Source organism: Sphaerodactylus townsendi, linkage group LG01 (genome assembly GCF_021028975.2).
Source record: "Sphaerodactylus townsendi isolate TG3544 linkage group LG01, MPM_Stown_v2.3, whole genome shotgun sequence".
Taxonomy (NCBI): Eukaryota; Metazoa; Chordata; class Lepidosauria; order Squamata; family Sphaerodactylidae; genus Sphaerodactylus; species Sphaerodactylus townsendi.
Genome location: NC_059425.1, coordinates 166,816,074 through 166,960,252, shown reverse-complemented (window position 1 = coordinate 166,960,252; position 144,179 = coordinate 166,816,074). Strand labels below are relative to the sequence as shown.

General features: G+C 42.8%; 2 protein-coding genes across 2 annotated transcripts; one reads left to right on the top strand and one right to left on the bottom strand.

Moving 5' to 3' along the window:
• Window positions 1-6,657: 6,657 nt before the first annotated feature.
• LOC125437942 (b(0,+)-type amino acid transporter 1-like) lies at window positions 6,658-29,949 on the bottom strand. The gene is made up of 6 exons (XM_048506040.1): window positions 29,203-29,949; window positions 20,848-20,981; window positions 12,606-12,735; window positions 10,778-10,902; window positions 9,157-9,244; window positions 6,658-6,942 (listed from the first exon to the last, which is right to left on the bottom strand). Exons 1-6 carry the CDS (start codon window positions 29,947-29,949, stop codon window positions 6,709-6,711), a joined length of 1,458 nt encoding a protein of 485 aa, XP_048361997.1. The 3' UTR covers window positions 6,658-6,708.
• Window positions 29,950-40,329: 10,380 nt separating this feature from the next.
• PUM2 (pumilio RNA binding family member 2) lies at window positions 40,330-115,346 on the top strand. Its single transcript, XM_048506029.1, has 22 exons — window positions 40,330-40,579; window positions 61,461-61,529; window positions 68,707-68,812; window positions 69,520-69,707; window positions 71,057-71,229; window positions 73,818-74,088; window positions 74,541-74,649; window positions 75,647-75,707; window positions 76,097-76,110; window positions 77,433-77,554; window positions 83,423-83,561; window positions 89,582-89,725; window positions 91,499-91,780; window positions 94,792-95,028; window positions 102,266-102,533; window positions 103,223-103,352; window positions 105,074-105,202; window positions 105,380-105,517; window positions 107,473-107,598; window positions 108,831-108,952; window positions 111,438-111,630; window positions 112,634-115,346. The coding sequence occupies exons 1-22, from the start codon at window positions 40,553-40,555 to the stop codon at window positions 112,763-112,765; spliced, it is 3,180 nt and encodes a 1,059-aa protein (XP_048361986.1). The 5' UTR covers window positions 40,330-40,552; the 3' UTR covers window positions 112,766-115,346.
• Window positions 115,347-144,179: the final 28,833 nt, after the last annotated feature.

Genomic DNA, 144,179 nt, shown 5'->3' with positions numbered 1-144,179 from the left:
AAATGGTGCTATGATACAGCAGGCAGAGGAAGTTGGCCACCATCTGTATCCAGAGGGAAGTGAAGGTTTCTCCTTTCAAGGCTTAATACTGGCCAGGGCAGGAAAAGTGTGAAAGGAAAGTGACTGAGAGCTTATTCCTTCCCAGAAATAAGTAAGAACGAGAAATCCCTTGTGGGATAGATCAACATTGGGTCAAGACAGGTGGTGTATGAAATAAGTCATAAGATAGGGAACCAGTTCAGTCAGGTTGTATTAGCTCATTGCATTAGTTTAGCTGCATTTAGTGCTCCCCTGTCTGTCTGAAATCTTTCTCTGTTTTGTTCGTCCTGTACCTTCTCACTCTGTTTTCCAAAATAAAAATCTTGTTATTTAAGACAGTGCATCATTTTCCTAAATTGCTTGTATATGGAAGGACTAGATTCCAGGAAAGTTGGATCTAAGTGGAGCCATGCTGGGAATTAAACCTGGAAAGAGGTATGTGTGTGTATGGTAGACAGCGGTAGAATTTAGCCTTTCAGCTTCTGCCTGGAATTTTCAAAGGGTAGGCTGGGGGCAGTTACATTTTGAGAGTGTAAACTACTATTCTGTGGTAAACAATAATAAACTGGTCAAGAAGACTGGGAAACAGGGCCCTCCCACTATTTTTTCCTCCCCCTGCCCTTTCCATAGGAATTGTGATAGGTCAGATTGCCAAAATTGTATCAGGCCCCTTCCACACATGCAAAATAATGCGTTTTCAAACCACTTTCACAACTGTTTACAAGTGGATTTTGCTATTCCGCACAGCTTCAAAGAGCACTGAAAGCAGTTTGAAAGTGTATTATTCTGCATGTGCGGAATGAGCCTTAACTGACCATAACCTTACCACTATCTCTGGTTACCTTCTCCTTGTCCCGGGGCATTTATTCCTGAGCAAATTAATCCGAGATTTGATTGCCTCAGTAATAGATGGTTCCTTCTCCTGTCCCAACTTGCTTTTTCCTGTCTTTTTCCTGTTCACTTGCTTATATTATTTGTGATGTTTTGAAGCGCCTAGAACATTTCCAGAGCTCTCCTTAACTTAATCCTCCTACACATCTTCCTACTTTATCTTCTGTGCCTCACAGTTCTCTTGACTGTTCTGTTGGAACCATATGTTGAGCAAGAAAATAAATCCTGCTATCATTGCTTAGGCATAATCCCAAGCTACCCACATGCTCTCATGTCATGTTACCAAAGAAGAAACAGATCTGTCCTGTTAAGGAGATCATTAGCACAACAGATGCATGAGTGTAGGTAGTAGCAGAAGTTATGTATGAGCCAAAATACCTTTTCATACATTTTACATAAAGCTGTGGGACAGGAATGGGAGGAACAGATGAGAAAGGTTTGACCTCAGCTGTTCTTGGACGGCTGAATTAAGGAGAGAAAAGATGCAGATGAGATGTTGATATGTGTATACACAATCACCGCTGGCCATTATTTAGCTTGATGGACATGTCAGCCTTAGAATTTCCCCATGTCAGCTCAGTCTGGTGCTAATTCTACACAACTAGATCAAAAGCAGAACAACCCCATTGGCAATTAATGGTGAATGGCCACCATTTTGGTTGACACTTTGCAGATGAAATTTCTCAAATCCATACCGACTTGGACTCTTCATTAGTGTAATAGTGTCAGATGGTTCTAGGATGGCAAGTTGTCCAGTTGTTTGGAATACTTTCCAGCTTATTCAGCCTGACTATGTGAACAGGGTCACCAGCAGTTTGAGGCCTAGTAACTGCTTCATGGTTACTTAGATCTGTCAAGAGGGGACAGGCTGACTGAGTCCATGTCTCTTTGACAGAGAGGGTAGTCACCTCAGTCTTGAAACAGAGTGCAGTGTGAGAGCTACTAAAGAAGCCTACTAAAGAAGCCTACCTAATTTCAATAATGATCAACCAGTCTCAAAGTTTCATTCTTGAGCAAGGTGATTGGATGGGTCAAGGCTTAACCTCTTCAGCCATTCCAGGGTTGGATTCTTTTTATAGTCTGGTTTAAAGTCTGGCTATGGGACAGAAACAGCCTTGGTCACCCTGGTGGATGACCTGTGCTGGAAGGTGATGGACTCTGTTGATTCTTCTGAACCTCTCAGTGGCTTTCAATAAGATCAATTATGTATCCTTCTGGACGACTTTTCCTGGCTGGGACATGAAGGCACCATTTTGCAGTGTTTCCAGTTCTACTGGAGTGTAGGTTTCTGAAGGTAGTGCTGGAGGACTACTGCTCAGCCACTTGGACTTTGCCCTGAGGGGTCTCTCACATCTCTACCTTGTCCCGTATTTTTTAACATCTGCATACTGGTCAAGGTCATCTAGATATTTAGGCTGAGATGATGATTCTCACCTCTGTCTCACACATCTGGCCAATTTCAAGGAGGCTGCAGAAACCCTGTCTAGAGACAGTTTTGGAGTGGACGCAGGGTAATAAAGTGAAGCTCAATCACATCAAAATGGAAGTTGTCCTGGTAAGTGTAAAGTCTGACCTGGGATTCTGAATGGGGTTTCACTCCCCCTGAACAGGTCTGGAGTTTGGGGTTGTTCTTTGACTCAGGCCTGCTGCTGGATAAGCAGCTGGAAGCTGCGACTGGAAGTATTTTTTAAAGCTTTGATTGGCTAATCAGCTGCAGCCTTTCCTGGGCAGAAAAGTCCTAGCCATTGTACTTTGCCCTTGTCACATCTACATTATATTACTCCACAGCACTACATGAAGCTGCCTTTGAAAAGTATTCAGAATCTTTGGGTGATACAGAATGCTGGCACCAGTATATCGACTAAGCCGTGGTGGTGAACCTTTGGCACTCCAGATGTTATGGACTACAATTCCCATCAGCCCCTTCCAGAATGGCCAATTGGTGCCAGCATTTGTGCCGCCAATTGGCCATTCTGGCAGGGGCTGATGGGAATTGTAGTCCATAACATCTGGAGTGCCAAAGGTTCGCCACCACTGGACTAGAGTGACTCATAGTGACCATATTCTCCAGTTTTGCCCCATCTACACTGGCTCCCAATCTTCTTCTGGGCACAATTGAAAGTACTGGTGTTGATTTTCAAAGCCCTATATGGCTTGGTACCATCATACATGAAGGTTGCCTACTCCATACGAACCTACTGCTGCAGTCATCTTGTGACGCCTCCCACCTTCTTAAATTGGGATGGTGGCGATCTGGGAGTGGACCATCTCGACCAGAGCTCTCCAACTCTGTCCCAGGAGAGATATTTGCCTTCCCCTTGTGTTGCTGTCTTCTGACAGCAGGTGAAGACTTTATTGTTTTGTCTACTGTTGCCTCAGCAATTCCTCTTTCCTGCCCTGTGATTTAATTGTTGTATGTGTATTGTATCTTAGTTTTGTTCTAATTTTTTTTGCTTATTTCAATGGTTTATAAGATGTGTTTTATTAGATTTGTGTTCAATCACTCAGCTGCCTTGAAGGCCCTGATGAGGGCAGAAAGATGAGGTATACATTTTGTAAATAAAAGAAACATAATCACACAAGTCATTCCACACTTCCTGACGCACATTACCTACAAGAGAAATTTTGTTTATTTATTCCCTACCTTTCTCCCCAATAGGAATCCAAAGAGGCTTACATCATGCTTTTCTCCCACTTCATCCTCACAACAACCTTGTGAAATATGTTAGGCTGAGTATGTGTGAAAAAAAGTAGTTTAACTGCACTTATTTAGAAAGGGTTTAGTCTTTCTTCAGGGAGAAGCAGACTTGTTTAGTGGTATGGACAGGAACATAAGAAAGAACATAAGAACAAGCCAGCGGGATCAGACCAGAGTCCATCTAGTCCAGCTCTCTGCTACTCGCAGTGGCCCACCAGGTGCCTTTGGGAGCTCACATGCAGGATGTGAAAGCAATAGCCTTCTGCGGCTGTTGCTCCCCAGCACCTGGACTGTTAAGGCATTTGCAATCTCAGATCAAAGAGGAGAGAAGCATGATGGTTTTACTAAGTGGTGGGGAGCTAGAGGCCAGTCTGTGGGGTGTGTGTGTTTCTGTAAGCCCTTTAGCTTTAAAATGGCCAGGTTAGTGGCCAAGGAATTGTGGATGACCACTGAAAACCTGAACAACATTTAGCAGTAGTAGTAAAGCCTTTATTGGGATTGTAAATTACAGTAAAACATTAATCAATAAAAACAAATAGAATGCATCAAATATGTACACATACAAGTAGTTCCCATGAGTTCCGTTTGTAATTCCAGCTCTTATCAATAAAAAGCCCAAACGTAATCACCAAAAGCTACAATCCATAAGTGCTTACTATTTTACAGTTCTGATAAAAAGTGACACCTGATAATGAGACTGCAACATCTTTCTATAAGTCCTCTGCACTTGCTTGGGTCCTGAGTTGGTTTCTAACAGAACTGTTTCCCAACATATTGAGAAGTGGACTGATTATAAGTTGTTATAGATTTCCAAATCTAGAATGGAATAAATAATACTACTAGTTAGGAAGGTCATATAGCCAACTACCTCTTCTGGCTTATAAACCCAAAACAAAGAAAAGCTATAACGCTGGCCCCATTTAATGTAATGCCCTCTATGCTCCTCAATGGCAGATACCGACATATAGACAAACAAAGGAGACTATGTCCATGCAGCGCGAGCCAAATTGAGACACTCGAGCACACCCTGTTTCATTGTGCATGATTCGTCAAAGTTAGAATGACCCGATTCCAAACTTCAAAAGTGAAAGTAGAAGGGACCCCTGCTCTGTGTTCGGCACGCAGTTTCAAAAAGGTGTACTTCCGACCAGGATCCGACATGACGTTCGCTGAGGGGTGGGAGGAGCGGCAGAATTGAGGTGACTGCGTTGTCACTGTGTTGTCGCTGCTGGTGTAGTGGGGAGTGCTGCAGGCCCCCGGGGTATTTGCCGTGAGGAGCGCGCATCTAATGGTGGGTGGGGAATCGACCCATAACTGATGCCCTTAAGATTCCTCTAATTTTGGGCAACCCTGATCCCTCTGTGTGCGAGAATGTAGCAAACTTTCTCCTAAAGGTTATAGATAGATGAACAACATTTAATCAAACCGCTTTTATTTAAATGTGAAAAAATGGGCACAGAGCTGGGTTTTTTTTAAAAAAAAAAACAGGGTGAAAAATAAAATATACTAAGCAAGGCAGAGCAGAGGGATAAAAGAAAAGTCACGTTCCTTTAGACTTTGGGCTGCGACTCACTAACTGTAGACCATCTTTTTGGACACTGGGTGAGATTTCTCATCTTCACAGACTTGGAGAACCCAGCTTCCCTCACAGCCACATCATGAGAAGATCCATATACACTCAGGGCGATTTCGCACGTGAGAATTGACATAGGGTCGACTCATCAGGCTGAAAAGAGTCGACCTATGTCAATCCCTCATAGCTTCCCACAGCAGCCGAGGTTGTCCTGCTGGAGCCGAGTTCAGCGGGCGGGATCACCTCAGCGCGTCATTCACTCATCGTGCCTGATTGGCTGCTGCGTTCAGGCGGGAATGCGAACGTGCGTCCTTTTTTTCAAATTTTTTTTAACGTTACAGCTACGTAGCGTTGATTGGGCGAAACGGTGCTGTGGAGGGAAAATGTTGCCATTTCGTTGCTATGAGCGGCGTGCAATCTACCCTTCGTCACTGCGGATGGTCATCAGTGTTATACAGAAGCGGGGGGGAAGGCGCGCTTTTTGTCGGCGCGAGTCTTCCGTTCTGCGCATGCCCAAAACATTCGTCTGTGATTGGCTGAACTGGCGAATCAACCCGACAAAGGTTCCCCACTTCGCTTGAGTTCAACCTAGCTTCGCCGCTTTACCCCACCTCGGAGGTGGAGTCGAAAATTTAATGGCAGAACGGAGCAGAGCAGGACGAACTCACATCGGATTCACCGGATGTGGGGAACACTTGGGTTGAACGTACGTCGAACTTGAGTTCACATGGTAAGTGTGAAATCGCCCTCCGATAACTAGGAGTCACTCCGAGCCCAGGAGAGCTGCTCTGTGCTTGAAGCAGCTCCCAGACACAACCACAGCAGCAGCAGGGTTCAAAGATGTGTTTCAGCCTGGACTTGCACTGGGTTAGCAATGTGGTTGGGTGGGGGGGGGGAGGGGGCAGATGGGATTTCCCCTCATGAGTTTTGCACACACACACCCTGTCAATAAAACTAAAGTGTGGGAAATTTAAGGAAAACGTTTTCAAACAGTAGATTAGTTGGTGCTCTCTCATTCATTCTCCAGTTTCGTACTTTTTCCCCTTCCAGAGAAACAAATGGGTTTTTTTCTTATGGTAGATTAATTTGTCTCCTTCTGGTCTCCTTGGTTCTCATGCTCAGAAAAGATGATTCCATCTTAATTACCAAGGCAGGGGAGAAGTGGAGTGTTCCTCGACGGCATGCTTGAGGAAAGTGGAAGTGCCTTTAAATATTCGTATAATTTACCTCACAGGTGGCCTGCCTGCAAAGAATTTTATTGAGTGCTTCTAGGTCAGTTCCAAAGCAATTATATGATCACTTGGCTATTTGAGTTTACTCTGTGATGGAGATGCATGAGGAGCGTTTGTCTTTAACTTTTCCAAAATTAAACAATGCGCTACCACAAGGAAAATGTTGGATTTTATTAAACTTTGTATATTCTCACAAAATAAAACCCCTCACGGTTGTTCCCACTAAAATTTCCCTCCCCTTCCAGGTAAAATCACATGAACATAAGGATACTAAATCAGTTCATGTTCTTTTCAGCTGGGGCAACTTCCAGAAGCAGCTGCAGGTGCAAAGTGAATCTTCTTAAGAAGGCAGGATGATGCTGGTAGTGCACCAAGGGGAAATAAAAGATGATACCACTGAAAATGAAGAGGATGACATAGAGGAACTCAATCTGCGGCTGGTCAATGATAGGCGCCAGAACAAGGTAGACAGATGCCACCAGCACAACGATTGGGATGACGATGGGTACCTGTGTAAGCAGAGGATATATTTATGGAAGGTATACGGTCAGGGATACTTCTAGGGCAGCGCTCAAGTAGCTCTTCAAAAATATTTCCTGTTGTACTATGTATCTGACTAAATCTTTAGAAGAAGAAGAAGAGTTTGGATTTATATCCCCCTTTCTCTTCTGTAGGAGACTCAAAGGGGCTTACAATCTCCTTGCCCTTCCCCCCTCAAACACCCTGTGAGGTGGGTGGGGTTGAGAGAGCTCTGAAAAGCTGTGACTAGCCCAAGGTCACCCAGATGGCGTGTGTGGGAGTGTACAGGCTAATCTGAATTCCCCAGATAAGCCTCCACAACTCAAGTGGCAGAGCTGGGAATCAAACCCGGTTCCTCCAGATCAGAATGCACCTGCTCTTAGCCACTACGCCACTGCTTTAGCAGAACATCATGAATCAGATTGACATTGCAATCCTACACAGTTACAATCTTCAAAAGCCAATGGGCATTGATGACATGCTGTAAAATTTGGGGTTATGCATGAAGTTAAGCTAAATTTTTGTAGTCAACGGGTTAGAAGGGGGTAAATTTGCTTATGATTCCACTATGTATCACAGCAGATTAATATCTGACAGCACCAGCTTCTATCCTCAAGATGCCAAACCAACAAGAGGATCATGTGAAGGTAAAATGGAGAGGGAGACACTGTTGGAAGCTACTTAGGGCCCCCGTTGCGGAGAAATGTGAGGTATAGATTGGGTAATTAAGGAAGTAAAGATAGTCAGGAGATACAAAATGTTCAGCCGGTAGACCTGAGGTCAAATACACCATTCAGAGGCATAGAAAGTGGGGAAAGTGCCCGGTACCCCGGTGCATCCTCTGCCCCTGTCCCACCCCGGAAAGCCCCCCCATGCCCCAGAACGCCCTCACCACACCCCCACAGGGGCACGCACCTGGTGTGTCCCCCCCCGTCCCCTTGGAGCTACGCCTCTGACGCTATTGCTTTGTGGCCAAGTACAATAGCAAAAATAACTAACAGGAATACCTTTGGCCTCTCAAATAATTTGCCAGCTTTTTTGCTCTTCCACATGAATTATTCAACAGTTATTTCTCCATGTAATAGCACACAGGTTTTGCCAGGTCCTAGACATGTTCCACATAGAATTTTCTCCCTTGCAAAACAAAATCCCTCACACCACATTCATTACAAGCTGCCCTTCAACTTAAATAAGGAATGAATAACTAACTGCTGTGCTGAGTGCATCCTCCTCATCTAGCATGTGTGGCTGAGCTGAAGATTTCCTGCTTTGATCAAGTACGATTGCACCACATTTGTCTGAACACAATTGCCTCGGGGAACTGCAGATTGTATAGTATGGGTGGGCATCAGCATATCCTTAAGTGGGGCAGATTCTGGGGCCTGGGGTTTCTGGCAGTGTGCTGCTGAGTGCCAATGCTCCCGATAGCCACAGAAGCCACACACAACAGCCAGAAACGGCTGCAGGTGTCAGGGAAACGGCTGCAGGTGATGCATGTCAACACAGATAGTTGGGAGAGCTTGTGAGCAAAAGGAGGTATAAGAGATGGGTCTGAAAGTAGACAATGAAGGAGAATGAACCCCCCAGAACTCTTTGCCCAGGCCTTCCAAAAACCTGGATCCAACCCTGGTTCACTCCACACCAACTAGGATTGTAAAGAGGAGCAGCAGTGGCGTAGTGGCTAAGAGCAGTGGCTAAGAGCAGGTGCACTCTGATCTGGAGGAACATGGTTTGATTCCCAGCTCTGCTGCTTGAGTTGTGGAGGCTTATCTGGGGAATTCAGATTAGCCTGTGCAGTCCCACACACGCCAGCTGGGTGACCTTGGGCTAGTCACAGCTTTTCGGAGCTCTCACAGTCCCACCCACCTCACAGGGTGTTTGTTCTTCTAAAGTAGAATTAAACTAAGCATTTGGTCAAAACTCTAATTTGCCAAAGTGCTTGCAATTGGATGTCACAATGATTCTTGATCCAGCCAGGACATGTTCAGTCAAGCTTTGTGTGTGGGAGGAGAGATATGGGCATGCACATGAGAACAGCAACTAGACTGTTTTCCTGCCCAGCTGGGGTTTAAATGCAGCTTTTCAGGAAATCTGAATGCAGTAGTAGCCTTTGACCCAGAATTTTTCAATCAGGTATTTTACTTAAAAGCATAGTGTTGGGTTGAATATATTTATTAATGGGCACAACTGACTTTTTTGCTCACCTTGTAAGATCTTGGCAGTTCTGGTTTCTTAATCTTTAAATACAGGAGTCCAGCTATAGTCATACCATAGAAAAGCCAAGCTGTGAAGCTGGAATAGAAATAACATGTGAAGCATCTAGTCCATAAGTGATCAAGAATTGTATTCAATCCAGCCAGGCTTTTTGTTCTGTCTCAATCAGTTCCTGTCCTAACTATAGCCTATCTCATGAGGGTTTTGTAAATATAGCTCCCATAACCCCCAGCAAAGTCTTTATTTGGTGGTGAAAGAGTCTTTCTCACTAGCATAAAATCTACTTGGATCCAATCCAATGAACTGCTGCTATTTAATAATTCCTGATAATAAACTTCACAAATTATGCATAAGTGCCAAAAGAACTTGTAAGATTCCAAGATTCACAGCCATATGCACAACTCATGCAAGACGGGATAATAGAATTTAATGTCCGTGATACCTGAACTGGTTCTAATTTTGTGTGGTAATTTTAAAAGTAATAATTAATCTGAACAGAGTAGCAAAAACGTATTATGATTTGCATAGATGCTTGAAGCAAATAAAACATTTTCTACCTGTATTTTCTACCTGTGGTTGAAAATCTGTAAATATACCTGTCATGGGAAGAATCTGGACAGGATGGGATATAAAGTGTTTAAACAAAACAAAGACACACAGAGAGAGACACAAACAATCCCCCCACTCCAAATTAAAGGGCTATCTATATTTTCTTAAAGTAAACTGATAATATATTTTCTGTTACACGAAACTAATAGTATTTCCATTATTGCTAGATTCTACATTTTCTATATCTACCAAACAACATGAGCAGCCCAATCCAGAGCCACTGTGGCACCACCCCTTGTTTCTAGAGGGCTTTCTGGAGGAATGGAGAAGGAAGAAAATCCAAAAAACCTCCCCACCACCAGAAAGCCCTCAAGGTTGGCGTAAGTCCAACATCCAGGCCACCACGCACTTCTGCACAAACCAGGGGTGGGAGCTGACTAACATTGGCTCAACCACTGCTGTGCCGATGGAGCTGGTGGTGGTGCAGAAGTGCTGATGCGGTGCTCAGCGCTGCGTCCAGGCATTCCAGAGGGGCATGGTGGCAGCCCACTGACGTGTTTGCCCCTCTGCCAGGTTAACTGCCCCAAGGACGGCAAATTCACCAGCACAGCCTCGTGCAGCCTCCATGGGACAATTTGTCCTCCCATCTGGACTGGGTCGTAAGTATATCTGTACTGTCATTTTGAACAGAGCTATACCCTTCTTAGTCTATTGATGTCATTTGTCTCAGAGGGCTGCAACTCTGCTTAAAACTGCACATAAAGTGTGTCTCCCCCCTCCTCATTCTGTCAATACTCAAATTGACAGCTACCAATCAGACATTGATGGATTATGTGGCATTATAGCCCTCCCCTTCCCAGCCCCCTCTTCACTGCCAAAATCTGCAGGGATTTCCAAACCCAGAGCTCACAACCTTATGCATTGCCCAATAGTAAACCAGAGCCTCAGTCAGAACCTGTCAAATTATTTAGGTCCTAATAATTTGCAGCCTTATAGAATTGTGAAGGAAACATAATCCGAATGGTACTGTAGAGTAATGATGACTTTGTAGTGCATATTCACCTGAAAAGGTTCACTATGTTGCTGAAACTTCCAGGTATAATCATAATTAAAGACACTGCTGATGTAAATATGAGAGCTGGAGACGGGGTGAGGCGTCGTACATGTGCCATGGATAGAATGTCTGGCTGCAAATCAAGACACAAATCAGAAGATAATAAAGCATAATTCTCCTTTTGGGCTTCAGCAGAAGTTTCTCCAAATTCCAGATTTAAAACTTCAGCTAGCAAATCAGCAGTGAGTATGAAAGTTGCTTTCTAAGGAGTATGATGAATTTTTTGTGATTCTCCCCTCCCCCATCACATTAATTTCATTCTGAATTTCACCGTTTCATTTAATATCTCTGCAGCACAGCATCTGGTCTGAGACCTTTCCATACAATTCAGTTCTACACAAAAATACTTGGATGGGAACCCCTGGATGACAAGAGAACAAATGTGTACAGATGTCTCCTGTGGTTACTGGGTGGTTTGAAAATCACAGATTTTGCCAGAAAGGCCAAACGCCCAAATTGGCACCAAAATTCGGACATATCTTTCAAAACATACCCTAATTTTCTGGGGGAGTTCTGTTGGATTTTAACACACTTTTCTGGTTGGGGAACGTAAGAGAAGAATGTTCAAAACCATACCAGAGCACAAGGGGGCACTGTAGGTCTATGCTTGACCACTGGTATAGTTGGTGAAAAAGCCAAAGTTGCTGGCCCACAGTTAAATAACCCTTTTGCAAAAGAAGGGGGGGGTAGGATTTAATGCAAAAGAAGAGGGGAGCAAAATTTGAAGAGCCACTGTGGTTATTTCCATATCAACCTTAATCTAACATGATTTGTTCATTCCATTTTGCACAGAATACGGTTAATACTGTCAGCCCACCCAATCGAGTGTGAGCCATGAGTGTCTGTCATTATTCTGACCTGATTTGTAGTCCTTCCCTCCATTAAAGTACAATTGCAATGCATGAAAGTTCTCTTGAGATTTCCCAGAACTGCCATCTCTGAACATATTCCCCCTTTCTAGGGCTGCCAGCCTACAAATGGGGCCTGGAATTTTCCCAGGATTATATCTCCAGACTGCAAGGATCATTTTCCCAGGAGAAAATGGCAGCTCTGAAAGGTGAACTCTATGGCAGTCGGTTGGAAGCCGCCACAGTATGGTATGGTATATTTAATTTATACACCGCCCTCCCCCGAAAGGCTCAGGGCAGTGCACAACAACATAATAACAACATAAATAAATAAACATACCCTGTTTCCCTGAAAATAAGACATCCCCTGAAAATAAGACGTAGTAGAGGTTTTGCTGAAGTGCTTAATATAAAGCATCCCCCAAAAGTAAGACGTAGCAAAGGGTTTTTTTTTTTTTTGGAAGCATGCCCGGCGAACAGAACACCAGAGCATGCAGCTGTGGAGCGGAAAAATAAGCCATCCCTTGAAAATAAGACATGGCTCATCTTGGGGAGCAAAAATTAATATAAGACACTGTCTTATTTTCGGGGAAACACGGTAACATCGTAGAACAACCAACAATAAACACATCAATAACATAGGGTCAATAAACATAACATCATAACATCATAACATCATACAATAACCACAGAGAAACAACGACAGGATTCCAGACTTAAATGAAAACAGCTGTACTGGATTCAGACAATTTTATAAGAAGGACTAAAAGTGAAAAAAAATGTAGATATTAATTAATACATGGAAGGCTCAAATATGCACACCTTTTTTATGCAAAAGCGATAGGGTTGCAGTGAATGAAAGAGAGCAAAATCTCACTACGTGTCTGTATTCAGGTAGCAGAAATACAAGCAGTATCAGAGCTCTTACCATGTGGCCCTCTCTTGCTGCGATGTAGCACACGCGACCTCCACTGAAGAATGTTCCATGTGCTGATCCAAATGTAGATAGTGCGACTGACAATGAAATCAGCCAGGCCAAGTTACCCAGGACTTTGTTCCTAAAGAGGGGAATTACAACTGAATTTCAGATCCCAGGGCTAAAAGAGGATACTCATCTTGTTCTGTCACATTGTCCTGAATTAAAGGGCCAGTTTGCTAGACAAGTTTTCCAGTGTTTATGAACCCAGGCTTGAAATTTTGCTCTGCTGCACTAAGTTAATTGCTCAACTCCAAGCCCATGCAAAAATATCTAGCTGGCATATATTGGAAGACCTCTCTCAAGAACTTCTCACTTCCCATATGTGTGTCTAGTGATACTAATATTACATCAGGGAAAGGTATACAAATCTTTGCATGTATATGCAGTGGTGGGATCCAAAAATGTTAGTAACAGGTTCCCATGGTGGTGGGATTCAAACCGTGGCGTAGCGCCAATGGGGCTGGGTGGGGCACGACGGGGGCGTGGCCGGACATTCCGGGGGCGGGGCATTCCTGGGCGGGGCTGTGGCAAGGACGCAGCTGCTGCCCCTGTCCTTGGGCGGGAAACGAATGCACGCAGGCGCAGGCTGCCACACACGCCGGTGCACCTCCTGCTAGACTGCTTCAAGTTCTGCGCGCTACTGCGTAACTAAGGCAAAAATCACGTGGCAAAATCACCAATTAGTAACTCCCTCTCAGCACAAACAAATAATTAGTAACCTACTCTCAGGGACCTGTGAGAACCTGCTGGATCCCACCTCTGTTTATATGTCTCTTTTGTCAGATGAGACCACTTTCCTTGGTGAAATCTCGGGCAGTTTCCGCATGACCAAAACAAAGTGGGATGCAGCTGGGTGCATGAGCCCGGTGCAGCCCTGGACCGTTCACATGCCTCCGTGTCTTTTTTCCCTTCCTCCCACTGATGCACAGCTTTGCAAGCAGGCACACATGCACCCCCCCTCCCAAGCCTTGCAGATGCCAGAGGTGCCTGCATGGCTTCACAGATGGGAGCTGGGAGGGGAAAAAAACAGTGCAGCCACATAACGTGCCTCCCACCTGGGACCGTTTGCTTGGCCGCAGCTGCAAGGCACGTTAAAACAAAAGAATCACACATATCACGAGTTTTGTAAAACCCCGGGGGGGGGGGGACATGGAGCCAACTTGTGTTAGGAGCAGGACCCGTGCAAAGTTCCCCACCAACCTGGGTTTTATCCCACCCTTAACCTGTGTTTACTGGCCTGTGCAAAAGAGCCTCAGTAGAAGTGCCACTTCCATTCCAGTAACAAAAAGGTGTATGTCTGGCTCGTGGAATTGTCTCTCAGTTTTTACATGAACTGTTGTTGGTGGTAGGAAAGGTAAGATGGTGGTGAAAAGGGCCATCAAGTTACAACTAACTTATGGCCACATTGTAGGGTTTTCAAGGTAAGAGACATTTGGAGATGGTTTTGCTATTATCTACCTCCTAGTGGGCTGAGAGAGTTCTGAGAGAACTGTGACTGGCCCAAGGTCACCCAGCAGGCATCATGTGCATGATGTTCAGTTCACCAGATAAGAGTCTGCTGTTCACTTGGAGGAGTGGGGAATCAAACCCCATTTTTCAGATTAGACTCTGCTGTTCTTGACCACTACCCCACATTGGCTCTCCATTACAACTTGATTATACATAATAGATCAGGGATTGGTGTACAGGAAATGGCATTAATGTTTGTAGCATAGGAAGTATCTTCTATCTGTGTTAGGTATACACAGCAACTATTTGGATCTCCCTCGCTTTTTTGAAACAGTGATAGGAACTGTTTTCTATCATATGATACAAATAATTGCATTATTTTACATGTGCCCATATGCATACAGTGGAACCTCATTTTTTGCCGGTAATCCGTCCAGCGACTATCAGTGAAAACTGAAACTGACAAAAAACGAGGCTATGCTGTCTGCGCAGGCGCAACGCAAACAGCGCAGCCAATTTACGCAAAGTCGACGAAATCCGAGGCGTCGATGAAAAGCGAGGTAAAAAACGGCTGGCATCGATCGGTGAAAATCAAAATTGGTGAAAACCGATTTCACTGAAAACCGAGGTTCCACTGTACCTTGCTTTCCATCAGAATAGCTGTGCATCCTGTATCTACTCCACCAATTTCAAAATGGGTAAATTTTCACCCTTATTCACTACACAGCATGCCCAACAGATTACTTGTGATGGGCATACTTTGCACCCAGACTGTGATTCAACAGGGAAAGGCCACATCGTCAACCCAATTTTCATTTCTTATGTAAGTTTCCAACCTAATAAATGAAAGTAGTCAGAAACGATCAGCCGTGTTTTGTTTTTACCCTGAGACTAATGGTGGGGTGAGTGTCAATGGCTAACTTCACCATTCCTGGGGCATCTCTGACCTCCTGCTTCTCCATTCTGTGAGATCAGCAGTTTTGCAGGATCTACCATCTGATAATAATCCCCACACCTGTCTCCCTCTGTTGTTTCAACCTGGCTTGGGTCACCAAAAGCAAAGAGTCAATTGGACAGGAGGAGCAGAGCTTTAAAAGGAGGGAGCGAGGAATAGTAACCAAGGAGAACCTGAACAAATATCTTATGAATCAGAAATGATAGGCTAGGAAATTCAAGGAAAGGTCACCATGACATGAGCAATTTAATAGAGTTTGTTACTTGCCATAGGACACTACTTTGCATCACCGGCAATTAATCCTGTATGGATGCATGAATATAAATAGTGGATAGATCATGTATGGATACATAAACAGCACTGCTTTCTTGTTTTGTAAGGACCATCGTATCTTAAATATTCAAAATACTCTCTCACCGTAGGAAGGAAAGTGAATTGGTTTTTATTTAATGATAATAAACATAAAGGAAATAATAACATGGGCAGCCAAAGAGATTCTGGAGCCCCAGACAAAAATCTGGGCGGGGCCTCAGAATCACTGCCACCACCCACCAGGTTCCCTGCTGCCCCTACCCTCTGCCACCAAGGTCCAAGCAAGGGACATCCCTTAGCCTCCATGAAATGGTAGAAGCTACTGTTGTCACCAGAAGCTGGCAGCTTGAGCCTCAGATGGGGCAGGCTTGTGTGGCCGCTGCTGCCTAGCCAGCTTACCCCCCGCCTCCACTGGGGGGGGGGCAGTAGCTGCCCCCAGTAGGGCTCAGGGTGGCTATCTCTCTTGCCCATAGATTAAGGCCAGTCCTGGATAAATTAAACACCAGCTCGCAAAATGTCGAAGCGTGAAGATGATCAATGTCATTGTTGACACCTAGCAATTAATTGACTGTGTTACTCCTTCTTTATGGATAGGTAGGTTCCTTTCTCTTTTAATGTCACTTGGTGTAACGCTTGTGTATACCCTTTGTATACACAGACTCAGACACGTGCAAGTGGTCCTTGACCCTTTCACTGCCCACTTCTTGATTTTGATAATGTGTGCCACAATTAGTCAGTCTTTGGGATGCCACAAGACAGTTATTTTTTGCCCAAGAGACTAACATGGCTAGTCTTCTGGAGTTTACTGTGAATCAGTGTTACCATGGTAACTCTAGATATTTGTACTGCTCTACAAATCCCTTTTTCTAAGGCCACTTCCGCACGGCCCATGTACTTGTGACGCAGAGCCAAAGCCCCAGACGCCCGTTTACACAAGCGCTGCTGCGCAGCAGCGGCGACTAACTCTTCTTCCCTCCCCAGGCGGCGTCAAGCGCCTAAGCAACTAACCCTTTAAAGGGTTGTTGTTGAAAGGCGTCTTCCTGCGGCAGTGCCGAGAACTTACACCGCCGGGGAAGAGCGCTGTCACCCGTCCAGCCCCACTCACGGTGTCCTCCTCGTCGCCTGCGGGGTGTTGCAGCCCGCCCACGCAATCCTCCGACGCCTCCAGGGTCAGAGGGCAGCGTGAAGGCCGAGGCTGTAACCCCGCGAAGCGCTGGCGAGATAGGCAGCGGCGGCGGCTCCGTCGCCGGAGCCGCCTGCGATCTGCCAGCCTCCAGCCGCCGGTTAACGTAGCATGCGAGCGGGCTCCTGCGCCCGCCCGCTCTTGGCGGCGTGGAAACCATCTTGAGCGGCCTTTGGTTCTAAACCTTCTGCAATGTCAGTATCTTTTTCAGTTGTCTTTAGCCTGTTGGTTCAGACCGCAAAGTGGGGAGGCGTAAGAGCTGAGCTTATGCTACAAGGCAGAAAAGGGCTGTGCCCACAGAAGGCCGCAGTTTCACTCCTCAGCATCTTTAGTTAAAGGATGAAGTAGCAGCAGGTGATAGGATAGCCCTCTGTCTGAGAACCTGGAGAGCCACTGCTGGTCGGATTAAACAATATTAATCTTGATGGACTCTTGGTCTGATTCAGTGTAATGCACTTTATACTTTAAAAAGTCCTGGAGGGGAAACTCTAAAGGTTGCAATATCTGTACCTCCTGGCGGGCCAATAAAAGATAAAATCATTCCAGTTCTGTTCTCTGTGTGATTTGAGGAATGTTGTGCGCAGAAACTCCCGTCAGAGATAATGATGTGTGGTGTGAACAAGGAAGAAGAAGAAGAGTTTGGATTTATACCCCACCTTTCTCTCCTGTGAGGAGCTTACAAGCTCCTTTCCCTTCCTCTCCTCACAACAGACACCTTGTAAGGTAGGTGGGGCTGAGAGAATTCCAAGAGAACTGTGACTAGCCCAAGATCACCCAGCAGGAATGTAGGAGTGCGGAAACACATCTGGTTCACCAGATAAGCCTCTGCCACTCAGGTGAAGGAGTGGGGAATCAAACCTGGTTCTCCAGATTAGAATCCACCTACTCTTAGCCACTACACCACGTTGGCTAAGGGTTTTAGCTGGAGGGCATACCGATCAGATACATGCATGCAGAATCACTCTTTTCTCACCGCTGTCTCTTACTCTTCCCATTAAACGGAAGTGCAGCAGACATTTGACGACACCCTGTGAGATTTTGTTGTTTGGTGATTGTACTTTCCTGTGTTTCCCATTAAAAACTTTTGAATATTAACTCAGTGTTTGGGTAAAACTTTAGGAGTCCAATGGCACCTTTAAGATTAACAACGTTTATTAAAATTAACAACATTTGTTTGAATGTAAGCTTTTGTAAGCCTGAGCTCACTTCACTGGATGCAGAAAATATACATCTGTAACAGGTATATTTATAGGTAAAACTACAGCAGGAGCATTACAAAGAAAGGCCTGTTTAAAAAAAACATTGTCAATGAGAAATGTAGCCATTCATAGTGGTTGAGGAACACTTCTGAATGTTGGTAGGTAAAATAGGATTTACATAAAATTAGATCTCATCAAGGCAAGTGAAGTATGAAACATGGCATCGGCAAGCAGATCCAGTTGGGGCAATAGACACCATATAAAAAAATCCAGCGAAACTGACATCTGCGAGGGGTGGGTCATTCTAACCTATTAGAACCTATAGTGAGTGAGGAATCCCAAGTCTTTGCTCAAGTTGGGGGGGGAGGGACATTTCAACCTGGGAGCTATTTGAACCTCTTGGTGGATCATAATTCAGATCTTTCTCATTAGATTCTCTCTTTAAAGGTCTGTTTTTTGTTAGAAGAAGAATAATCTTTAGATCAGCAGTGGTATGTCCTGAGATTTTAAAATGTCCCCCTGCTTGTTTTTGAATATTACAGAGGTAGTTCATGACCTGTGACTCATCGGGGGATGAGGGGTGGGGGAGCGGTGCGACCAGAAGGCCGCAGGAGCGCCGGTGTGCCGGCGCTCTACTTACGGTGCTGCTGGGTCAGCAGTGCATCCCTACAAGCAGGAATGTAGGAGTGCGGAAACACATCTGGTTCACCAGATAAGCCTCTGCCACTCAGGTTGAGGAGTGGGGAATCAAACCTGGTACTCCAGATTAGAATCCACCTGCTCTTAGCCACTACACCACGCTGGCTAAGGGTTTTAGCTGGAGGGCATACCGATCAGATACATGCATGCAGAATCACTCTTTTCTCACCGCTGTCTCTTACTATTCCCATTAAACAGAAGTGCAGCAGACATTTGACGACACCCTGTGAGATTTTGTTGTTTGGTGATTGTACTTTCCTGTGTTTCCCATTAAAAACTTTTGAATATGAACTCAGTGTTTGGGTAAAACTTTTGGAGTCCAATGGCACCTTTTAAGATTAACAACATTTATTAAGATGAACAACATTTGTTTGCATGTAAGCTTTTGTAAGCCTGAGCTCACTTCATTGGCTGCACAAAATATACATCTGTAACAGATATACATCTGTAACAGATAGGTAAAACTACAGCAGGAGCATTACAAAGGAAGGCCTGTTTAAAAAACATTGTCAATGAGAAATGTAACCATTCATAGTGGTTGAGGAACACTCCTGAATGTTGGGAGGTAAAATAGGATTAACATAAAATTAGATCTCATCAAGGCAAGTGAAGTATGAAACATGGCATCGGCAAGCAGATCCAGTTGGGGCAATAGACACCATATAAAAAAATCCAGCAAAACTGACATCTGCGAGGGGTGTGTCATTCTAACCTATTAGAACCTATAGTGAGTGAGGAATCCCAAGTCTTTGCTCAAGTTGGGGGGGGGGGGGGCAGATATTTCAACCTGGGAGCTATTTGAACCTCTTGGTGGATCATAATTCAGATCTTTCTCATTAGATTCTCACTTTAAAGGTCTGTTCTTTGTTAGAAGAACAATAATCTTTAGATCAGCAGTGGTATGTCCTGAGATTTTAAAATGTTCCCCCGCTTGTTTTTGAATATTACAGTTTTTAATGTCAGATGTGTGTCTATTTATTCTTTGTGGTAGGGACTTTCCTGTTTGTCCAGTGATGCAGAAGTCACAGAAGGGCATGCAGCTGACACAATTTAATCCTAACCCCAGCATCTAATTTTTTATCCCACCCTTCCCGTTTCAAAGAGGCTCAAGAGTCAGAGGTGTCCATGTTCCTCCTCTCTTCCATTTTATTCTCACAACAACCCTATAGGTGAGACAGAGACTGCATGACTTGCCCACCGAGGTCTCCAGCATAGTGCCACTGTTGTGTAGTGGTTAAGAGTGGTGGACTCTAATCTGGAGAAAGGGTTTGATTCCCTACTCCTCCACGTGAGCAATGGATTCTTTTCTGGTGTACTGGATTTGTTTCCCCATCCTTCCACATGAAGCCTGCTGGGTGACCTTGGGCTAGTCACAGTTCTTCAGAACTCTCTCAGCCCCACCTACCTCTCAAGATGTCTTTGTAGGGAGAGGAAAGGAAGGGATTGGTAAGCTGCTTTGAGACTCCTTACAGGAGAGAAAAGTGGAGTATAAATCCAAACCCACCACCACCACCACCACCACCACCACCACCTCCTGCTCCTGCTCCTCCTGCTCCTGCTCCTGCTCCTGCTCCTCCTGCTGCTGCCTGCTCCTCCTGCTCCTCCTGCTCCTCCTCCTTCTTCTTCTTCTTCTTCTTCTTCTTCTTCTTCTTCTTCTTCTTCTTCTTCTTCTTCTTCTTCTTCTTCTTCTTCTTCATGGATGATTGAGAACCTGGGTTTTCCAGATCCTGGTCTGAGATTCTAACCATTGTACCATATTGACACTTGATGTCCAGTATTATATTGGAGGATGAATAAAGTGGCTGAGCCTTACATGCTACAGTTGGTGCTATTAGGTCCTTTAATACCCCTGTGGAAATACTGGTACCAGATTATGCATTTGAGTGCTACTTGTTTTAGGATCCAAGGCACTGGACGTGTCCTGTATTCTTAATCTTAACCACACTAGATCTTATCATGCATCTTCATATACCCTCTCCAACTCAACTGTGAATTTCTTCTTCCTAAATCAAATGCTAAAATAATTCTATTAACTGAGATACTTTCATCAATACATAGGCACTCTGGAGAGTGCATCTCCTGGAGCTTTGTGGGGGGGGGGGAAGGGGGAGAATGAAAATGAATATTGAAATGTCACAAACCCATTTCGCCACAAGATGCAACCACCCATCTGCTGTGCTCATGTATTCGTTGCATTCCATCGTTCTCAGTAAAGTTAGAGCAATTAACAACAAAGGCATAACAATGGCTAAAATTGGATTCAGTAACCCCAAAAGTGACCTTCCTGTTACACACTGTGGAGTTTGTAGATGTGCCAGAACTGAGGAACAAGTAAAATAATGGCTGCTTTTGACGAGCATGCAGAGGAATACTCAGTTGAGAAGTATAGCTCACCCCCAGGTAATTGCCACAGCACCCGAAGACAGAAGTTCTCTTGGAGTCATGGCTGCAAAGTAACTCACGTTTACCATCAAATAAAAACATGTTACCAGGGGAATAGCAGTCATCATTGCCCTAGGCAGGTATACCTGGAGAGAAAATAAAGAAATGTGTGCATGTTTACACAACAGCACATGCATTTTATACATTTAGCTGATATATTAACTGATATGTTTCTGGCTGCCTCATACCTTCTTCTCTTTGAAAAAGGGCCTGCTTGGACTTTTAAAAAGCCAATCCTGGCCCTCCTCTACCACATTGGAACAGAAGGTGTTTCAAAAGAGTCCAGGAAGCCAGTAGGAAGCATTTGAAAACTCCTGCCTCTGTGGTAGAAGGACACTTTGCTTAGACGTCTGAACATTTGTGACTGGACCCAGCCTTCATGACAACCGTTTTGTGGTTGGCCATATTCTCATCTAGGATTCCTAGCACAGCCTTGGGAAATGCCAGGAGATTTGGATGGCAGTGTCCATGGATGTCAGACTGGGGAGGAAGTGATGTTACTTCTGGCTGATGCTCTAAGCTGCCTCCCCTAATCACTATAGTCTTCATCCTAGAGATTATGTGAAATCCCCAGTGTGGGCCATTTTTCTCCCATTCATCTCTTTATCAGGGGCAAGACATTGGATCTGGGGGGTAGGTCACTCCTTGCCACAAGTAACAGAAAGTCAACTCCCACTCAACTTTGACAGTCATTTTGTGGTAGTGTCATTATGCTTTTTCAAAATTCCATAAGTGCCCATGGGTCTAACAAGGTTAGAGACACCTCCATTAGCTAAAAGGTTAGTATATGGGATATTCCATTTCATTTTCTCCGTTCTGTGTCAAACAGAGGTGTAGTGCCAAGGGGGCGGGTGTGTGTGTGATGCACCAGGCACACGCCGGTGCGGGGGCATGACAGGGGTGTTCCTGGGCAGGGTTGGGGTGCTCCGGGGCAGGTGAGGGTGTGGCAGAGGCACGGGTGCACACACACCCCAGGCACAGTTCCCCCTTGCTCTAGCCCTGGTGTCAAATCTCTTCACAGTACACTGGGTAACCTTAGGCCCATCACTCTCTTTCAAACTAACTGCACAGGGTTGTTGTCAAGATGGAGAGAATTATATACACCACCTCACCTCCTTGAACAAAAGGCAATATAAAAATGTGGTAGACATTTGAATAGTTCCTCAGGAGTAGCTGAACTCCCAAAAGGAAGGAACAGATATTTTCCTCAAATGACAGCAAAGCGTATGGTGGGGAGGAAATGAGCTGGAGGTATACAAGTGATATGGGCCTGTTCTGCATAAGAAGAAGAGAAGAAGAAGAGTTTGGATTTATATCCCCCCTTTCTCTCCTGTAGGAGACTCAAAGGGACTGACAATCTCCTTGCCTTTCCCCACTCACAACAAACACCCTGTGAGGTGGGTGGGGCTGAGAGAGCTCCGAAAAGCTGTGACTAGCCCAAGGTCACCCCCTGGTGTGTGTGGAAGTGCACAGGCTAACCTGAATTCCCCAGATAAGCCTCCACAGCTCTGGCGGCAGAGCGGGGAATCAAACCTGGTTCCTTTAAAATGTTTCCAGGACTTTAATAAATCATTTCCTCCATGGTGTTCTGCGCTTCATTTTCCGCTATTTGTTCTGGAAACATTTAATCTTTCTTTTAATCCAGCATATTTGAAAATCAATTATTCCTTTGGCTGAAGCATTTCCAAATTCTCTTCCTTTGCAGTGTGGTATTCTTGAAACATTTTAAATTTCCTGCTAAAATGTGGGCCAATTTCTCAGCCCCCTGTACCCTCGCTCAACTTCCTTCTCAGGGCCTGGCTCACCATTTTTGTGTTCCTCACCTCACTCCTTTCCCTCTTGCCTCTTGTTTTCATCATTTGATGCATTTTTTACTTTGGATTTTTTTTTCACTCCTCTCCCACTCACAGTTTCTCTTATGAGTGGATAGAGACAGACACCTTTATTGGCATACGTACGTGTGGGTAAATTTACTCATGAGTAAACCCACAATTACATGAAGCGCCTGTTCAACAGATTTACAAAACATCCAATCAATTGATAAGCCAAAAAGAAACGAAACACTGGGAGGAAGTGAATGCGGACAAACATCGTGGTAAAGGGAGCGGGAATTGAAAACGCTCTGGAGATGTTCCAGATGAATTGTGTGGAAAGGGCTATACTACATGCAGCTATACAAATGGTATAACAGAGCTTGTACAAATGTTTCACACTGAATCACTATACTCATACTTTTGATATATAGTATATCTGTATATACAGTATATATAATATCTCTTTTATTGTCTGCATCTCAGTTACAACCCACCCCCAACTTAAATAAAGCAGCGTGTCCAGATTTCTTATTCCTGAAGATCTGGATGCCAGTGGATTCCTATTATCGGATAGAGAATATTTTTGGATGTCACAGTTCAAATCCCCTCTTTGCCCTGGAATCTTGCTGGATGGATGGCTTTGGTCATTCTATGCCTGTCCTTCCTCACAGGGTTGCCATGAGGATAAGGTCGGTAAAAGAAAACTTTACACGTATCCCTGAGCTCCTGGGAAGATGGGTGGAATGAAAATGTAGGAGACAAACAGTGCTTACTTTAAAACCTACTTGATATGAGCAGTGCACTGTTAACTGAGTTACATTATTTAAATCCATCAACTTCAATGGAATTAGAATAACTCTGCTCTGGACTGCGCTGCAAACTTTTAAAAAAATTAAGTTACAATAAACATCAGTTGCAGTTGTGGAAATCAAAGCATAATCTGAGCTGTTAGCCATTGACTGTTAAACATTTGATTTTACATTCGTTTAATCACAATAGGTCATTCATAAATTTTTTACTTCATGGTTTTGATATCTGGGCAGCTTGAAACTGGTAGTAGCCATAGTAGTAGCCAAGGGGAGGAGAGTATTGGATTGGGAGCATGACATTAGGGGAAAAGTATTCCTGCCTCCCTATTGTCATCAATATGTGGATGATACTCAGCTCTAGCTCTCCATTTCATCAGAGGAGAGGTGCTTCGTGTCATTGCCCAGAAGCAGTTCTGGGCTGGATGAGGACCAAGAAACTGAGGCAGAATCTAGACAAGATGGAGGGTTTTCTGAGTTCTGGACCCCCAAGTCTGTGAGATCATGGAGTACTTAGTTTTGGATGGGGTTGTTTTGTCCCAGAAGGACTGGGTAAAAGACCTGGAGGTGCCCCTGGGATTCAGGTGGTAGCAATGGTCATGAGAATCCTTTGAGGTTCAGGTGGCAGTGATGGTCACAACAGCCTTCCAGCAGCTCCATCTGGTTTGCCAGCTCTGCCTGTGTTTGGACAAAGGGGACTGGCCACAGTGTTACATGCTCTGGTAACCTCTTGACTACTGTAATGATCTCTACGTGGAGCTACCATTGAAGATGGTCTGGAAGCTGGAGATGGTACAGCTAGGTTGTTAGCCAGCACACTTAGCTGGACACACATCACACCAGTGCCCTGCATTGGCTCACAATTTGCTTCTGGACCCAATTCAAGGTGTTGACATTGATGTATAAAGCCCTAAATGTCTTGGGCCCTGCCTACCTGAAGGAGTGTCTGTGCCTGTTTATACCTGCCTGGACACTGAGGTCACAACAGGAAATACTCCTGGTGGTAGGTGTGGGTTCTTTCCAGGATGATGCTGGCAAAGCCGATCAGCTCCGTAAATATTGGGGTTTTTTTTTCTCTATCCCCTTTATTACTGTGGTCCTTCCTAAAACAAACTGGCACCTTTTTTTTAACAGCAAGGCACTGGTTATCCTAGGTTATCTGTTTTAGGACTCTGTGACTGTTAATTATTTAAACAAATGCAAAATGCCTCTGACTCAATGTTACACCTGATTAATTCAAACCTCTATATTTTTTTTGTATTGTCGAGGACTTTCATGGCTGGATTCAACTGGTTGTTGTGGGTTTTCCAGGCTGTGTGGCCGTGGTCTGGTGGATCTTGTTCCTAATGTTTTGCCTGCATCTGTGGCTGGCAGAGGTGTATCACAGAGGGAAGTCTGTTACACCCTGTGCCCAGTGAGAAGGGAATGTTTTAGTGGGATATAAATTTTCATGTCCCCGAGTGGGGAACCAATCAATAAGTGTTTGGGTGGAACTTGCTATGCAAAGGTGTGGTTGATAGTGTAGTATTGCAGGTGGGGTTTTCAGTCCAGGGAGTGATTCACATTAGCATTAACTGCAGCAGCAGTATTGGTGAATGCAAATCCTGTGTTCCCTTCTCACTGGACACAGTGTGTAACAGACTTCCCTCTGTGATACACCTCTGCCAGCCACAGAGGCAGGTGAAATGTTAGGAACAAGACCCACCAGACCACAGCCACACAACCCGGAAAACCCACCACAGCCGTCTTTTTTTTTCTTTTTAATTTTTTTGTCCTTATCTGTCTACTTGCTTGTTTTGACTATATTTATGGCTTTGGGGAAATGGCAAAGAAAAATAGAAGAACATAGCCCACCCCCTGCATGTAAACAGTCAACAAAATGGGGATTATTTTATGGCCAGTGCAACAGGACCCAAATCAGTCAGTTCCCAGATACCGATCTCCAATCACTTTGCCCCTCTAATGCAAGAGAACCTCTCTAGCTGTGTGTCCTCAGTATCTAGTGATGATGTTAATAAAAAATATTCTTGCGGAACCTCAATTAGCTAGCACTGCTGCACTTTTAAGAACAAAGAACTCTTCCAAACTATGCCATATATCAGTCTCTGATTGAAAACAGCTGTGGAAAGACCCAGGAGAGGAGGGAGATAAATCAGGACACCTCAATTATTTGCAATCTTATTGCGGAGGCTGTTGATAATATTTACAAGGGACTCAACTGCATGAATTCCAGACTGAGTCTTGTACTGAATTCAATCAGGGATTTGCAGGGAAGGTCAAGCAAGAGACTGCATCATGCTAGCATTTTCCCTGCCGCTTTGTAGCGAGAGAAGAATTTCACCCTCCCAGGTTGCTCAGCCAGTGATGGCATCAGAAACACCCACACCAAGCTCCCAACAGTTAGTACTAGAGTGTAATAAATTCTGTTTAGTGATATTTAATTATCATGGCGTTCGTCCTAAATGGAATACTATGAGCTTGGTCAAACGCCATCTGAGCGTATTGCTGAAGGAGCGGACAAATCAGATTGATCTAATCTCTACTGAATTTCTGCCCAGCTCAAATTTGGCACACAGTCTTCAGAGATGAATACTTTCTTCTTCTTTTTTTCCAGAGGATGAGTGAATAATAAGCTTGCCCTCACAGGCTGAATCAATTGCCCGTATATACTCATGTATAAATCGACACAAATGTAAGTCGAGGCACCTAATTTTACCACAAAAAACTGGGAAAACTTATTGACTTGAGTATAAGTCTAGGGTGGGAAATGTAGCAGCTACTGGTAAATTTCAAAAATAAAAATAGATACCAATAAAATTACATTAATTGAGGCATCAGTAGGTTAGGTGTTTTTGAATATTTATTTCAAAGAAAAACAGTAAACTAGCTTTGTAAGTGGAAAAAAGATTCAACAAGAACAATATGGTATCAACAATAACTTTAAAAGTGCAAAAACCTTAGCTCAATCAGCAACCAAGCTAAAACACAAGAATTAAAATCCTTCAAAACTGGATTCCTCCTCATCATCTGTATGTCCAAATGTAACCCAACTTAGATTTTAGGAGGGATATTATCAGAAATGGAAAAGGAGTTCAAGTCTTTGACAGTGTGATCCCACCTTGTGACCCTTAACATTTACCAGACTTACAGCAAAATAAACTTTAAATCTGTTTTCTGTTTCATAAACAATAGTGTGCAGTATAACAATGAAATATGACAAACCAATGCAGAAACAATAATCAACATATAATAGTTCTGGCCTGCTATGCAAAAAAGACTAGCAGGGTCTCAGTCCTTTACAGTTCTCTCTAGCTGTGTCGTGTGGCACTGTTGATGTAGCTACAGGCCTCTTAACAATTCTGAAGAAATGGAGCCTTTTCTTCCTTATATGGAAAATCTGAGCTCTTTAGCTCCTCCTAATGCACCCTGGGTTACACAAACAGAGCTTCAGCTATAGCATATACAGTTGTATATAAATACCGTATATACTTGAGTATAAGACCCGAATATAAGCTGAGGGGGGCTTTTTCAGCATTAAAAAATGTGCTGAAAAAGTCGAGTATATACGGTATACTGTATGTAAAAATAATATTAATAATAAGATTACTAATTTGTTAATAATTAAGATATAAGTAACTGATTATTAGATGCTTACTGTTATTTTGGAACTAAAGGTTAGAAGGTAATGAATTTTAAATCTTTAGAATGTTCTCTCGAAATGATATTAGTGTTATAATTTTAAGATCCAATGTACTAGAATATATATAGCTGCATGGGTAGCTGTATTTCTTTTTTTCCTTTTCTTTCCTTTTCTTTCCTTTTTTCCTATATTTTCTTTTTTTTGTCTGTGACGTATATTTGAGAAAATTAAAGTATTATTCAAAAAATAAAAAGCTTGCCCTTACAAGCTCATGAATCTCCCACCTCCATGATCAAGCTCATGAATCTCCCACCTCCATGATCAAGTTAGCCTTGAAATAGAGAATTTACTAATCAATTGTCTGATAGAAAGGTGGGTATCATGGAATTGCTATGGGGTGAGTGAAGAAAGACTAAATGACTGATTCAAGAAGAACCTCACAAGTTTAGATATTACAGAATTAGAACAGAGTGAGACAAAGTGCCTACCAAACCTCATTTAATGATGAACACAAATAGATAGAAAATGCACCATAAAGGGAACTAATTAGCCATGAAAAATCCAGGGCAGAAAGTAAATTTAAAACTGGTGAGCACGTGAAATATTAACCAGCAATCTAAGAACAGGCCAAATCCACCACAGGAGTACGTAAGTGGAGCCTCCTCAGCCAGCATCATCTAGGCACATAATTAAAAAGAATGCAGAGGCATTTATTTTAAAACAAAAATATGGTGCACTGTCATGACTCAGGAAATCTAACCCTTGAATGAGAGGTTCCTATTAATAGCCTATACAGGTACATTAAAAAAATTCAAGAATTAAGTCCAGTAGATTTCCAGGCTGTGAGCTTGTTGGACTTCAAGGTGTTAGTGGACTTGAATTTAGCTGTGATAATGTGGACCAATACGGCTGCCCTCTGAATCTATAAAACTTAAAAGACTTTAACATACTACAGCTTGTAAGGCAGCTGCTATGTGCAACCACACTGACAGTACGAATACTGAGGACACTGTTTTGGAATAAGTCCCATTGACTAGACCAAAGGGGTAATCTGAACAGACCTGCTTAGGACAACTGCTTAGTTGTGAGAAGCAAGTGCCAATTGTGAGTTTTCCAGCACAGGTGTATATGTCCGGTACTTATAATTTGTAGTTTTAGCAACATAAGGTGCTGTGGGTTTTCCAGGTTGTATGGCTGTGTTCCAGTAGCATTTTCTCCTGACATTTCACCTGCAACTGTGACTGGCATCTTCAGAGGATCTGGAGATGCCAGCCACAGATGCAGACGAAACAGATGCAGACGAAACATCAAAAGAAAATGCTATGGAACATGGCCATACAACTTGGAAAACCCACAACATCCTAGTGATTCCAGCCTTGAAAGTTCCTCAGGTCTAGTCGAAGGAGCTTACTCTCAGGAAAGCATTATTAGAATTGTACTGTTACAGAGTGGTGTAAAACTGCAAGTTTGACATACCTGATATTGGCTTCTTCTTTACATTTGGTTAAATTATGTAATCTAATATTAATTAAAACTTCATTAGCTGTTATGATTTAACTTACCCAAGATGGAGTTTCATGGGAACACTTTGCAGTATAAAAATTCAAATGATACTATTTTGCAAAGAAGAGATATTTTTAGACTTGTTTGGTGATTCAAAGAAGCATGAAATGTTTCATGTACTTTTCAACATGATTTCTCTGAGTTAAATGTAGAGTTCTGGTCTTCACCTACAGATTTCTGCAGAGTTGCCCACAATTGAGAAAGGAGCCCATTTGCATCTGGAGTACCACACAGTGAAAGAGTATGACCTTAGTAGGATGTTGCATTCAGATATACTAGTAAACATGTTTAAAACTGGGGTCTTAATATCATTAATGGTTCCCAGGGGACTTGCTTTTCATTAATACTATCCAGTATTATAAAGCCAAGAATCCCCCATGTCTTTAAACATGGAAGGTGTAAAATGTGCAGGCGGCTTCTAGCATATATACAAAATAAGCAACTGAGTCTGTGATCAACAAAAGATTTAAAAATCTCCACTTACTTCAGGCTTTTTAATTTCTTCAGTCACGTAATTTAGGTTGTTCCATCCATCAAATGACCACAGTCCCTGATAAAAAGCAATTCCAATTGCCCCAGCCCCATAGTTTGTGTTTTGAAAACCATTCTGAAAACTTTGCACCTGCCCATTAACCAGCAACACCACCCCTCCCACAACAATGACCAGCAGCGCTAAGAGCTTGGCGCCTGTGAAAACGTTCATAACGGAAGTGGCCAGCCTCACGCTGAGACAGTTGACCAAAGTTAGCAGGAGGATGCAGGCTGCAGCTGTGCATTTGACCGCCAATTGTGGTGAGGAGCACCCCGGATAAAAGGGAGCCACGGCGTATTCGGCGAAGCTGAGTGAGATGGCCGCTACTCCCGCAGGCCTGACCACAATGACGGATGTATATGCAAAAAGAAAGGCAGGGAGAGAGCCAAAATTCCTCAGAATGTAAATATATTCTCCGCCGGACTCTTTGATTATTGTTCCCAGTTCAGCGTACGACAGGGCTCCAAAGGTGGCCAGAAGGCCGCAGGCTGCCCAAATGATGAGGCTACCGGCAGGGCTACCCATGTTACGCAGCACCCACTCCGGAGACATGAAAATACCTGAGCCGATCATAGTCCCCGCAATTAATGACACGGCACTGGTCAGTCCAATCTCCCGCTTCAGGCTCAGCTTCGTTTCTGTCCTGTCACTTGGCTGTGCACCTGAACCAGCCGCTTCGCCTCTTTCCTTTCGCCCCATGATGGAACCGGCAAAACTTGTTGCTCCGGCTAAAGGACAAGCAACAGCACCTACAGACAGTCAGGGAGAAAGACGACGACGACGACGACGACGACGACAACCAACACTTTCTGGAATCTTGAATCCGAGTTAATCATTATGGGAAGTCAGCCAAAGAAGCATCCTGCCAAGTTTGGGTGTTAGACCTGAGTTTCTCAAAGCCTATTCTTTGTTGTAGCTTGCTTAACCCTTTTTGAATACCTTATTTTATTTTATTTCTTTAAAGAACTATTTCGTTTTGGCTCATATCCTGCTGATTGTCCACGTTTTAATTTCCAAGCTACAAGCAGAGAAGAGGGCATTTAAGTCCCTGCAGTTTACGGTTTCTTACAAGATTGTAGCTTTGCACTTTCATCTTCAGGTGAGACGGGAGATAAGCTGCTGCCTCTGCTGCACTTTATGCCTTGTGACTGATTAAAAAAAACCAGTTTGATAATTGTTCACACCAAGTGGTTTTGTTAATGAGTGAAAGCGGTGTGAAACTGGTGCATCCAGTGGGAAAACTCTGTCATAAAAGAGCAGCCTACTGGCAGGGAGGTTTACCAAAGGAAGTTCCACTGAGCACAACAGAACTAACTCCATGATAAGCAGTGTTACTGCCCTTTGAGCCAAAGTTAGGTCAGGGACGAAGTAAAGTTGGGGAATCTGAGAGAATACACATTAGGTGTTGTGGCGTGCTGTCTGGCTGTTAGCATGCATACCATTGCAATCTTAGCCACTCTGTATTTCAGCTTAGTTTCCTGAAAAAATGGCAACCGACCCTTCTAAGGACTTCATAAAGATCATCAGACTTGCTGATTCTATTAGCCTGTAGTCTTGTTTGGAGTAGCTACAACTAGTACTAAGTTGTGATAGCTGGGTAAAGCACAGAGGCGTAGCTTCCAGGGGGCCATGGGGTGCGTGTTGCACTGGGTGCACGCCTGTGGAGGGTGCAAAAAATTCAGGTTCGTTGGTGTTTTTTGTTTTTTTAAGTTTTTGGCCTGCAGGTGGCACGGTTTTTAGGCTAGCAATACCAAAATTTCAGGGATTTTTTGGGAGACTCTTCTGATGATACCACCCAGGTTTGGTGAGGTTTGGTTCAGAGAGTCCAAAGATATGGACTCCCAAAGGGAGCGAACAGAAGATGGGGGCTACACCTTTGAGGGTCCATAACTTTGGACCCCCCTGAGCCAAACTTCACCAAAACTGGGTGGTATCATTAGGAGAGTCTCCTAAAGATACCCTGAAATTTTGGGGCTTCTAGCTTAACACTTGCACCCCTGACAGCAGGTACCCCCCCAGATTTCCCCAGATTCTCCTTTTAAATCCCTTCAGCATGGATTTAAAGGGAGAATGTGAGGTCCCCAGTTTAAACATTGAAAGTAATGCTGTTTCAGGGTGGGGGGATAATCCATCCCAAAACAGCACTACTTTCAATGTTGTCTTAACTGGGGACCCCAGATTCTCCCTTTAAGGTGGATTTAAAAGGAGAATCTGGGCTCCCTAGTTTAAACACCATTGAAAGTGATGCTGTTGGATGTGGATTCTAGCATCACAGTGGCTGCCCATGGGGGGGGGGGGGGCGGGCTCAGATTTTGCACCGGACTCCATTTTTCCTAGCTACGCCTCTGGTAAAGCATACTAAGACACTATTATTTTAGCCTGAAAAATCCTTGGTCTGAATGTGGCTTATAGTTCTATGCTTAAAATATGTTATTATGGGAAGGATTGTAAGGTAAGTTACCAATAACAAGGAAGGATTTGTATTACTAGATCAGTCTGTTCAACAGCTTGTGTTGCTGGCAATATTAATATGGTTGCAACAAAGCCAGTTCTAACATTATGCTTTGTGCTTTCATCTCAGAGACAAAACAGTAGCACCAGCAAAGATCAAAGACCTTACGTGGAGATCTGCATTCCAAGATCGCTCCTAAGCAAGACCATGGATTGCAAGTGATCTTCAGCTTTCTTTAATGAAGCCACAACAATCAGAGAGTCAGAATGGGTCCCACTTTGAATTCTCGGAAATATAACACCAGTGAATTCTGTAGAAATTCCAGGGCTTAGTCTGGATTGAACCGATCACTTGTTGCCATCTACTGGTCTTTAAATAGTAAAACAGTTTTATTTTACAAAAATGGGTTCTTGAGATAAGGTATACCTACATGATATATGTGATCGTATTTTAACAATGCAATCCTAAGCAGAGTTACATACACCCTTCTATGTGCCCACAGACTTCGGTGGACTTAAGTGGATTCTGCACAGCAGATTTATGGTGAGTTGCAATTATTATAAATGAACTTGTTTTCCCAAATGGAAAACAAATTCATTTCTGGCGACTGCAGCTCGTTATAAATCTGCTGCACGGAATCCGTATTAGAAAGGTATCACACTGCTTAGCTTTGAACTGCAACCTCTGCTTTTACAATACTGCCTGCAGAAGAGGTTTGTTTTTAAGATAGAGTGGTAGGAAGAGGGAATAATCTGTACCTCTGTTACCATGGCTGTTCAAGGTATTGTGGCAAGAAAGAAGTAAGAGCAACTACTCAGAGATCCCCCAGCAGCAGGATCTGATATAACTGACAGCTTTAATCATATACGAATCAGGTTTTTAAAAACATTTTTCCTCTGTACATTATGGAAAGGAAGGGGAAAAAACAAAATGGGACTAATGTTGCTTCTCTGTACATTGTAAGATTCTAAGGGTACCTGGTTCCTCTGCCCTTTTGTCCTCAGAACAACTCTGTGAAATAGGTTGACCGTGAAAGACCCAAAGTTTCTCAAAGCTTCCTTGATGAACAGGGATTTATGTCAGCTTCTTTGTTCTGGTCACTGGCCATATCAGTCCCAAGTCCCTCCCCTTTTACATGAACCACTTTCTGACCCTCACTTTTGCTCTGCCAATTTGACGAGATCTCACCTGACATTAGGAATTCCAGCCTCCATGTGGGACCGGGGGATCCCTCAAACTACACCTCTTCTCCAAACTGTAGAGATCAATTCCACTGGAGAAAATGGCCATTTTGGAGGGTAGACTCTGTGGCATTGTACCCCACAGTGGCCCCTCCTCCTCAGGCTCCACTCCCAAAGCTCTGGAGCTTCCTACTATGGGTTTTGCAAACCCCTCTCCCCCAGTTGCCAGGGAGGACCTGACCATTCTATCTGAGATGATCCCTGTAAAGCCCACTTCTACTTCTATGCCTTCTTCTGTGCACCAGTTTTCATACCCATCAGTTTTCCATTTTGAAAAAGGGTTTCATTGTATTCAAGCAGCCACTAGAGGAAGTTTTGCACCCATTACATGTGTCTCGCCTGCACTACCATAGATTACTTTCCCTAGGAGCTTACATAAGAGTGTATGCTCACTTATGGCCATGCTGCTTCATTTAAGGCAGGAAAGGCCTGCTGTTCATTGACGGAACGTCTGCTTTGCGTGCAGAAGTTTCCAGGTTCAATCCCCACCATCTCCAGTTAAAATAATCATGTGGTAGGTGGTATGAACAGAACTCTGAGACCCCAGAGAACTACGGCCTGTTGACTGTGCTGATCTTGCTAGACTCATGTGTTCAAACATCAAAGTGCCCATGACAGAGTATGCTGCAGTGAAGTGGAGCTAAACCTGCCAGTCTAGTCAGAAAAAGGAATAAGGGAAAGATGCAGTTTCGAAGGGCATTCGATTAAAAGAGATACTTATTGGCAGAGATGTGGAAGTAGCATCCAGTGGGAAAGAAGAGAGCCAGAGATACCTTGAGTTGCTTTATATAAAAGAAGTTTACTCATTAAAAAGGGTAGGGCTACATGGAATAAAACAAATAAATGCTGTACTGCTCTGTTACATATTTACAGTACTAACTGTACACTTAAGACTGCTTGCTCTTCCTACTTCTCTCTGTCCATGTGGTCTTCCCCACTGAAACAAAGAAAACAAGTTAACTTTTACGCCTTCTGATGTACGTGCTCACTAACACATAAGCAATGGCTATCTGACTGACCAATAGCTAATCAATAGACCAGTCATAAAACAGTGACTTCAATAACTTGTTTACATACGAACAGTTAACCCTTTTATAACTGAGCTGACAGACGCTTGCAAATACCAACACGTTTCCACTTGTGAGCCCTCCTAGTCTCTGAGAGATAATAAATGCCACATTTGGGGAAACTCTTCCATGACTGAATCAGCAACAGCAAACTTGGAGTCATGTGAAGCGTTGACTCACATTTTCACTGCTAACAATATAACCAATGAACAAAGGCAAAAGAAAGGGGGGGGGGGAAGCAAAACCATAAAGTGAAGTTGGGGCTCTTACCTACAGTTCAATAAGAAATCAATTAATTCCCAAAAAGCCAAGAGCCAAAACCTTTGAAGAATTGGTACATGTGTTGAGATGGCCAGAGCGTCTGCGGCTGCTGGGAAGCAGCTTCCTCAAAGTCAAAATTATGGTGTGACTTTGATGTGGCAGTTAAGGGGCATGCTAGTAAGGGGAATAAATGGAGGGGAAAAAATGCAGCGATTGCGGCTGTCTGAACCACAATTAATTTAAAACTCTGCTTTAAAGCTGGGTCTTGTCATGGGATCAGCAAACCTGTACGGGATTTATAGGCAGCATACTTGGGAAACAGGAAACACCAAAATAAGCACAACAGTATGTATTTAAATTTGTAAAAAGTCAATGAAAAGGAAACAGCAGTGCCTTCAGGAATGGTTTGGTCGCTGTGGAGGAAGGCAAGGCTGCAAATTTTAAAATGAAAATGCCATAACTGTGGTTTGGCACATCACGTAGCAAGTGTACAGGAAGCAAAAGTTACAGATTTTACCAAATCAAGTGGAAAAGGGGAAGCAAGTGCTGAAAGCATGGGTGACAAAGTAGCTAACACAAACTTCAGTGTACGGGAACCAAAATCCACCCTCATTTTATCATACCGAAAACAAATAATAGGAAGGTACCATCTGAATAGGGCATAGGCTAGAACGTTAGTTTCATGGGTCAAGATCATATGAGCTGTACTGAAAGAGGCACCTGAAGAGGCGTTTTCACCACAAAACAGTAAAATTAAGTTTTGCAGGCCTGAGCAGTCGCTGTTATGGTACCAAGAAGAACAATAACGAAGAACCAGCCTCACAAAGACCAAATGAGATAATTGTCAACATAATGGTTCTATGTTGGGGTCCAAATTTACTGGATAAAAGGTGGTTAGTTGAATCTATTTTTTTTTCCAAACCAGCCTTTTAAAATTTCAACCTTTCCCCAAAGAGCTCAGGCCAGAATAACCCCAGTTAATCCACCTTCTGTGGAGCATTTAAGCTGAGAGAGTGAGCTTAATGCCAGGTGGACTTTTGCATTGAGGCTTCTCTGGCCCAACATTCTAACTACGTTTCATTTGAATAAAAGGAAGACATATATCAGTTGAAAATTATTTTTTTTAAAAAGGATTCAATGCGTATCAGGCTATTCACCAAGAGGATCTACCAGGTACTTCAGAGGGGACTACTGCAAAAATAGATCCTAAACCCAACAAACCCCATGCCATTTCAAGCTTGAAGCCAAAACAGACTTGGAAAGACTTCGGGAAGCTGGCATTATTAAACTGGCAAAGTTTGCAAAATGGGCATATGGACCTCAATTAAAACAAGACAGATCTGCATGCGCATTCAGTAATTGCAGGTAAATTAAGCACTGCAACTGGCAAAAAATATCCTGCAGCCTGAAGACCTGTTGGCATCTTTTGCTGGAAGGCAGTTGTTTACAAAACTGGAAAGGAGTCATGCAGATATTGGATAAGGAGTCTATGCCATGCGTTATCATCAGCATACATAAAATGTATTTTTAACTATTATTGTCTAATCTTCCTTACTCTGATGTGATTCTAAGGGCTATGGAGGGGCTGGCTCAGGGAATTCCGCATGTACCAGAATACCTTGTTGATTTAGGCATTCGGGGGGGGGGGGGGGTGGGTCTGAAAGTGACACATTTTGGATGTGCAGTTAAACACCCATGGGCTTCTGTAACCCAGGGTCCAATGGGGTGGGGGGGGCTACAGAGCTCAGATTTTCCATATAAGGAAGAAAGAGCTCCATTCCCTCAGATCCATTAGAGGCCTGTAACTAGAGCCAACCTACTTCACAGAGTTCTGTTGTTATGAACTTAATTTGCACATTTCAGGCATGAAAACGTTGTATTAAATGTTGAGAAGGGAATATTGTATTTATATTGACTGACTAGTAGTTTGTATTTTGGTTTCCTGTTATAAAATGTTACAGTGGGTGCTATATAAACCATTCCCTGGGGGGGGGGATCCTTGTTAGGAGGACCTGTAGACTGGAGCCATGACCTTACTTCACAGGAGTTCTGTTGTTATGAACTTTAATTCTGCACATTTTCAGGACTACCCTTGAAGGCTTTTGACAATCCAGGAGAGAGGGAGCTCAGCCAAAGAACAGCAAAGCTGCAAGTCCATCAACAGTGCCACAGGACACAGCTAGAGAAAATTGCAAAGGACTCAGACCCTGCTAGCCTGTTTTGCACAACAGGCCAGAACTATTACATGTTGATTATTGTTTCTGCATTGGTTTGCCATATTTCATTGTTGTACTGCACATTATTGTTTGTGAAACAGAGAACAGATTTAAAAGTTTCTTTTGTTGTAAGTCTGGTGAATGGCAAGGGTCACAAGGCGGGATCACATTGTCAGAGACTTGAACTCCTTTTCCATTAATGATAATATCTCTCTTAAATTCTAAGTTGGGTTACACTTCCACCTTGTAGTCTGCAAAATGAAAACAGGCCAGGCAGCGCTCCAAGTTGAAAACCTACTTTGAATTTTTAAATGATTACTGCTTGTTGTTTTTTTATACCAAATTTATCAAAAGTCCTCAGGCCTCTGTATATCTTACTTAAAGAAACTTCGCCAGCAATATAGTGCACTGGGAGGAGCTTTCTTTCAAGAAAAATCAAAAAAACAAGCATTAGGGGGAGTATAGATGCACAACTGCTACTGGAACCTTCCTCAGAGATCAGTTTTAACATGAGAAATTTCTTCCGGAGCCAAAGGTTGTGAAGCTTTGAGATTAATTTTATGCCTTCCATCCAGAAGAGAATCAAATGAATTTGTTTCACTGGAAATCTTCGTGAGAGACTTGCCAAAGTCAGGCCCTTCACTTCACTATTGAATGGGGAAGAGTTAGCTATTATATTAGAAGTGCAACATTTATACCGACATAAATTTACAATGAAATTGCTCCTCTGTGCAATCGGGAGTTCTTCACAGCACCTGGTGCTGCAGCATGCCTGCCACATTTTTGTCCCCACACTGCCCCACGGCATTGGCTTAGCTCTGCGGATTTCCTGAACAGCAAAGGTTGAGGTTCTTTTGAAATGCCCTTTTGTTGCTCCGGTGACTTCCACCGCTGTGCAAAACTCCTTGGTAGCAGAACTGGACCATTTTTCCTGCCTTGCTGCTCTGGCCCGCCCCACCAATGGACAGGTGCTGAGAATCGGCATTCTTGCCCCCCTTGCAGTGGAAATTAAAAAACGGAGGGAAAAACCTTGGGTTTTTTAGAAAGGAGGGAGAAACCTTGGGCAGAAAAGCCAGCCTACTCTAACGGGAGGGAAGGGCAAGCGACATTCTCTTCGGTACGTAAGCTGTAAGGATTTTAGATTTAGATTTTAGATGGGGGATGGGGGGTGAAGGACAGCAATTCCCATCGCATACCGCATAATGCCAAGCGATTTTAGATCAGGGGGGGTAATTCCTCAGCACCTATTTTGTGTTCAGAGTCATTTAAAACTAAAATAGTGAAAGTGAGTGGGGGAACGGTGGGAGATTCAGCCAATCAGAATGCGGGAAATGGAGGTTGTCAGCGCATGCGTGGAAGACATTGCGGAAGAGCTTGCAGTGCAAATGGAGAAGCACTGGCCTCATGAAGAAACATTTGGGGCATAACGCGCCAGCCCTGCCTCAAATCCCACAACAAACCGGGGAGCAGTGAAGAGTCAAAAGCAGGATAAAAAGCACTGCGGCAGGCATGCCCTTGGATCTACCACGAGGCATTCTGATTGTAAAAAATCAGCCTATGATTCTCTCCGTAACTGGGGAAAGAGTGATGGAGATTTTGTGTTTGTGTGTGCGTGCTGTCAAGTTACAGTTGACTGGTTGTGATCCCATAGGGTTTTCCAGGCAAGAGACCTTCCAAGGTGGTTTGCCGTTCCCTGGCTCCACATCATAACCCTGGTATTCCATGGAGATTGCCCGTGTAAACACTAACCAGGCCAACCTGAGATTAGACTAGCCCAGGGCTATCTGGGTCAGAGTGTAAAGGAAATATAGCATTGCAAATAAAATAAAACAGGTCTACAGTGACCTGCAGTGCTTTTCAATAATGACACTCTTTGGTCAAAAAAATGAACTTGGGAACAAAAGCTTCTTGGCAAAAATTAAGTACAACAAGATGTAGGCAGACAACAGAGAAGTGCTGATGTTCCCTAGCCCTGGCTATATCGTTATTTCACATATAAATAAGAGTTACAAAGAGTTAGTGTTATGGAAAGTGCTCCTGCTTCTCAATCCAAATCATATTCTCCAAGTGGCAGATGCTAATCTAATATATTAAATCAAATATATAAATAAAGCTACATTTCTCTTTTAATCGATCTTACACAGTTGAGTAGAGAAGTAAAGGCATTTAGAGAGGGCCACAACAGAAGAGGTTGTTATATGGCCAGAAAATTAAGGGTTGTGGGGTGGGGGACAGCCTGTGAACTCATTGTAAAGGGACTAGAACAGGGGAGTCAAACACATTTTTTTACAAGGGCTGCACATAACATATAATGTGACTTGATTAGTTATTTCAATATTTAAACTATGAGTTTCCAGTATCAAGTGGTGAGTCAAGGCAGCTTATTAGAGCAGATGTAACAGCCCACTTGGAGAATCTTGGAATCTTCTTTGACATTAAAAATGCAGCTCTGAAACATCCTATTGCCCCTTAAATAGGCTGTACAATAGGGTGAAATGTAACAGCCTTCCTCACCACTGTACTGCCAGAAGAAAGGGTTGAACTTTTACCAGTTAAAAGCTTTTAAAGCACAGGAATCTTATCCATTTACTTATAACATTTATATACTACCTTTCCAGAGACCAACTTAGTGCAGTTCACTGTAAAAAATAAATCCAGCAAAATCTTTTCAACCCCCCTCCTGTGAAACGATCAATATTAAAACAATTCATTAAAAACTACATGAAGCAGCCTAAAATGCTATCCATAGAATAGCTCCCAGGCTAAAAGCAGCTCAGCACTAAAAATAACGGAATATCTCACCACAAGGGCCAAAGGAGCCTCAAACGGGAGGCGCCACCACTGAAAAAGCCCTGTCTCGGGCTGCCACCTGTCTCCTCTGCATTTTGGTTATGGGAAGCATGTTATCATTCAATGTAAATTTTTGTTTAAACCATGACTATTTTCAGAGCACTAAAAATAATTTAGAGGCTCCTCTTCACCTGCAGGAGTTGGGCGAGCTTGTAGAGCAATTCCTATATCTTTCTTTTTAGGGGAGTCACGATCCCGTCAGATGTGAAGTTGAAATCAATACAGGGATCCTTGAAAAGCCAAAACACCAACTATCTCCTCTACATTTTTGTTATGAGAAGCGTGTTATCATTTCAAAGTGAATTTTTGTTAAAACCATGACTATTTTCACAGCAAAAAAAAAAAGAAAAAAAGAGGCTCCTCTTTCCCTGTAGGCGAGTTTGTAGATCAATTCCTATCTCTTTCTTTTTAGAGGATGGGATATGATCCCTGATGGAAAATCAATACAGGGATCCCTGAAAACCCAAATCACACAACTCTCTTCCCCCGCCAGCCCCTTTCGGTCCGTTTTTGACTACCGCCGCTAAAACGCATGCGCGAAACCCGCCGTCGCGCCTGCCGGCTGGAGCGACGCATGCGCGTGGCACAGCTCCTCCGTCCTCCTCCCTTTTCCCGGCGTCCGCGGACGGGTTGACGGCGCGCATGCGCCCTCGCGGGTTACCGCCGCCGTTGCTGCTGCTGCTGTATGTCCGTCTCTCTCTTTCTCTCGCACGCTCGCCATGTTGTTGTGAGCCTTCCTCACGGCGGCGGAGGGGGAGGGGCGGCGGCGGCGGGAAGGCGAGGGGGGCGGCTGGGCAGTGACAGGCGAGGGCGGTCCCGGAGGAAGAGGAGGCCCCCTCTGCGCGTCCGTTAGAGAGCAGCAGCAGCGCCGCCGGACCAGCCCGTGAGTGTTCGGCCGTTGGTGGGGGGTGGGGGGTGGGGGGGTGGAACGGAGGGGAGGGGCCAGAGAATTCTGAGGAGCGGAGTTTCCCCTCCCCCCACGTTCTATTGTTTGGGTCGCGTGGAAGGGGGGCGGGGGGGATACGAGAAAACGAGGGCAGACCCCCGCAGCTGCTCCGGGCCTGCGCGCTCGTCCCCGCCTCCCTGCCTGCCTTTGTGTTGCAGAAGTAGGCCTGGACGGCTGGAAGCCATGCAAAAGCAGCGGGGGGTGGGAAGGAGGAAGAGAATGGAAGAAAGGAGACGGTCGGTGTGGGTGTGGTGCTTCAGGAAGCCAACATGGTGCTGATGGGGACCTTTCAATGGGTGGGTTGGGGATTTCCTCCCCCCCTTCTCTCTGTTTCCCCCACCCCGTTGCTTTTGTAAAACACGAGGGTGTTCGAAGAAGCCAACATGGTGCTGGTGGGGACATTTCAGTGGGTGGGTTGAGGTCCCCCCGTCCCCTTCTTTCTGACCCCCGCCACCCTGTTGTTGTTAGACAAGGGTCTTTTGTAAAACGCGAGGGGCGCAGGTCGTTTGGAGGAGCGAATATGTTTGCGAGCATGGAGGAGATGGATTTGGGAGTGGGTGGGGCAATGTTGTGAGGAAACTGTACATTCGAGAGAGAGATCGGGGGGGGGGATGTTTTGGGATGGAAAGGTCGAAGTCTCCATTTCCCCTTTCCCTTAGTGTGCGTGGGTTGCGGGTTCTTGTGTGGGTTCTGTGGATTGGGGAGGTTGAAGGCCTGTGTTGTATTATGTAGGGAGGAAGGAGATTAGAGGCTTGGCCATTAGAAAGGGCATCATTTGGAACTATACGTACGTGTGTGTGTGGGGGGGGGGGGCTCTTTGAGCTACTATAAACCACTAGGCAATTTAGATGGGACCTGTTATTTGGGACCAAAATAGTTATTAATAGAACGTGTGTGAAGGTTTCTGCCTTTGTTGCCTGGCAGGAAGGGATTGCTTTGTGTGTATTCGTGTGTTTTGGTAATCCACGAAGGAGTAGTCGTAACAAAAGGGTATGTGGAAGGGAAGTAGGCGGTTGAAATGGAGATGGACAGCAGGAATGTTTTTGTCCTACATAGATCAAGGGGGCTGATGAGAAAGGTGTGTGGAAGGTAGGCAGGCTTTAGATGTGCTAACTGTTGCTGTTAAAAACCTTTGTTTATGGCAACCCGCAGATTTTTTTAGCTGTGGCGTTTAAGCATGAATCAGAAGATTGAATGTGTCATACGGAGGTGATTTTTGTATGTAAAAGAAACATCCAGTTTGTTTGGTGCATGGGACAGCTCCCCCTCCCCTTTGGATTCTTAGAAATGCAAACCATAAAGATGCTCTTAAAAAGCAGTAGCTGATAACTTATTCACAGCTCTGTATAGAGAATTACTGAGAAACTATGTCGTGACTTATGGGGAAAAACATAACTCTGTAGGAAGGGCCACAAAAAGTGTGGTAGTCTATCATGAAACAGGAGGTAATATGGTAGAAATGCGAACAATTATTAACAATGTCATGCTATGTTGAGTAGAAAATAGTTTTTTTAAGCCTTTGACATGAAAAAAATGGCCTATTCACATTAAATATTTCAGAGATCATAGCAACATTTAGAAATGTTTCTATTGTACAGTAGGGGTGCAAAACTGCTGTTTGAAATTTATAATAGTTACAGTTACAGGTGTAGTGAAGCATCTTTTGTGAAATGAGTAGCTGACATTTGGATAAAAATTCTAATAATTATAATTGGTCTACATTACTTTCCTCCTTTTTAGTTCACAGAACTTCAAGGTAATTGAGTGCATTGAAGTGTTATAAGGCAGAAAAATTAACTTTTTTCAGAACTATTGGAGTATATAATGTACTATTTTAAATTGAGGGTGAGAATTGTTAACTGTTTCAGGTTGTTTATAATGAATAGTTCTTTAAAACCTTCTTCCTTAGAGGCATTATACATTCTCCTGAAAAGCTACATTTCATCAGTTAGATGTTGGTAAGTATAAAGAAACTAACAAAGGCAAAGTGTTTACACAAACCAGTCTGTATATTTTAAAGATCATGTGATTTGTATCGTGTTTGATTACTCTGAGGAAGTTTTGAAACTGAACACCAGTGAAAACTTTACATGTATTCACATTGTTAGATTAGTGGAAGAGATAATTTGGTATTGTTTTGTATCTGCTTGCCTTTTGTATTTCATTCCCACCCTGATCAGAATTTGATATACAATTTACATTTGGATTGCTGTAGATGTATCTACATTCTTGTTTTGCCTGTTACGCTTGCAATGGAATTGCAGATCACTGTAGCGAACATTACTTTTTTACAGTGTAGATTAGCGATTCCCAACCAGGGTTCTGTGGTACCAATTGGCCATGCTGGCAGGGGCTGATGGGAATTGTAGTCCATAACATCTGGAGTGCCAAAGGTTCGCCACCATGGTCCTAGGGGTACCACGGCAATGCTACCGGCCCCCCTCACTTTTGCGATGTCTCCCACTGGCACCATCAAGGATATGGAGCTGGCCCAGGGGGCAGGGCCTGACGCAAGGTCAGTAGCCACTTCCCACCCCCCGTGCTTCCCTTCACCCTGGGAGGGAAAGGTGGGGGGTGACAAGCAGGGGAACTGGGAGGGGAAGGTGGGGGGAGGATGGCAGGGGTACCGTGAGATATGAAGAGTGAGGTCAAGGGTACCGTGACGTCGAAAAGGTTGGAAAACACTGGTGTAGAGGTTAGTGTGTTGAGTTAGGGTCTGGGAGACCCAGGTTCAAATCCCCACTCTCCCATGGAAGCTTACTGAGTAATCCTGTGTGAGACAAGGCACTCTTTGCCTAACCTACTTTACAGGGTCATTGTGTGGATAGCATGAAGAAGGGGAGAATGCTGTAAGTTGCTTAGGGAAATTTTCAGGAGGCCTGGGCATATAAAAGCTTACTGAAGTATTCAGACATTAATTGATCAAATACTTAATAGCTTATCATACTGCATCTTGCCTATATATTTGTCTTGTTTCCACAAGCAACATTATTGTCACTGTTGAAAACATCTGTGACTTGGGGGAAAAAAAGCTGTTTCCTGCTTTGTGAAATAAATAACAGCTCACTCGTCAAGGGCGCAGTAACAAGTACAAACCATGGTTAAGACTGACTGCAAATAAGTTTGTATTGTTATACCATTTTGAAGACTTATAATTATGACCTATGTTGGCTAACTTGTCTTACAGAAATGTTATTCCCCCCCCCTTTGTGTTGAGATTGGGATGTTAGATGACCTATAAAACTGTGTAGTTGCATTTTTACCTTTTAATTTATACTGTGTTTTTTAGTTGTAAGTGACCTCGAGCAGAACTCTGAAGAGGCAGCATAGAAATATATTTAAATAAATACTTGGTAAGCAATGTTTAAATAAATTTTTAAAAGAACTATTCTTTTAAGATTTACTGCAGTTTAAATTTTTCATGGGAATATAATTCATGGAACCATCAGGAAAATGTTTTTTTTTTAATTAAGACCTCCATGTACCCCAGTGCTCTGTGAAATGCAGTAACCATGGTGGCTGTGAGCTTGCATCCAAGGAAAGGCTACTAAAATTAGGATTAGAATCCCTTAAAGGAAGGCTAGAGTAGTTGGATCTCTTTAGTCTAAGATAAAGTTGCCAAGAGCGCAACGTAATAGAAGTTTACATGGACAAAATGAATAGAAGGATTTCCTTGCTCAACACTGAGAGTATATATCATCCTATGAAGGTGGTTGGCAGTAAGTAAAGGATCAACAAAAGAAAGCATGCAAGATTTTCTAGATCCTAGTGGAGGCTTATGGGCATAGACACAAGCGTCTGTATGTATATCTCTAACTGGGTAGAATTTTGTGTGTTCCGATGGGGAACTGTGCATGCTGCTGCTGCCCAGTTCATTAGCTTGGATTGTGTGCATGTAGCCTTATTAATAATCCTGAATCTCCCAGTCAGCTGTTGAAGAAAAGAAACAGGGTGGAATTGATTCCCCTGCCCTGTTAAACAGCTGATTAGTGCGGCTGCATTTCTTTTTTAAAGATTTACTGATGTGATGCTGAGTATATTCTCCATTATGTTGTGGCTCATGCAGTTGGTGTTATGATTGGTGTTAAAAATCAGACAAATTCATGGAGGCTGTCCAGTGGCTATTAATTATACATGGCAAGAGGAACCTCCGTATTTATTTATTTATTTCATTAGTTTTATATGCTGCCCTTCCCTCACGGACTCAGGGCAGCTATCAACATTCTATGGAGAAATAAAATTGATTTTAACAACATTTAAATAGCATTTAAATCTCATTTAAAATCTATTCGTACTCGATGGCGATAATGCATTAGAAGACTAACCCACTGAGAGGGAGATAGCGCATTAGAATTACTAATCCACTGAGAGGAAAAAGGGTGGAAGAAGATCAAACAGGGGGTGCCAAGAAGGGAAATCCGTAGCTGCCTCAGCTGTATGCCTGATGGAACAGCTGTCTTACAGGCCCTGCAGAACTGCATCAGGTGCCACAGGATGCAAGTCTCACTAGACACCATTCTACCAGGTTGGGGCCAAGGTTGAAAAAGCCAGACATCTTTCAGTGCAGGGACCACTAGCAGATTTTCATTCACTGAATGCAGCCATCTTCAAGGATCATATTGGGAGAAATATTTGATTAAATACACTCGCCCCAGACTGTTTAGGGCTTTAAAGGTACGTACTAAAACCTGATCCAGTACTCCACCCGGCACACCTGCCACGAGGTCCCCATAAGGAGCCTTGCTGCTGCATTCTGCACCAGGTGGCATTTCCAGAGCAGGCCCAAGGGTAACCATGTATAGAATGAGTTGCAGTAGTCCAGTCTAGATGTGACTGTTGCATGGATCACTATGGCTTGGTCAGCCTGGGTCACGTAGGACTCCAATTGTCTCACCTGGTAGAGATGATGGAAAGCCAGGTGAGCCATGTGTAACGAATGCTAAGTCTTTGCTGCTGTGATCCAGAAAGAATCCTACACATAAGGTGCTGTAGCTGCTTGTGATTGGCTTGTGGCTAAAGAGCAAATTCCTTAGTCAGGGTTGAGAGAACTGACAGGAGTTTGGTGACAGAGTAAGCTAGTGAACAGATGTGTGGTGTTTGCACTGTTCTCTTGATAAAAAAGCTTACTCTTGATGAGGAATGAGTCCGACAGCAGTAGTCTGAGCTGAGTCCTCAGTAAAATAAGCAGTAACACAAATAAACAGACTGGTTGCTGATTTAAATTCTCCAAAGGAAATCCACACAAAGAGAATAAGCTGTGGTATTGCAAGGAGGGAGGAGAGGATTTTTATTTCTGTTTGGAGACAGGAAGGACCAAAGTGTCTGACAAGACATATCTAGGAAGAAGTTGTCTTGAGTAGTTTGGATGCATACTGCTTAAACATCTTTACTTGAGGGTAAACTGGTTCTTTCAAGGAAGTTAAGGAGAACAAGGGACCAAATAACATCTATGTAATGTAAATACAGAGTGTAACAAAGTAAGACACCTTTATCTGAAGAACTGAAATAAACTGTAACAAAATAAGCTTGCAACATCAGCTACTTGTGTATGTAATGTCTAAACAGACTGCTTTACTGTTTACTTTGCCAAAATATATTTTTGTTATAAATAAAATCTTATTCCAGTTCATCATTACCACATTACAAAAGCCTCTGGTGCCTTCTTTTTGATTTCATATTGGGAGAAACATTTTGGTTTTGTTTGAACAGCGTGGCTCTCGACCAAAAATCCGATCTGAAGAAGCCTGTTGTATGTATTTTATTACTAAGGTGGGAAAACCAGGGAAATATTAAGAAAAGTCAACCCTCACATGCTAGATTTTTATTTAAAATCAGACAATTAGAATTGTTCAGAGACTGTAGTTGAAATTTTAGATGGAAAATCTCCTGAGGGCCCCAGTGGGGCAGTGGGTACTTCACACCATGTGTATAACCTGAGCCTCCATTGTCAGAGAGGCATAAAGGAACACACGTAGACTCCTAATGGTTGATGCAACTGTCAGCTGGACTCTGACAAGAGTCAGCAGTCAGCATCCCCCACCTCCACCTCCCTGACCCAGCCACAGGACTTCCGCTTTGCTGGATTTAGCTTCAGTTTTCTCTCTTTCAACCATTCCACCATGGCCCTCAAGCAACTTGACAATACATCTGGGGTGGCATCTGGATGGCCATCTATCAACGGATATATTTATTCCTTTTATACCCCCCTGTACATCAAAGTCCCAGGGCAGCTTACATAATGGGGTTAAAACATACAATCCTAAAATTTCTGCAGGGAGGCTGTTCCATAGCTTGGGATCTACCACCCAAAAAGCTAGACATCATTGGCATATTGTTAACAACCCAGTCCAAACCTATTGATCAACTTGGCAAGAGGCCACATATAGATGTCAAATAATATCAGGGACTCATCCCTTGTAGAACTCCACAAACTAGACAATGGTGTGTGCCAAAGTTCTCTCCTTGATTGTTATCCTCTAGCCCTGACCCTGGAGAAATTAGCACAGTCACTGTAAGGCTGACCCACAAATCCTAACAATGGCAAGGTGGTCTGGTCAAGATGTCTTGATCACCCAAGTTGAACAATGTTGTCAAGTCTAGCAACAACAGCAGCACCAACCTGCCCCAGTCCAGGTATCTGGAGGTCATCCATAAGGGTGGTCAATACTGTCTCTGTCCCATGGCCAGCCTGAAAACCAGATTGGAACAGGCCCAAGATTGATATTAGTTCCAGGAAAACTGGGAGCTGCTTCGCACCCGCTCTCTCAAATACCTTACCCAGGAAAGAAAGATGGGACACTGGGTGGTAGTTGGCAGGATCTAAAGCAGTGGTTCTCAACCTGTGAATCGGGACCCCTTTGGGGGTCGATCAACCCTTTCCCAGGGGTCGCCTAAGACTCTCTGCATCAGCGTTCTCCATCTGTAAAATGGATAAATGTTAGGGTTGGGGATCACCACAACATGAGGAGCTGTATTAAAGGGTGGTGGCATTAGGAAGGTTGAGAACCACTGATCTAAAGGTAAGGTACCCATTCTTGGGTAAGGTAATTGAGCGAGCGGTAGCTTATCAGCTCCAAGGGTTCCTGGATGATGCAAATGTACTGGATCCCTTTCAGTCCGGCTTCCGCGCTGGTCATGGAACTGAGACGGTGTTGGTTGCCGTTGTGGACGATCTCCGGCTGCACTTGGATAGAGGCGGGTCGGCTTCTGGTGTTGTTAGATTTCACCGCAGCGTTCGACGTAGTAGATCACGACCTTCTGGTCCACGGCCTCACTGGTATTGGGATTCGGGGTTCAGCCTTGAACTGGCTGACCTCATTTCTCCAAGACCCGAGGACAGCAGGTAGCGTCGGGGAGTGAGATCTCTGGACGACGCCCCATCATGTGTGGGGTGCCACAAGGAGCGATACTCTCTCCGATGCTCTTTAACATCTATATGCACCCCCTGGCAAGTTTAGTCCGGAGTTTTGGGCTGCGGTGTCACCAATATGCTGATGACACCCAGCTTTTGTTCACAATGGAGGGCCACCCGACCTCGGCTCCTGATGCTCTCCAGCGTTGTTTAGATGCCGTGGCTGGTTGGTTGAGTGCGAGTCGGCTGAAGTTGAATCCTACAAAGACGGAGGTCATGTGGCTAGGTCGAGGGGAGTGTCCGGCGGCCTTTAGTCTGCCTACGCTGCATGGCGAGGCATTAACATTAGCCTTGTCTGCCAAAAACCTCGGGGTGATACTGGACCCATCACTATCGTTGGTTGCCCAGGTCACCCAGACGGCTAAGGCGGCGTTCTACCATCTGCGGCAGGCTAGACAACTGGCCCCCTCCCTCTGCCGCTCTGATCTGGCCACAGTGATCCATGCCACAGTCACCTCTAGGTTAGACTACTGTAACTCGCTCTACGCGGGCTTACCCTTAGCCATGATCCGGAAATTGAAGCTCGTGCAAAATGCGGCAACCAAGTTGCTGGCGGGAACATCTATTAGGGACCGGATTACTCCGGTCCTGTACCAACTACACTGGCTGCCAATCGAGTACCGGGCCATGTTTAAGGTTCTGGTTTTGACCTTTAAAGTTATTTGTGGCCTTGGACCAGCATACCTACCGGACCGTCTCTCCCTATATCGCCCTGCTAGGCCCCTCCGCTCCTCGGAGGCAGACCTGGTGATCCCTGGCCCCAAAGTGATCCGGCTGGCCTCCACAAGGGCCAGGGCTTTTACGGCCCTGGCTTCTACCTGGTGGAACAGGCTCCCAAGTGAGATCAGGGCCCTGCGGGACATACAGAGTTTCCGCAGGGCCTGTAAAATGGACCTGTTCCGCCAGGCATTTGGCCAGCCGGGATAACATCTCATTTCTGTGGAAAAACTGGCCTCCTGTGGGGGGTAGGAATGGGGAAGGTGAAACAATTTTAATCGCCATCTCAACTTTGAATTTTATAATTTGTATATGGTTTTAACTGGGATTGGGGGTGAATTGGATTTTAATTGTTTATATGTATGATGGACACCGCCCTGAGCCCTTCGGGGAAGGGCGGTATAGAAATTAAATAAATAAATAAATAAATAAATAAATAAATGCTCCAAAGATGGCTTCTTCAAAAGCGACCTCACCATGGCCTCTTTCAGTCCATCAGGGAAGTTCTCCGTACTTAAGAGACAGGTTGATAATGTTTTTCATGTGCAAGCATAAATCAGCTTGCTGCCTATACATGGAGGGTGTGGTATGCCTAGACAGGCCTTCAAGGCATGGTGGTCCAGCCATGGCACTTAAATTGTAAGAACTGGGCCCACCCTCAACCCTACCCTGAAAATTAAACTCAGGGTGTGACCTGCTTGATGCACAGGACCTGAAACAAATTGAGAGAGTCCTTGTGTCGCCACAGATGACACCAGATCCGAAGCCTGTGTGGAAGTATCGTAGTCTGAATGAGTGTTGAAATCCCCCAAGACTAATAGTCTGAGGAACTCCAAGGCCCAGCTCAACTCCATCGCCAACATCATTGACAGAGTATATGCCTTTAGTGGATGCTACACAACCAGATAGCCAGACTGCACCACACCGGACCAATACATTCAATACCTGGAATTTCAGGAGCAGGGATTGGGTGTGCTTTTGCCTTTGTGGCCTGTCTTTAAACATCCCAGAGACTGCAGTAGTTCGACTTTGACTTAGTCTAGCGAATTGCAGAAAAGTCTGCGGAATCTGGTAGGGCTCAAACATGCAATTGCAGCTGTAATTGGAAAACTACATTTTGCTTAGGACTATAACTATTCCATTTATATATAGAACACAATTCTCTTTGGACAGTACTGAATTTACATAGAATATTTCTTAATGTGGTTCATAGAGAAAACGTTTTACTTTCATGAGTTTTTCTGATAGAAAATGTCGTTGTGAAAGGTGAAAACGTTGATGCCATCTATTTGAATGTTACTTTAAAATAAAGAAATATTTCTCAGAGTTGAGGTAAATAATTTCTCAAAAATTAGGTACTTTTAATGGGAAAATAGTGTTTTCCTTTCCCATGGAAATGTTCTATTTCTAAAGAGCAGCTGTTTCCTAAAATCAGTAATTAATGAATACCACTGCCAATTTGGATAAGCTTGGCAGCTTCAGACTTGAAGTTAATGCTTTTCAGGTGATTATCTCGAGAAATTTTGTGAAAGAATACACATGCAGTGTATTAAGTGGTGAATGCAATGTGGATAAAACCACAAATATATAAAACATTTTTTTAAAAATCTAGTTAAGAATTCATCTAGGCAGGTGAAATGAAATGCACAGCTCAAATTCTTATGGCTACTTTTATATGATGGCATGTATTATATTGTTAGTCCGCTAGGGAACTAGAAAGTAATGCAACTGATACTGTGGAGAGTGATGGTGAAATTGAGATGCACCGGTGACCTTTGTGGAAGCGTTAAATTCTGTTGAAATAGATGAGTGGATGGCAGTGTCTGTGGCACATCATACACTGTTCTTTGGGTGTGTTGAAATTGCAGTTTAGACTTGTGAAGAGGTACTCCTATCTAAATTCATTGTTTTCAGTGTGCTTAGAGTGTTCTAACTCTGCAAAGGATTGTACTGTTAATGTGTTGGACAGTTTTCACTGTCTTTGGTTTCCCATCATTTGCTATAAAAGTGTTATTTGGGGAGAGAGAGCAATCATTGTTTGGAAATATATACTTCTTTGTAAATATGGTGGTGGCATTTAATGCTTTTGTCTATTTATATGAAATAAATGTAAAAAATATTGTGTTAGGAGAGTACATGCTGTATTTAAATGGCAGCTATAATTCCAATAAAAAAATTCCCTTGTAAAGCTTTGGGCTTGTTTTAGTGTAGCATTTAAACCACATTTGATTAATTTTTTTCAATAAAATATTTCAGTTCAAGTATTTATTGATATTAGAACATAATATTAGTTTAAGAAACTTAAATGTTAATTATTAAATATCAGTCAAATAAAAATATTAATTCCAATCGTTCTCATTAGAAATGTTTAAATTAATATATTTTTTTCACAAGATGCACTTCAGTTTTGTCTAATGCCATAGAGAACACAGAAGTTCCTTAAAGGCTCAGAACAAAGGGAAAATGCCACACAGTTGAAGATAAATTTTATTTGATGAGCTGAGCATCACTGGAAATAAAATTAGGTGTAAGGCAGTGCTAGCAAACCTTTTCGAGACTGAGTGCCCAAATTGCAACCCCAAACCTACTTATTTATCGCAAAGTGCCAACACGGCAATTTAATCTGAATACTGAGGTTTTAGTTTAAAAACACGTTACTTGGGAGTAAGCTTGGTGAAACAACCGTGCAATGTTTCAAATGGGTGAATCAGGACCCTAGGAGGGTTTACTCAGAAGCAAGCCCCATTGCCAGCAACCGAGCTTACTCCCAGGTAAACGATCGCGCCCAGGCCAGCCTAGATGTGTGTATGTGTGGGGGTGATTTTCCACCCCCTCTACATGACGGACCCTGTGCAACCGTGCCCACAGAAATGGCTCTGAATGCCACCTCTGGCACCTGTGCCATATGTTCGCCACCGCTGGTATAGGGGCACTGGCTTTCCCCATGTAATCTTCCTGCAGTTGAAAAACACCTGTTTTTCACTGACTATAACCACCCTAATCTGCGCAGTCCCAGGGTAGCCTGATGTGGTCACAATATCAGAAGCTGAGCAAGGTCAGCCCTGTCAAATATTTGGATGGGAGACCTCAAGCGACTAGCAGAGGTGTGAAGCGGAGGCAGGCAATGGCAAGTGACCTCTCAGTATCTCTTTCCATTAAGATTTAATGGGTTATTTGTGTCTTGATGACAAAAAAAATAATCTAGTGCTTTCAGAAGAGGTAAAATTTGGGCAGCTGTGTTTTTTGGTGGGGCAGAGGGCTGGCGGGGGACTAGGAGGGGTTGTGCCGAGCCAGGTGGGAAGCAGCTTGTGCTGCTATCTCGCTGGGCCCAGCTTGGGGTTTTTTTTGGGGGGGGGGGAGGTCTGGCAGGGGACAGGGAGTGATGGTACTGAGCCAGGTGAAAGGGCATCTTGCAGCCTTTATCCCACCTGGGCCTAGCTTAGTTTTTGTGGGGAGGGGTTGGCAGGAGACTGGGAGGGATGGTGCTTTGCTAGGCAGGAGGGTGGCTTGCTGCTGCTGCCCCACTGGGCCCAGCTTGGTTTTTGGTGCTGGGGACTGGGAGGGAAAGTGCCAGGCCAGGCAGGAGGGCTCTTTGGCGCCACTGCCCTACCAGGCCTTGCTTGTTCTTGGGGAAGTCAAGTATGTTTTAGGATTGAAACTGGAACTCTGTTGCAGATTAGAATACCACCAAAACCATTTGCAGGTGGATGTGGTGTGGTTCTCAATAACTTCCAATTGACAAAGAGTACCAGCAGACTAAAAAGAGCAGCCTGTGAGGAAAGTCTGAAGAGTCTGAAGCTTAGAATGATAAAGTTGGAAGGGGCCACACAAGCCATTTAGTCCAGTCCTCTGCTCAATGCAGGATCAGCCTAAAGCATCCCTAATGAGTATTCAGCCGCTGCTTGAAGATTGCCAGTGACATGGAGCGTGCTATCTTCCTAGGCAGCCAATTCCGCTGCTGAATTACTCTCACTGTAATTTTTTTTTAAAAAAAATTGTCTGGCTGGTACCTTTCATAATTTATACCCATTATTATGAGTTGTTCAGTTTGGAAAATAGATGATTAAGTGGGGGCACGATAGAGATTTATAAAATTATGCATGGGATAATTTTTAAGGAAGATAATAGAACTGGAGGCCATCCAATTAAGTTGATGGGCAATAGATTCAGGATGAAAAAAAGGAAATATTTCTGTACTCAATTAGTATGGGGTTTGCTGCCAGAGGATGTAGTGATGGCCACAAGTATAGACAGATTTAAAAAGAGATTAAATCGATTCATGGTGGACAGATCTATCTGTAGTGGCTGCCCACTGTGACTAAAGGGTACCTTCACATTCAGTAAACCTCTGAATGCTAGAAGAAGAGAAGAAGAGTTTGGATTTACATCCCCCTTTTCTCCCCTGTAGGAGACTCAAAGAGGTTTACAATCTCCTTGCCCTTCCCCCCTCACAACAAATACCCTGTGAGGTGGGTGGGGCTGAGAGATCTCAGAAGAACTGTGACTAGCCCAAGGTCAACTTGCTGGTGTGTGTGGGAGTGCAGAGGCTAATCTGAATTCCCCAGATAAGCCTCCACAGCTCAAGCGGCAGAGCAGGGAATCAAACCCGGTTCCTCCAGATTAGAATGCACCTGCTCTTAACCACTGCGCCACTGCTGCTCCTGCTAGTGCCAGGATGCAACGTCACAAAAACACCTTTGCCTCTGCCCTATTGTTGGTCCTCCATAAGAACTAGTTGGGTACAGTGTGATATGGGATGGTGGACTAGATGCTCTGCTGGTCTGATCCACCACTCCTCTTCTGATGTTCAGTTCTTCAGGCACATAGTCAACAACGGCTTGAGTAATTTAGTTCCAGTTTGTCCACCAGCAGGTGAAGAAGATTGTATTTTGTTTGGTTCAGTGATTATACCTTCCTGACCAACATTTTAATGGTCGTTTTTATGTCTCCGTATGTATTTTAGCTCTATTTGTAATTGTTTTAGTGATGTGTATTTTTTGTGGAGTGGTTGGTTTTAAAATGGATTCGAAATGTGATTTTATTACGTGTATTAGTTAGCTGCCTTGGTGGCCTATTTGGGGGCAGAAAGATGAGGCATATGTTTTGTAAATAAAATCTCTGTCCGTATTTGCAGGAAAGTCGATTGAGGAAAAAGGCTTTGACTGTTTTGTGACTGCTATGTGTTGCTAATTAGCTACAATGATTTTCCTTATTATGTTCCTGTGCTACAGCTACAGTCTTCAGGCAGCCATCTTAGGGTGGTCTGTCCAGCATTGAATAGAGCATAGGATTTTTCCTTTGTGGCTCCTGCTTTTGAAAGGGCTTGTATAGGAGGTGAAAGGAAGAGATGTGGCATTTATTCTAGTTTTAACTGGAATTTAAAAAAATTGCAAGCTTCCTTGAGCCACAAGAAAAAGCAGGGTATAAATGTTATCATAACTAAACTCTGTTCATGCAGTTGCTACTGGATTTTTTTTGTTGAATCTTAACATTTACATACAAGTTTCTGAAGTTCCTTGTGACTTTGCATTATCTCCTGAAAGATAGCCTTGTATTTTTGTCTATTTATTACAGAATGGGGATCCAATTAGAATCAGTAAGACTGTCTACATTCAGATGTCATGGATTGATTAACAAACTGTGTTTAGTCTATGGATGTATTCAGATGTCAAAACAGATGGGGACAGCATTAATGCAGTTCGTTCCTATGTTCATGCATCCTTTTTTTTCCTTCCACCCCTTCTGCATTTAGAACAGACTAGTCTGAGCCATCTAGTTCATGGCTCTCTTTGTATATGTAGAGTTTAATTCAAATTTTCATGTTTTAAAAAAGACAAGATCCAATTCAGTAAGGCAACCAAATTCAGGCAGCTCAGAAAATCAGAACTTACTCCCCACCTTCTAAACTGGGATGAGACCAGAAAGTAGAGAATACACAAACTAATTTGTCAGAGTGTCCGCATTCTTGTCACTGTGAAGTGGAGCTTCATCAAACAAGGAACTTGCGAACCAAGTTCTCATCAGATCTTGAAAGCTAAGCAGGCTTGTCCCTGGTTAATATTTGAAAGGGAGACCCCCAAGGAAGTCCAGGGTTGTTATGCAGTTGCAGGCAATGGCAGACCACCTGTGAACATGGCTTGCCTTGACAACCCCATGCGTGTTCACCATAAGTCAGCTGCAACTTCTTCTTCTTCTTCTTCTTCTTCTTCTTCTTCTTCTTCTTCTTCTTCTTCTTCTTCTTCTTCTTCTTCTTCTTCTTCTTCTTTTATTATTATTATTATTATTATTATTATTATTATTATTATTATTATTATTATTATTATTATTATTATTATTATTATTATTTCGATTTAGTAGACCGCCCTAACCCCAAAGGGCTCAGGGCGGTTTACAAGCTAACCAAACACAAATCATTACAGCTAGAAAACAATCGAATAGTCCCAATTAAAACAATAAATACAATAAAAACAGAAGCACTTTCCACAACCACCATCGTGTACAATGAGAATGGGCATAGGAGGAGCATGGAAATCATGGGAATACAAAATGAAATTGTATTTGTGCTCCAACTCAGTTTAATCTCCTTGTAGTAATTGAATGTTGGATGGACACCAGTTTTATTTCTATTTATCAAAGCACATATTATAAAATTAACATCAATTACTTTCTACCTGTCACTTTTGACGGACTCAACAGCGCAATCCTAAAGTTACTTCAGTCTAAGCCCATAAAAGTTAATATGGAACTGGAAGGGTTGTTAGTTATATAGTTTAATTTTTTGCACAATATTTTTTTGCAATATTTTGTTAAATTATTACAAAAATCTGTATGCTGTTTAAAATATAAGCTTCTGCTGTACAAGTGTTGCGGTTCAGAATTAATGCAGTATTAATGGCTGAAGTTGGAAACTCCAAGGTATGGCTGCTGCATCTGTGTATCTCCAACATAGTTTTAACATCTTTAGCGGTCCTGGGTAATTTTAGAACAGTATTTTTATTATTTAGCTTTAAGTGTTCATTCTAAAAATAACTTGGCGTATAAAGGGATTAGTCATAAGTTGGTACTTTCCACAGCCTTACATTAGCAAATGTATGTGAATGCAAGTCATGTGGTCCACCATTGAACTATAGAACCTCGTCTGCAAACCTGCTGTCTGTGTGGTTTACACTTCTTAACATTTTCCTAGTCAGTGTTCTTGTTAGTAAATTCTTGTTAAGTGTTCTTGTTCGTAATTCTAAAAAGATAGAGAAGAATTTTAGCCCATCAGTTAATGAAGCTTCAGTTCACAGTGACAAGAATGCAGGTGGTACCCTGACAAATTAGAATTTGTTTATTCCATACTCCTTGATTTCATCCCAATTTAGAATCCTGGTTTGTAACATTTCGGGCACTGTTTTGTGGTTCAAAAGATTTGTGTGTGACAAATAGGAATATACTCTGTAACTTACAGATTCTCATTTTCAATTAGCAAAAAATGGTAAAATACAGAGTAATTACACAGAAACGTAACTGTAGTTATGTTAGTGTGAAAGATTATCTTCCCTGCAGCCCTCTATTGTCACCAAATAAAAATCTGCCTCTTAAGGTACAAGGGTGTCTTAGGCTAGAAAAATCAAGAAGCATAAAACGTACAAAGCCGTATTATGCCTGATGTGCATTTTAAATATCCTGTATGAATTCTTTAAAGGTTTGTATTGCACAATTATGGCTTTTCGAAGAACATTTGAAAGATGGAGGCAAATAGCTTGATGGTTTCAATGCATCTCTTTCTAGAGTAATGTCCAAAGAGAAATTCAAACTACTATTTTGTATCAAACCCTGTTAAAATCCAAACGATAAGAACTGCATTTTGTAAGATCTATATGGAAAGCTGTTTGTTATCCCTTTTCTTTTTATGTTTCTGTAAAATGGGCATTCCATGTATGTTCCTAGGCATGAATGAAGCATTCTGACTGAAGACCAGAGAAATGGGCCATGCAAACTCTGGTCAGGAAGCTGGTGGCCTTGATTTTAGGGACCAGTGACGTAGGTATAGATTTTTTAGGGGGGGGGTTGAAGGCGAGGCCACGCCCCACCTGCCTCTGGGGGTGTGGCCACGCCTCCCCAAGCCCCACCCCACACTAAGTGCTTATAAAAGCAGCTCTCCGAGGCAAGGGATGGCAGACTCCTGCCCCACCTCCCCCACTGGCTGGGCTCCCAGCTGGCAGCCGGCAGTCCCTTCTCTCTCCCCTCCAGGCAGAAGGGTAGCTAGGGAAAATGGAGCTCAGTGCAAAATATGAGGCTTGCGCACCCCCCTCCCAATGGGTGGCTACTGTGATGCTGGAATCCACCCCCAAATAGCATCACTTTCAATAGTGTTTAAATTAGGGAGCCCAGATTCTCCTTTTAAATCCACCTTAAAGGGAGAATCTGAGGTCCCCAGATAAAACAATATTGAAAGTGATGCTGTTTTGGGGTGGATTATCCCCCACCCTGAAACAACATCACTTTCAATGTTTAAACTGGGGACCTCAGATTCTCCCTTTAAATCCATGGCGAAGGGGGTGGATTTAAAAAGAGAATATGGGGAAATTTGTGGGGGGGGGTGCCTGCTGTCAGGGGTACACTTGTTAAGCTAGCAGCACCAAACTTTTTGGGTATCTTTGGGAGATTATCCTGATGATACCACCCAGGTTTGGTGAAGTTTGGTTCAGGGGGTCCAAAATTATGGACTCTCAAAGGTGTAGCTCCCATCTATTAGCTTCCATTGGAAACAATGGGTGATGGGGGCACCCGCTTTGGGAGTCCATAACTTTGTAACCCCTGGACCAACCTTCACCAAACCGGGGTGGTATCAGCAGCAGAGTATCCTGATGATACCACCCAGGTTTAGTGAAGTTTGATTCAGGGGATCCAAAGATATGGACCCTCAAATGGGTAGACCTTCGGGGATGGGGTGGTATAAAAATCTTATTAAATAAATAAATGGATGGATGGATGGATGGATGGATGGATGGATATGCATGACCACAATTTCTTCTGAAAGGGGCAATTTGCTGTTCACCGCCCTGAGCCCTCCGGGGGAGGGCAGTATATAAATATAACCAATAAATAAATAGATAGATAGATAGACAGATAGATAGACAGACAGACAGACAGACAGACAGACAGACAGACAGACAGACAGACAGACAGACCCATCTACTATTAGCTCCCATTGGAAACAATGGGAGATGGGACACCCCTTTTGGGTGTCAGTTTGTATATTATAATGGTTTTTTCCCCCTCTGGGCGCCAGCGTACTATCTTGATGTTTCCTCTTCATGCAAGTTACTCAAATAAAACTGACATGAAATTATTTTAGAAATGGTTGTACTTATATAATACTTTTTAAAACAAAATTCTTATTGTCTGGTCAGGGTCCATTGGGGTTTCATGGCTACCAGCAACCTACTTTCAAACTATTGATCCTCCTTTTTTCCCGATGCTGCAAAATACAACTTCCTGTATCTCAGATACAGAGTCATGATTTTTGCATTCAAGCCCTAGAATCCACCATCCACCATCTAATAACAGCTCAGATATATACTGTGGTAAAAATAATGGAGCCACAGCCTCCTGGCATCTCTGTGGCATAAAATTAGATTCAGCACATAGCATCTCATATTTTTCTTCATTAGCAGCTCGTATAATGTATCTTAAGGAAAGTGTTTCCCTTTTGAGTAGAAGTGTGAGTATGTGGCCAGCTGTGGAGTCCTTGAAGAAAATAATATTTGAAACCTGGGTTTTATCTCTTTCTGATTGCAGAGGGAGCAAGCTCCCCCCCCCTTCCTTTGGAAACTGAAACCAAACAGTATACCTTCTTCATAGCAAAGAAGACCGTATTTCAGAAGAGTCCAGGTGGCCTTGTCTTTACAACTGCACAGTGTACCCATTTGAAAACAGCTTCTTCTGACATGGAAGGGTGCTTGGGTTGAACCCTCTCAATAATTTGTAATTACCTATATCCTCTGGGAGTTATTTTGTGGATGCCCACTGTTTTTTATCAACATTCCAAAAGTGCTCCCATGCTTGAAACGTTGCTATAGATCAGCGGTTCTCAACCTGTGGGTCACAACCCCTTTGGGGGTCGAAAGACCCTTTCCCAGGGGTCGCCTAAGACTCTCTGCATCAGTGTTCTCCATCTGTAAAATGGATAAATGTTAGGGTTGGGGGTCACCACAACATGAGGAACTGTATTAAAGGGTCGCGGCATTAGGAAGGTTGAGAATCACTGCTATAGATGTTTGTGGTGCAACATCATCTTACCAGATTCTGGTTCTGGCTAACTAATAACAAATTACCTTTCCTGTTCTTTTACTGAATACATAATTGGTTTATAATACCATTTAAGACATGTGCAATATCACCATTCCCACACCATTGCTCGATTGACTTGGATTTTGCAGTCTGCTTCCAGCGTTGCAATGTTACTTCCATGTGATGCTGCAGAACCACACTTTGCCCCCCTGGTGCAGTTTGTGGGTTTATTTTGTCCTGCAGGGACAAAATTTTGGGATGTCAGGGGTTTCCGGGGGAGATGTGAGTACAGCTCACAAATTTTCGAGCCATAGACCAGGTCAGTGGAAGATGACATTGGGATTACTTCTGTAAGGAATGGAGCAAAGACTACTGTGCACATTTTCACTGTTAACTCTACAGTTATTAGTGGGTTTTTTTCCATAATGGAAGCTGCAGACCAGGACCAGTTAATGCACAATATAGATCCCTAGTGGCATTTTTAGAATTTGATTTTGTCAACCCTCAACTCTATGCCAGTGTTCTTATAAAACAGAGGTCTGCAATCTTCAGCTCTCCAGATGTTCATGGACTACAAATCCCATCAGCCCCTGTCAGCATGGCCAATTGACCGTGCTGGCAGGGGGTGATGGGAATTGTAGTCCATGAACATCTGGAGAGCCGCAGGTTGCAGACCCCTGTTATAAAACTACCTTAGCACATATCAAATAAGGGTTTTGTTGCTTTTCATTTTCAGTGGGGCCCATGAAGGAAATAATTACTTTCTTTATCACTCCAAATTATTCTTGACTCCCAGATTTTATCCACATCTGTTTTTCTATAATACTTTGGTCCTCTTATTCCTGTCTATGTAATGTAATGGAACTGGCAGTGGCAAGCACTTTGCTACCTTAAAAATCTCCTTTGTTCTATCACATATGGCAGCACACCATAAAAAGTTGCAGTGTTGATGACATGCAGTTGGAAACACTGAAAAGCACCTCAAACAGGAAATTTGTCGGAATGTGGAACTTCACTTTTTAACTGCTTCCATGTATTAGTTGAATAGGTTTGGATGCAAAGTAGAGTGCTGCTCATGGAATACAGTCTTTCCACTGCAGCCTTCTTCATTCCCCCAAAAGTAGCTCCTGTGGGTCAGGATGCTTTTTAGAATAGCACAAGGAGTCTCTTGTTCAAGTGGAAATAGGGGATTTGGCTTAATCCCGTGTTATTTAGCACAGTCTAAGGTAGTGGTCTTCAATCTGTGGAACCCTCACATGGGCACCTGCTGAGTCATGAGTCCCTAGAGAGCAACTTTTTTTTGCAACTAGTGTGTAGACGCAAAGAGCAGGGCCCTCATGTCTCCTGCTTACCTCTGACAGAAGCAGTAGTATGTCATGGCAGTGTCATTCATTGGTTGGAGAAAATTCCTCCATGACTGTGACTCAGGGCTTATTCTTCAGTAGGAAAACCTCTTGGCGCATCAATTGTGATTTTTGTCTCGGATCTCTTCGTCTGTGTCCATCGTCTGGGCCTTAACACCGGTGAGGTTGTAACTCTGGAGCCCCGTTTTCTGTCACTTGATTGCAAGTCAGTTTCATTCTCAGTGGCTCCCAGGTTTGGAAAGGTTGGCTTGCGAGATGTAATTAGTTGATGTATTTGAGCATTTTAAATGAGCATATTGTAAGTGCTTGAAAGTGCTCTGTTTGAAAAGGCTCAATATTATTTCTGTTGCTCTTTTAAGCATGCCTTTAGTGTTAGCCGCTGTAAGTTTTTGCATGAGGTTTTAGTGTGTTTGGGTTTTGGCTTGGTAGAAATGCTGGGTGTGATTATTAGACACCTGGGAAGTACACTAATCATGTGATAGTTCTGCTAGGCAGATTTACTTTGTGCTGCATTGCGCTTTAGCCATTTAAAGCCGGTCACATATTTTTTCATGCTGTTCTTATGCACTTCCATCTTAATTTTACCTTGAAGAATGCTAGTTATTAATATCATATCACTTTTTTCTAAATTTGCAACAAACATCTGGAGTTCAAATATAGATATCCCATTAGAAAATATCAGTATCACTAATGTAGTGAAGAGATTCGCAGCCATTGTGAGTTCATGTCAAGAACTAATATTCAATATGTGAATGGCAAATAGGAAAGGTGATAGTATCTTCAAGCAATAGATCAGCCATTCAATTTCTTATGCCAAGACACTGTTTTATGAAATGCTGTGTATGTAGCTGTCTGTCACATTTATAAGAAGATCTTGGTTAACCTTGTAAACTTTCCCATATAAGTAATTTTGTAAATAATTTATTCATGTTCAGGTATATACTGATCTCATTAATGATGATGATATTATCCATTCAGTCATTCTCGACCCTTGGCAACCCGATATGCAAACTTTCCACATTTTTTGATTCAGTACTGCTTCCTTCAGCTGGTTGATGTTTATCCCTGTATCAGCTTTTATGCTATCTAGCCATTGTATTCTTTGGCTTCCAGGTCTTCTCCTGCCACTGACAAGTCCGAGCATCATAGATTTTTCTAGTGTTCACTTCACATTAATACAATTACTTAATTTTGATGATCTACTACATTTCTTCACAAATTTTTATATTCTTTACTGAGTAAAAAGTTTGAGTCAGTGTTTTACTTTTCCCCAGTGTCAGTCATAAATGTTAAGCTAGGTGGGCTGCAGATTCTGTGAATGTGTAGCACTCTCAAATAATACAGTATGTATTCAACATAAGATAATGTACTTGCTTGGTATTCCAATTTTCATCTTTGTTTTTGCAGGTTCGCTCTGTGGATGAAATGAATCATGAGTTTCAAGCTCTTGCACTAGAATCTCGGGGAATGGGAGAGGTAAATACTTGTGGATGAAGTTTACAGAAGGGTTATTTAATGATCTATCAACCGCAGTTCTGTTAAAATTGCTGCCCAACATTTTATATAACAGTAAAAAAGATGATGCAACAGCTATCCATTAAAAATATTTAAAATTTAAGCAACACAGTTGCATTAAAATATTCTCAAGGGAGAGGAGTTGCATGTTCCTACTAGTTTCTTTTGTACCTGCTAAAACATCAGATCTATCTGTACATGCACACAGTTAGATGTGTCTCTTCCTTTCTCTTCTCCAATTTACCATTTGTTAAAATCCACCTTCAGTTTATTAATTTACTTAGTTTGTAGAATGTCTTCCTTCTAACACCCAAGATTGCAGAATATAAAACCATGCAGCCAGACACCAGAAGACAGTGCAAAAGAGCTAGGATTACAAGACTAGAAAACAATGCAAACTGCAAATAGTCTAAGAAAATCTATTAACTATACTATAGAGCCCTCACTGTCTTTCTACCCTGGCCATGCCGGTCAGCACGTAGAAGTCCCGTCCATACCCTCCACAGATTTCGCAGTTTATTGGAGTGACCCTTTGTGACAGCACCTCATTTACAGACCTAGAAACTAAAGGCTTGAATTTCACACTCTACACACTTCTTTTTTTTTAGCACACTCCTTTTTTAACATTGGGGCTTTTGGGACTGCTTAGTCTTCTAGACCTCAGCGAGGGCAGTGCATGAGCCCAGAGTACCATCCACCATTTGCTTGACTTAGCATGAGGGGATTATAGCCTTGAAGGAATCCCCTTAGGCTTTCCTCTTGTCCCATTTGTAATGGAGTTCTTTTTAAACCGCAAGTGACTCTTGTAGCAAATGCCTCTTGGGGGAGATGGGCCATTGTGGTAAACATGTCATCAATCAGCCAAGGTAATTTTAGCAAAGACAACGGTCATCTTCAGGTTGCCTACAAATCACATAACATCTTTTTCCTGCAGCTGCAAGGATAAACAGTGCAAGCGGCTACAAACAGTATGGTCACAGAATGTCACATAAACAAGGTGTCTCGGCATCTGTCAGCCTTTCTTGCCCAACTTGCTGCATTTAGGAGAGATACATCTAGTACAGCAGTGCACGTCACTGGCAAGGACAGGACTTTGACCGGTTCATTCAGCCACTAAGGGACTCTTACCCATGAATGGTTCTAGACCAAGGCTTACCTGAGATTGATTGTCCATTGTTTGGGTACACCATAGTTAGGCCTGTTTACCTCACCGTACACCACCAAATGCTGAAAGATTTTGACTAGAGCAGGGCTAGGAGACAGCCTGTAGGCAGCTCACTCAGCAAGAAGAGCCACTTTTCTAGTATCTGCAGCACAGTAACGTGGGTCAGTCTTTCACAGTTGTTTGTCCTTCAACAAGGCAATGCTAACTGCATTGTTTTCTTAACTGCACCTGCTTCCATGTGGCTCATCCATCTTATCTTTGCCAGTCATTTATTTAAGTCATTTATTCCCCATTTTTCTCCCCATTGGGTATCCGAAGTAGCTTACATCATTCTCATTTTCTCTATTTTATCCTTACAGAAACTCAGTCAAGTAGTTTAGGCTGGCCCATGGACATCTAGTTAACTTCCATGGCTAGCAGGGATTCAGATCTGGGTCTACCAGCTCCTGGTCCAACACTAACCACCACACTGGCTCTGTTTAATGCACAGAGAACGCAAAAAGAAAACCTGTTTGCTTGCCTGTAGCTGATCGACGGTGCATTCACAAAGCCCACTTTCTGTCGCTCTGCAACAGGTGTTTTTAGCATGTTGCCATGTTCTTTTTAAAAACTCTTCCTCCACAAGCATACACAGCTGAGATGATGGTTCTGAGAGGGAGGGTTTCATGCCTAAAAGCTAGGTCTGGATGTTTTCAAGTTGTTCCTCTGTAATATGCGAAGAGTACCAGTTGCTTGTGGGCAACTTTTTTTTTTGCCATCAAGTCACAGCTGACTTATGACAACCCCGTAGTTTTCACAGCAGAAGTGGTTTCCTGTTGCCTGCTTCTACATTGGTATTCTTAGGAGGTCTTCCATCCAAATACTAGCCAGGGCCAGCCCTGCTTAGCTTCTGAGGCTAGTCTGGAGGTATCCAAAGCAAGGCTGAATTTTTTTTTTAACCCGTTGCTCATAGCAGGAACTAGTTGGAACACAGTGGCAGGATGGTCCTTAGTATGTGTTCCACTGTGGCTTCATGTCTTCACAGCCTTAGAAGGAAGAGTCTGTAGATTAGATCTTTGAGGATTCTAAGAAGGCACATGTGTGAGAAGAAGCTTCTCACGCACTAGTCTTTAACACTTTACTATTCAATACAAACAATTGAAATGGCTGGCCCTGTAGTTGGGCAGCCCTTACAGTTAAGGTAAAATGTGATTTATACACTTTCTGCCACTCATTCCTGTCAGGAAGTAAACTGAGCATTTTGCACGTACTGTGGCTTCCAAATCGTCTTTAAAGCCAGTCCCACAAAGAGTGCATTGGTTTTCGTTCTAACTGTCCAAAAGGCTTCTGTGTTCAGATACTGCTTTAAAAAAACCTGACATTTCTGCATTTGTGAGTAAAGGAGATGTATATCCAAATAACTTAGGCCTGAAGTATGTAATCTAGCTTTGTTGCTGATTCTTGTACTGATTCCTATACTATTGTAGGGCTTAAAATCGGCAGTTGTGAAGGGTTCTTGCCTACGTTTTAGGCCAGATAATTTTAGCAAGCATGAGAGATCAAACTAGTTGCAATATAGTTGGTATTCAAAATGTGTTCCTACAAATAAATCTCTTCAACATATACCATGTTATAAATTCTGTTCACCCCTCAGAAGCTATAATTGGATAACTATAGAAGGTCCTCTGAAGAAACAGATTCAGAGTTAACTTCTGAAGGGGTTCTCCAGTCCCTTACAGTATTTTCTGCTCCATCAAAGAAGGTTTATAGGAAGCCTGCCAAAGAACGTTTATGTGTGTTGTCGAAGGCTTTCACAGCCAGAACCACTGGGGTGTTGTGTGGTTTCTGGGGTATATGGCCATGTTCTAGTAGCATTTTCTCCTGATGTTTCGCCTGCATCTGTGGCTGGCATCTTCAGAGGATCTGATGGTAGCAAAGCAAGTGGAGTATATATACAATGCAGATGCCCTCATTAATGAATTATGCTATGTTCATGGTTACTCACATTTTAATGGGGGGATCCCAGCCAACCCATGCAAATCAAGCTTGCTAATTGCACCCTTTACACTTGTTAACAGGCAGATGGTTCTTTCTCCCACCCGGGACATTCCACAGGTATATATACTCCACTTGCTTTACTACCATCAGATCCTCTGAAGATGCCAGCCACAGATGCAGGCGAAATGTCAGGAGAAAATGCTACTAGAACACGGCCATACACCCCAGAAACCACACAACACCCCAACATTTGTTTATGTGCTTATCTCACTACCTTTTTCCTGACTTCCTCTTGCCCTACCTTTCTATGCTGTTTGGACTCAGAGAAGGTTTGCCTCTGTGCCACAGAGTTTGACATGAACAGCTACTGCTTTGGCTTTGCCCATTTCTCATTTGTGGGCAGCATACCCCATAGTATCACTTGGACCACCTGGTCATGAGTACCCAGCGTCAAAATAATGCCACAACATCTCCACAGTGATTCAGAGTGCCAGGGGCACTAAAAAGTGCCCATCTTCCCTCAAACATTAGTAATTTGAAATAGTTGTCAGGTTTTTTAAAAAGATTTTATTTTTTGTAGATAGAAAGATCAGAAAAAAAGAAACCTATAACCACAAACACAGTTAAATTAAAAGAACAGCATACATATAATAAACAGGGATAGCAAATTACTATTATTTTTTCCTGTCCTTTTATTTACGACAATAACATCTTTTTAAAAAAATCATTAGTTATTGATCAGAGGCGTAGGGCGAATCTAACCTGGAAGCGGCTTCTATTCATGTTGATTCAAATAAACTTCAAGAATCTAGTATTGCACCTTTGGCAGTGAAGTCTTCCTCTGAAGAGGGCATGTACTGGGAATGGGCAAGATGAAAATAAGCTCTAATGCATATGTTTCATGCTGTCTCTAAGTTGATTAAATTATTTTTGGGATCTCAACTATAAACTCCAGCACTGAGAAACAAAGGAATATGAGACAACAAGTATAACTGGATTAGTTTTGTGGGAAAAGTAAAACAGCCAATCTTTCTTTCACACAAAAAACTGGATGAGGTTGTTTCACATTCACCCATATTTTTTAAAGACCAGTTAGCATTAGAATTCCCTTTTATAGTCACTCTTGTGTTCTCATGAATAAGTGTATATTTAGTGTTGCTTCTGTCAGTGCTGAAAATGAATTTTTGTTTGATTTATTTATTATTTTATTTATTATTTAGATTTTTATACCGCCCTATCCCCAGGGGGCTCCGGGTGGTGTACAACATAATCAACACAATACTAGATTGGAGAGCAAACCAAACAAATACACAACAACAAATTACATAGGGTCCGTCCATTTAGATAATCATTAAAACTTACTAAAATTCCATTTAAAACAGCGGTTAATATGATAAAAGGCGTCCGGTAAACCCATTTTTAAAACCCTCCCCCCCTAAAGGGGGGAATGGCTGGACCCCTCCATAGGAGGGTTACCCAGATGTAAAAGAGCAGAAAGGGTTTAGACAGGATTGTGTACAGAATCACACAGTAACAACTCAATCTTCAAACTCTCGGCCCATTACTGATGGAACGCTTACCTTGGGCTGATAACAGTGTGGTGGGACTGAAACTGGCCTTTCCTTTTGCTGCTTCTTTTAACTCTGCTCATCACTGATTCCCTTAACTCTGCTGATACTCTGTCCCCCTTCCTTCCCCATCTCTCTCTCTCTCTCTCTCTCTCTGTCTCTCTCTCTGTCTCTCTCTCTCTCTCTCTCTCTCTCTCTCTCTCTCTCTCTCTCTCTCTCTCTCTCTCTCTCTCTCTCTCTCTCTCTCTCTCTCTCTCTCTCTCTCTCTCTCTCTCTCTGCTGCGAGAGAGAGAGAAAGAGAGGCTTGTTTTTTTTAAAAAAAGAGACCTGCTTCAAATAAAGTTTTAAAAAGTCTTCCCAATCGTTGGGGAGGGCGGAAGCAGAATGGGTGAGGTGAGCTGGAGCCAGAAAGAGATTGGCTTACATTGAAATCTTGATATAAGCACTTGGAGAAGCAGGAAGGAGCAGGCCGTGGGGGGCCAGAGGGAAATCGTGGACGGCAGAGTGAGGGACTGGGAAGGGTGGAGCTAGGAGGCTGGCTGTGGGCAAAGGAAAGAGGTCCAAGGCAAAGCTGTGCTCACTGGCACATCAGCCCACTCTGGTGGTGAAGCAAAATTAAATTTGTGCTAGAAGTGCTCTCACTTGCCTCCGGGAGGATAGAAAGTGAAAGTGGGGTTTGAGGAAATAGGTCTATACAGGAAATCTTGCTGTGACAGATATTTGTCCCTATCGGGGTCTGCTTACAGACATCAAAGCGAATCTAATTTTGGCCCTGTAGGCAGAACCATTTCTTGTTCATATGTGTTCCATTCCTTCTCCACCCCCCTCAAAAAGTGCTCTTGGTGGTTTCCTGATGTTAGAAGATTTGAATCATTCTGCAGTTTACACTGATAACAAAATACAAATGTGTGGGCCGTTTTGGCGTGTCTCCCCTCTAGTTTGCCGAAGCGCTTACCTTTAAACATCATGGCAAGTTTGACCTTAACAAGGAAGGCTTCTAAAATTAGGAAGATTCCAGTCACACTCCATGTGAAGGAAGAAGGGAAGCAAAAGCAAGTATCTGAAAACAAGCTGCATTTATATTTGTTAGGGATACAGAGTGTTGTGATATCCGATTATTACCATTGGCAAAATGGTGTATTTTCTTATATCCAAAAACGTTGTTTCTAGCAACTAACAAAATACCTTATTTGGAGCTCCAGTGCTCAAAAGGACTACAAACAGAGCTTTGTTCGTTGATCAGATACTTCTTTCCTGCCTCTTCCCACTGCAGCCCCCTGAAAACTTAGCTCTGTGGTTCAGGAGGTGTGAGAATCTACATTGGAAGCTCAGAATTTGCAACAACAACAAACAGTTCTCCCTGCTTTTGTCCAAATGGAAGTGTTCGTTCGCTTGCAAGAATAATTTAGACTCAGCCTGAATTCTTCAGAGAATTAACTGACTAATCTGAGTTCAGTTCATTGCTTCTACCTTTCCTTTGCAATGAGTTTCTAAAAGTTTGGGAATCATTTTGTTAATATCTTCCTTTTTTGCCTTCTGGTACCAACTTTAGTGGGCTCAATTCTTCTCTTGTTTCTTTTCTTTGGGCTTTACTGTGCTGACTTATCCACTTTCTGTTTGTAATTCATTTGTAGTTTTCATGAAAGAACGTGGGAAGTCCTTGTTAGCGGAGTGTCAGAGTAATGCCAAGGCTTGGATTCTGCAGTAAATTCCTGGTAATAAAAGACAGGTGGTGATTTTTGCCAAATCCCGCCTCCTTCTGCAAGCCTCCAGTTTGTCCCTCATGCTGTGCCTGGAGATTTCCTTTCCCCAAAGAGCACTGTTTTGGGGTGCAGTGGGAGGTGTGGAAATCCCATCCCACAGTTGTACCTTCCATTAGCAAAGATTGACCATAAGATCCAACCGATACCTCTACAATAAGAAAGCAAAAAACTGCATTCTTGTACTTGTTTATTACTAATATACCCTGGTAGCCTCCTTACCCCAGAATCATCAAATATAGCATAACATTTTGTGTAGGAGCCCAATGGATCGTAGAACAGTGAAGAAAAAAGGAAGGGAGAGACAAGAACTGTGTAGAGTTTTCCATTCTTTTAGGGAAACAAACCTGTATTGCAAACGATACATTTTATTTATTACGTTCTATAACTTTTGCTATAGTGTAGAACTTCTCTCATTAGCAAAAAGATGCTATGCATGTTAGTAGACTGGCAGCATTCACTTCAGCTGAACTTAGGCTTCTAACTGTTCACAGGGCTTCAGCCAGTATTTTAATTTTGATTTGAAAGGCTTCGTCGTATTGAAGTAGCTGATTTCTTAATATGTGCAAGAGTGCAAAAGCTTAATTTTGTCAGTGTGCCAGAAGTAATATCTATTTCAGTTTGGTAATTCCCCCCCCCCCTTTTTTTTTTGTTGTTGTTGTTAATAGCTGCTACCTGCCAAAAAATTTTGGGAACCAGATGATCCAGCAAAGGATGGACAAAAAGGCATATTTCTTGGTGATGAATGGAGAGAAACTGCCTGGGGAACACCTCGTAAGTGACTTTGTTATTTATGTGTTTACGTTGATGTCCTGTTTTTTCTTCCCACTGGGGTCCTAAAACAGCTTAAAGTGCTGTTTTCCCTGCCTCCATTTTATTCTCATAATAACCCTGCAAGATATGTTAGACTGAGCGTGTGCAACTGGCACAGGGCCATCCAGGGAACTTCCATGGCAGAGGGAGGATTCTAATCTGGGTCTTCCACATCCTAGTTCAACATTCTCACTATCACACTGACTAGTTCCTTGATGATGGAGCAGCTGCAGAGGAAAACCTTGTAAGTGACGTGCTTTCAAAAGACTTATGATTGGTAAACCTCTTAAATGAGGGTAGCTTTGCAGTATATCAAATGTGGGTTACTTCATTTTTTAATTACATTAAAATACCATTGAACAAAAGTAGTTTGAAATAGATGGCACTAAGTACTAAATAAGTAATTTATTAATAATAAGAATATAGAAAATTTAACGTATTTAAGTTTTTAAACCTATACTATGTTTATCTTTTAAATGCTCATGCATGCTTGTATCTATTAATATGATTTTATGATTTCTGAGGTTTTAAGGGTATTTTTAATGGTTGTATATGGTGATCTAAGACTGTATAAATAAACTTGATTTCTTAATAAATGTATGTCTAAAAAAATTAGACTTTAACTGGTATAAATTGTATCCTAACAATTTTAATGTCTTTAAAAACAGATCACTCTATGTCCCAACCTATTATGGTTCAGAGAAAGCCTGGACATGTTTTCCATGGCAACAGTGAAGTGAATGCTGTCTTATCTCCTCGATCAGAGAGTGGTGGTCTCGGTGTGAGCATGGTAGAATATGTGTTAAGTTCTTCTCCAGCAGATAAATTGGACTCCCGGTTCAGGAAAGGAGCTTTTGTAAGTAACTTGATTATATCAGCAAAAAAATACTAAACCTTCCTCAGTTATACCACCAAGGCCTGTTCCGCATGGGTCATAAAGACTGGTGTGGGGCCGGTCTTTGCACCGCTGCTTCTGGAGCACAGCGGCAACGGTGCATTCCCCGCACAACGGTGTTTTTTGCACTTGCTCACTGAGCAAGCCTTTTGTGCTGGCGGGCCTGTGTGAAAGCGGTCCCATGGGCTTCTGGGGGCACCGGGGCCATTCACAGGGCATCGTGCAAACAACCCCGGGGGATGTACCAAGGTCAAGTGTACCGGTGCACCCCCACCTGTGAGGCCCAGGCGTAACTGGCCCAAGTGAGCTGCATCCATTTAGCTAACGGATCAAAGGGACTCAAATTTGGATTCCTGTTCTGATCTGTATGTAGGAAAGGGGTAAGATTTATAGAAGAACCAACATCCTCAGCTTTAGCAGTGCGGTAATACTACACTAACCTTAAAAAAGCGCACAATGTAAAAGGAGATTGGTGCAGGTGTGTTTCTTTCTGTTGCACGCAGGAAAAAAGCAGCATGTCTGTGTAAATAGGAGGTTCTGTTTCTTGTTGCTTATGTGAGTATTAGCCCTGTATAAATCAGTGTCATCCTTAGTAGACTAGGATCCATAGTGCTGCCTGCATTTAGAGTTTCCATGTTCGCAGTGGGAGGCTCTTGCAGAAGTTTGCTCTGACCATGAAAAGCAGGTCGGGAAAATTGGCCTATACTCTGGAATGGCTTCCAATGTTGTACAAGGCCCTAGAAGAAGAAAGCCCCCCCCCCCCCCCCCCCATATGTGTATGCGGAAGTGTTTCGCCATGTTTCCTTAGATCCTGGATAGTGTGTTGCAGATTTGAGTGCCCTGTTGAATTTTCTTCCTGATGAAAAGCTGAGAAAAGATTTGTTCTCAAGTCTTTGCATTATTAAAGGCTATAACGTGAACAATTTTGGGATAAATATACATTTTAATGTTACTAAATGAGCTGGTTTTATTTGTTTGCCAAAGTCACATTTAAGGAGAAAATAATTTAAAATTAATTAAATGTGACTTTTTACTACAACATCATAGCTTTGCATTTTTCAGTGTGTGGTTTTTGTTTAATGTAATGTTAACTTCACTGCTGTAGTGAAGGATTTGGTTCTTCTATAAGCCTTGCAGCTTTCCTTCATATACTGGTAATACATATGACAGAGTTGAAACTTGGGAAATCAAAATATCTGCCAAATGTAGATAGACTTGATGGCATTTGTTCTGTATGATCAGATAATATTATGGTTTTTCTTCTGTGTTTTGTTAAAGTGGCAGAATGAAGCAGATTCTTTTTTCCTCAGGGCGTTAGGGAACCTGAAACAGATGGACCCGAGAAAGCAGACCAGAAAGGCAAGTCTTCCCCCTTTGAGGAAGACAAAAACAGAGATCTTAAACAAGGAGATGACGACGATGTTACTAAAATAAATGGCAGAGGTTTGCCGAATGGAATGGATGCCGATTGCAAAGATTTTAAGTAAGCCTTTAAATTTAATCTCAAGACTGGCAGGTGTGTCTAATGACGTCTGCCTTGTATTTTGGGCTTAAAGTTCTTTTCACTTTCAGATTACTTGTGCAAATTCTGTATTGTTCTGCATACTGCCATATGTTAAGGTGAGTTGCAAGAGACAAATTCATTTAGCGGCTAAGTTGGCTACTTTGAACTTCTGTCATGCAGGCTATGAAGTATGTCACATATTATTTGAGCCCATCTGTAAGATGAACAAAAATACACTTTTTTGAGATGAATAAAAACACATTGATATAATTTGATTCTGTCATTTTAGTAGTTTACTTTTAAATATTTCATATTGTGGTTTATTTTTACTTTTTTTAGTAATAGTACATAGATTTCTGCAATTTAAGCCAGATGTGGAGTATATATTTTTAAAAACTATAAAATTGGAGGAAAACAGGATAACTACCATAGCCTACAGTAGCTGACCCAAATAAAATTATACTCAAAGATGCTTGGACTTAAGTCTTCAAAGGGAGAGAGTCCTACAATTTTTGAACTTTTAAGACTTAAATTGACAACTTATAGACTTAACTTGACAACAATATGGAGGCCATTTCTTTGGTGATTCCACTTTGGACCTTTCAACAGGCTAGTGAAGGAATTACCTTCTGTCCTTAATTTTTGTGCAGTATGGTTACCTTGCTCTGCTTGGAGTTTATCCACGATAAAGGGTGTGTATGGAACTGTAGATTTAGTCTAATAACTTTCACTTTTCCAAATCGAGAATGGAATATATAGGGCTGATGTTTTATCAGTGTTTTTCAGTAATTCTTTGCCAGATGGTAAAAACATGAATTTTTAAGAGGAAATTGTGTTGAAGTTACAATCATTTGTCTATTTTAAAAATATATATTGTCTACTAACCTGCTACCTATTCCTTAGAAATGCATGTTACACTTGCCAAAAGAAATATCTATGATTAAAAATTGTTAATAGATTTCATAAAATGCTTGTTAAGTACATAAAACTGGTCTATATATGTAAGGGTGGTTAATAATATGCCCAACTGATGCCATGACCCTAAGCAATTGAATGGAAACTAAATGTTTTAAGGATAGGAGTCATGGGTTTGCTGGCATGGTGTGTTTGGGGTTTCATTTAGTGTGTAGGTAAAACAGTGGTTCCTCAACCTGTGTGCCGTGACCGTTTGATACAGTTCCTCATGTTGTGGTGACCCCCAACCCTAACATTTATACATTTTACAGATGAAGAACACTGATGCAGAGAGTTTTAGGCGACCCCTGTGAAAGGGTTGTTCAACCCCCCCCCAGGGGTCCCGACCCCCAGGTTGAGAACCACTGATGTAAAAGCATCCCATAATCATTTAAAAAACTAAAGGTATAGGGGCGTAGAAAGCAAATATGTTGCAGCTTTATATCTGATGTACTGGTGCAACTTAGCTGTAACAATATCAGTATCACCAGAATAAGATGATAACTCTTATAAACCAACATTTTAAAATCCTTCATCCTAGTGAATATGTTGTGTGGCAAAAAAAAAAAATCCCCCAAAATGAGAAAGTAACTGGTTTATGTGATATACATTCACTTGGCATGATTCAAAGTTGTGGATTTGGTATTTCCTATACTCTTTATTATTAATAGCGTGCTTGTCCTAACTCACATGGAGAATGCGGAACTGCAAACAAGTTCATCCCATTTGTGTCTGCCTGTTTTAAACGCCAGACTTTCTGTATTCTCAGCTCAGATGATCAAAGAGAAAGGCAGACTGGCTGATTCTGATGACATAGCTGATAACTGTTTGTTGAATGAAACTTTAAAGCAAGATCACAAATATCCAAGAATAAAAAAATATATGTGGCTTTTTCTGTGGCTTATTTTCTCTTCAAGGTATGAGCCTATCCTGTGTGCAGACTGTACACTTTGGAACTTTGATTGTTTGATTGTTCACTTCAGGTTTGTTTAATAATTGCTTAGATCTCATCACAGCACTGAGGATACTTACTAAATGATACTTGGAACAACTGTGCATTGGGTTTGAACCAAACCATACCCTAAGCAGGTCAAATTTACAGAAAGGCTGTTTGCCACATTCCTTTCCCTGGCTCTTATACTTCCTGGAGAGTTGTTCCAACAGCAGGGAGGGAGGGGGGAGGATGGTAGGCTGCAGCCAAAACAGGAATTGCATTCCCTCAGCACCCTTGTGCATGTGTAGAGCAAGCTCCCCAAAAGGGGCAAAAACCCATGCAGTGTGTGGGGAGGGCTATTTAACTGATCGCCGCTTTGGGTTGCAGCCTTGACTCCCCCCCCCCCCCCCCCCCAGATATACTTCTTACTGTTTGCTGGCACAGAAAGTATGTCAGGAAATAGGAGGCAGCACTGGGAGTGGGAAGGCAACAAGAATTGCTTCCATAAATTTGTTTTCTTCATACAAGTTATCGGTGTAACCCATTCTTTTCCCCCAGAAATCATTTTAGGTGCTTGGCCCAATATTAAGCACAGGTAAAATGCGTGCAAACTTCCTCACATCGCTTTAAACAGCTACCTTTGTAAAAGCTGACATTGTTTTTCATGTTTCCTAAGCAGTCGTACTCCTGGAAGTCGGCAAGCCTCCCCAACCGAAGTAACGGAACGCCTGGGACCCAACCCGAGCGCTGCCGAAGGATTGGCTTCCCTTCCTAATCCTACAACCCATAAGCCTCTAGTAGAAGAGTTTTCAAACTCTGAATCTCAGAATTTGGATGCTATGGAACAAGTAGGTCTTGATTCTCTGCAGTTTGATTATCCTGGGAATCAGGTACAAATGGAGTCTTCAGGAGCTACTGTGGGACTCTTTGATTACAATTCACAACAGCAGGTTAGTATTTTTGGTATGGCCATTTTAAGGTTGTAACTGTGTTTTAAGAAGTGTGGCCCGCTACCAAAACTGACAAGCTCCCTGACAAGTTTTTCCCCTCTGTGTCCTTATTTTTACGTTAAAGAAATTATTGTATTGTTTGTTCTCCTCGCATTGCCACTCCCCATCATTTGTTGGCAAGGAAATGTGCAGCGCAGCGTTCTGCGCAAGTCTGCCCTCATCTTGCTGAGGCGATAAGGGTGGGGGGCGCGCAACACAAGACTGGCCACTTTGGTCAGAAGCCCCATGTGTAATTCTGCCGCTAAGTATAAAAATGAATTCCATCTCAACTTCCGAATCTAAGAAACTGCGCGCTGGTATATGTCGGCGATCCCATAACATGAACTATGCATGGTTTTAATTGTTTGGTGGCGTCGTCTAAAAATAAATGGTGAAATTGTTGCACGCCGGAGCTTTTCCAGAGGTTAATAATATACTACTGTTCGAGAAAAAACCTGGTAGTTAACCGCTTAACCCAGCAACAACAGTATGCACTGGCAGCAGCACAGCAACCTCATATAGGTGAGATTTGTTTTTACCTATGCATGTCTGCTCCCCGTGCCAATGTATAATTAAATCTATTGTTTGTGGAAACCTGGCTGACAAGAGCGGGGGTGTTTTGCAGGTGATATATCTTATTGGAAAATAAACGTTCACTGCCTTTTTGATATGGGGATACCGGTACGGATCCAGCACACAATTTCTTCATGCACCTGAACTCTTGCATAAGGGGAAAGTTGTGCTGAGTCAGACTTATTGCAACTCCACTTGCCCTTCCAGCATAAGATGTTGCATGAGTAGGACTGTGCTTAGTGTTTTTAAGTTTCTAATTGTGTATTGCTCTAGCTTAGGTGTCAGACTCATGGCCTTCCAGATGTTATGGACTACATCTGGAGGGCTGCGAGTTTGACACCTATGATCTAAAGTGTTGGATATAATAACCTGACTGGAAGTATTTGTTGGCTTGATAGGAAGCTGATACTCTGCCAATTATTAATTTATATTTCCTGTGGGATCAGAATTCATCATATGTTACGCATGCTTTACTATAAAATAAAACTTAGAAACCTGACTGGGGGGGTTAAATAGGATTGAAGGGGATATACTTCCACCAATCTCCCCCCTAAAGCTCTTTAAGGAGATGCAAGAACACCCAACAGTTTGATTTTTTTTTGGAATGAGAGATGAAATAAAGATTGGAGATCTGCTTCCTCAGGCATTTTTTCACTGTTAATAGTGCCAGGCGACTGACATTCAGTGCTAGTTGGGTAGGAATCAACTTGTTCGCCTCAGAACTCAGTGGCAACCCCTTTTTACAGGAATGTACCCCCCCCCCCCAAAAAAAAATGTGAGTCATTCCTAGTCCCAGCGTGTTGTCTTTGAAATCTTGTCAAGTGTAGCTAATGTGAATTTCCAAGCCCGGTAGAATGAAAGATTCTTTGGTTTAATCCCAGTGACTTGACAGTGAATGTGATGCTTGGTTTTTTGTGTGAAATTGAACCTTTTGTTACTGTAACAGGTGTATTTTCAGCAGGCTTGGCTCCCGCTGCTTTTGTGCCAAACCCATACATTATCAATTAGCAACATAAGAACTGACCCGCCATGCTGCAACGGAGAAACCTTTAACGGCAGCAGCCAACTAACTAGGTAAGAGAATGCCATGAACACATTAATCCCCCTGCCCCCCTGAAACTAGTTTAGAAACCTTTTCATATAACCAGAGCCAGTCATTTAACCATTGGCAGTTTTGAAAAAAGAAAGGAGCAATTAAAGTTTCAAAATAACATCTCTGCCATCTTAAGCCTGAATTAGAGTAGCTCAAGAACATATGTCATCTCAATACTCTTTTCTCGCTCTGTCCTGTTGCCGTGACTCAAATTTCACCTTGTGAAATTCATCATATGTGAGGAAAGTATTAATCCTAATGAAGACTCTTGTCTGAGAACACTTCCTGTGGCTTGCTGTCCAGTGTCAGGGCTTCAAGTATCATTTTGCCAATTAATTTTCAATGAAATTGCTCTCATTTTCTACAGCTTTTCAGTTAATTAGGATGAACTTATCTCCTTCCCTCCCACTATCTCTACCATTCATTGGGTGCTTGCAGATCCCAGGGAATAGCAATGAATTCATTGTTTGGCTTAGTTTTTTCTATCAGGTGGAGATGGCAGAGGGACTGGGGAGCCCAAGGGACGTAGTGGTGGAAACATCAGCCTTATCCAAACACAATATGAAAATACAAGGGCATAAGAAAATTATGAGTGGGCAGTGATTTCCATTAGTGTCTCTTTCCCACTTCAGGCTCATACTAAACCGTGAACAGCCTGAGGATCCGCTGAGTCCGAGGAACAGAGTTTGAAAGGGGGGGGGGGTACTACCAGGGATTTAGTGGGGAGGGGGGATTGGAGAAAATTGCACCCTTTTAAGAACACTTGAGCACTCTTAACTGGCTGGCTGCATACAAGCTACGCTACATAAAGGCTATATATATATATGGCAGGAGGCTGTACTCATAAAGTTAGCAGTGACTTGCATCGCCGGAGCCAAAGATGCACATAAAGATAGCATTTAGTTATGCTCAGAAGCTTACATCACCCTTGCAGTTGCATGATATTTACAGGCCCGATGATTTGGTTAGCACTTGGGCATTTCTTTTTAATTTGAGTTAAATTTCCTACTATACTAACGTTGTCAGTGGATACATTCAGACACCAACATAAATGGGCTTGCTGAAGCAGAGTTGGTGCCCCAAAAGGCATTTTAGGGCCTAACCAGATCTACCATGGGTTCACTATGGGTATTTGTGGTAGGGTGCCAGCTACAAGTCTTTTGGGGGAATTCAGTCCAGAAGTATTGTGAGGGCTCCATTTGGAGGAGGGCTGCTGCATGGTGGAGTGGTCCTGGACCTCCCCCCCCCCCCCCCCGTGATGTTTGTCAATCCTGAAATGACCCCAGGGCTATTATTGAGGGCTTCACGTCCCCTCATTGCTTGCACATCTAGTCCCCCGTAGGGCAAGTAATGCTACTTTGGGGCTGTTGTGTGGGGGGTGGCAGGAATCCTCCCTTCCCCTTCTGCATGGTCCTGATACAGATTTGGGACCCTGCAGTAGCTGGCAACTTGGAGCATTTAGAGGAACTTACACAAAGATCTACTTGTTTGTCAAGTGCTGAGGATCAGTGGGTAGGGATCAGGGTTTTTTTGGTCATTTTGGCTTCTGTATTGCAGTCAGGATCATCACGGGCAGTATTAATACAAGGTTTCAAGATTGTGTGCAGTGGATTAAAACCTTGGTGGGTTTTCTTTCCAGGACCAGCGGTGGTGCCTCCTCAGTATTATGGGGTTCCTTGGGGAGTGTATCCAGCCAACTTGTTTCAGCAGCAAGCAGCAGCTGCAGCAAACAACACAGCCAATCAACAGGCTGCATCACAGGTATAATAGGAACAACGGCGGGCAAATTGGAGGGAAGCCGTTTCCTCTTTGTCTGCTTGGTTTAGGTTGCAGTGTCCCATGGCTGGTACTGTTGGGGGAAATTGTGCTTAACTTCAATACAAGATCTACACATCTATATTTAGCTATTACTGGCTGAACAGTTTCTTCCGGCGCCCTTAGCTATTCAAATAGGTCGGCAATTTTCAGTTTCTTTCCAAGGAAAAGGGCAGCTAGTGTTGTGCAAGCGCCTCCACTGGTTTTTTTTTTAAAAAAAAGTCTGTCCGTTCAGGGCCTTTACTGAACCAGGCCAGAAGAGGAGGGGCCTCTTCCTTCAGTCTCCAGGTGATTTCCCCTCTTTGTTAGGGACAGCAAGTTCCAGGAGGGCTTTGCTGTGAACAGCCTCATGTAAAACAGCCTTAATTAGCCTCCATCTACAGGCCATGTCTGAAGGGAGTGAAGTTGAGCTGTTCTAATTCGTTTAATGCCTGTAGCAAACAAAGCCACCTTGTAGGTGATGAATTTACCTCAGTCATATAATAGACCTTGCATGAACCACAGCAGTCCAGTAAAATGTTCTCTAGGCAGTACAAAATGTAATGGTGTCATATACCCTCAGTTAATGCCATTTAAACACATATCTACTGTTAAGGTATGTTAACAATACTATCTAAAAAGGCACCTTTGTGAAGAGACTGTATATTTTGGTGAAGGGTCTGTGTGATTTTTTTAAGATCGATGATTCCGTTTAGTGGAACAAGTAATTTTGATGATACCCAAATCTCCCAAGGTATCTTTTCCAAATCTCACTTGGATTACTGTCCTTGTTGTCTGAGGTCCTGGCATAATCAGAAAATCAGCAGAGGTCATCGTTTCAGCAGTAAATAGATCTTCATGCAGTTTTGTGACTAGCTGTCAGCTAACTGCTCCAGTGTGTTACTAAATAATGATTACCTGCTTCCTCTGTATATCAGTCGGTCTTGGTATATAGTGACTGTCGTCCACCAAAATTATGCCACTACTTGTGGCTGTTGTGCATTGCCTTTGGCAAATTCTACCTCCCAATATGCTGATTCCCTTTGAAGCTGATGAGAGGCTTATAGATAATCAGGAAGACAGGGGAAGGGCAAAAGGGGAAGAACAGTATAGAAATCACATGATAAATAAGTAAATTCATCAGGGTAGACACTGTCTTAGGCTAAGATTTTGATGCTTGAACTGTGCACTAAGAGCTGCATCTTCAACCTCAGTTCTTGCAAGAACAGCATTCACCTGGGCCATTGAAATATTAGACAAGGGTTACACAGACAGATGCCTCCAGGTCCCAAGACATAATTATGCAGGAAGTCTATTCTCACTTCAACATGGGACAAGTACCCTGTGGGTAGAAGCCAGGTCCATGACCTACCTCTGCTTGCAAGAAGGACTATGTTACTGGAGTATGGATCTAAGGCTAACCTGGCAGTATTTTTTCTTGAGCTGCACAATTTGTGAATCTCTCCTGGAGAAAGTCCTAGTGCAAACAAGATGATGAAAGAAAAATATAGTCTTCCAACCCCCCCATCTCTTTTTCCCCCCGAATCATTTTACAGTAGTCAAGAATATTTCCAAGGACTAATAAGTTCTGATGAAAACTGGATCCAGATTGTAATATCACACTCCAAAAGACCCAACTCAAATTGGCTCCTCATGCAATCAGATGCCACCATCAGTTTGTAGACATCTGAAATGGTTGTGCTACTGATTGCTGGAATCCACTTCCAAAGTCTATGGCTTGGAATTCATCAGAATGTCCAAAGACTGAATGTCAAAACTGCCCATATTTAGCTGTCCCTCTATATACCAAAGGATTTTAGAAGTGATCCTGTAGTATTACATTGTCATATGTGATAAGACCTGATAATGTGTTATGATTCTTAGTGTCTCTAAATTTTCCCCACCATTAAGCAGAACTTTTGATGGTTTGAGCAAAAATATTTACAATTCAAAGCTCCTGTGTGTCATTCAACCTTTCATGCAGCTTGTCCAGCACATATTTACAGTTTAAAAATCACATTTCTGTGAAGTTATTAGTGCATGACTAGCATCTGAATTAGACATATAAATAATTGAGCTTCAAAGGGACATCTCTCCATTCGGTGAACTGTACCTGCACAACTTACAGGGAACATTGGTCTCAAGTATGAGCACAATCAAGAGATTCCTTCCTACTGCCTTCTTACTAGAGAAGTAGATATCAGCTGTTGGCTCTACCTGTCAGTTTTATTTTCTCAAGTATGTCCCTGTTCATCTACGACAGTAGCATTTTTGGCTTAATGGCTTTTCAATGAAGGCAAGCTCTAACCTTGTGGTTAGCAGCAGGTTCCTAGATTTATCCCATTTCAGACCATGGAATTTTTATGTTAACCTCTTCCATTTGCAATGCTTGAAGTAAAACTGAGCACATGGAGGTCTAATTGATTATGGTGGAGCGAGCAAACAAAAAACCCCATCACAGTCTTTCTCAAAATGGGAAATTTCTAAACACAGAATGCTTGGCTTCTCTGTCATATTTGCATAATTACAGTAAGAAATACTGAGAGGTCATTTTACTTTTACAGTAAAGTCCTCATAACAGTTCTAAGAGAAAATGAAAGATCAGTGGCAAAGTCCCCAGATAAAGTGTAGATAAATACAAAATACGTGTTTAAAATGGTAAGCCTGAAGGTCTTCTCTCCCAGACTATCAGACAAGAGTTCATTCTTTAGAGACCGGTTAGAAAAGAAGACTGGTTTTATAAGACTTGGCCTTTGTTTCATCTTATCGAGATGAAAACTCTACTTTAATTGTATTTGCAAACCCTTGTTTCCTGTGTTAACCCAAAATGCCATTCAGGTGTGCACTAGCTTTTTGGCTTCAGGTTTGCCTTTTGCAATTTTGACCTACAATCCTCTCACATAGGCCTGTGTCTCCTTGATCCAAATAAGAGTCTGGCTGGGATGGGGAGATGCCTAGGCATATCCTTAAGACCTGTAGTGTCCTTTTTGTGTTACAGAGAGGAAGAGAGGTAGGGCACTTTCACACATGCAGAATAATGCACTTTCAATTCACTTTCACAATTGTTTGCAAGTGGATTTTGCAATTTCGCACAGTAAAATCCAGTTGTAAATTGCATTGAAAGTGCATTATTCTGCATGCGTGAAAGTGCCTGTAGAGTTTCTGGCTTTTTGGTTCAGGTGGTCTGCCAGCGTAAGTTCTCTGCTGTTGTTTGTGGTTCAAGCCTCAGAGTTGTGTTATCTATGAAGGTCAGCCTGTCCTCATGAAGGGAAAATTCCTTATGCAGCCCTTTTAATCCTCCTCCTGTTAGAGATGAGAAATCACAAAGGCTTACTTCTGCATCTCCATCCGAAAATGGAGATTTGAATAGTTACATGGCTCAACAGTACTCATTCTGTGCTCTCCATTTTGATTTTTTTCTTGGTTACCAAAACCCTTGCTAATGTTCTGCTGGCATTGGTTTTGTACTCATAGTTGAATCAGCACAGAGAGGTTGCTGGTAATGGGAGAGACATCTGTTTTGGAATGTATGCTAGCTTCCTGCCTTCCCTGAAGAAGATAAAAGGAAATCTGGATCATATTTGAACTTACGCTCATCTTAAGGAAGATAGCTTAGCATGTCCAAGTAGCTAATGCGTATTATCTTGGGGAAAGTGTGATTGCAGAAGGTTCTTTATCCCCTTCCTCCTACTTAACCTCTCTGTACCTGGAGCTGCTACCTCACAACCTCCCTGCCTGATGTAGTGGGAAGGGGTGTTCTCTTTTCTTCTGTGCATTTCAAAGCTGGATCCACCTACTGCAGCAGTTTCATTAGCTGAATACTAAGACTTCCTTGACTTCAGTGTCCGCAGAATGAAGCGAGAGGCCCTTCTTCTTCCAGGATAAACACTGAGATTGCATTCCCATCCCTAGTTGGTACTTTTCTCAATACTAGCTTCCCCTGACGACCATAGAAAAGTATAAATTCATAAGTACATCTGGAATTCTCTTTTTCACCTGCGCTCATCTTACCTTTGAGTCATAGTTTGTCTGATTTGTTGATGATTTTAGTGTAAAGCTGTTGAATGAATCATTCATGCATAATGCAAAATTATAGTGGGGAGGGGGTTCTTAGATGAATTTTGTGGGAGGGCAGTAATCCAACCCTATCCCTATTACTGAAAAAGATTCAGTAAAATATTTATTTATTTATTTATTTATTGTTTCAATTTTTATACCGCCCGATCCCCGAAGGGGATACATATCGCAGAAATGTTTTTGTTTGAGCGCTGCAGTTGTTCTTTTAAAATAATTATAGATATTTAAAATGGATATTCATCTAAGTTAATGAATATTCTCTACATGAATTCTTACACATCGCTACATCAGTACATTATTCCTAGGTGCCCCCAACCATGGTTGGGAGATCAAGAGCCTGCTTTTTGGAGATCACGTCTCAGTGCTAGCTTTGTATCTATGTGAATGTTGATGCTAGCTATAGTTTTCTCAAACTGGAGCTTGCAGCCATGGTTAGAAGTGGATTTGCAAGATTTTGTTTGACCTAACTACATTGTGTTAGTATTAGGGCAGTCTTAACAATGCACCATGGTTACACCATGGTCTAAAACAGTTGTTCTCAACCTTCCTAATGCCACGACCCTTTAATAAAGTTCCTCATGTTGTGGTGACCCCCAACCCTAACATTTATCCATTTTACAGATGGAGAACACTGATGCAGAGCGTCTTAGGCGACCCCTGTGAAAGGGTTGTTCGACCCCCAAACGGGTCCTGACCCACAGGTTGAGAACCGCTGGTCTAAAAGGTTTACATGCAAGCAATTTAAACATAATTAGAGTGTGAACATTGTATCTGTGTGGTCTTTTCAAAATCTATTACTGGATACATAAGATTAAAAAGTAACAAGTAAAAAGCTCTTGGTAGCACCATATTGGGAACTGACTTTTTATAGCTTTTGTCACAATAAATATTTTGCCTGTTTAGGTGCCTGATCATAATATATCGACAGCTTGTTAAGCTGCATGTCCCTTCTTCTAAAGCGGAAGAAAGGAGATTTATCTTCAGGCTTTGAAAAGTGGTCCTTGGGGTAGAGTATAAGAGTTTTGACAGGCATGTATGTCAGTGTGCATTATCCAGGCAAGGAGCTAGTGCAGGCTTGCTGGTGCTTAACTGAATTCATGCGTTTGGGAATGGGCCGTCTGCTCAAGTGTCCTCCCTTCTTCTTTGTGTCACATTAACTCACTCTGCCTCTCCACTCTCTTTAAAGAATCCTTAACCATGTTTTATGATGATGTCTGCCTAAGTACTGTGGTTAATACAAAACAGGTTAAACACATAACAGGATTTCAAACCCTGGCTCATAACTGGTTTCAGGCCCTAAACTAGGAGCCTTGGTTTGACTTGTTTGTATTGTGACAGAGTCTTTAACAATGAGCCATGGTTAATAGCAATGGTAAAGAATCACTGGGACAAGAACACGTGGTATCCCAAACCCAATTTATCAGAAATTACAATTTCATAATCCATCTTAAAGGTTTTTGCCATTACTTTTATTACTCAAATATCTGGGTTTGGCTGTTTGCTATTTGGGGCTCTTTGCTGTTTCCACACTTCTGTTTAGTAGTTCTGAATTACCAAAAGACTTAAGACCTTGAAGTTTTGTCTGTTACGCCATCAGTTTATCCTTTGCCTGCTTTAAACATTCTCCTTGTTTATATGTTTTTTAAAAAAAATACAACCCCAGACACATTCAGTAGATGTTCCATCATTTTTTTTTTATAATTTCCAATTTTGTCCTTCGGATATTAAGCCAATAGTGTCGCCCTTGGTCTTTTGTAGGTTCTTCGTACTGGAGGAAGTCAGCGCCCGCTCACTCCCAATCAGGGTCAGCAAGGGCAGCAGGCAGAGTCACTTGCAGCAGCTGCAGCAACCAATCCAGCTTTGGCTTTTGGTCAGGGTCTTGCCACAGGCATGCCAGGTATATAACAATGAGTTAAGGAAATGAAGAATACTTCTGAGATGAATTACATAAAACCCTGTTGTGTTCATAAAGTGCTGTTGGGATGTGATCGCTTTTATCATGTGCTTCTTTTGGTTAAAACTCTTAACTTTCCACGCAGCACAAAATTAGACTTAGTGGGATTTGTTAAAGCAGAGACTCACGATCATTTAATGCTGTCTTACATTGTTACTGAAAGAGAGACGCTTTAAAAAAAGGTGTATTTTCCCCAAGATTTAAATATATAAAATATAATCTTTAGCGTATATTTGGTAAGGCGAAACTGATGACTGCACTGCTTTAAATAGCTGGGACCATGAATTACTAGTGTAACTGGAACTAAATTCTAAAGTATGAGGAAGAAATGTTCTTTTATATAGCATACGCTGATGACAGTGAACATTGAACTGGTGACCATGTACTGTATTGAACTGGTGGGAATTTGGCCATCTGTCATTTATATTCGTTTGCGCAAGTACACGATTTTGGATCATCCATCTCCCTTTTCGGTACTCCATTAAGCAAGTGATCTGCGATGAATTACAAAAAGCATCTGGTGGACCACAAGGATGCAGGTTTGGTCTTTCCCCTAATCTTACTTCCTAGCACTGGGTTTCAGAGGTTTATGTCCTCTGAAACCTGTCCGTCAGGAATCTGTCTAATCCACTTTTGAAGCCATTAGTGCATGTGGGCATTTCTACATCCATTGGCAATGAAGTCCACAATTACTTGTTGAGTAAAATACTTCCTCTTGTCAGACTTGTACCCTGTTGCCCAGCAGCTTCATTGGGTACCCCCCAAGTTATAGTATTATAGGAAAGGGGAGTGTGTTTAGGGGGAGAGGGAAGCAATCATGATTAATCCACCCTACTCCCAGTCAGGAAATCGTGGCTTCATAGGCCCTGAGAGAATTAAACATAATGCTCACTTCTATTTTTAAGCAAGCAGTCAAATTGGGAAGATAATGTCTTAGATCACAGGTGTCAAACTCACGGCCCTCCAGATGCTATGGACTATAGTTCCCTGATTATGGGAACTGTAGTCCATAACATCTGGAGGGCCGCGAGTTTGACACCAATGGCTTAGATTCAAAGAACCTCAGCTGGTTTGTACATCTCGTTCTCCTGCCATGTACTCATTGCGGCTCCTTGAATTTTTTAAAATTTTCTCTTTTGCGTTGAAGAGTCCTCCAGAATGACATGGGGTCTATAAGGTGGGCTGTAAGATGTTCCTTTTGACCCCAAGCAGGAGGTACATTCTACTTCCAAGAAAGTTCCTAGGATGTAAGCCATTATAATTTTTACACATCTTAACACATTGTATTATGATAATGTATCTATATTCAATACTGATTCTAAAAAGGACAGCTTTTCTTCTGACCGTTTCACCTTCCTAGTGAATGGGTAATCGGATTTAATCTAGCTGTAAAATCAGTAGCTTTGTATGCTTGTGTAACTTGTTCTATTAAAAATTAAGCAAAAATTGCAGCTTTTGTTTTTGGGCAACAAGGCCAAGGGGAAAGTGAGAGTCACTGGGATGTTGCATCAAGCATAAAGGTTGTTCTGACATAAGTTTGCTGACAAGAAATTTAACCTTGAGCCCTTGATAATAATTTTGCTTTTACTATTTGCAGTTTTTCATTTACTCCATCCTAAGTACCAAAAAAGTATCTTAAATACAACTGTACAGAATCCTTTGACAGTCAAAATACGTCGTATTCCAAGTATCTAGGTTATCCTGTTGTGTGACAATTTCAACTGGAAGGCTGCCAGTTACATCTTCTGTTACCTTATCAGCTCGTATCCCCCTAAATATATCCAGTCTCATACAGCAGGTATTTCCAAATATGCCCTTAATCACTCACCAGGATATTTGTAGAAGAGCTGTGCTATGTAAAACTTCCTAGCTGGCTTAGTTCAGGAGGATAACTTTTCAAAGTTTGAATCTTTTTCTTCAAGAGAGACCTTTTCACAGATTTTTTTTTAAAACGGTTGCAGTATGAGATTGCAGTTCATTTTAAAGTGTGTAGGTCAGAAATAAAAGGTAGAAGGAAATAATCATATTGTGTTTTCAAGTACAAGATGATTTTTCCCCCTAACTACTGGCAGTTAGATGTTAGATGCTGAGGAAAGGAGGAAAATTTGCAAAAAAGAAAAGAGAAGCATAGTGAGCAAGGATTTTAATAGCCTGTATCAGTTATTGGCTTCCTGGAGATTTGGCTGCGGTCGAGATCATTGCAGGGGGATCATTGGAGATCGGACTGCTGACATACTTGGGACTGTCAAAACCACTTCAGGGGCTGACTGCCATTGCCAAAAATTGTGACCAAAATTTTTGATCTTTAAATGTAGAGCTTCCGGGTAAAAAATGAACACTGAGGCAAATTACTGTCCAGTTGGAACATAACTAGAATAGCAATCCTTGCAAATCAGTACCAAATTTGATTGATCAGCTGGTTTGTAAAAGAGAGTAAACAGCCCTTCCTTCTTCATATAAGATTCCTGCAGCATTTTCAGGGTCATCCATTGTTTAGGAAGTTTAGAAACAAATGAATACTCTTGGTGCAGCCCCCAAGTGGTCTTTAGAGGTAGAGAGTGAGATCAGCTCATTTTTGCTGCTTGAGAAAATAGAATGTAATGTTTTGGGTTGAATCCATCATGGACAGTCATCAGTTTTGCTGACAGAAGAAGAAAGAGAGGGCAGTTTCATTATTTTCTCACTGCAGCCTTCTGACCTTCTGTAGACCACACAGCCCTGGGAATAAACTTTCCTGGGATCAGGAAAAGCTGCTAAGGAAAACATCTGTGCTCCTATGGACTGGAATGCCAGTCAGTTGACTGGCATTGTACTGAGATATGCCACCAAGTCAAGGGCGCCCTTGACTAAATGTCAGCTTTATAATTCCTTGTTACACCATAGCATCATTGGGTAGCAGTGGCAGGGGTGAGAGTCTCCAGCTCCGCAGAAATCAGGACTATACTACTGCAACACCTTAATTTTAGTAGGGGCCACCACTTCCCTATGACTTTCACCAGTAAACTGCTACTCCCTCCTCCATTAGATCTAGCTCAAGGGTCCCTCACCTTTTTGAGCCTGTGTGAACATTTGGAATGCTGATGCACTATTGTTTGTGCAGCAACCAAATGACTGCTGCAAGAAGCACTGCCAGTCACAGAATGATTGCCCTAGCGTCACTTTAATTACGCAGTGAGGATCCTTGTGATGTGGTGGCAGCTCCTGCCAAAGCCACATTTTAAAAAAAAAATCTACACAGCCGATGAAAAGCATTGCTGGGCAAAAGCCCTTCCTGGCCCCACCCACTTCCCAAAAACACTTGGCAGGTGCCATACATGTAGGAACCATGGGCACCATGTTGGAGACCCAGTCTTAGCATAGGCCAGTAGGAGCCAAGAACTTCACGCACGGTTGTGTGCACTGATTGCGTATGCTTAGGAATTGGAACTATTGCAGTATGCCACGAGGTTAAACCTTTTGGTGTGGTCTGGTCTAAGGTCTTGTAAAGCCCATGAGAGAGACTGGGATCAGGAGCTTTCTAGAACTCACCTTTTCCCATGTATCATGGTTCTCTCCACTCTAGTGAATCAGTGTGTTCAGTATTTTTCTATTCTTTAATCAATATTTCATAAATATTTGAGCTGCCAAATGTCGGCTTTGCTTTTTTTGCACATGTTTTATATCAGGTTTCATTAGGATACTGAAGGTTAATATGTAAAACAGAACATAAATACGATTTTTATCAAATAAGGTAAATTACACATTTCACTTCTGTATCAGTTTTCTAAATTAAGCTTGGGCATGTTTACATTTCATACACGTTTCATTTTAGGGTATGGAATGTTTGAGGAGGAGCTTGCCGAAGTATTAAATTCAGTCCTAACATTCCTGATTTTTTGTTTACTCTAATCATGTGCACGTTTTTCCAAACTACATGCAACTTGCCAAAGCAAAGAGAGTTTGACAGGGATTCATGTTGAAGCAACAGTCTACCAGCAATACTACTTCGCATAAATAATGTAATTCAAACATAAGTTACATAATTAATTCCTGATTTTTTTTTGTTTACTCTGATCATTTTACATTTCTCTAACTACATCCCATTTACCAAAACAAAATGAATTTGACAGGCATCCATTTGAAGCAGTACTGTACTGGTTAACATTAATTAATGTGGTTAACCTAATTTGAGTAGTAAATAGGAGACTAGTATTACAAGCACCTTTACACAAGAATTAAAAAAAATCAGCGCTCTGGATCTGTGACCTCTTGGTTTGAGATGTAAACATTTACTGACCAAGGAGAGATCTAGATCCTGCTACCCTGAACTGTGTTTTGGGTGATACTTAGGCAGTAATTATTTTTAAGGTGGTTTACATATTGCCATGCCTCTGTTTGAGTTCTGAAAAGAACTAGATAAGCAGTAGTTCCTACCTCCCCCCACATGTTGATGATAACCATGTAATCTCTGGTAGCGTGTCCTCCCAGTCCTTAGTATATTTCACGTGTATATTGTTCATCTGTGAAGGGATTTTTTTTTGTATTGCTTGTAATATCTATCCTCTAACAATCTATTCTGCGTTCCTTACAGAAGAGCAGTAAAGCAGAGTGCAGTCAAAGCCTGGCCATTGCTAGCATGTGAAAATGGTAGTGAAGGTAGTAGAATACTACAGCACAGTCTAGTTTTATTAGTGCATTGGTAATGTGAAATTGCATTGTCTCTTGGTTGCATTTATATGATGTCAGGCAGATAGCATGTAGTTCAAATGCCTACATATATCTGTCCCCTTGCTTGCTTGGGCCGTGATCCGTTTAACTTGTGCTCACTGCTGCAAGTAGGGAGAACTTTATACATCTCCTATAGAGAGATCTGACAGTCCTGCCCTTTTCCAAGACTGCATGTAACGTGAGTCATGGGTCACCTGTTCTTTTGAAGGAAGAGGAGGAGGGGACTGTTGTGTCCTACTGCGAAAGAGCCACACAAATTATGTTGAAGGTGGCACTGTAGATCAGACCTGCATTGCTTCAGTAGCTTCAAGCTTTCTCTAAACACACATGCAGAATAACATAACGTTGGGGAACCTTGGGCAATGCTATGTTGTGTTGTCCATGCAGTCTACTGAGTATTGACTATGAAGGCATCAAGGCAGTTTTATCCACTAAAAGAAACACGACAGCAAATTTGGGGGCCAATGGTGGGGATGCGTTGTAGGCTTAAATATTTTGGGGGCAACATGCTTGGATCTTCAGATTTATAATAGACGTACTTAGGGCAGCACTCATGAAGAACTTCTGGAATCAAAAGTATGTTTCAGCCTGGTTGATTGTGGAAAGCAATACAGATATCAAAAAGTAAAAAACATAACAATTCAGCTGGTAGGTTATCTTCATCTTTGTTCAAATACCTGTTATAACACAGGGAAAACCTTCCTACGGGAAGGCAGACTGGCGATGAGCTGCTAATTATGAAGCTAAAAACTACAACAGGGGAACTGTGTATATCAGGGGCCTGCAACCTACAGCTCTCTAGATGTCCATGGTGGCAGGGGCTGATGGGAATTGTAGTCCATGAACATCTGGAGAGCCACAGGTTGCAGACCCTTGGTGTATATGATGATACTTGTGAGCTACTCACATGACTTGGGAATAGTACCTTCCAATCCCTTAATTTTTGGCTGCATGCCGCTCTCCCACCACTGTTGACCTACCTAGAGCCACAGCACTGTTATTCTTTAGATCCCTTTTAGGCAGGTCAGACAACAGTGGTCTCTCTTTAGTGCTCTAGGAAGACCAGTGTTTTGGCACTCTCTTCTGACGTAGGAAGGCTGGCAGGGTGAGGCTAGCATGAAGAAGGGACAATTGGAATTTCTTGTGCATTTGTAGGCAGATCTCGTGGCCCACTGTTCTAAAATTCAGGTAGATACAAAATAATCTGTTCCGCTCCTAACAAATTGCCTTACTAGCCTATGTTTTGTATTGGTCAGGCTATCAAGTGTTAGCCCCCACTGCCTATTACGATCAGACGGGTGCCTTGGTGGTCGGCCCTGGAGCCAGAACTGGACTTGGGGCGCCTGTCAGGTTGGTGGCTTCGACCCCTGTGATCATCAGTTCTGCGGCTGCACAAGCAGGTGGGTAAATCTCTCGCAGTGAGTTCTAGCTAACAGGGAAGCAGTCGTTATTTCTTCCTTTCCGTGTCCTCTTCCAGATAATGCTGCTTTAAAGGAAGTGCTTGTTCCTATTTCTCCTACACACCAATAAGAAATGTCTTGTGTTGGATTGCTCATCTTGTGATTTGCATTCTTCTCCGTCCTGATCCCATAGGTTCAAAAGAGTTGGTGCATTCTTTCTTGGATATGGGATTATGTAGAGAGTGTCAGGATGAACCAGGCCCCTTGTGTGTAATACTAGTAATACATTGCAGTCATAGCTGGCAACCTTACGAAGCAAGTGCAGATGTCTGCAGCCTATTCTCCATGGGTGTTTTTCTGAGTGATGCCATAGCCTGGAATCGTTGGGAGGAACAGAAGTTGCTGTTAGTCCAACTCAGTGTTTTGCTTAATTTTGTCATACAGCATGGGTGGGTGAAGCAGGGAGACTGTATCTAGTCATTTTAGAAGAAGAATTTGGATTTCTTTCCTGCCTTTCTCTCCTGTGAGGAGTCTCAAAGGGGTTCCTTCCTTTCCTCTCCCTGCAACAGACACCTTGTGAGGTAGGTGGAGTGGAGTGAGTTCAGAGAAAACTGTGACTAGCCCAAGGTCACCCAGCAGGCTTCATGTGCTGGAGCAGGAAAACAAATCCAGGTGACCAGATAAGAGTCTACTGCTTGTGTGGAGGAGTGAGAATTAAACCCAATTCTCCATATTAGAGTCCACTGCTTTAAACTACTACACCACAGTAGCTCTCTTTGTACATAAATTGGACAAAATAGGGTAGATAATAAACTGGTGTTTTCTTGTGCAGAGATTGGAATTTTCTTACAGCCTTTAGTGAATTGTACATTCTTAAAAACGGAGAGATACCTGAGCAAAGAGTGAAGTAATAACTCGCTATCTTTCCACCGAGAAAGGAGGGGTTTTTCCACGCCAGCTTTTTTTCTGAAGGAATGCTGTTTCTGCTTTCTGGGAAAGTTTAACTTTAAGCAAAAACATACTTCCTCTCTCTTAGTTCATTGCATGTGTTTGTGGCTCTTGTCTCCTGACTGGGTTTTAGCAGTAGCATAAATCTCAGTGTTCCTACCCTTCCGCAAAGGCCTAGTACAGAGTGAGAGATTCTTCCTATTCAGAGCTGGAAAACTCAGTGGAGGACAAGTTTGTATTAGGCCTCTAGAGCACAGCTAGCCATCACAGTATGGGAGGCAGTTGAATTTGTAACATATACTGACTATTCTTAAAGGAATTTTGCTTTCTTGTGAGTGGAATATCATGCATATCACAGAAAATCCATTGGCTAAAACTTCCTGTAATGGTAGTGATATTTTTCCTCTTTGATTATTCCTCTGTGCAGTAAGAATTTTATCTCAGTTTCATGAAAAGTCTGTTTTTAGAATGGAAATGTTTTACAGTCCTCTTGATGACGATTGGAGGACTGTCTCCTTCCATGCATCCTTGTGCACCAGCTATAGTCATCAAGCAGATATCTGTTGGCCACAGTTACTGACCAGAGTCCATCACGGCTTCAATTCTGTGGAATGGGCTCCTTCAGGAAGCGCTGCCAGGCCCGCCTTTTTGCCAAGGCTTTTGAGGGTGTTTCAGCGACTGGCATCTTTTAAAAGAAAAGGGAAAGATCTGGGGTTTGCTGTTTTAGTTTGGGTTGTAAGTTAATATGTTTTGATCTGTTAACTGCGAGGAAAGATGGGATAGAAATGTTTTAATTAATATAATAAAAAATGGTGTGTCTTGCAGCTGCAGCAGCCTCTGCCGGAGGAACAGCAAACAATCTTACGGGAGCCGCAAATGGGCTTTTTCGGCCCCTGGGTACCCAACCTCAGCAGCAACAACAGCAAACAAACAGTAGCCTGCAGTCTAATTCGTTTTATGGCAACAATGCTTTGACCAATAACTCCCAGAGCAGTTCACTCTTTTCCCATGGTCCTGGTCAGCCAGGAAACACATCCCTTGGTTTTGGAAGCAGCAGTTCTTTAGGAGCTGCTATTGGCTCAGCACTTGGTGGATTTGGATCATCAGGTAAGCGAAGGTTTTTTTTTTAAAAAAACAGTTTCTGTGAGTTGCTGTGACATAAAAACTCTGTTTTTCTCTTCATCAGATATACTGTTTAATTTTAAATAATAGTTACACTTGAAGTTGAAAGGGAGGTAGTTTGTCCCGCTAGACCTTGCACACAAGGAATTGTGTTGAGTGTGTTAAGTGACTGTGACAGTTTCCATTTTGGGATTTTTTTTAATGGCTTGTTTTTGTAATTGGTTGGTCTTGTACTTTTAAAGTTTATGTCCTTTAAGTGTAACTAGGGTCTGCATTTGACTGAGCAGTGGGCAAGAGACACCCCCCCCCCCCTCCATCACCTCAAAAGCATCAGTGATTTGGGTTATTGTTAACAGAGGTGAGAAAGTGAGTTTCCTTCCTCACCAAACCTATGTGCGCCCCTTGTAGCCATTTGCCATCCAGGACTGGGCTCCCTACAGTGATAGAGAATTGAAGTAACTGTATTCTCTGCCATCTTATTCTGCAGACGGTTTTGCTTCGATGCAGAAACCAGGGGCGTTCCCTTGTCCTTATCTTCACAAAAAAAGCTTGTAACAGACAGGCTTTGCATTATTCTTTTAAAACAGCAGCTTCTGTTCAAAAATGGTTAACTGTTGTCATTTTTATTTCACTTTGATCATTCGACAGTCTTTATTATTGCTTTATTTACCGCTTGTTAATATAAATACGTTTATATCACCCCTTTAAAATCATAAATGTCAATGTGGAAATTGGTTTATTCTTAAAGAAAACATCAACCTATGGTGAGGCACACCGGAAGAGTCAGTAGCTGCTTTCATTGTATAGAACAGTGGTGGCGAACCTGTGGCACTCCAGATGGGAATTGTAGTCCATGAACATCTGGAGTGCCATAGGCTCGCCACCACTAGTATAGAAGGAAGAAGCTTGAGTGAAGCACACACAATTCTGTGCACTTGGTAACTGAACAGAAGTGAGCTTGCACATCTTCACCTTGGAAAATGTCCCATGGGAAACAATTTTTAAAAAATGTTTGGAATGTGTCAGAATGCTTCAGTTTCCCCTTTCACTATTATAGCATCTTTTGTTTCAGCCGGTAAAGATGACCATTAAAATGAGCAGCCTGGCAGAACGTACTGTAATAAATACACTTCATTAATATGAAGAGTTTAAAATGTTTTTAATTGGAAGTTACAGAAAAACTGGGGAAAAAATGAGAATTATGCTTCTGTGATATTGGCATAAGATCCAATAGCGAAACAAACTTTTATGGCAAGCTTTTTTAGGATTTACTCCCAATATTTTTTTTAGCGTGGTACTGAATTCTGTTTATAAAATCCTATAGTCCTGCATATATTTGGTCACTACGGAAGCCTGTTTCAGAATTAGTTTTGCTTAAGCAAATTCTCCAATTACAAAAATGATAGTTATATTTAAATATATTTAAAAAGTTAACATGTGCCTGTTTCCCCCTCCCTTATTTAATTCTGAAAAGACATGTTGACCTAAATTAGGATTAGAATATTAGTTTCTAGAGTGGCATGAATCCTTTTTTTAAAAATCTAGGATTTAGCTGAATTGTCACCAGTAAGGTAGAAGTTTTGTTTTTTAAAACATATTCTTTCGCCAAGATGCTTGGTGTTGCTCTAGCTTTACAGTAGTCCTCCAAGGTAGGGAAAATAGTGACTTAATCAGGACCAACCAGTGACCTTCATAGCTAACTTGAAATCTGCAAAGTTTTCCACACTTAAGCACACATTACAGCACCATATATACCATGACACTGCCAACCCCCCCAAATCCCCCAAATCATGATACCTTCAGCCAAATGGTTTATTGTGCCATATTAGGATCTGAGATACAGCATAACTTTTTGCAGATGGAGGTTAATGGCTCCTACTCAGGAACATGCTGCAATGAGATTTTAAATAATAAAGGACATAAATGTGGACAAGAAAGCTTATGCATCTTTTGCTGCAGGAGAAAATATCCTCCCAAACAACAGCTGTTACTGTGCTTATATATAGCTGGTGGAGATCAGATTGATTCTATGTGATTTGACACAGTGAATGGTACTTACTTGAGCTCCTGCATCTTAATTTAATTTGAAGGGAAAGGGGAAGTTTGACCAAACTGGTAAAATTATATTTCCCAATTAACTTCAGGATATTCAGTCACACTAAACAGCGATGCAGTGACTTAGCTATCTTTGTAGTTTCCCTAGATAGGTATGCCTTCTCAGCATCTAACTGTGGCACAACTTTTGTAATTGTTATAATTGAAGCTACTGGTATGAAATGTATTGATCAGCATCTAATCCGTACATGATCCTCTACGAAGAAATCCCGTTTCCCTGTTTTACCTGATTTACCGAGCTCTGTGCTCAACTCCTTCCATATCCTTTTATGACCTGCCTTCAAAATACTATTGAACTTTCTGTTTACATCCAAGAATGTTTTCCTAGAGTGTGTGATTGGTTTGTATGTTATTGAGAAGTGCAGATTTTAGCGGGGTTTGTATAGTCGCAATTGTGAAGTGGGCGAAGCAGAATTTCTGTTCTGTTGAGCTTCTCATGCAAAATGAATCCTGTAGTGTGTCTAAACCAGCATCTCGGGGCTTGTCCCTTACCACAATAGTTCAACTGAAAAACCAATTAAGGGATTGTTTGTAGAAATCAGCTTCATTGGTCCAAATGAATGCAGTACGACATGCCAGACTATTGGTCCCAAAGTCTGACTCCAGAATATTGGTCAGCTAAAAAATGATGAGCAAGTCTTGAGCGTATCAAGACTTGGCGATGGTTTCGAAATCCCTCCCTTCTCCCCGTGAGGAACGTTTGTACTCATTTTGTGACTTTTTAAAAAGCATGTGTGGTTTTCACAGTAATTGTCTTCAGAATGATTTGATTGTTATAATGCTTGTGATCGCATCTGTTATATACCCAGCTGTTGTAGGTTGGGGCTAGGTTTGATTTGGTTGACACTGTATGTAATAGGGTCTTTTTATTTCTTCTTCAGTTGGCAGTCCTGCAAGTAGTAGTGCCACAAGGAGAGAGTCTCTATCTACTAGCTCTGACTTGTACAAAAGATCTAGTAGCAGCCTAGCACCCATAGGGCAGCCATTTTACAATAGTCTGGGATTTTCCTCCTCTCCAAGCCCAATAGGCATGCCTCTGCCAAGCCAAACGCCAGGACATTCACTTACGCCACCGCCATCACTTTCATCACATGGATCCTCATCCAGTTTGCATTTAGGTAAAAAAACCAACGCCCTTTTTTTGTTTGTATATGTATGTGTGTATATGTATTTATATATGTGTATAAATATATTTTTTATGTTGGGTTAAATATGTCAATTTGCCTCTTACGCGAAACAATGTGGTTGTAGGAATTCGATCGGCGCAGTCAAAAAAAATTTTTTTTTCTGATCTCACCTCCGAAAGTAATTAGCTGCGGGAGCAACAGCGGTTTCCCCCAAGAGCCTTCAGATTTGCAATGTAAAAACGAAGCCTGCTGCTCAGGGGTGGAGGGCGGGGGGGGCGGGGAAACAGGCTGTGTTGTGTGTTTTTGTTGTTGTTTGACAGGCAAAGGTATTTTTTTCTGTTTATGTGTTAAAACATGTGTCTGCTTTTATGGAGTCAGCTTTAGGCTGTTTGGTGCGTGGTAACGATGCAAATGTTGAATCTTTGTTAAAGAAAAGTTAACGTTCACAATTTAGCTGCTTCCTGAACAATCAGGTTAATGACTTTGCTGTAAGTCTTTAGAAGCCAACTGTCAAAAAGGTTAGCAAAAATAATTTAATAGCGTGAGGGGAAATGGCAGCCGTATTTTGTTTGTAATGCATGTTTTCCATTACACCTACTGCGTTGGTAATATTTTCATTTGATTTTGTTTACGCTGAAGTGTTTGAGCCAATGACGTTTGCTGTATTGTTGCCGTTAGCATCATTTTTTATTTTTAAAAGCTGTAGCAAGTAATTGTGGATTATAACTTGGATCAGACATTGCTTTCTATCCACAATGTCGAGTGTAGCCGGTCCCACTCTCCAGCACGCACTTATATTTCTGCAAGCAACTTTTGACCAGCAGGGTTGCGTGGAAGCCATACCAAAAGAGAAACTTGCTTACTGCAATAGTGCAGTTTCTGCAGCAGTGAAAGCTGATTTCTATGGTTATAAAACTTACACTAATTATAAATGTGTGGATGTTTCACTTTGCATAGTTTTTCCTCTGGTTGTGGAAGGAGCCAAGAGCTTCACGAGGCACCAAAATCCCTCCCCTTGCCCTTCTGACTATTCAGCAGTTTCTTTGGCTTCTGAAATTGCACTAGGCATTTTCCAAACACTCTTAAGCATACCTTCACAATGGCAGTAGCTTAAGAGCTTGCTAAGTTGTATCCTACCACTCTGCTCAGTTACATATAGAGCCTTCCTCTTCCCCAAACAGCCATCCTCCAGTGGAGAGGTCTCCACACTTACCGATAGCTGATCAGAATTGAAGGATACAATTCACTTCGGTTACAAAATGAATGTTGTGATTCCTAGGAAGTCAATGGTTTTTATCTTGTGCCTGAGCAGAAAGAAAAATGTCTTAGGGTAGCTCTGCTTGTACAAGCAATAGCGCAAGAGTTGAAGCAGTACACAGCGCGTAAATGCAATATTTAACCTAAACAGTAGTCTTCATACAGAGCAGAATTAGGACTTGTGGAAAAATGATGGAGATACAAGTGCTTTCATCACTATTGCGGCTGTTTGTTCTGGCTCTGAATTAAAACACACAAGTGGAACGAAAGTAATATTTTATTTGGAATCCAGTACAGAAGCCTGAATTCATGCAAATTTTTTAAAACGGGTATCTTTTAATTAAAATTGGTATTTATGCCTGACTATTGGACAGTGGACATCTATCAATTGATATCTGCTTTTGAACAATTAAAAAAACCCTTCATATTCCGTTCCCCTGATAGCAAAATAAAAAGATTCCACAGATTCTTATGAAGACCCTTTTGGATGTCTTACTGACTATAGACATTCACATGCAGATAGCTGATTGTGGTGAAATGTAGCAGCATGACTGTTCTGCAAAATAATGGCCCCAATGGAATCTCCAGAGGAGGAAGTCTGTTGTTAATTTGTGTATCCACTTCGGTATACTGTCAGGAGGTGAGGGGTATCATTGGATCAGGATCAGCATCGCATGATTTTTGTTTGGCTCATTATGGTATTGAGGACTTTATACTATGAGCCCTCCTATAGAGTTTTATTTTAGAAGAATTTGCAGTTAGTCAAAGGTGTCATCTAAGAATTTTCAGGATCTGAAATTGGGTTCATCCCCTCAATTGTTACGAGTGCCAACACTGACTCTGATCCACTGGAGTTGTTCTGTTGCAAGAAGACAGAGCATAAATTTTTTTTGCCTTCCTACCTCCATTGCTGCTCCAAATACTATTCCTATCCCCAGGAATAGCATGGGGAGTATTTTGAGCAGTAGTGAGGAAGGGGGAGGTGAGAAAGTTGACCGTGGGCAGAAATTTTTCCACCCTGGGAAAGCTTGGCTGGGTCCAAGCCCATGATTTCCAAATGGTTACTCTCAAATTAGCCCTATTTACTGAATCCACTCTATTGAAATTACCTGATTTGTTATAGGAATCTTTTCTAGCCCCTTCAGTATTTTCATGACATTGGCAAAATTGTGCCGCATTGCAAACTTTAAGCTGTTCTGAGCCATCCACAGTGGAATGTAAGGTTGAAGGCTTTCGCTATCCACAGCAGCATCATAAAGCAAGAGCACTTCATATATGAAATTATTTTCTGGAGATGAATAGTAAAATATTTATAGATCCCTCTGTTTAAAAGGAAGGGGTTGTCTAAACGTTTGAGTTCCTCCAGATGTTTGAACTTTGGCTTTTTGTGTGTGATAAAATACTTGAATCACTCTTTGATTCCAAATTCTACACATCAGGTATCTTTAGCATGAGCACCACAGACATCGTCCCAAATGGAAATGTTGAACCAAATGATTAAAAAGCAGGCTTAAGTAATTGTGTCTGCTTTGAGAAAAAAAAAATTACTTTTTGTCCCTGATGCAGAGCCTCTTTAGGCATGCAGAAGTGCATGGACCCCAAGGGTTCTCACTTTTAAATGTTTGACAGCAGCCGTGGTTGCATTGAATTCTACAGTTCCTCTGTGACTCAGGGGGAAGCCTGTTGGGCACTTCAAGAGGCTGATTCCAGAAAGCAGGCAGGTCTGACATTCAGGACCAGGGCCATAATCTTCCTAGCATTGATGCTGTGGCCACAAAGGAAAAAGAGTGCTGGGAAGAAGTGGGTGTGCCTCCCCACCCTCCCCAATTATCTAAAAGGGGTAGGGACAGTCTTTGGGGGGTTTATTTCTGCTCAGAGCTGGAGAAATGCGGAAGCCCCAACCATTTTTTTTCTCGTTAATGGGCATCTTAGAGTGTAAGTGTGGTTGCCAAATCCAGCTTGGAAAATTCCCGGAGATTTGGGGGTGGGGTAGAGTTTGGGGGCATAAGGAGGAGATGAACAAGAGTTAGAAGGGACGAAGAAGAAGGAGAGTTGGTTTTTATACCCTGCTTTTCTCTACCTTTCTCTCCCCCCCATCCCACCCACTTGTCAGGTAAGTTGGGGCTGAGAGAATTCTCAGAGGACTATGACTAGTAGCCCAAGATCACCCAGCAGGCTTCATGTGGAGAAGTGGGGAAGTAAACCCGGTTCACCAGATTAAAGTCTGCTGTTCTTAAGCACTATGCCCCTCTGGGATGTGATGCAATAGAGTTCTGCCTTCCAAAGCTGTCAGTTTCCCTGAGGGTACTGATTCTCTGTACTCCAGAGATCAGTGATGGCCTGATTGGTAATCTCAAGTATAAATTCACTTCCTTTCATTTTGTGTCTTGTTCTGTTCTCTGCTCCCTTTTTATGGATTGCCCCTCTGATACTTTCTGATGATTCCCTGCTTCCTTACATTGCCTGCCCCAATCTGCATCAACAGAGGTCTGCTGTTTCCTCCTTTGCTACAATTGTATCTACCTTATATACTTGCATATAAGTCTTCTTTTTAGCACACTTTTTGTGCTGAAAAAGCCCCCCTCAACTTATATGCGAGTGAGGGGTCCACTTAATTTTTGTGTGGCATTCCCCCTCGCCCGTCTTCGCTCTCTCCTGCCTTCTTCTCTGCCTTCCCCCTTTCAGCCACTTTCTCTGCCTCTGCTTTGCTCTCCTCTGCCTTCTTCTCTGCCTCCCCCCTTTCAGTCGCTTTCTCAGCCTCCTTCTCTGCTTCGCTCTCCTCTGCCTTCCCCCTTTCAGCCACTTTCTCTGCCTCTGACTTCTTTTCGGTGGCGGCTGGCTCTTGGCGGGTGACAGCCAGTCGACCTGGGTGAGCTGGACAAGCTGCGGGATGGAGAGCTCGGTGGCAGAGACCTTGGGATTGGTAAAATGGGGGGTCAGTGGCAGAGACCCCCAAATAGTACCTGACCATATCTATTTTTATATTTGAAATTTACCAGTAGCTGCTACATTTCCCACCCTAGACTTATACTCGAGTCAATAAGTTTTCCCAGTTTTTTGTGGTAAAATTAAGTGCCTCGGCTTATATTCGAGTCAACTTATACACGAGTATATACGGTACTCTTCTATCATTGCCTTCTTTCATATACTAGACCAGGGGTAGGGAACCTGCGGCTCGAGAGCCACATGCGGCTCTTCTGCCCTTGCACTGCAGCTCCATGAGCCGAGCCGCCGGCTTCATCCTTGCCCGCCCTGCAGGCAGCAGGGCAAGCGCACCAATTGCCCGCGGCCGTCTGGGCCGCGCCGCAGGCTTCCCCTCTCGCCCGCCCCATTGGAGCGGGGCGGGCGCTTTCCCGGTGGCCGGCAAGGCCAAACCGCTGGCCCCATCCTTGCCCGCCCTGCAGGCAGCAGGGCAGGCGCATCCATGCGCTTCTCAGAATGAGTGGAGTAAAAGGTAAAAAAACCCAATATATACAGTGTTATCTTTATTTTAAATGTCAAAAATTATTTGCGGCTCCAAGTGTTTTCTTTTCCCGTGGAAAACGGGTCCAAATGGCTCTTTGAGTGTTAAAGGTTCCCTACCCCTGTACTAGACAGATATACATTTCCTTATAGAGTCCCAAACTTATTTTCCGTAGCACTGAAAATGTCAGTGATTGGATTCTTTGACGGCACTTTTTAAAAAATTACTGGGGCAAGATTTGCTATAGAAGATGGCAGCTTAAAAATGGCATCCCATTCAGTTAGTTTGACCAATAGGTGTCTAATACTAACAAAAGGGGGAAAAATTGTTTCCAGGGACAATTTTCCAAAAAAGATTAGCAAGACAAATGGTTTATATCCTTAAGCACACGCCAGATGTAGATTTGATTATGTAGCAGTTATGATTAGTAATCTGAGCAATCTACTGAATTTAAATTTAATAAATTTAAGTCTGAGGACAAGCATAACTATTTAGCTTTGTGGGTTTCATTTTTTTTAAGTGTGCAATTCCTAATGTATCCATTATTGCCTTGATTGTGTGTGCTCATAAAACTATGAATGGGATTGGGACTGAACTTTTGTTTCTCACGAACACCCATTGTTGTTTATGACTGCAAATAGGCATTTTTGTGCAGATCAAAAATACAAATTTTAGATTGTCTTCTTGGAACACTGGGACGGAAGCCCTGTACTCTTCTTAAGCAAGCTTGGCTGCCACCTAGTGTCTTTGAAAATTTTGCCATGTCCTTCCTAGTGATCATATCCCTAGATTTCGATCAATATTTAGATGTTCGCATTCATTGTGTTGCAAAATAAACTTCCTTGGTATTCTAGGCTAATATCTAGAATATGAATAGTGGATCATTTTATTCTTTTCATCTTCAGAGAAGAAAGCAGAAGAAATCTTTGTGTCCTAGTCTGACATGTAGAACTCCTTCGTTATTATGCCCTTCTCTTTTCTCTGGATGTTTAAGTGAATGCAGAATTCTTGTTAATTTCTGTTTATCCTTTATCTCTCCGCCTTTCTGAAAAGAGGCAGTTCAAAGAATCTAAAAATAACGACTGAAGATTTTGAATTGTTTGAATGGTTTATAACCATGTAGTTTGATTTATGAATCCATCCCTTGAGTTTTATTCTGATGTTTTAAAGTTGTTTCCTAGCAAAATATTGTCTATATTCTCCTGTAATTGAATATGTTATATAAGGCAGTAAGCTTACTGATTTACTGTGAATGAATGTCCCAAATTCTGCAAATCATTTTGAATTATTTGGAAGGCTTCGGCTTCTCCATGATAATTTGATTCCGCAGGCTTGTAATTTATTGATGAGATAACGTCTTGCATTGTTCCGATTGCACTTTGCTAGAAATTATGTCTACAGTGTGATTTTGTAGTTAGGATTCACTAATCGTTTTTCTGAAACATTCACTTCTTTAATATTTATATTAAAGGGCTATGCTATGGGTTGGATCCACACCCCTGGCTCTGGTCATGCTGGGGGTAGCACCTTCCGTGGATTCTTTCATCTAGCCCCTTACCACATTCCATATCATTCTCAAGGGTCCTTTACATTCAGAAGTACATGTTTGTGGCAGTGTAGGGGACTTAACAGGTGGAATGGGAAGGCAGGTAAACACCTTTCCACAATCCTGCCCTACATTTCAAGTAGATGCTAGATTTGCCATACTTTCACATCCCGCACAGTTAGCTCTGGAGTGGCTTGACCTCTGTTTCCTTAGAGGGCTGATTCCACGCTAGGTAAAATTAGTAGATGCTTGCCTTACAATAGTTCTCTGTTGGCTTTAATTGTGTGTGGTATATTAATGCATTAAGTTCTGGCTAGTCGATATGGTTACAATATCTTGGTAGAGAGTCTGCAATTTTAAAATTTTACTGCACTGACCTCATGTCGGTTTAGGAAGGTGCTTAGAAGCTGTCGTGGAGGAGCTACCACGGGTATTTAAAAGAAGTAGTAGCAAAACCTACTAAGTATATTAGCTTGAGCTTTGGAAACTTTACCTGAATAGTTCTTAACTGTAACTTTTGTACGCTTTCAGGGTTTCTCAAACATATAGTATGCAATAGTGAGATTGGAGACAGGCCTGCTCATTCACTATAAACCCTTTAAGAGGAGGCTTGATGGTGTGCTGTAATGTGACAGGTCCTTTGGAGAGACTTGGAAAGGTTGTTGGAGTGTGTGCTTGAATTCATGTGGCCAGCTTGACACTTGCCACAGCTGCAAGAAGTTGAGTTTCCTTAACTGATTTTATGAAGTCCAGTGCAGAGTTCTCGTTTTATGTTGGAGCTGTCTCGGTTTCGGTACTTCCTAACCACCAGTAAGATTTGCTTGTTCCCTTCTGGAATTAAGTGCAAAAGGATGTGTGAGAAGACCCTTTCCCGTGATTCCATCATTCCCTAGCTCTAGTATAACTTTAGTGTTTGTAGCACATTTTTTAACATTCTTACTGACAAAGCTGCTTCATTGTAGGAGGACTGACCAATGGTAGTGGTCGCTATATCTCTGCGGCCCCCGGAGCAGAAGCAAAGTATCGCAGCGCAGCAAGTACCTCCAGCCTCTTTAGCTCCAGCAGCCAGCTGTTTCCTCCCTCGCGTCTTCGTTACAGTAGGTCTGACATTATGCCCTCTGGACGTAGTCGGTTACTGGAAGATTTCCGAAACAATCGCTTTCCTAATCTTCAGCTGCGAGATCTGGTTGGGCACATAGTTGAGTTTTCACGAGACCAGCATGGTTCTAGGTAAGTGTCTGTGAGAACGCTAGACAGAGTAGATTTATGAAAAATAAGTGGTTCTTTGCATTGTGTTGATGAGAGAAACCTCCCTGAACTTCTGTCAGTTTTAATATTAGACATTTGAACTAACTGGAGATGGTTAAATAATACTTCTGTGATGAATGAGAAGATAAATATGAGATGAAACTTGGTCCGTCACACACTGTCCATCCTGATTTCATCCTCCCAAACTTGATGACTCTGATGTCATTTCTGTTCAAGCTGTGCTAAAAATGGATGGGATGGGGAAAAAAGAAGGGATCTTACTCAGTTCTTAAAACCGAGCATTCTAATCAGTAATGGAAATCTGAGCCATAAAAACAATGTGTGACTTCCACTATTTCAAAGCTTGCTTTTGCTACTTAACTTAAGTTGAAAAGTCATTGTCCAGCTTTGCGGTTTGCACATGAGGGGTAGGATGTGGGGAAGGGAGAAAGGAAGTCCCCTTGGGAGAGGAGAAGGATGTTTAGAAAAGGGAGCAAGTACTAGGTTGTGTTTGCAGAAAAGCTCAATTTAAAAATGTCCTGTTCCCGCATTAAAAACCAACATTGTTTTTTGGTGTGGGCTTCAGCTTTTGTTTTAAGTTCTTGCTGCAGCTGTTTGTACCTTCAGAGATTTTACAGTACTTTTAATTTGTAACGGCGTGTGAATTTCAGGTTTATACAGCAGAAGCTGGAAAGAGCTACTCCCGCGGAGCGCCAGATGGTATTCAGTGAGATTCTGCAAGCAGCCTATCAGCTGATGACAGATGTGTTTGGAAACTATGTCATACAGAAGTTTTTTGAGGTGAGTGTGCTCGGGAAGAGAGCTGTTACGTTACAAACTCAATCCAAACAGAAGGTGGTCTAGGTCTCTGCATAAAGATAATGTTACAGGCACGTTCCAATCTCTGCTGCAGATTTTGTAAAAGGTGGTACAGAGAGATTTGAGAATTACATCTTCAGTTTCAGCTTCTACATGAAAATACACAGTATTTAAAATCTGGCTGAAATTGGTGCAGTTAAAATAAATTGAAAAATTAAAGCACTGTCAGTTGAATCGGAGAATTTCAATGTGGGATTCAGTTTCAGAACAGCTTTGAAAAATCCTTACAGAATGATCAGAGCTTAATTACCAAATAAAATAACTCTAGGATAGGTATTTTTAAATCTTTTGCTGCGTTGTGTGTATGTGAATAATGACACTTTATTCATAAAACTGCTTCTAAGGGTGGGGGCACTGCTGTTGGTTTCCAGAGTGTCAGCCAGTTGAGCATCTGAGGAACCCACCTTTGTGGCCTTTCTGGGGGCCAGGGTGTAGATCTGGAGTTGCTTTTGTACTTGTCTCACTTTGCTGTCTGGATAGAAGTGAGCAGTTGAATGGGGGCTTGCATTCCTCTTAGTTTTTCTCAGTCTGATCCGACTTTCTCCTGAAGGGCAATATAGGTGAATAGATAGGCGCTTGGGGGAAGGATAATTTCCCAAGTACAGCTTGAGTTATGTTGATCTAAGACTTCAGCTATGTAGACAAATAGATACTGTCCTCCTGCTTTGAAATCATTGCATCTTTATATGGCGTATAAGGATAAGGTTTCCCTTTATTTTCTGTTGGTGGTGGCAGTTGGTGGTGGTCCATTTCAAAGTGCTGACTGTTAAAATTGATGGTAAGACCATGGGGACTTTTCAGCGGTTAGGAAAGTGAAGCAGTTTTTGTTGTCTTCAGCTCACATCAATGGTATAAAATTCAAAAATCCTGGTGGCCCAGTGGATATATGACATTTACAGCATTCCTATGTTGAAGTGGATACTTCCATGGTTGAAATTTTGAAGTAGTTTTGGAGCACCTTCCTTATGAGGAGAGGCTGCAACGTTTGGGACTCTTTAGTTTGGAGAGGAGACGTCTGAGGGGGGATATGATTGAAGTCTATAAAGTTATGCATGGGGTCGAAAATGTTGACAGAGAGACATTTCTCTCTCTTTCTCACAATACTAGAACCAAAGGGCATTCATTGAAAATGCTGGGGGGAAGAATTAGGACTAATAAAAGGAAACGTTTCTTCATGCAACGTGTGATTGGTGTTTGGAATATGCTGCCACAGGAGGTGGTGATGGCCACTAACCTGGATAGCTTTAAAAGGGGCTTGGACAGATTTATGGAGGAGAAGTCAATCTATGGCTACCAATCTTGATCCTCCTTGATCTGAGATTGCAAATGCCTTAGCAGACCAGGTGCTCAGGAGCAGCAGCAGCAGAAGGCCATTGCTTTCACATCCTGCACGTGAGCTCCCAAAGGCACCTAGTGGGCCACTGCGAGTAGCAGAGTTCTGGACTAGATGGACTCTGGTCTGATCCAGCTGGCTTGTTCTTATGTTCTTATGTTCATGTGGCTTGAAGACACTAAGTGTTTTAGCAATGGCAGGCTAGTTCTTATGTTCTTAGTAAGACATATTTGCATGGCCATTCCTCTTGTAATTCAGAATATCCTGCCTTCCTTGCTTCTGTTAATAGTACCTTCCGTTTTCCTTGTAGTTTGGAAGCATTGACCAGAAGCTTGCTCTTGCAACACGCATTCGTGGCCACGTTCTCCCATTAGCACTCCAGATGTACGGTTGCCGTGTCATTCAGAAAGCGCTAGAGTCTATTTCACCTGACCAGCAGGTAATTGTAAGTTAGAACAATATTTTTGTACTCTACGAAATATTTTTTCCCCCTTGCGTGGTTGTAAACCATGCTTGCAATGAAACTTCGTATTCTTTCTAGAAAGCACTGATGTGGGAGAAGAATCATTTCTCGGGAAATGGCGTCACATTTACCAGTGCTTTCCTCCTTTTGTAGAACGAAATGGTGAAGGAGCTCGATGGCCATGTCCTCAAATGTGTGAAAGATCAGAATGGAAACCATGTGGTACAAAAGTGTATCGAATGTGTTCAGCCACAGTCACTCCAGTTTATCATTGATGCTTTCAAAGGACAGGTAAATTAGCTTTTCGGTTGTTCTCTTCGATGGCGTGGATGCTGATTGCTTTCCATGATTGCGTTCTGTAGCTAATATTGTCAAGAAATGGTTGCAAGTGCCAAAGCATAATTCAGCTTGATTTGGGTTGTGTAATTTTTGTTTTCATGCGGAACTAGTAATCATTTTGTTTGTGCTGTGAAGAGATTGATGATTAGGAGAGAGAAGGTGGTGTTCAGCATTAAGAAACACATCATTTGACAAAAATGGGAAGGGTCTGGTTCATAACCTTTTATTGTCTAGAGAACTTCCCTTGTATTAATTTATCTAAAATGAGTGCCCCAGCACATTCTAAGCTAAGAGGAAAGGCGAAATGGTAAGAATTTTGTCTTCACTTTCCGTTCTTCAGGATGCTTTAACAATCCCACCAGAAACGGCAGTTTTCACTGAATACTTACAGTGACAGATCAGAAAATCAGGGGGCCATGTTTCATCTTCACATTTTCCTGCTTGAGGGAAGCCATTGTGGGAATTAACCCTCTAGGTTGGTTTTGTCAGAGGGAAGAATATTTTCATTTCACAGAGAGGTGTGGTTCCCCGGGCACTGATTCAGACAAGGCTCTGTGCTCAGAGAATGGTTGCCTATACTCAGTTGACCATCGACTTCACCCTTAACAATTGGGGTACAATAGAGGGTTATCTGGTCCTGGAGACACAAACTAGCACTAAACATAGTTTAGTGTTCTATGCTAGGGATGGGGCTCAGAGAAATACTCTGTCCCCTGTAATCGCTGTGTCTTTATTTGTCACTAGCTTCAAGATATCCCATGTCACTGGGGAAGAGATCTGCATATGTGATGTTTCTGTTCAGAGGGTCACAGTACGCTCTTTATCTCTGCCAGAGAATTTTAAAATCTGTACTTCGTGTTCCACCATTCAAGTGTAGGAAAACAGCTTGCTTTTTTTTCTTTTAAAAGTGGTCCAGATGTAGTCAGCTTTTGAAATCTCCACACTAATAATCATTGAGCCGTGGCAGATTGGTTGTTTATCAAGGAAGTAACACTGTCAGTGGCACTGTCTCACTTACCTTAGGCTACTTCCAGGTGGGCAAGATGAGTTCTTCAGCAGACCTGTCAAAGGTTCTCCCATATACTCAGCAACAAGCTTCCTGAACAAGCAACAAGGGGGGATGTGATTGAAGTCTGTAAAGTTATGCATGGGGTAGAAAATATTGATAGAGAGACATTTCTCTCTCTTTCTCACAATACTAGAACCAGGGGGCATTCATTGAAAATGCTGGGGGGAAGAATAAAGACTAATAAAAGGGAACACTTCTTCACGCAACGTGTAATTGGTGTTTGGAATATGCTGCCACAGGAGGTGGTGATGGCCACTAACCTGGATAGCTTTAAAAAGGGCTTGGACAGATTTATGGAGGAGAAGTCCATCTGGCTACCAATCTTGATCCTCCTTGATCTGAGATTGCAAATGCCTTAGCAGACCAGGTGCTCAGGAGCAGCAGCAGAAGGCCGTTGCTTTCACATCCTGCATGTGAGCTCCCAAAGGCACCTGGTGGGCCACTGCAAGTAGCAGTGTGCTGGACTTGATGGACTCTGGTCTGATCCAGCAGGCTTGTTCTTATGTTCTTAAGCAATTGGAGAGAAGTACCTGTGTTATGAAGGCCACTGATTTTGTTTCACTGCTCTATATGTGCTCTATATGTTTCACTGCTCTATATGGGGAGATAGGCGCCTCTAATAAAATATGAGTTTAAGCACCTTCCTGCAGTGAGATAGGTGGGACCCAGATGCAGATAGAATCTCCCCATGGGGAAATTATAAGCTCCAGTGCCAGATGTTAAGCAGGGAGTTCCACAGTGGAAAGAAACACCCTTGAAGACTGGAGTTCTAGTCTTCATTTCCTATGGAGCAGGACAGATATGTAGCAGTGAATAACTGTAATCCTGTTGTTTTAAGGTGTTTGTGCTTTCAACTCATCCTTATGGCTGCAGAGTAATTCAGCGTATTCTGGAGCACTGCACTGCTGAGCAGACTTTGCCTATTTTAGAAGAACTGCATCAACATACAGAACAGCTTGTGCAGGTTGGTGTATGCTTGGATATGGTGACAGCAAAATAAATTACAACTTAAAAAATATTTCTTGCAAATGTGAGTAAAAGATAACTTGAGCGTTTAGGAGCACGAACTTTTAAATAAATGCCTATATTTCAAAAACATTTTTAGGCTTTGGTTCAGTGTTTATATTAGTTATAATTGTTTTGTCTCTATGACATCATGATAATATAGGCAGAACATAGATGCACGAATGGTCTCTTCTTTATCTCGCCCAGTTGAGGTTTTTTTTTTTAAAAAAGTCAGTATGTATTTAGTACATTTTTACGCAGCTCTTCCTCCTCAGAATGACAAACATCATTTTCTTAAGTCAGGAATGTTTAATGGCATATATTCAAATAAAAGAAAACACACATGGTGCAGTAACCAAATATGAACTTAAATTGACCAGGCAAAAATTTGATTAAGGGCCCTTTTTTTATAACTATACTAAGAAACCTAGCTATTTGCTCTAAAGCAGCGCCCAAAATGTTGTTCAAAGGAAATGTTGTCTCTTGTTGATTGGTCCAGCCTTCAGGACCGGCCAAGAGAGGTAGCAGAATCTTTGATCTAGCTGTCTCATATAGAGGGCAGTGGAACAAAACATGATGTATAGAATCCTCACTATTTAACCTGCATACACAAAGTCTTTCATGGTGTGGGATATTTGTGCCTCTTCCTTGTCTCACAGCAGAAGGTGAGACATTGCACCTAGCTACAGTTAATGCACGACACCGCTTAGAGTCAGAAAATGAGAACAAATATTCGGCCATGCCCCAGGAGTCGTATGAAATACCTAGGGAAATTGGCGTGCAGTACTTGCTAGGCTGGGCCATCAAGCCATGATACTCAAACTCATAAAGTTTGCCTCTGGTTGTCTTCAGCACTTCATTTGGCGGTAACATGGCTAAGGTGTCCACAGTTAGACCTGGGGCAGTCACCTTGGCTTCTATAAGATCCCACCAATCAGAAGAGTACGGAGTGGATGAAGCAAGAGAGGCAATGGCAAATATTGTTCTTCCTCAGTGTTAAACCTCACAACAAGCATTTTTTGGTAAAGTTAGGTTGAGAGAGAGTAACTGCCCCACGGTCACCCAGCAAGTTTCAAGGCACCGTGGGAATTGGAACCTGGGTCTCCCACGTGCAAGTTCAGCACTCTGTAAACCAAGCACTGTAAATCCGCAAGCGTAACAAAAACTAACTTAAAACTGTGTCGCTTTCAGGATCAATATGGAAATTACGTGATCCAACATGTACTGGAACATGGGCGTCCTGAAGATAAAAGTAAAATTGTTTCTGAAATCAGAGGAAAAGTCCTAACTCTAAGTCAGCATAAATTTGCCAGGTATGACTGACCGCAGTGGGTTGGATCCTAAGTTGCATTACATTATGTGAGTTGGTCCTCCACTTTTCTCCAATTGCCTTTACAACCCTATTGTTACTACCTCCCCCGCCCACATCTCAGTTCTCAGTTGCTGTGCAGGGGGCCCATTGTAATGTCAAGGTGGCAAAGATCTATTCTACAAGCAGATCTTGCAGTTACATCCATCATTTAAAACATTTAATGTGAGGCGCTGAATGATTCTTGCTTTAAATTTTCCATGCACTTTAACCAAAATACCTTTTCTTTTACTCATTGCCATCCCATGGTCCATACCTTGGGTTGATTTCTTCTCTGTCTATTAGAGAACAAAATGTCTGTCCAGTAAGATAGTTAGAGCTGAACAAGGACACACCTCTGATTTCCTGCTTTTTCCTGCTTCTGTAGTCGATGGTCGCAAGTTCGAACACCTGGCTTGCTTGACCAGAATTTGTTTACATTACAGCAAACAGTGATGCTAGTGAAAGTTCAAAACCCCTTGAGCTGCTGTCTTACACTTCAGTGCCTGGAAGGGAACCTTGCTTCCACATAACTATTGTGGCAGCCTTAAAAATAAACAGTGGAACAAATGGTTTGTATAAAACGAAGGATTATATCCAGCCTTTAATGCAGGGAACTTATATGAAAGTAAATATATACACTTGTTGATATTTGGGTGAAAAAAATGCGCCACTTGTTGAATTCAAATTGAAAGCCTCTCTGTTTTGTTTTTTATTGTGGTGGTAGTCCGTTTTGAGGCTCCTTGAAGGTAAAGAGAAGTGGGGTATAAAATCCAATTCTTTTTTTTCTTCTGGTAAAAGCAAATATTGCCTTTACAATCACAAGAGAAAAAGTTGAAATTATACTTTTTGCGCATCCCGGAGGCTCAGAAATTAGACACAAAGAACAGTTGGTGAACTGGTTCTTTGCTAAGCAACTTTTAGATGTTTAAGACTGATTAAACTGTCCATTGAATCAGAGTCAGAGTCCACCTCAGTATAACGGCAGCAACTCTTATGTCCCAGTCACGTAGAAAAAGAAGGGGAGAGAATTGAAGACTAATAACAAAAGGATCCTCTGGAGTGAGTAGGGTAGAACTTTCCTCCTGCTCCTAGCATATTTTCTTACAGTCTTCCCACCCTGAACTTTACTTCGCCTCTGAGCTTTGGCTCTCAGAACATGTTGCTTGAGGGGAAAATGCTCAGGAAGAAGGGCTGCAAAGGGGCAGAACGCAGCCAACAAAGAAATTCTGTAAGCTCCCCCACATATTTGCATTTAGTTGCATTTTCACAGTTGAGGTAGACGCTTGTTGAAATGCAGATCCGTTATGACATCTAGCTCGGTCATTAGATTATCAGACTGAAGTTGTGGGACCTCTTTGTTGCCTTTTTTTGGCGTGGGATCTGATGTTGTGTGGCCCTTTGCCATGTCACCCCAGCTCTGTACAGACATCCCAGTCATTCGGACTCTCACCACACAGAGAGAAAGCAGAGACATTGGCCACTTTCTCTGCCTCCACACGGTCAAGTGGACTACATGGGGGGAATGCATGAAGTGCCCCCTTCTCCATGATCAACAACATTGGTTCACATGTTAGCCCCATGTTATGATTGTGTGGCGAAAGGGCTAGGCCAGCATGTTGGTGCCCACTCCCCCTCCCTGCGCTGTAATCAGGACATCTGCTTATGGCTTCTGTGTAGCTCAGAAACCAGAGGGGTATCGGGGGTGGGGGGGAGAGAAATGGTGCCCAGGGACAACATCTCCATGAGCCCTGCCCCCCCCAAGCTGCTCCCCCCACCTCCCTGCAGGCGGCCTACCCTCCCCAGGCCCTGCAGTGCCTGTCTGAGCTGGCCCCGAAGGCCTGGGGGGGGAGGAGGCGGCTCAGATGGGTGCTGCGGCAGCAGGCCGGCTCTGTCTTTAGGAGCCTCCCCCACGCTGATCCATCATTTCAGAGCCAAGTCAGAGCGAGGGAGGAGGGGGGTTGATTTTGCACACCCTTACCCTGCCATTTGCCCACGGGTTATTTGATCCCCCCTGTCCCCGTGGGCAATACGCCACTGTCGGAAACCCTAGGACTGTGAGAAGGGTCAGCACCAGCATCACCTTTACACAAGTCCAGGTTTTGCCAGCATGTATGGAAGTCTCAAAGTCTCATGTTCCAGGTCTCCTGATGGGATGCCAAGGCAAAACTGTACTACAGTGGTGTCCATGCTTCAAAGGCTAATTTAAGAACATAGATTGGCATGATATAATGAATGTATAATATAAATGCAATGTGACATTACCCCCATGGATCAGTAATTATTTGGTGCTCACACAGGGAACTACGTTTACCTTTAGTTACCACAATATTCATTCGTTCAAGTAGCACTTTTATCGTCATTTCAAATACCTGAACTGGATCAGTATAAAATACATTGAAGTCTTTTTTTTTCAGTTGGTGACAAGTCTTGTAATCTTTGTTTTGCAGTAATGTGGTGGAAAAATGTGTAACTCACGCCTCTCGTGCCGAGAGAGCTCTGCTGATTGATGAGGTGTGTTGCCAGAACGATGGTCCTCACAGTGCCTTATACACCATGATGAAGGACCAGTATGCAAACTACGTTGTTCAGAAGATGATCGATATGGCTGAACCTGCTCAGCGCAAGATTATAATGCATAAGGTAACTGGAGAGCTCAGCTAAGACTGGAAGAGCTTTTGCATTTGGGCCAAAAAAGTGTCCTAACAGACTTATTGTATCATAATCCTTGTGGACTAAAAACCCTCATCTGTTGCTTAAAAAGTGCCCCAGTAAGGTGGGACAAAAGTCATGAAATTTAAATTTCAAGTTTCTCATTTCCCATCCTTGGCCACCTTCATGACTCTTGATACTGTTTGCTATAATCACCCTGTTGTTTTTAATGTTTGCATTTTGGAAGCATCTGTAAGCAGTTTATTTAGGACATGGATCTTGTATCTTACTTCCAGCTTGCTCAGTACTGTTCTCTGTTATGGCGCATGTTCTTGTGCATAGGTGTCAAACTCGCGGCCCTCCAGATGTTATGGACTACAGTTCCCATCACCCACTGCCAGCATCATGCTGGCAGGGGATGATGGGGACTGTAGTCCATAACATCTGGAGGGCCGCGAGTTTGACACATGTGTTCTTGTGCAACAAGAAGCTTTCTAGTGACCACCACATCACTAGAACACTCACGTAGGAAGATACATAATCTAAGTCTACCAGTAGAATCAACTTATAATCACTCTTGGCTTCAGTTTTCTTCAAAATCTATCTGTAAAAAAATGTTTCTGCTCTTAATGATACACTTCTCTCAATAGTAATCTTTCCTCATTAGGCTTTTAGAGTCCCAAAAAGATTGTGTTATGTGACATGCAAGTCACTTGCATAATTTAAAAGGTGGATTAGATCTAGGGGACTGTAGGTAGAGGTTTGTTTATAATTGCCCTTATAAAATGTACTTACTATTGACCAAAACAAATTTCTCTTGAACCTGTCCTTCAGCTAGGGTCACCTTGAATATTACTTGTTACTTCAGGTGTTAAAAGTTCTGGCGCATTGCTATGAGTTCATAAATATTGATGTTCCTAAATAATTCATCATAAGACACTCTGTTTTAACCACTGAGGATATTTCAATAAAATGTAGATTTTTCTTGTTACAGATTCGGCCCCATATTACGACCCTGCGTAAATACACCTACGGCAAACACATCCTTGCCAAGCTGGAGAAGTATTACCTGAAGAACAGCACTGATCTGGGGCCAGTTGGGGGGCCCCCCAACGGGATGCTTTAAAGGCAAATCCCAGAAGCAGCCTGGAAGATAAATTTTTTATTGTGAATGATCAAAACACACAACTTAACTGAAAATGTGTTTTTTTAAAAGAAATATCTATTTATTGACTTTTCATCCATTTGTAAAAAAATTATTAATGTGTATATTTTTGGGGAATGAATTGCAGCATATTGCCATTCCGTATCAGAGACCTATCAGATTGCACGGCTCACAAAGCACAGAATGCCTGTAAATGATGTACCTATCAGAATAGCTCTCACATTTTGTAAATTTTTACCTTGTAAAGTCACTGAATAAAATAGTTTTTAAAGGGAAAAAAGTACAGTATTCTTTTAATATACTGGCTTACAATCTGGCAGGTCTACCCAACTCCATAGCACAACATGTTTATATAATTGTATATAGAATTAGTTTTCATTTCTTCCCTTTGTGTGAAACTTTTTTTATAACAGTTGACAATAGAGCAATTAAGTAATTATTATTTAACATGTTCCAGAAAGTTAAGTTCTGTATTTTGGTGGTTCACAATTCGTAATCCAAATAGCAATCAGGGCACTGAAAATAACCAGTAAGGACGAGAAAATGTGAAAATGTGATAATATGGAATAGTTTCTACCTTTATGTCTCTGGAAACCATTTTTTTAAATCACAGTGCCCTTTTTTTCTCTCACACTGTATAAAAGATCTGTATATACGTAAATATTTAATTGATGTGAAGGGTAGGGAAATAAAATCAAGGTGGTACTTCCGTACAGCAATGTACTGTCGGGGGGGTGGGGGGAGTAAACTTGCACTGAATCAACTGGCAGGCTACCAGTGCAAGAGAAGGGAGTGTGTTGCTTTGCATATATAACTAAGACAGGATTTGAAAATGTTGAGCATACGTTTTTGTGTCCGTGGTGAGTTCAAACCATGGGTGTTTAATGGAGGAAGAAAAAGGTCACTGAAACTTGATAGCTCAACCTCTAAAGCATGATTAAATATTCAGATAGCTTTTTGCTTCCTTATAAATATAAGCATTGTATAAGTGTAGTTAATAGATGTAACTTTACAGTTTGTAAACAACTTTTTTTGTTTTCAACGTTTTACAAGCTTTGCTAATGGAGTAGTGATGCTTGCCTTTGGTTGTACAGATGTACATTTGTAAACCTTCATGCTGTAAATGTAATTTGTTTTACCCCTTTTGGGAAGAAAATTTGCATTTTAGTGTATATTCATATCCCTGTCCCTTATTGCCCTGACATAGTGTTGTATAATGTAAATTTATTTCAGCAAAATCAAGACTGATTTTTTAAAAAATTCTATCTTTATATGGTTTCAAAAATATGAACCAGCTTTCTTTTATCTATTGTGAGAAACCTTTTTGTTTATAACCTATTCTGTTAATATGGACATTTTGGGAAATTATTCAGCAGAAATATGAGAATAAACACAAATTAATGGACGGAAATGCTGACCACACCTGACCAGTGCTTCTTCCATCTTAAATGTGGCACGATTTGTTTTTGTACAGAAGAGTACTGTATTTTTGAAGAGCTTGTTTCATCCTAAAGCAAATATGTATGATACTGTCAATTTTTCTCTGAACATGACACTGTAACAGTATGATAAAGATGTACATTTACAAGCGGCCTTATGTACATTTCCCAGTTTCCTTTTTAAGGCAGAATTGTGACCATATGTGTATAATTAAAATCCTTTTTAATCCTTTGCCTATGAAAATATTTTGGAAAGAAGCTTACTTTGTATATTCAGTTTCTGAAAGATAAAATGCTTTGTATTTTGTTCAAGTCAGTATTTTGTGTAAACCCTTCTTTGTTTTGAGGGCTAAGATATAGATTCTTTCTTTCAGTGGCTAGAGGTAGTGATCGAACTAGATCATATGAAAGCTTTTTTGTGGGAAGGCAGGAGAGTGACACAACTCATGTATACAGTACTTTGTATCACACCATACAGGCCATTGCAACACAGACTTCCTTAATTTTTTAATTTAAATGTATGTCACATTTCAATTTATATGCTAGCTTGCTCCTTTATATACCTTTCACGATACCAAATTTTCCAGTAGTAATGCCAGCTTAGTATTCTTCACTGCATTTTCATCAGATCTCCATCTTACCTTTTCATTCACCACTTCATTGTGACTGAGGAAAGTGGGGTCATTGTGTTCTATCTCATATAGAATGATCCTCATAGCCTTAAAACAATTCAGTATTGTGTGGTACATTAGTCCATTGAAGACCCCTTGGCTGGTTAAGTGGGATATTTATGCTTTCTTCTGTTAGCTGGTCGATGGTTTTCCTAATCAGTTTTATTAAATATATTTGCACAGTTGTGTGAAAAAAATAGTACCTTTTCTCACTTAATGTATAGGAAATGTCTTTGGTTTTAAGAACCGCTGTGTTCGTTTTGTTTCAGTCTTTTCTCTGATGCAGATTTGGCTGTGAAAGACTTTGCCGAGCGTGTTTAGGTCTGTTCTGCCTTTAGGCTGCTCTCAGTTCATATTAAATAATGTAATGTTCACTTGTAATATGCTGTAAAGAAAACAACAAAATGAAAAAAAAATGTGTGAATAACTTCATGCAACATGCTTGGTCTTATGTTTTAATTCCTACCCCAAATGGTTGTATCATACCCTTGGCTAGCATTTCTGATTAGTTTCCTTCGGCAACCCCTTAACCGTGGCTTGCAGAAATTTAATACTTCAGATTAAGTTTTGTCTTGTTTTTTTCCTGGGAAGTTTTCCATATTGATACTTACTGTTTTGGCCTGCCCCTCCATGTGCTTTCAATCAAAATTATTTCGCTAAACTGACATAAAATTTGCCCTCTGTCCCAAGAGGCTGCTATCTAACCCTGGGCCTGTGTGATTACTGTAGACTTTTAAAGCTGTTTAGATTGGGGCAAGGAAAACATGATTGGCTCAACATTTTATACAGCCTAGCAAAATATATTGTGTTTGAAGTTCATAATCAGAGGAAAGTGTTAAAACTGTGATAACCCTTCCACCTTCAGCCACCAAAAGCGATGTCAACTCTTTTTTCTTTATAGATAGATAATAAGTACCAACTAATATTTATTCCCTGAATTCTTCCCCAAATGGTAATTGCCACCAGGAATATACATTCCACCCCCACCCCTGCAAAAAAAAAAGCCTTCATCTCCTTTTGGTAGCGTGTATGAGCTTATAAGGCAAAGTAGATGGCTCATGTGATCCTAAGGCAATTAGGGTGAGATGCCAGTGTTTCTTCAAAGATTTTATTTATAAGTCATAGGTAACTTCGAAGTTTCAAGCTAAATATTTACAAAACAAAATGAAACAGGCGACAAATATTTTGAGGACTTCACTCAAAATAAATTCACTCTGACAGCTCTCGGTCAGCAGTGGCGTAGGAGGTTAAGAGCTCGTGTATCTAATCTGGAGGAACCGGGTTTGATTCCCAGCTCTGCCACCTGAGCTGTGGAGGCTTATCTGGGGAATTCAGATTAGCCTGCGCACTCCCACACACGCCAGCTGGGTGACCTTGGGCTAGTCACAGCTTCTTGGAGCTCTCTCAGCCCCACCCACCTCACAGGGTGTTTGTTGTGAGGGGGGAAGGGCAAGGAGATTGTAAACCCCTTTGGGTCTCTCAGGAGAGAAAGGGGGGATATAAATCCAAACTCTTCTTCTTCTTCATAGTTTCCTCAGACTCGGTCTTTATTTTGACTAACAGTTTGCTGAGGTTCTGACTTTCTCCGTATGCACTCTGACTTACTATCTCATGGAGCTTTGACACTCTATGACTTCCCACTTGGAAACCCTGACACATTCACTGGCATTTGCTCACACAGAGCTTTAACTCTCTCTGACTAGAGCTTTGACGCTCCCAGTCTTTTCACTCTGAAATCCTGTCACCTGCCAGTCCAGCACAGCCCTCCCATGGGCACCCTCTAGAATCAATCAATCATATTCCTCCTTTCACTCTCCCACTCAGCTCTCAGTTTAAAGTCACACACGTTGAAATCAGTACAGTTACACTGCTATATCAAAGTATAAATATCCTTACAAACAGTAATTAGCTACAGAATCTCAGCACATGGGTTTTTCTTTTGTAGTTCCTGCTGTTCTGCTTTCCATCTGTAAAATCTGTACAAGATAGCAGAAAGCAAACAAGAAATACAGAGCACAGGAATCCCTCGGTAGATAAGCATTAAGAGGCACACACTTCTGGTTTGAGGAACTTGTTTGTCCTCCTTTCCATCCCAAGTTTGGCTCTCTTGCTTATCTACAGTTAACAATCTCAGCTTTCGGTTAAGTAAAATACTACCTCTAGTGTCACCTCGGTGTTAAGCTTATTTTAGAATGTGATTGTTCAGCAAAGCGATAGACATGCTGTACAGTTCTCATAGATCCCACCCAATCATTGGCCACTAAGTACGATTGGCACTTGGTAAAATATTTTAGATACATTTGAAATAGTATTGGCTATGCATCAGAATACAGAGGGAGACGTGTGTGAGCTTGGAGCTGCAGGACATAACCATTAAGTAAGCCACTATTAACATCCAAGGCTGGCGGGGAAATGTTCTGATTCAGTACAGGTGTGTATTCGAACCAGTGCCATGGCTCCAAGGTCTTGAGCATGTCCAACAGAACTTCATAGGTGGAATGACAGACACTTTCAGGTCAGATCACAGGGCTTCTGTAAGTCATGAAGGAGGAACATGCTGAAGTACTGTCCAAGAAATGACTCCAAGGCCCCTTTGTCGATGAAAAACTAGGTCTCCTTCTTTGGGTCTAACCCAGGTGCTTACAGCAAATACCTGGGTTTTGAAGTGTCTCACCTAATGAGGTTTTTGTTTGTCCTACTGAGTCAATTATCTTGAAGTGCAAGGAGGTGTAAGGTGCCAATTTGTGCCTTTCTGTTCTCTAATTGGTCTTCCTGTAATGAGATGTTGGCCCACTGAGCAGCTGGAGGACACCTACATTTCCTTGTCAAGTGTGCCAGCAAGATTTTTCAGTTGCAGCTCTCAGATTAGTCTCTCCGCCCTTTCTTGTTCTGTGTAACATTGAGTCATACGTTGCTCTTGTAGGGCCGCGCCCCTTGGTTGTTTAATATGTCTGAGCTCAAAGGTCTCTTGTTCCTTTGGCTTTCCTTTGAAGAAACAAGGAAGCTAATCCTGTGCCTAATCAAATATCCCAACAACTTGGAAGGGGTGTTTTCTAATTCTAATAGAGATGCAGGCAGCAGGTTATGTGGTTCACAGAGTACTGCTTACTCAGAAAGCTGCACACTTCCTGGCCATTCAGGCAAAGGGGGGGGGGCGCAGAGACCAAGCTTAAGAGGAAGTGTTCTGCCCCCCCAAGTGAATGTGTTAGAGGTGCCCTGTACTTGGCTGGGACAGAATGGGGGAGACACAAGCCAGGTTCAACAGTTCTTACAATGGGTTTATTACTGGAGAGAAACAAGACCCTAACTCCTCTCTTGGGTCTGTCTAAGAGTACTTGCTTGTCTTGAGCAGGTTTGAAGCTGCAGACTTTGTTTTCTCTGTGTCTTCCACTGTGTCTTGCTTCCTTTCAGTTCTTTCAGTCTTTTCCCAGTTCTAACTGCTATTAAACTTGACTTGTACTCTTTGGACCACCATATAATAATATGGACGTCACGAATATTCCGGTTTCCAACTACCCTTAACACCTCTTTCAGACTGACTGACTAGAACTAAAATGGGATTGCTGGGTAAAGAAAGGAAACTGCCTATTGGGAAATGTCTTCAAGGGGCAGGGGCTAACTAAAATACCCTCCCATAGAAGACTTAACAAAGAACTAAAACCATACTAACTATGGGGAAATAACAAAAGCCTCTGTGGGGGCATGACAGGAAGCATGAGTGTTAATAGTAGGTCTTGCAGTCAGTTGGATGCTTACTGGCTTGAGTTTGTTTCTGATTGAGGAGGATCTAAGAGATTATTATACTGTCCTGTTGGACAGACTTAAACAACAGCTTTATTTATCTATTTTTAATTTATATTGCATTCTTGCTCAAAGGGACTCCCAAGTGATTTGCAAGCATTATACAGCTACTGAGTCAATCAGCAAGCAGATTCCAAAATACAGCATTTGAATGATAACGCATTGTGCAAAGCAAGGTGCTCCCGCAAACCAACATTTATATCCTCCTTCCCAATTTTCTAGTTTTCTAAGCACAAATCAGACGCAGACAACTGCTCTGGCATGGGAGTGTTGCATCATCATTTTTACCTGCTTCAAAACAAAACAAAACATGAAGTCATCCCAGGAGACAGAATTGCAAAATGCTTTCAAACTAGGAATTCTCTCTGTGAAATCCTTCATGCATCATCTTTCTTGCTAGTAAATAATAGCCTCCAGAAAAGATCTATATCGCAGAACTTCCAGACTGCTTAATGTTAACATTCGTCAGTCGGGAAGATGGTCATATATTCAGACACCATGACATTTTTATCATGTGGAGTTGTCAATTATTGAGCATTTTTATTAGTATCTGGGGAGTGTCATGGTTCCAGTCAGCAGGATCCATGTTGCTGAATTATCTATCGTGAAGGGTCATTTTGCTGCTTGAAGTGGGATGAAAGGGGCATGATATTTGCATAGGATTGAGCCCAATCAGAATGTGGATTGGGCAGCCTTTTTTGCGTAGAAACCCAGAGGGTGAAGTAGTGGATAATGAAAGTTGTAGGCCTAAGATCAAGAGGCAATATCCACAAAAAGGGCTTGGAGGCCCATAATTGAGTGCTAGCAGTGTCAACAGCATTAAGGTGGTCTATTACAGATTGATTAGGTGAAGGGACTTTATTGTCGAAGGCTTTCACGGCTGGATTCAACTGGTTGTGGTGGGTTTTCCGGGCTGTGTGGCTGTGGTCTGGTAGATCTTGTTCCTAACGAACAAGGCACAGTGTGAAACAGACTTTTCTCCGTGATACACCTCGGAAGACGCCAGCTACAGATGCAGGCGAAACATTAGGATCAAGTTCTGCCAGACCTCGGTCACACAGCCCGGAAAACCCACCACAACCAGACTGACGGCTGTTCCTGTATCTGATAGATCCATCAGAATGGTAAAATGTCATTTCAGGAAGATCGGTGATCCTGCCTTCAACAAACATTCTGCTTATTGAAGACCGGAAGGTAAGCAACACTGTTCTCTAATAGTAACCAGATCCGCAGATCTTCTGGACCACAAATTCTGGTGGTGGTGGAAGGTGGTGTCAAGTCTGAGCTGACTCACGGGAACGCAGTAGGTTTTTCAAGGCAAGGGACGTTCAGAGGTGGTCTGCCATTGTCCATCTCTGCAAAGCGACCTGGGACTTTTGTGGAGGCCTCCCAACAAAATACTAACCAGGGCTAAACCTGCTTAGCATCCAGGATCTGACAGCATCAGAGGGCTAGCCTGGGCCATCCATGTCAGGGTCCACAAATGGGTAATTTAAATGGCAGACTTTCCAGGATTCAGCAGAACCTACTCAGCAAAAGAAAAGTGTCAATTTACTTGATTGCAAAGCTTATATAGCAGTGAGCCCCTTGCTATTCTGCTTTGTCCCAACCAGTAATCACAGAGTGTATGCATTAGAAAAAGTCCAGGCATATTTTTCTGTCTAGAAGAATTGTAATGGTACATTATAATTGTCTTTCTTTGGATGGACTTTGTTAAGCACGAGTTGATGGGAAAGAATGTCTAGTCCTACCATCTTCTCAACACTGTTGGCCCTTATTATATCTAAGACAGTACACATTTATCACCTGAATGTTGATTTTCCTATGTGCTGCCCAGTTATAGCAATAAACAAGCATTTGCTGTTCCAATCCAATTATTTTCTACTGAGAGCTGTGCATTCTTGGTTCATTGCCTTCTTGTGTCCACATGGGAAATCTTGCAACCTTTTCAGCTCAACTTTCTATGGAAATAGGCATTTTTATTATTCTAGCTTCTGCGAAACAAGCTTACAACATCAAGTACCTGTTGATAACTGGTTTGAACTAGCCTCACCTATCACTTTAGAGTCCTGTTCCCAGAAAAGATGTGTTTTTGTAGCATCATTGTAATGGCCTCGACCAGATTGCCCTTAAAACAGATAGAGTGTAGGAAACCTAATCTACCAAGATTAACCAAAATTTGCGAAGCCAAACCCTGCCGCCCATTCTGTCCTGCTGGTACTTGAAGGTGGGCCAATTGCACAAAAATAGTGACACCCTGTTAGATACAGAAGGGGGTGGCTAATTTTAAAGAATTTTGGAACTGTCTCATTACGCATCATCCACCACCTCCTCTGCCACTCCCTCCACTAGGTGGGATTTTATTCTATCCTCTCCTTTGGGATTTTCTGAGCTCGTCAATAGTGGAACGTTTGCCATCTGAGTTGGATGGACAGATTTAAATTTGAATTACAGTTTTGATGGTGACAGTATTGTATTTTATCCCGCCTTATACATTGTTTTGCAAATTGTTGCGAACTGCCCAGAGCCCAGAAGGGAAAGGGCAGCATAGAGACGTTTAATTAAAAATAAATAAATAACGAACATAGTGTTTAAAAATATGTTTTTACCACCTTCAGTCACACAGTGAAGCCCTTTATGTTACCACAGCAACAGTTGCTGAAGCAACTTTTTAAAAAAATTGCATAACCAGTCAGAAGTCCTTCTGGACAAAAGGCCCGCCTGGCCTGCCTACTTTCTAAAAAGTTTGCTGGACACCACAGAAGGTATCAAAGGGCTCCATGGTGCCCATTTATTTATTTCATTATTAGACATCCCCAGTGGTGGGATCCAAAAATTTTAGTAACAGGTTCCCATGGAGGTGGGATTCAAACAGTGGCGTAGCGCCAATGGGGCTGGGCTGGGCACAACGGGGGCGTAGCCGGGCATTCCAAGGGCGGGGCATTAATAATTTCTCTGTTACTGTAAAAAACTCTTACTGTAAAAAAAAAGTTCCTAATTTCCAGCTGGTATCTTTCTGTCCATAATTTAAACTCATCATAGCATTATCCCGTTTTCTACCTTCGCTAACCAGCCACATAGGAAACAACAGGACTTTATGATTTTTGGACCTAATGGAATTTCTAACGGAAAAGCGAACCCAATTAGTAACCCCCTCTCGGCACACACAAATAATTAGTAACCCACTCTCGGGAACTGGTGAGAACCTGCTGGATCCCTCCTCTGGACATCCCCCCCTTTACACTGGCTTGGATCGGTTTGCATTATAAGTTCTCATTATACAATAAATTACAATAGGATAGAATAATACGTAAACGATTAATTCTCAAACCTTTAAATAATATACAATTCAACAAGGATGGGAGAAATCAGTTGAACTTGTATGCATTTTAATTGGTCTTAACATCAGGAAAAGGAAAGGAGACCAGTTAGCAGCGATAGACACTGTTGCTCTCCTCAGCTATAGGCCCGGTGAAACTGCTCTATCTTACAGGCCCTGCAGAACTGTGAAAGATCCCTCAGGCCCTGGTCTGACTTGACAAGAGCGTTCCACCAGGGTGAGGCCCTGGCTTTGACCAAGGACAGCTGGATAGTCTTCAGGCCAGGGCTACCAGCAAGTTATTTGAGATGTAATGCCCTTTGAGGGGTATATTAGAAGACAGCATCTTGCAGGTACGACAATCCTATTTAGGGCTGTAAAAATTATCACCCAAACCTTGAACCTGATTCAGTACTCCATGCAGACTCAATGCAGCTAACAGAGCACAGGATGGATATGGGCTGTCCAAGGTGACCCAGTTAGGACATATCATTTCCAGAGCAGTCTCAAGGGTAGAGCAAGTTGCAGAAGTCTAGCCTGGAAGTGACCATTGTATGGATCACTATGATGAACTAAACTTAAATGGTTCTGGTGTGTTTTCTGGGCTGTGTGGCCGTGGTCTGGTGGATCTTGTTCCTAACGTTTCGCCTGCATCTGTGGCTAGCATCTTCAGAGGTTATCACAGAGAGAAGTCTGTTACACACTGTGATACGCTTTTGTAGCATCACTGTAGGACACAGTGTGTAAGATGCCAGCTACAGATGCAGGCGAAACGTTAGTAACAAGATCCACCAGACCACGGCCACACAGCCCAGAAAACCCACCAGAACCAGTTGAATCCGGCTGTGAAAGCCTTTGACAATACATTAACCTTAAATGAATCCCTTGACATGCAACCCTGAGCACATGTCCCTGAAAACAGAAACCAATGGCAGCCAACTCTGAATAAAAACAAGCAGGAGTTAAAAGCTGTGTCCTGCTAGTGCAAGACTTCGAGCCCTGTTCTATTATAGCTGTTGCCTGACAGTTTACTCAGCTGCAGTCTGGCTAATCATCTACAATGCACCACTGAAGTTTCACCAATGGGAGGGAATGACTGGAGATGTCCTCCTGGTAGCTGGGAATTTGCAGTAGCCAGACATTTGGAATTATGCCCATCAGAGCTTGGAAGATGGTGGCATCTTTTTTGCTGAGAACAAAAGGGGCATTGTTAGAGGGAAAGAAGGCGGAGTGTTCCCAACTAGCATTCGTTGGAACTGTGATTACCCTTTAGGGTACTAACGCAGACTTGCTGCTACTGTGCTGTTCTGACTTTATCTGTAAATACTGCAGCTATTACAGGTGTACCTTGTTCCATAGGCAATCAGACTGCATGGATTGAAGAAGTGGACATTAACATACAACAAGAGCAAGGAAGCCTGGTGGCTTGTCATTTTGTATGGGCTGAATTATATATTTAAATGAGCCTTGCTTATAAATTTTTTCACACATGCTTTGAGTACTTTGGATTGAATACTTGAATATTCATGAATGCAGGAGATTGTTTGGGGATTGCCTAGGTACCACTCCCCTTTTGCTGTTGTATGGCTTTGGTCTTTGGTGGACCTGCTGTTTATTTTGGTTATTTGATATTACAGAACTACCATTCACTTTCAGTGCCTTCTCATTCTAAGGTAACTAAACCTTGTAGTACCACTTCTTGAGCTACAAGAAGCAGGGAGCGCATAAGAATGTTTTTGTCACCCAAGGATGTGGGATCCATTGTTACTTTCTCCCAAGATCCTTCTACTAGTTTCTTCCATCAGTACATATCTTATTCAAGACACAAAACTGGGTTCGTCGTTCTGGATCATTCATTTCAAGGAGGCTACATAATTGCCTTGCCACATCCCTAGATTCTCTTGAAGAGAGGTCCTTTGACCTGGAGCTTATCATGAGCTACAGTGGTTTGTTTGTTTGTTTGTTTGTTTGTTTGTTTGTTTGTTTGTTTGTTTGTTTGTTTGTTTGTTTGTTTGTTTGTTTGTTTGTTCCACTTATATACTGCCCTCCCCCCAAGGGGCTCAGGGCAGTTTACAACATTTATACAAACAAGTGGATAGATAAAATACAATATTAAAGATTAATTATTAAATTAAAATGCAGCGTTAAAATTCCTGAACCATTTAAAGTGCAGATGGCGTAAGACCATTAAAACTCCTCTAAAAGGGGGACAGCGGGTCTTAGCCTTCCTCAACCTTCCTAATGCCGCGACCCTTTAATACAGTTCCTCATGTTGTGGTGACCCCCAACCCTAACATTTATCCATTTTACAGATGGAGAACACTGATGCAGAGAGTCTTAGGCGACCCCTGTGAAAGGGTCATTCGACCCCCAGGTTGAGAACCACAGAGCTACAGCATGTATCCCAGCAGCCATTTTGAAGGGGTGGCTGAAATGCTATCCTGGTGGCAGTGAAGGCTTTAAAAGGGGGATATACAGAAACATGGAGGAGCAGTTCATCAATGGCTACTAGTCAAGGTGACTAAAGAGAACTTCCATATACAGAGACAGCAAACTTCTGAATACCAGTGGTTGGGAGGCAGTGGCAGGGGAAGGCCTTAGTGTTTACATCCTGTTTGGCCCTCCAGGGCAACTTCTTGGCTGCTGCGCTGGACAAGATGGACCACTGGTCTGCGTCAGCAGGTTCGGCGTATGTTATCTGTGAATATCTCTGAGGATGAGTGGCTTGTGGCTGATTCATACTTGCTTGTACATATTCAGTGTCTCATCCCTCACTGACTCACTGTTGGCTGCATGAATAGTCTCTGTTGAAACACACTGTGTTTTAGATGATGGCTCAGACAGGGATACTTGATTGGTGGTAGCCATTTTTGAACATGCAAGTTCTGACAAGACAATGTAGTCATCATTCAGACATAAACTAACTCACTATCTGCTTGAAAAGCAGTGCTGCTTAGAAACGAGACCAAACATACCCACTTCAGTAGCTGATCAAACCAAGAGGGAAACTAAAAGGGAGAATCCAATATGAAACTGTTGAATTACAGTTCATCAGCGTGTTCAAGTCTTGTTTTCCAGCCTTCACCCAGCAGCTTATCTTATACTGTTTTTTTTTTAAAAAAAGAAATGGTAATCCTACTTTGTCTAATAACAGTTGAGGCTTGGCCCTTACCCACTGTGATTACTCTTTTTATGAGATCTTTTAAAACCAGCCTCTTTTTCTATTACCACACCCACACCCACACCCACACACACCCACACCCACACCCACACACCCACACACACACACACACACACACACACACACACACACCCTACCTCACTTCTGTTTTCAATATAAAAGCATCCACCTAATGTGTACTCCATTGTGTCTGAGAAAATTAGCTCTGGTCACCTCCAGATAAGACTTATGTAACTCGCTCTGCTCAGGGCTACCTTCACCTCCATAGGAAGGGAGGTTTATCTGGTGAACCAGATGTGTTTCTGCACTCCTACATTCCTGTTGGGTGACCTTGGGCTAGTCACAGTTCTCTCAGAACTCTCTCAGCCCCACCTACTTCACAAGATGTTTGATGTGGGGAGAGGAAGGGAAAGGAGCCTGTGAGCCGCCTTGAGTCTCCTTACAGGAGAGAAAGGTGGGATGTAAATCCAAACTCTTCTTCATCACACACAGGCTCCTGACTGTTGGTAAAGGTATCAGTTGCACACACCACTGAGAGGTAGAAGCTGGCCCCCCAAACCCAAATTGTCCCAGCTCAGCCACAAAACCTCTGTCTTCAATGGATTTAATTTCAACTGACTCGACTTCATCCATTTCAATACAACTTCCAAACATCTGGCCAGTAAATCTGGGGCGGTGTCCGGCCATCTGGCCATCAACACATACAGCTGGCTGCTCAGTGTAGAGCTGACAAATCATCCCAAACTTCAGGACTAACTGGGCAAGAGGGTGCATAGAGATGTTAAATGATATCAGAGAGAGGTTTGCCCCTTGTGGGACCCCACAGACCAAACGGTGTCGTGGTGACATCCTCTCACCCAATGCTACCCTTTGTCCTCGATCCTGAAGAAATGAGCAGAGCTGCTGTAAGGCTGCCCCAACAATCTCACTGTTGGCAAGCTGGTGAGTCAAGAGGTCTTAATGGACTGCTTTAAACATTGCTGTTAGATCCAATAATACCAACAGCACTGACTTACCTTGATCTGGTTGCCTCCAGAGATCATTTGTGAGAACAACCAAGGCCATCTCCACCTCATGGCCAGGTCAGAAGTCAGACTGAAAGGGATCCAGCACTAATGTTTTCTCCAGTAATGTCTGAAGTGGCTCTGTGACTGCTCTCTCAACTACAGTGGAACCTCGGTTTTCATTGCCTTCGGTTTTCATTAATTTCGGTTTTCATTGATTTTTTCAGTGAAAAATTTGTCTCGGTTTTCATCAGTTCGCCTTGGTTTTCATCGATTTGCAGTAAGGTGCAGGGGTTTGTGGAGAAAAATCACCCGGACAAAGCTGTTGCAGGCCATGTCTGCAACTTGTTTAATGACAATGTCTTGCCCCATTTCAGACAAATCTTAAAGAGGTGTCAGAAACAGACCTCTTTGGACAGCTTTCTGGTGCGACATTGGTCCACTGGCTCTGAAGCTGGTCCTGGTGTTATTGTTTATTACTGTTTTCAGCATTAAACACTATGTTTATTCACAAAAAAATGTGTTTTTGGTATGTTTTTTGGAGTGCCTAGAACGGATTAATTGGATTTACATTGATTCCTATGGAAAAGTTTGTCTTGGTTTTAATCGGTTTCAGTTTTCATCGATTCTTTTCGGACGGATTACCAACGAAAACCGAGGCTCCACTGTATCTTACCCAGAAATAGCAAGTGCAAAACTGGACAGTAGTTGGATCGATCAAATGGATCCAAAGATGGTTTTTCAAGAGTGGTCATACCGCTACAGTGGAACCTCGGTTTTCGTTGGTAATCCGTCCGAAAAGAATCTATGAAAACCGAAACTGCAAAGTGCTTGGTGGAGAGATTCCGGTTATGACTGAGAGCCCATTGGTTCTGGGAGGTTGGGGATTCCTGCTCTACAGAAATTATTAACTATGGCTCTGGTTGATCACGTTTCTTATACTGTCCAACTATCTGCTATCTGGGGATATTCCACAAACAAGTTTGTTAATCTCTTTTGCTATCCTAATTTGATTTGTGATGGGGAAGGTGGAAAAAAAAATGCAAGCAGCATTTGCTATTCTGCACGGTTCAGAAACTCACCATAAGGAAAATAATGGTTACCAACTAATTATAGCAAAGTATGCACAATAAAAATGATCCCTACAAATGTGCTCAGTAAAATCCTGCCCAGGGCCCTGCAGCTGCACATTTTTTTTGCCTCTAATTAAAACTGCCAGAATTACAAGAAAAAATTGGCCTTTTCATCAAGAAAATGGATGAAGACGTAGGAGGAGAAAAGTAAGCAAAACTGTCACACAAGGTTGGTGTGGGTTTGGAACACAAGACTGGATTCTCAGATTTCTCCACATTTAGCCTGTTCTATGCTGCCCGCTCTCCTGTGCTGTTGCTGAAAAGAAGGGGGGAGGGGGCTTCCTCAGAAGGAAAGAGTGGAGCTCAATCCTAGATTTGTTTACTCAGGAGTAAGCCCCCAGGTTCAGTGGCATTTAGCAGTGGCAGATTCCAAGCTTTCCTCCATGATGCTCAATTAAGAACATAAGAACTAGCCTGCTGGATCAGACCAGAGTCCATCTAGTCCAGCACTCTGCTACTCGCAGTGGCCCACCAGGTGCCTTTGGGAGCTCACGTGCTGGATGTGAAAGCAATGGCCTTCTGCTGCTGCTGCTGCTGCTGCTGCTGCTCCTGAGCACCTGATCACTTGCAAATAATCTCTCCCACTTGCTGGTCCTCTGCCTCAGAAAAAAAGCCAAGAGGGGAAAGGATACAATTAATAAAGCGGGTAAAATGGCAGATCAGAGAAGGGGATCCTATAAAATGGGTGCTAGAAGGCAATGGACGAGTAGTGCTGCATAGCAGTGATAGACCTTTCATGTCATTTTTTAAAAACTCCCTTTTACCATGTCAAAAGTCATGTCATACTCCCGCACTTGGGCAAGCAAAAGTCATGGTTTCTGCAGATATGAAACATACAAATCCCGCAGCAGATTAAACCAAAGCTGCATGGGAAAAGAATGGTGCACAGAGAATCGACTGCTTCGCAAGTATGTGGTAAGCAGCAAATCCATCAAAGACCCCTGATTCAGGGTTCAAAGGGAAGCACTTCTTGGGAAGACAAGAGGGAAAGCCTAGAACGTACAGTTAAATTAAATTTGTTGAGAACAGTTGTGTTCTACTTTCTGTGACTGGCAAGGGGAATCTCTCAATTCAGATTGTATGATGAAAAATAATTATCTACAGAATCTCTGGTCTAAATATACTCTTTCCCTGAGGAAGTCCTCTAATAATCTGGTTTTGCCAGGCCTGCAAAAGATGACTTTGTTGCACGCATTTGCTCCATCCAAAACAGTTGTGAATGAATGGCGCACCTCGTAAACAGCCTCTCTACAGAAGTATGGCAGCTAAATCTACAAACGCCTATGACAGGTGTATTGGGCTAATCGTTTCCTCAGGCAGCTCCACCAGTCTCTACCAGAGCAGCTAAGAGAAGGGTTGGACTAACAGCAGACATGAGGCCTGAGGGGGAGAAAGGGAATGAGCAGAAAAGAAACAGGAGCATGATACATTTCATTTATATAGTATTTATTTATTTAAAATATTCCCACTGCACCTTTCCACCCAATTCAGAGTTCCTGAAACAGTACAAACATTAACACATTTCAGACAATAAAAGGCATTATATAAAACAACTTAATAAAATACGGTCGACACAATACCAGTATTTGTTACATTTGAGGGAAATTAAAGGAGGAGCAGGAGGAGGAGCAGGAGCAGGAGAAGAAGAAGAAGAAGAAGAAGAAGAAGAAGAAGAAGAAGAAGAAGAAGAAGAAGAAGAAGAAGAAGAAGAGGGGGAGGAGGGGGAGGAGGGGGAGGAGTTTGGATTTACATCCCCCCTTTCTCTCCTATAGGTGACTCAAAGGGTCTTTCAAACACCTTTCCCTTCACCCCCCTCACAACAAACATCCTGTGAGGTGGGTGGTGCTGAGAGAGCTCAGGAGAACTGTGACTAGCCCAAGGTCACCCAGCTGGCATGTGTTGGAGTGTACAGGCTAATTTGAATTCCCCAGATAAGCCTCCACAGCTCAGGTGGCAGAGCTGGGAATCAAACCCGGTTCCTCCAGATTAGAGTACACCTGCTCTTAACCACTACGCCACTGCTGCCAGGAAAGCAACTAGGCCCTACTATGTTAAGCTAGAGTTGTCACCTGTCTTGGGGGGCAGGGTGCCAGAAAGGCTAGCTACTATTTTAGACTGCTTGGCCAGAATGTTTTCGGGAACCGTGAAGGGTTTTTATTGAAAATTAGCAGCACTCTTTTCACCTCTGATGCAAGCTTGAACATATAGCCTCAACATGTGCATTGATACCAAGTTGTTAAGCTAGCTTGCAGTCCGGCAGTGTGCTACTATTGATCTCCAGACTACAGAGGAGAAGTTTCCTCTGAAGAAAACGACAGCTTTGGAAGGTGGAATTCTACAACATCACATCCCAGTGTGGTGTAGTGATGAAGAGCAGCAGACTCTTATCTGGTGTACTGGAATTGCTACAAAGTCCAATAGGGAAACACCCAAAATGTAAACCTAGAGCCATCCCAAGGAGTCCCCTGCAGGATGCAAACGGATACCCAAGAAATAAGGGGGAAACTGATACAGAGAGCTGCCACTAGATGGCAGAATGTACACTACAAGAGTAAAAGATAAATGGTGGACAGATAACACCTGTACACTAAGTGCCAAGTGCAAAGAGCCCTTACAAGTGTCAGCCACATGCACACACGAAGGAGGCGGAGGAAGTTTTTAAACCCCACTCTTATCTCTCTTTAAGGAGTTTCAAAGCAGCTTATAATTGCCTTCCCTTCTCCCCCAAACAACAGACACCTTGTGAGGTAGGTAGGTGGGCAGAGAGAGCTCTGAGAGAATTGTGACTAGCCCAAGGGCACCCACAGGCTTCATGTGCAGGTGTGCAGGAATAAACCTGGTTCTCTAAATTAGAGCCTTCCACTTTTAAACCACTGCACCTCACTGGCAGGACGTTTCTTATCTCATATTTCTCTCACAAGCCCTACCTCATGGACCCATGATGCACACCAGACTTTGATTCCGCCACTACATTAGGTGGAATTGTAGAACTGCCCACTCAAGCATGAGAAAAGCCAATCGCAGGACAACAAAGAGGATGGCTATAAAATGCCATGAAAACAGCCTCTCTCCACAGATTAGGGCCTAGCAACAAAATGGCCACTGACTCCCAAAAGGAGCCCTATGATCTCTCCCCCAAACAGGCACCAATCCTTTGTAAGCCCCTAGAACAGGTGTTCAGAAGAAATGAGAGCACAGGTAACTGTAGAAGAAGAAGATGAGTTTGGATTTATATCCCCCCCCCCTTTCTCTCCTGTAGGAGACTCAAAGGGGCTTACAATCTCCTTGCCCTTCCCCCTCACAACAAACACCCTGTGAAGTGGGTGGGACTGAGAGAGCTCTGAAGAACTGTGACTAGCCCAAGGTCACCCAGCTGGCGTGTGTGGGAGTGCAGAGGCTAATCTGAATTCCCCAGATAAGCCTCCACAGCTCAAGTGGCATAGCTGGGAATCAAAGCCGGTTCCTCCAGATCAGAGTCCACCTGCTCTTAGCCACTGCTCTTAGCCACTACGCCACTGCTGCTCCCAGGAGTGGAACCTTTATTACCAGCACGGAACTATGACCCTGGGAACAAGTGCACCTTGCAGGGGTACAGCAGGAAAGCAATAGTGAGAAAATGGCACAGATATGGTTGGGATCTTTGCATTAGGAAAATATGCTCCATTCTTTCTAGACCAGCAGTTCTCAATCTGTGGGTCGCGATCCCTTTGGGGATCGAACAACCTTTTCACAGGGGTCGCCTAAGTGTTCTCCATCTGCATCAGTGTTCTCCATCTGTAAAATGGATAAATGTTAGGGTTGGGGGTCACCGCAACATGAGGAACTGTATTAAAGGGCCGCGGCATTAGGAAGGTTGAGAACCACTGTTCTAGACGATGCATGGATGTCCTTAGAATGTGTACTTTCTGATAGGATTGGAATAAAGCAGGGTTTTTGGGGGGGGGGGGAAGCACTATCGGGAAGCACTATCAGAGCCACAACGTCATGTGGATACTCCCCGCTCCAGAACATGCCATCTTGGAAGTCAAGGCAGGGAAAATAATTATGTGTGGAGGAAGTGTTGTAAGAATTACTGTGGTCTATATGTGTACCCAAATATGATAGTGGAATGCTACCATGGAATAAATGGTTTCCAACCATAGATGGACATTGGTTTGAATTGTGGGGTAGTGGTTAGAGTGTTGGACTGGGAGATCTGGGTTTGAATTCCCACTCTGCCATGGAAGCTTGCTGGGTGACCTTGGGTCAGTCACATACGTTCAACTCAACCTATTTCACAAGGTTCTTGTGAAGATGAAAAGGAGAGGAAAACAATATAAATCACTTTGAGTCCCCGTTGAGGAGAAAGGTGGGATGTAAAGTAAGTAAAGAAATACATAAAACCATTCTTCAGATTCTACTGCTTGTTTTTTTTTAAAGTGAGCTAGTGGTGGGAGAGATCCTTCTCCTGACTGAGCTATCTAGCAGGAAGATATTTATGTATGAGAGGGATACCAAGTCTCCTGTTTAGCATTCCTGGGTTCCCTGCTTGTTGCTTCATGGAACAGAAAGAGCAAAATGGTGGGGGCGGGGGGGGGGGGTTGTTGCTTAATTTCTGGCACAAACTCAGAATTGACATCATTGTGTTAGGGCGATGCTCTAGAACAGCGGTTCTCAACCTGTGGGTCCGACCCTTTGGGGGTCGAACGACCCTTTCACAGGGGTCGCCTAAGACCATAGGAAAACACATATTTCCAATGTTCTTAGGAACCGAGACACCGTTGGGGGTCAGCACAACATGAAGAACTGTATTAAAGGGTCGTGGCATTAGGAAGGTTGAGAACCACTGCTCTAGAAATCCTACAGCATTGCCCTGAAGTGCTGAGGTCACTTCCAGGTTTGCACCAGAAGTGATGTCATGGCATTGGTGTGACACCGATAACATTGTCCTTCCCTCTAGACTCTCCTGCTGACGGCTGGTGTTCAAAAATAGGACAACCCAAACAGTCTGAGCAGCAACACAGTCTACCAACTCAGGACTTTCCACCTTATTCTACTGCGTGTGTACATGATAAACGTCCAGTGCTCAGAATACTCAAAAACATCACACAAATGCAAATTAACATGCTGACTTGCAACCCGAGATTCTGCCTCTTACGTCCCCTTTTTCCTTGTCCTGGTCTTGTCCTGGCCACTACCTGTCGGTGCCACTACCTGTTCTCTGCCACCACTTCCTCCTTGTCTCATTACCATTCACCCACCCACCTACATCTCACCTCTCCAGTCCCCGTAAGGGAGGGAGCCAGCACGGAAAGATTCTCGGCCTGGCACACCTGCAAGACCTGTAGCATCATCGTCCTGATCACCCTCCAGGAAGGAAGTGGCAGGGCCTAGACAGACAATTCATTAAGGACCAAACTGCCACCAGGCAGATTGCCTGCGTGACTGTGGCGATTAAGATGCATAGTTTCGAGAGACATGCAAAATGTGTGCTGCTGGGCTGAACAGAGAGGAGGAAGCTGCTGGGCAGACTGAAGGGAGGCTGTAGTTGAAGGGTGCCAAGGATTTCTCCTTCTCCAGCATGGGTTTTAATCATGCAGTCTGATGAAGGACACCAGAGAACATAAATGCTTGCACAGCGAGCTACGCTAATCCGGAATTATATGGATTTTGTTTTCAGGTTTTGCTGTGGACCACTGATGTACTTTATGCCTATTCCGGAAAATAAAACAATCTAGCCAGATTCTTTTTCGGTTTGCTGGGCATGCAGTTTAAAAGGAACAAGGGAGGGGGAGGAGCCACAGAGATTCTCAGTTCATCACAGTGTTTCCTTCTACACCCTTATTTCATAAACTCAATCCCTCTTCTTCGCTGGCCCCGGTCTGTTTTTTTCTTCTCAGAATATATCTTTACTTAAGTGCAGTTACCTTAGTAAAAAAATATAAACAAATCAAGTTTGGGAAGGTGCAGAGGTGAAGGAATTGGAGATGCTGTTTTAAAAATACATAAGAGAAGGGTTGGATCAGGGCATGTTAAAGCACATCCGATAGATGCGCCTATCCAAAGAAAACACCCACCTCTGTGGATGGCTTTTGTGCTGTGATATCCTTGTGCCAAATATAGCATGTACAAAGCAGCTATGAATTCATGAACAAGCTAGAAACAACAGTCTGGGATATATATTTCCGCCCTAAATCTTATAATTGAGGGATTTATGCTTATTTATATATCATTAATATGCCTAATAAAGGTCTCTGAATATATTATTAGTTGTCCTTTCCTCCAGACCTTGGAACAAAGCAGCAGCCCCGGGCAAAATCTGAGCCCCACACCACCCCCGCTCCATTTTCCCTAGATAGAGGTCTTTCTTATCCCTAGCTGCTGTTGGGGTATTTGTGTGTGTGTGTTGTGTTTTGTTTGTATGTAAGTTCTTTTATGTTCTTCCCCCGTTCCCCTGAGCTCTTGCTCCTGCCTCCCACCCTGGTATCAGGCCGCACCACGGGGTGGGGGGGGAGCCCCTTGCATTCCCGGCAGCGAGTTCATGGCACCAGGCAGCCCAGTTGAGAGCAAAAAGCGAGGCAGGACCAGGGAGCACGGAGCATTGCGAAGGAGAAACTGCCTGGCATGGAAGCCCACAAAGGTCGATGTTGGGTCAGGGCCAGGCCTTCCAGGGGTTGGGGCCACTGCCTAAAACAAACTCACTTGCCCTTCCGACGACACCAAGCGCCGACCAGGAGCCGCTCCCCGCCCAAGCAGAGCAGCCCATGTAGCGGCGACAGCGGCTCCTCCGCTTCACTCTCCCGCTTCACTCTCCTCCGCTTCACACTCCTGCCATGCCAGGCTGTGCCACTGCCCAGCCTGGCCCCCTCAGCAAGCATCTCCCAAGTGACAGCCCACCCTACTGCCACCAGCGGCTCCTCCACATGCCCTTGGGGACTCTGCTCACAGGCCCTGCTGCCCTGGCATGGCTCTCCGCCTGGCCTCAGCCCCAGGCCTCGCCTTTTGCCACTGCCGCACCCATCCCCAGAGGGTCCAGCGGACCTCTCACAAATTCGTCTGTCGCCATGCCATGCCAGGCCCATGGAAGAGTTGCAGCAGCTCTTGGCTGGCGCTTCTCTTTCCCTCACAGCAGTGGCTGACAGGAGTGGGCCAGCAACCAGTCCTATCGCCTCTCTCCTCCCCAGCCCCTACCAGTCTCTGCTCCAACTTCTCTAATCACAGGGCCCTCGGGGAGGGCGCAGGGAGAAGTGTGGAGGTCTAGCCAAGCCCATTCTGTGCAGAGGGTCTGCTTGGGAGCCGGCGTGCGAAGGGTGTGGCTGATATCTCCCCCCATGTGACCAAATGGCCTGCGCCCAGGGACATGTGTCCCCACATGTCCCCATGGGTGGTACGCCACTGTTCAGTCTCTGGGCTGAATCCACTATTTAGGTGATCTGGATTGTCTCTCAAAACTCACATCAGAGTGTAAAACCAGGCTTGTCGTGTGCAGGCATCTCACCACCACACTTATGTAAGAAATCAAAGAAATGAAGGATGATTTTCAAAGATGGTCACCTTTGTGATCCGGGACAGGGGAGGCGGCCGCGTGCGTTGGGGCTTGCCGTTTGCCACCCTGTCACAGGGTGGGAAACGGCAAGCCCCAGAAGGCAGTGCACACGGGCGCAGGAGCGCACGGCCTTCTGAGGCTTGCCGTTTGCTGCCCTGTCACAGAGCGGCAAACGGCAAGCCCCAGAAAACAGTGCGCTCCTGCGGCCGGGCACGTGGGAGGCTGCCACACTGCCTTGTGCCCCAGAAGGCAGTGCGGCAGCCTCCCCAAAATTGGGACAATTTGAAGAACCCACGGGACGCGGGACAAATTGTTTAAAGGCGGGACGGTCCCGCCAAAAGCGGGACGTCTGGTCAGCCTAACCTAACCTGACCTTTGGGGTGTTACCAATGTCAAGCCTTGGGCTCTGAACCAGCACTCCAGACAACAAACTATATTTTAAAAATTTTACTATAGAAAGCTTGTAAAACAAAGGTTTAAAATGTAAAAGTGGACGGGCCCACAGTGCCCATCTGAGCCGCCCTCCCCAGGCCTCCCTGCTAGCTCCCGTAAATGGGGCATGGGGAGCCAGGCCGGGGGGTGGTGCCATTTAGGCACCCCAGGTGCCATTTAGGCTCGGAATGCCACTATGCCAGTAGGCAGCCCTGGCCCTCACTCTGAACAACCTGATATGACCTCTATTTTTCTCTTGGTCAGGAGACTCCACATGCAAAGTCACTGGAATTGACACTGGTGGCCCCGCCCCCTAGAAGCTGGGATTCTACTTCCAAAGGCCTGCTAGTGTTTGTTAAGTGCTCCTGGCTTCCCTTGGGTTCACTTTACTGACCTGGCAATGAAGGACACTGACTCTGCATTTGGCCCTGTGGTGAAGGAGGGGTGTTAAGACATCAGTGCGTGTGATCCCTCTGAACGGTTTGTTCGTTTGTTTGTTTATGGGATTTTTATACCGCCCAACCCCCGAAGGGCTCTGGTTTAAAGACCCTGCTACCACCACAACCAAACCTGAGGGAGGACGGAAGTCAAGTAAGTTGAGTATCCACAGTGGCAATCTGAGGTGTTGTGCCACCCTGTCTGCACAGGAGTTGCGGCCACAATGCCAGCCTTCCTCTGGCGTTTGGTAGGGTTTTGTGTGGTCGACTCATTCCTTGGTTGTCTTTGTCTTCCCCAGTCCTCACCCCTGCTGTGCTCTGTCATTTGGAAGACAGCTTGGCTGGAAGAGTTCCACCTCACTACAGGTGGGAGGGGACGACTCCCTGGGATGTGTGTTTGACTACCACATTCCCCTCCCTTTACCTTTGCTTTGCCTCCTCTTCTCTTTTTTTTACATCTGGAACTACAAAACTAATATAAAAGAGATGTAACGGTGGTGATCCAGCCACCCTAATCTACATCAGAATAATAGAAACAATAATCCAAAAGACACAAGAACCTATACCTAGATACACCCATGTGACCTCCCACCCAAACACTGCTGTCAAAATTAACTACCCCCTTTTCGCTTTGTTTACAAAAATGAAAAGCCCATTCTTCATTTTACCTGATCCTTTTTTAATACGTAGATTAAACTGAAAGCTAACAGCTTTACACATTATCAGAACTAAATAAAAACAAGCTCTATCTTCCCAACTTAATATCCCAGCAATTAAATTTAAAGCTATAAACCATTCATTTCATCCTCCCTCGTTATCCCTCTTCTCATATTCTGAATACCACATATCACTGTTCCATTTTTAGTTATCTCTTAAAAAAACATATATTCTATTGAAAGACAACCTTGACTTGGCTGACTGTCCATTTTTCTTGTAGATCTCCTTGGCATTTGCTACAGATGTAATTCTCTGTTGCTGTCCCTTATAGGTAAAGACCAAGGCTTCCCATCTGAGCCAAGAGGATCTTATCTGGCTTTTTATTTAAAATGTCCACCAAAAAGGCACACTCCTTTTCTGTAAGACTCTTAAAAGGATCTCTCTTATCACGATGATGTCCTTATCTCCTATCTTGATTGCAGATTTCCTATGGATTTCCAGGACTTGATCTGTCACTTCCTTGGAGAAAAAAATAGATGACAATATGTCTACACAGTTCTTTTGTCTTTAGATTTTTTGGTAAGACTTTGTATATTTTTTCAATCCTCAATGCTATCCGCAATGCCAGTTCTTCTTCTGTTGTCTTTTGATAGTTGGCGAAGACTGAGGGGACCTTCTTCACCAAATTGTCTTTTAACAGGTCTTTTTTCCTCTGCAACCTTCCTCAGTCTTAAAGCCTTCTCTCTGATGAAATATTCTAAGCAAAGAATAGCTTAATCTTGTAATTTACCTTTAGATTGTTCCATCCACCTTTTTTAACACTTGTAACTTAGTCTTCAATATATTTTCCTTCTGTTGTACAATACTTTGAAAATCATCCTTCATTTCTTTGATTTCTTACATAAGCTCTGCCATAACTGTGGGTAATTAACACTGTTTTTCATTGAGAGCACTTCTTCCTTAAGACTTTGTACATTTGTGGTTATCAATTCCAAACTGTTGGCCATTTCAGTAATTTCTACGATTGACTTTCCCTGTTTTGATGGCCCACAGTTCAATTCCAATGTGGACTGGCCCTTGTTGGTGGGGATGCACGGCCCTGGTGAGTGCTGCCCCAATGGAGCATCAGGATGATCAATTAGCATCTCAACCTCCCCAAGGATTTTACCACCAGCAGGGTTGTGTGGGTTGCGTGTTATTTTGTTTTAGTTTGCAGGAGTTGTTTGTGTCTGTTAGTGTTTTGTTGGGAGTGGTTTGGATGTTGATTATTGGTTGGGTGGCTTCTGCAATTGTTCGTTTTGGGAGGTTTTTGATCGATTGTGAACTACTTTGTATAATACAAATTGAGGTTTATCTTTTGGGCAGGAAATTAAACAGTTTGTTTAAAAAGCATTTTATCGTGGGCACTGAGGGAGGTGCATGGGCACAACTGTGGGAGAGGGTGCTGTTGGTCTTTTGTGAGATATTACTTGGTCAGAAAATGGTCATTCCAGATGTAGACAACAAGTTGTCCATCTTTGGGGTCCATCTTTGAGCCCAGGATACCAGGCACACTGAGTATCAGATGACAGACTGGTCTTATCAAAACCAAGCAAGCCATAGAGCTTTCAATTTAGCCTGTTCATTGCTGTTTGGTGGAAGGAATACTTTTCAGAAAATAAGTGCGGGAATCTCAAAAATTGTCCCCCTGCCTCAAGATAACCATGGGTGTTCCAGGGCCACAAAGAAAAGAAACTGGATTTCCTTAGCCCAGCTGATCTCCAGACCCCACCCCTATGTGAAATTTGTAATGGAACTCTTAGTGTATTCCCAAATGGCAAGCATGTTTTCTGTTATTCCTTGTTGGCAAGCATGACTTCCATTATTCCCTATGGGCAATCATGCTTTCTATTATTTCCTATGGGCAATTGTGCCTTCCATTATTCCCTATGGGCAATTGTTCTTTATATTATTCCCTATGGGTGATCGTACTGTCCAGTATTCCATATGGGCAATTGTGCTTCCCATTTTTCCCTATAGGCAAGCACGCTTTCCTTTATTTCCTATGGGCAAGTGTGCTTTCCATTATTCTCTATGGGCAATCATGTTTTCAATTATTTCCTAAGGGCAATTGTTCTTTCCATTATTCCCTATGGGCCATTATTCTCTTTAGGCAATTATGCATTCTCTATCAACAGTCCTGTATTGTCAATGAGCAGTCGCTGTCCTTGGTTTTAGTACGTCCTGTTTTCACTTACGTCACTTACGTCCTGCCTCAACCCTGTCTTACTTAAATTCAAGTACAATTGACAGACAGTTGCTGTCCTTGCTGGAGAATTGGGGGGGTGGGGGGCGGTCCCAGAGGAAGGAAGGGCAGGACTTCCAGCTCTTAAAGAGCCAGGATGTCCAGGATTGTTTGAGCAAACCTGTCTTACATAGGGAGATAGATTGGCCAAGATTAGAGGAGGGACTTCTCTGCTCCCAACACAATTTTGCCATACTCCCCTGTGTTAAAAGCTCCCTGAAGGTTTAAAAAAAAGAGAGCACCAACCCAGCCTAGCAAGCAAAAAAGCTTGGTTGAAAACTTTCCTCTTGATGTGTTGCTTAATTTAGGGTTGCCAGCTAGCTTGGAGAAAAACAGTCTTGTCCCTTTCATATATGTTTAAGGTGTGGAAATTGAAAGCTTTTCAAGGCATGGGGGTAAAAAAAAATCACCCAGTAAATAGTATCTCATTGAGATCCTGTCTGCTGAAGGCAGTTGGCCATCCTATTTTTCATTTGCTTGGGATGTGATTAAAACCAAGGAACGTTGCAAGCTATACTCTCAAGCGAGGCAACCCATTCTTGTGTGTGTAAAGTGCAGTCAAGTCACAGTTGATTTATGGAAACCCAGAAAGGTTGGACAGGCAAGGGACTAGCAGAGGTGGTTTGTCATTGATTGCTTCCACATCATGGCCCTGGTATTCCTTGGTGGTCTCCCATCCAAGTGCTAACCAGGACCAACCCGGTTAGGCTTCTGAGATCTGGTGAGATTAGGCTACCCTAAGCCATCCAAGCCAGACCTAATTCATTCTTACTATTTTATCATCTCACTCGAAAACTATAACAAAATGGCAGCATGAGGCACTCCCTGTCAGAGGCGTAGCAGGGGGGGAAAGCGCCCGGTGCACCGATGCATCCTCCGCCCAGTCCCGGAACATCTTCGCCACATCCCCACAGGGACCCGCACCCAGTGTGTCGCACACCCCGCTGTCCCCTTGGAGCTACGCCTCTGCTCCCTATTCCAGAATGGAACCTGCAGCTTCTTTTGCCCACACACTATCAACTGAGGATGGAATTACAAACAATCTCACTTTTGTCATGTACCCAAATGCAGCTGCAGAGGGGACCAGGATTCGAGTGTTGGCATGTTCAACCTTTCTCATTTACCTCACTGAAGCTGAAGTTAGCTCCATAGAGAAGTCAGTCCAAATGTGTATTTCCAAAAGGAAATGTTTACAGCACCTGGGATGGTGGAAAATTAAAGTGGAGAATAGATTAAACCTCTCTCCCCATCACTGCCTCCCCACACTGGCAAACTTCACGTAGACCTGCTTGAATAAAACAAGGGGGGTGTGTGGAATTTGGAACATGGATCTCTGTTGTTTGGCTAGCTAGCCAGCATACTATAATGGTTAGAGCAGTGGTGGCGAACCTTTGGCACTCCAGATGTTATGGACTACAATTCCCATCAGCCCCTGCCAGTATGGCCAATTGGCCATGCTGGCAGGGGCTGATGGGAATTGTAGTCCATAACATCTGGAGTGCCAAAGGTTTGCCACCACGGGGTTAGAGAGTTGGATCAAGATCTGGGAGAACCATGTTTGAATCTCTGCTCTCCCATAGAAACTTGCTGCATGTCCTTGGACCACACACACTCAGTCTAACCCACCTCACACCGTTGTTGTGAAGATAAAATGGATAAAAGGAGAATGATGCACATCACTCCGAGTCCCCATTGGGGTGGAAGCCAGGGTATAAATGAAGTAAACTATGGCTCAGAAAACCTTGCATTGGAGAGATAGTTTTTTTTAAAGCTCTTGCTTCTGTCTCCTTTCGTCTGACCCACACTTTTATTCAGGGCAGTAAATTCTTCTCTAGCTAGGATCACAGGACTGCTGCTTGAAAGCTCGGCATGGTCTGTGTGATTCAGCCTGTGCAAAGAAAATGGAGCTTACTCTCTTTTCTGGCTTCTGGTTGCGCTGAACTGGACTGCACTGCAACAAACATCTAGTGACTTTGGTAGGTGATGTAAGTAGCATCCCACCTTTAAAGACCTCCTGGCTGAAAATAGAGTCATAGACGGGGCAGGGATATGCAGGAAGCTCCCAGGAAGACCATGTATAGTGGCTAGAATGCTGATCTGTGATTTGGAAGACCTGGGTTTGAATCTCCTTCTCTGCCGCAGAAGTTTGCTTTGTGACCTTAAGGCCAGTCACTCCAGCTTTTAGGTGATTCCCAGTTCGTTATGTGAGATATTGATGATAATGATGAAAGGTCCACATCCCAAAATAAGATGAGGAGTGCTACAAACAATACTTTGCCACATTCAGAGACCCTGTCTTACACATGTCACCTTGCAAGACATATAGTGAGTGGGTATATAATTTGGGATGGCCTTAAGCTCATTTTGTGGGGGCATGGGTATCTCCAGTTTCTTTATCAGCATTTGTCCTGGGGCCATGGCACTATGAAGCTGATATAGGGCAAACCTCCCCCACCCCAGCTTTGAACCAGATAACAATATAGGAATGTTCCCTTTCAGGGCAGAGTCCCAGCAATATGGGGTGCATAATTTGTGCTTTGTCCATGGCTTATGGGGGAGGGGGGATATCGGTAAAGTTTTCTAAGTATCATAAATGTTTGCAGCTAGGTTCACAAATAAGGAACCAGTAAGTACAAATAATCATCTTCAGCCTATTTCTTTTTCTTACCCTAACTGGTTGGTTGTTGTGTGGATGAAATGGAGAAGGATAGAATAGCTTTGTAAGATGCTTTGGGCCCCCATTGGAGTGAAAAGTAGGGTATAAATAAATACCTTGCAAAACTTTGAAAAAGACCCCCCCACACACACACACACATACACACATCCTCACCACTTGAGTCCAAGGTGGAACAGACACAGTTTGAATGAATAAATAAGGCATTAAGAAGTGCAAAACCAGTGGTCAGCCAGTAGTGAGGAAAGTTAAGGGAGGGAGGGACGACCGACTTGGTCTCTTCATCAGCTGTTGTGAAGCTAACACAGTCCTCAGGGGGGAATTAATTAGGATAAAAGAGGAAAAATTCCAACTCTAATTAGTCATAGTTTCACTTAAGGAACTGTTCAGCTGCAGACAGAAGAGTTTATAGAGTGTGTCCAACTCTCTCCCCATCCTCCAAGCATTCCACAGGCAGGGTGGAAGTTTTTACAATCCCCGCTCTTGGTTCAAGACCGCTCAGATCTGAGACTAAACGCAGAGCAGTCGGGGACCCCTTTAAGGTGGATTTAAAAGAAGAATCTGAGCTCCCCAGTTTAAACACCATTGAAAGTGACGCTGTTTGGGGGTGGATTCCACTGGAGGTGTTTTGTGAGAGATGATGCTGACATTTGTTTGGTAAATGTTTTGCTGGGGGTGATTTGTGAGAGATTTACATGCTTAATACCCACTTGTACTGTCTTGGAGTTGTTTCTCAGGCTAACAACCTACCTCATAGGGTTGTTGTGATTAGGAAGTTAGGAAAAGAGTTGGTGGGGAGAGAGCCATGTATGTTTTGCTGGGAGTGGGAGGTGTTTTGTGCGCTGGTGCAAAAAATAATTGTTTGTTCAGGGTGGGGGAGGGTGGCTGCCCATTCACGGGGGGGGACTCAGGTTTTGTCCCCGGGCTCCAGTTTGCCTAGGTACTTCCCTGAGTTTTAGACAAAGATGGTGGCAGAATTTGTACTACTGAACGTGAAGTTGTAAACTCAGGCATATTTGCTCAGAATCAGTCTCCTTGAAAATAGTGAGGCATACTTCTGTGTTAATGTTGATAAGGCAGGGATGGAGAGAGAAGAATTTTCATTTTCATATGGAAGGTACTTACACAACTTGGCCAGAAAAAAGAGAGAAAAGGGTGTGTTTCTGAGCATGGCCAAAGTGCTGTCTTCGTTCTCACCCCTATATGCATCATTAATGCATCCATTAATTTTCACATAGTAAAACTGGAAAGTTTTCAAAAATCTCCACCTGTCTACCAGGCTTAAGCTCTGTCTTTACTAGACAACATCTTACATCCTGGACGAACTTAATACTTCAAATTTCTAAAACTTCGGGTGAAGTAACGACTTGTCACTGGATTTTCTTCAGTATTGGTGGGCTTCTGCTTTCAGCTTCAAACACCTCGGACTATTCAGTCTATTTAGTGTTGCCAACGCTTTCTGGCAAGGGGCTTGTTGTGCCTTTAAAAGTGAACTGACAGGCAGGCGGAAAAAACAACTTTCGCACAAACCATTTCATTTCCCTTCAAGCAAACCAGGCAGGTGTTATAGACACGGGAGCCAGGAGGTGGAAAAAGCAGTACAGTCACTTTTAAGTCTCATAAAAAGATATCATGTTACGTAGTTTTTAATCTCCTTCGAGCTAAGCCCTTACCCTGTGGTGTTTTTTCCTTTTAGAAAAATCAAATATGTCTCCAATTCACAACTCCGTGCAAACAAAAAGATCTGACTTTCCTGAGCTAGTATGTGCCTGACGAAAATCAATCAGCCAAGCCAAAATCAATTGCATCGTTTTTAAATCCAAGGTGCTTTGAGACTCGAAGACAATAAAGAAATGTGTGGGGCATCAATTAAACGAAATAAAGAAGCCAAAACCAGAATAATGTCAAATAAATCACAGGTGGCATATCATGGCGGAGCATAACCTAAGTGTGGCTACTCAGAAATAAGGCCCACCAAGTTCAGTGGGGCTTGCTGCCCTTCCCAGTACAAGACTTATGCACGTTTACTCAAAAGTAACTATCTTGGGTATGCATGCATAGAATTGCACTGTATTGCAGTAGAACCAAACAGGATGAGATATCCCGGAAGCCTCCACTGGAGGGGAAATTGCCAATGGGAAACTATCCTAAGCAGGTCTACTCAAATGTAAACCCAAGTGAATCAAATAGGATTTTACACACGGCCAAGTTAAGCCTCTGTACCATAGTGATGTAAAAAAAACCACCTCTCCTATTACACCTTAACGTGTCAGAGATAGGTGAAGGATGCCTTGGCCTCCCCAGAGGAATTTCTCGTCAAGCTTGTCAGGAAAACCAGCAACTTTCCATCTTAAATGTTGGCCCCAAATGAACAGTTCGTTGACATTTCTGGGGAGCGGGAAATTGCCACTTTTGAGCCAATCTGTTTCGGATTAGAGGCAGGAACCCTCTACAGGCGATCCTGGGAATTCTTTTGTGGGAATAAACCGGTTTAAAGCTGGGGGGGCGGGGGGGCGGGGAGGGGTAGTCTAACTTCGGATCATCAGACATGCTCGCGCCGTCTAAACGTAAGCAAGGAAATCCGAAGCAAGGCCGATCTGAGACGACTGCAGGCTTAATTCAAACCAACCAGTCTCGTAAACTGGCCTTGAGAGAACAACCTGAAGGGGGGGGGGGTGTTTTGGTACTCTGGACCACCACCACCACCACCACCTCGCCAACCTTGGAGACTGGGGAAAAGGCGAGCTCGCACCACTAGCCGTTCTCAGGCAACCCCCAGGCGGCTGCTCTGCAGGGCAGGGCCGTGTGAAATCAGGGG

Excerpts from the sequence above, each read along its gene's own strand:
- LOC125437942 (XM_048506040.1), bottom strand. The coding sequence starts at position 29,949 with ATGGGGCGAAAGGAAAGAGGCGAAGCGGCTGGTTCAGGTGCACAGCCA. Across the intron at positions 20,982-29,202 it reads AAGAAATTAAAAAGCCTGAA|GTATACCTGCCTAGGGCAAT; the intron begins GTAAGTGGAGAT and ends TTTTCTCTCCAG. Across the intron at positions 10,903-12,605 it reads CAGCAAGAGAGGGCCACATG|CCAGACATTCTATCCATGGC; the intron begins GTAAGAGCTCTG and ends CTTGATTTGCAG.
- PUM2 (XM_048506029.1), top strand. The coding sequence starts at position 40,553 with ATGGTGCTGATGGGGACCTTTCAATGG. Across the intron at positions 69,708-71,056 it reads GGTTCAGGAAAGGAGCTTTT|GGCGTTAGGGAACCTGAAAC; the intron begins GTAAGTAACTTG and ends TTTTTTCCTCAG. Across the intron at positions 107,599-108,830 it reads ATACAGAACAGCTTGTGCAG|GATCAATATGGAAATTACGT; the intron begins GTTGGTGTATGC and ends TGTCGCTTTCAG.